A 105816-nucleotide genomic window follows, 5' to 3' on the forward strand; every position below is an offset into this window, starting at 1 on the left:
TCCACAATTGATAGAGTGCTGAAGAGAAATCATATTGCAATGAAGAAACTCTACAAGGTACCCTTTGAGAGGAATGTTGTGAGATTAAAGGAGCTAAAGTACCAGTATATACAGGTATGAATTCATCATTGTACACTACACAGTGCTGTAATCTCCCCTTGTTCAGAATTGACAAGAACAACCTGTATATGTAGAATGTTACACTATGTGGGATATATGTAACCATATGATTTACAATATCTCCCCTTATCTACTGTAAATTATTTCCTAAATTGCTTTACTATATTTAATAGAGAGTGATGAGCTGGAGGTTGATGAATCCCCACACATGTTTGTGTATGTTGATGAGGCAGGATTCAACTTGACCAAATTCAGGAGACGTGGCCGTAATTTTGGTCACCGAGCCACTGTTGATGTGCCAGGCCAGCGTGGAGGGAACATTACAATGTGTGCTGCCATATGTGGGAATGGTGTTCTCATATGCCACATTCCCATAATTGGGCCCTATAACACACAATGTCTAAATTTCCTGAAACTCTTTACAGGGATCTCATTCCTGAGAAAGAGAGGGTGTTGGTAAGAAATGACTTGCCAACGTATGTTATAAATTGGGACAACGTAAGTTTCCATCATTCAAATACAGTCAGGGAATTGTTTGTTGCCCACCCACGTTTTGGATGTAGTTTCTCCCACCATACTCCATATTCCTAAATCCCATTGAGGAGTTATTTTCTGCATGGAGATGGAAGGTCTATGATCACCGTCCTCACGACCAGTTGTCCTTACTGGGTGCAATGGATGCTGGTTGTGAGGATATCACAGTAGATTGTTGTAGGGGGTGGCTGCGTCATGCCAAAATAGTTTTTCCTTGTTCCATTGCAAGGGAGGATATCAGGTGTAATGTAGATGCAATGTTGTGGCCAGACAGAGAGATTGGAAGACCCATGAGGTTGATTAAATTGCAGCATATTTTCTTTTTTCTTGCACATATTGTAGTTCCTGAATTGTGCTTTCTGTTTCTTCGGTACAAGCTTTCTTTTCGTATTTTCGGTTGGCTGTAAAATGTGTGTATATAGAATGATGAGAAATGTTTGTATTAATGTTTTGTTGAAAGTATAGTGTGTACCATGAATTCTTGACATCAGTACTATTCAGCTGCCTACATATACAATGTTAGTAATTGGGCAATATTACAAAGTGGGTAACTATCACACTTTCAGAGTACACTGTCATTTGACAAGATGTCTTTGCATTTTGACAGGCTTGGTCTAAGCAATGATAAAGGAACCTTTTGTTTGGATGACAATGTTTTATTCATTGATGGATTATTATTTACATTTGAAACGAGAGTTAATTATTTGTGTAATCACCTTTGGCAGGTCACATAGAGTGGTGTGCTGAATGTACCATGTGATGTGAGGATTGTACTTAGAGTTTTGACAATTGTACGTTTGTTTCAGTAAATGTGCCAAATCAATTGAGTAAAAACTGTAAGACTCTTTGGACATGTTTTTGTCTGGAAACCGATAAGATAATAGGATCTTGGGCCCACTCCTGACTTGCATACCAAAGGTTTGTTTCAGGCAACAAAAAGATGGGAGGTGTGTGACGAGTGTGAGTCACATGATGTTCTGGAGCACATGGCTTAAGAGAGTTTGAAGATAGCAGGTTCAGGGCAATGCCTTGTGCAATGGAAAAATGTGGGAAGTTAAACCCTGCAAATCTAAAAAAAAAAAAAAAAAAAAAAAAAACTATGAGGTGGAATGTAAAGTTAATTGATTGCCTATGGACTTTTTTGGAAGATTGCTGGATGTTCAGAGAAAGCTACTGATGGTCCAAACAACAATGGAGAGCAGACCATTCGTCTGACTGACTGAACAGGACCAAGCAAGTATTGATTTTTCTTTTATTCTTATGTTGAGTTTGCCAGTTGAGTGTCCATGAGACTGTGTAAATATTGTTTGAAGTGCTGAAAGAACTCTTTCTGAACTGCACAGTAAACTGGTTTGCATAATGCTGGTTTGAATGGGCTTAAGGATTCTTAAAGGCCTATATGCATATGGACTCTGGAGTATAAGCTACTATGCTGAATTGTGAACTCAGTCAAGAACTGTTCATGTGAACTGCATGTACAATTAATTCTGAAACTGGTGGGTTGCACCCCAAATGAGTTAAAAGTATTTGATTGAAACTGAAAAGTGACTTATTTTTGTTGAAGGGTTTTGTCATGCTAAAGGAGCCCCTGAAATGAGAATTGAGTATTTGAATTTCAGGTATATTGTTCTTATTTATATATTTTGTTCAAAAATGAATAACAGTTTGTGAATTGAGCTGTTTGTGTGTTAATACTAAATCCACATATTAAGGGTTCCTACTTTAAATGTGTGAATCCTTTTGTATGTTTGACTGACTCAAAGATTGAAGAAATTTAGTGACATGCTTGGCACCTAAATTAATTAGGTCAATCTGTTACAGGTGGACATACATCCAGACTTGCAATCTAAAGTTTCCAAGTACAAATCCCAAAAGCACAGATTCTTCTCAGAGTAGATGTCTTTAAGATGCTTTGACTAAGCAAGTGTCTGTACAATACCAACTTTAGATGGTAGTGATGAGGTGGGTTGTGAACATGTATGTCTGGCATAAGCAAACTTAAATTGTTCAGGTTTTTTATGTTGGACAAAAAGTACAGATAAAGATGTAAAGATGTTTATTTCAGAGTATTACATAGGAGATCATTCATACTAAGGTATGCTCTTTTATTTATTTATTTTACACTCAACAACTGGAAATTTTAAAAGTGAAAAATGTAATATTCCTCACTTTCCTTTAAAAACCCTGAGACTGAAACATCAAGATACATATGTGTGTGCAGGATTTGAATAATCAGGAGAAAACGGTTATGCACATTTACCTAGTTATAATATTTGAAGGCCAATTTTGCACATTGAATACTGCTGGAATTTGAGATGGTCAGAATCCAATGTATTAACTATCGACTTTCAGATCCTTGGCCACCAGCATTGCTGTGACTGGGTGCAGTGCTCCACGGTGCTCCTTAAAAGTTTTCAGTGCCTCATCACTGTACTTTGGGAAGTTGTAAACTTCCCTAAAAGAGAGACGAGGGTAGAGGGGGAGAGACAAAGTTAGAGAGTACTTTGAAATGGCTTGGCACCTACTGTATATGCGACAACAAACTGGACTCTTGAACAAGTTTGTAAAGTGTGTATCCAAGACTGCAAACAAGCAAATGCTGATTACTGCAATAAGGAAATTACAAGACTACCAATTGTTCTGTAATGTCCTGTTCCTCATTCTTTAGTGAATTTTCTGCCTACATTTTTTTATATATATATATATATATATATATATATATATATATATATACACACACACACACACACAAGGGACCAATTTTTCTGGTCAAATCATGAATTGTCAGAAACTGATTATTTACTTAAAGAGGGGACGGGTGAATTTCATCCTGCCCTGTTCAGTAGCCATCTTCAGTGCCAGGGAAACCGCTTCCTCCCAATGTGCCCTGACACACAAGCGTAACCACCTGTATAAATGCATACAGAAACACAATTTGAGGTCACAGATGCATGTACATTATCATTCACTTATTTTAATAGCATGACACTTCAAAAGACAAATAATCAAAGCAAGTGGTCCTGCTTACCTGAAGCGGACCTCTGCATTTTTAACACTGTTTAGCTGGTATACTTCTTGCATCCTCTTCATGTGGGACAGAGAAAGGGGTTCCTGATGCAAAACCACACATGTAGAGAAAACACACATTTCAAGACTACTTCTGCTTTCGTTACCTTTATAGTAAAAATTGGAAGTTCTAAAAGCTTGCTTAAACTTCGCCGCTTCATGCATCATGATCAGTTGGATTACTGATTGGGTATACATTTACATTTGGCATAGACAAAAATGTCTCTGTCCAAATCAAAAGAGCCAGTTGCAACAAACCCCTTAATTATAATATACTTAGTTATACCTAGATAGGAAATATTTGTCAAGACAAACCCTTTGATGCTGACTTGAAAGCCTTGAGTGCTGACGTTTAAAATAGTTTTAAAAGCTTGATAATTGAAGATTTTACTGGATGGATGGCTGGACAGTCAATTTACATTTGAATGGTTTGATAATTGGAGTTTGAAATCACGACCATTCTTTGGTCTGTTTGAACATGCCAAGGATTATTCATAACAGGGACAATTTTTTTAATCGGCTCAGTTAGAAAAGTCATAGCAACCAATTCAGAACAGTCTGCAGGTCTGTGCCAAATTTGGTGGATTTAGCTTGAAAGCTTGTGAAAGGTTACAATTGGGAATTTTGAGAACCCTAAACAGCCTAAAGTGTAGAACAATATGTTGGCTAACATAACTAATGATGTTCTTAACATAAAGGGTTGTTGCAACTAGGCATTGATTGAGTCCATTATTGTCTTCATCAGGTTCTCTTCAAAGGTTTTATTTATTGGAAGGTTTCAGTAATGGCACACCTCTCCTTAACAAGCTGCTTGATTTGAGGTATAATTTATTTTCATAGCACAAATGTGCAGGACAAGGTATGTGCCAACGCAATCTTCGGGTGTGCATGTTGCGGAATGCTCTGTGCACAGTATGTGTGACACAAACGCATCAGCACAGCCACGTGGCTTGAGCTGTGTGTGTCGTCAAATTTGGCCATTGGCATTAGTGTCACAAAGCAGTTGTAGTGCGCATGCCTCGAACACGTTCCTATTCTTTTGCGGTCAGAAAAGTATACTTACAAAAGCAACACGATCGACAGGTGCAAGGCGATCTGGAACACGCAAAAACGAAATATACCTGGGCCTTAATACTTAAGGTTAGGGATTAACCTTAAGTATGAGCAATAATAATATTGATGCTTCCTTTAGCAACTAATTAATTACCTCTTGCAGTAGTAAAGCCATGAACTCGATAAGCTGATGAGAGTTTAACTTCTTCACATCTGCCTCACTGAAACTTGCAAGATCTCCTCCTTTTGCCTGAAGACACACATACAGAGAGAAAAAGTAAGAGAGAGCTTTGCCTGAACTTCTGAAAAGAAGCTCTTATATTGAAACATTGGTATTGTTTAAAGAGTTAAAAAAATTTTTTGAGAGTCTCACCTTTACCCATCTCTGACACAGAGAAGTGCAAGCGTCAGCCATAGTGGTGTCATACCTGTGCATAAAGGCAGAGTTCAAGTTAGTTACTTTGGACATACAGCTGTGGCCAAAAGTATTGGCAGTGACATAAATTGAGTTTTGCAAAGTTTGTTGCTTCAGTTGTTGTAGATAATTTTTTCACATGTTTCTATGGTATACTGGAAAACAATAATCATTTCATGAGTTTTAAAGGCTTTTATTGGCAAAAACATTAAATATATGCAGACAGTCAATATTTACAGCGTTGACCCTTGTTCTTCATAAACTCTATCAGCTTCTGGGTCAAATCCTGACTGATGGAGATCTATTCTTGCCTTTTTATTAGTGCTCTGAGTTGAGGATTAAGATCCAGGGAGTTGCCTGGCCACAGATCCAAAATTTCAATGTAATGATCTCCGAGCCACTTCATTATCACTCTTGCCTTGTGACATGGTGCTCCATCATGCTGGAAAATGCACGGATCATCACCAAATTGCTCCTGGATCGTTGGGAGAAGATGCTCTTGCAGGATGTTTTGATACCATTCTTTATTCATGGCAGTGTTTTTGGGCAGAATTGTGAGCCCACTCCCTTGGATGAAAAGCAACCCCACACATGGATGGTCTCGGGATGCTTCACTGTTGGCACGACACAGGACTCATGATAGCGTTCACCTTTTCTTCTCCAGACTATCGATTTTCCAGATGTCCCAAACAGTTGGAGAAAATAACTTTGCACCAGTCTTCTGCTGTCCAATCCTTGTACTTCCTGCAGAATTTCAGTCTGTCCTTGATGTTTTTCTTGGAGAGAAGTGGCTTTTTTTGCTGCCCTTCTTGACACCAGGCCATTGTCCAAAAATCTTCGCCTCACTGTGTGTGCAGATGCACTCACACCAACCTGCTGCCAATTTTGAACAAGCTCTGCACTGGTGGTGACAGGATTCCGCAGCTGACTTCTCCAGAGGAGATGGTCCTGGCACTTGCTGGACACTCTGGGACGTCCTGAAGCCTTCTTCACTGCAGTTGAACCTCTCTCCTTGAAGTTCTTGATGATCCGGTAAATGGTTCTTTCAGGTGCAATATTCTTTGCAGCGATTTCCTTGCATGTGAAGCCATTTTAATGCAAAGCGATGATGGCTGCACATCTTTCTTTAGAAGTAACCATTGCAAACAAGAACACCATGATTGGAAGCACTTCTTCCCTCATTTTATAGCAATCAATCTGCTCTATTCAATCAGAATGATAGTGATTTCACCTGACTAGTACTTGTTCACACAGGTGCTGCTGATATGATTGGTGAAATGATGTTAGCTGGTAATTTTGTGCCAGGGCCAAAAACAGTGAAATTTGTGTTTTTGTGATCACGCTTTTTGCAATTATTTAAAATGCATCTGATCACTCTGCACAATAATCTAGAAACAATGTGAATCAACACTACATCAACTGAAGCATAAAACTTTGCGAAACAAAATTGATGTCACTGCCAATACTTTTGGCCACGGCTGTACATTGTTTTTATATAAATCTAATTATATCCCTACCCATAAAATAACTTTTTTAAATAAAAATTTTATTAAAATTAATGAATGAACAGTTTTCCCAAATGAGGGCATCCTTAAAATGTCCTCAATGCCAGTTTTTGTCAAACTGAGCTGGACAAATTTGTTCCCAAAGTATAGCTAAGTAAACCAAACAAGTACTCACTGTGGCTTGACTGGAGGCATTCCTGGAGTGTGCATCCATGCATTCCAGTCCACTTTGTTCAAGATGTCCACCTGATGCAGAGAATCAAAGCGAGATCAGTTACACTGTAAACAGAGCATAAAGAAATCCTGAAACTTGCTGAATTGCACTAGTTACAACAACTTCTTCATAAACTGTTTCCAAATAACCGATTCACAACAAGAAAAACAATCCTTCTGAATACTGAAATTCCCATTTTCAGTTTATTTGAAACTAAATTTGAGTTTCCCTTGTAGAATTAAATGTAATCTTTACAAGAGGATTAGATTAATCATGTTTGAACCCATTGGTAACACATCATGATTATGTAATCATGAAATTTCATCAGAAATGCTTTACGATTATTGACAAGTGTCTAGAATCCATAAAGTCCTTACAGACAATGATTAAATTGCCAAATCTTGTTGAGCACATTGCATACAGAATGATACATGCATGTGTATATATTTATTCATACATGAATACAAATTGTTGTGGTCCTCACTTTATCTTTAAAGTATGTGAACAGATAGTTCTTCCATTCTTCTGTGGTTGTGCTGCCATAGGCAAACAGCTGAATGTAGGACTTTACGAATCCCATGAAGACCTCTAATTCATACAAGAAAAGACATATATTTATTTTTTCCTGCATGGGCATCAAATAGCAATAGCAATTCACAGACAGGGGGTGTGTGTGTGTGTGTGTGTGTGTGTGTGTGTGTGTGTGTGTGTGTGTGTGTGTGTGTGTGTGTGTGTGTGTATGTATATATATATATATATATATATATACAAAATGGTGTTACACATGTGCACAGGTGGTTTAACCTAGTGGTACAAGATCCGGGCTGGTAACAAAAAGGTTGTATATTCAAACCCCACAAGAGATAATCCATGAAGCATCAATATTACATACCTGGACCTCCCATAAGTTCCTCGAGATGATACAGCAGAGCGAATCCCTTCTCGTAGGGCACAGATGAGAAGGCCTCATCCGTGTCCACCTCATGCAGGTTTGGGACGAGGTTCGTGAGGACATTATTTGCTCCAAACTGTTTCACCTACAGTAACAACAACAATACCACAGTAACTTATTTTTACAATGAAAAATTTGTAGATACAGCAGTTTAGTGCATAATTGGAAAAGATTAATATTTTGTCTTTGTGCGTGTTGATCTTACAGATTCCTGAAGTTCTTTCCATCCTCCTATGCCTTTAAACTGCCGGAGTTGTTCACTCTCCATGCACCTGGCAATCATTCTCTCAATATACACCGTATGACCCTCATTCAACCTGGAGACACAGAAAAAGTTGTTACACCCTTTAAGGCCTTATATTTTTTAAAGGGAAATTGGCTTTTCAAAGTTTTTTGAAAAGCCACATTACATTTCAAAGTACATACTTTTCTGCTATTGGCCGCCCAGAAGAACAACAGTGTGAACTATGCCAATATAGCATGTTGCGGTTAGTCATTTAACAGTGGTCATTTAGATATAGAGGTCTTAAATGTAGTAGGTACAGTAGCAAATGTAATTTTAAGAGTCAGAGAAAGTGTGGAAATTGTCATAAACTAAATTAAGACAATGTGCAAGAAAATGTACTGTGGTGATGGGGCGTGGTCGAGCGCTGCTTTGTGAACGGAGAGCGAGACCAGGACTCTGTGTATAATTTCTCTAACAGCTGTTCTGTGTTTTAGTGAGCAGAGTTTGGGAGATAAAGGGGTGACGAGAATCCCAGAGGGGAATGAGAACTGAGCCTGTGTGTGTGCTATGGCTGAAAAGCCCAAACAGAATTTAATTGTTCAGAGTGAATAATGTTAAGCGTTTAAGCCGGCTCCTGCTTTCTACACCTACGAAGGGCTGTTACATGAACTTCATGGGAAAAAAAAGTGGCGAACATTCCCCTTCAAGTTCCAACACAGTATGCAACTTATATTTCAGGCATAATGACCATTGTAACCAATAGAACAGCAAAAGTAGTGGAGTCTGGGTTGATTTGCCTGTTTTTGCATATTGGTTGAAAGCTCAGTATATGCGAACTGACCAGAAATGCTCCCAGGTCTTATTGGTCACCAGGTTTCCCGTCCAACTGTGAGAAATCTCATGAGCGATTACCTGCAGTGGGAGAGATGCATGTAAGATGAGCATGGAGCAATTTTACATCAGCAAAATATACAGAATCTGGTTTAGAACAAATAAAACACTCTTCGTGCACAAACTAAACAATTGTTTTTATCACTCCTTGTAAATGCACACCGATAACTTACACCAGCGAGTGATCGGTCTCCAGCCTAAAAGACAGAAATAAACAGTTTTTCACAGCATTGCTGACATTTTTATTCTGATTATTTTTTATTGTGACCATAAACGTAAACAAGGCAACAAATAGACATTACTGTAAGTTGTTTTTAAGCAAGTTACAGATAAGAAGAATGCGTGTGAGTGTTTGATTATACTACTGACCAGGATGGTTGGGGTGACAAATGTGAGGCAGGGGTTCTCCATTCCTCCATATGGAAAAGATGGAGGCAGCACCAGTAAATCATACTGGCCCCACACGTAAGGCCCGGCCAGACTCTCAGCCGTCTTCAACATGGTTTCAGTCTGAGAAAGAGAGAACGGAAGACAGAAAAGTGAGATCTTTATCCGTCACATCAGTTAGCAACAGGCAGGCAGTCAGTGGTTACGGTTGAGAGTCTGTGGATAACCAGTTTAATCACACCTATCTGAAAAGTCTACATACTGATCATTGAGATATTAATCTAGAGCATCAAAGAACCATCTCACCTCTGAGAACTCAAAGGCTGCCTCATCCACATACTCCTTCTCAGACCAAACTCTGGACCGCGGGCCAATTTCTCTGAAAACATAACACGTCCATCACATATAGACTAAAATGTAAATGTGGTGGTTATTAAAGGAAGTATGAGTAGACTGAGACAATGAGTTTTTGAGAAGTTACTGGTTTCCACAAGGTGTGATTGGTCTTTCTAACTAATGTAAAATTGTTTTGCACACTGAACCCATGGTTGCAAAATGCATTCAAAGGGTCCTATTTTGCACTTTTCGTAGCATTTAATTTAAAAAATAAAAATAATTGTTAATGTAAAGCCCAAAGCATTTGGTCAGATGCAAATTTGGTCATCAGCAGAGTGCTCGAGCACTGAACGTGTGTTGCTCTTTCTCTAAGTGTATCTGTATCTAAGTGTGACTACATGGAACCCCCACTTCACAACACACCCACAACGCGTAACGCCCCCCCTTGGATCTTAAAACGATTCTACTGGCTACAAGAACGTTTAAAATCCTATACAATCGCTGTATGATCCATATTCGCTCAACTCTTTAAATATGACAAGGAATACTTTTTTAATTATGTCATATATATTATTAAACCAAAGAAGTAAATGGTAAACTAACTTATTTAATGAGTAATTTTGTGGAAGTGCTCTTTATTGTTAAAAATATATAAATGGTAAAATAATAATTTCTGTTCCATTTTCTCCAGATGGCTTACAAGCTACTCAATTAGCATATTAGCTTAGCATACTGCTAGCTTCCCTTCATTGATATGGCAGTATGATTGTATTCAAAACAACTTTTAATGTGCGGTATATTTCTAATGATTTTACAAACTTTTTTTATCTTTGTTAAATGGTAGGTGTAGGGTTGCTGCAGGACTCCAAATAAACACAACAATCACTGTATAAGAATGTGAGTTCCAATCCTTCACATATTACTGGTTATTTGGAGGGGGTGTAACTTGTGGTGGGCATGCCTTGTCTTGGAACTTGTAGTAGAATTGCAGGATACAGACAGAGCCTTCTTGATTTTTTTTTAATTTTTCTTAAGGAAGCATTCTCTGAACACGCAGTATGCGCATGCGCCTGGAATTATATGCAGTAACTAGTGGGTCCACAAGGTGGCAACACTCACAGTTTAACCATTGCAGTCACTTAGAAGCACTAGAAGATGTAATATCTGCTAAACAACAAGTAATGAAGGTGAAAACAACAAAAGTGGATGTGCCCGTTAAGAGTGCATGTGTAAAGAGGTTAGGAGACACCATTTGTATAACTCAAGTCTGAAGGATATCTTTATAGTTCTTAACTCCTGAACAGAAGTCGTCCGGTGTTCCATTGCAGCCATAGCGTGCATGTGCCATCTGCCTGTGTAGGTGCGCGCGGTCAAACGAACTATACTTTGAAAGGCTACCGTTTCGACTGTACGTAGACGCTAACTGTTCGCATCAAAATTAAAGTATGCTTTAGGTTCAACAAGCCTGTTTTTGATCCTGAAACTTAAAGACTTTTATTTGTAAATGACCTGTTAGGATTGACTGACTTTGCATGTAAAATGAGCAGCAAAAACAACAAGTTGCTGAAAACTTAACAGGCGTTAATACGCGACATGTCTCTGACGATATTTGGAACTCTGCATTGTGAACTATTAAACATGTCCAAGTAGTAAATGAAACTTTTCTTTTTTTTTTTTCTAAATTACAAGACACATTAGTTTTTCTATGTTTAAACACCAGAATAAACTAAGTGAGAAATAAACTGAGGCAGAGAAAAAGAGGGAAATGTTAAGCGAGTTTTAAAGAGAAGAAAGATCACCTGCTCTCCAAAGCACCAACTACTATGGCGATCAAGTAAGAGGGCATGGGAACCTGAAAGACATAAAAGATAGAGCAATCTGTGCTGATTAAAGACGGAATGCTTCTGTGTTGAAACTTTTCATTGTGGAAGAGGAAGTGAAACTAACCAGCTGTCTGAAACGATATATAACTCTGCTGCTGTCATCTGGATCTGGCTCCTGACCATCACGCAATGCACTCATTAACGCCACCAGCTCTCTGGGGACAGACACCTGAAACAAACACAAACAGTGCTCATGCAAAACAACTGTCAATTTTAATTAGGGTATTGTATTCGATCAAGTTCGCTTTCAGTTTGATTGTTTATCTTGGTTCAATTCATTGAATGTTTAATTAGTAATTTGTTCTGTTCATGCATGTTACCTGCGCATAGTAAGTGTGCTTCACTGATGGAGTGTCCTGACAGGGCACCATGGTCCTACAGTGAGTGGCCTGTTTTAACAAAACATATAACATGATCTTATCTCTCTTAGTGGTCAAATACTTTGTTGATATTGATTCAGTTCCACAATATGAAAATTAGTGAGAGAGAGAGACTTACACAAATTATATAAATGAGGACAAAGACTTCTATTGCTTTTTATATAAAGCTAATTATAATGACTACAAATGAACACAAACCTAAACGTGCATTTTTATCATTTCCAAATAAATATATAAATTATCTAAATTTCATTCCAATTGAGGACGTCAACGCTGTTAGAATGGCCCTAATGTCAGACACAAGCAGAAAATGCAGACAGTAGATGAAATGAGCACCTAAGGAGACTGGCATAGAATGAGTATGTAGCACTGTGGTCTCTACTGCAAGGGAACACAAATTATAATATTTCAAGGAAACTGCACTGTAACCACACTCTGTACATATGAACGCATGCATACACAGACTGTGTGATTGTGCAATGATCTGTGAGATGGTAAGAAGATACCTGGCACTGGCTGAAAAGGTAGGGATGTTTCTTTCCAGCAGTCTGCGTGGGAGTCAGCCACTGTAGTGCTGTGGCTCTAGGTGAAGTTTCGAGTTCAATCTCCACAATCACATGCTGCCCACTAAAAGCACACAAAGCCAACTTAAACACGGTCTTAAACTAAATGAAAAAATAACATTTAAATTTGGAGGCCAAAGTTGGCAAATATCTTCGATCTGGTCTGATACTGCACATACGTTTTTGTAAAGCGATTTTTATGTGGATTTTTGTACATATCGCAGCATTTTTCTGGTAAATTGAACACTAGAGGCACTAAAATAACAATGACTTCTTCACTTTTACACAAGTCACGAGTAAAACTATTTGATAAGTGTGCATAGTCTTTTTACTATTAAACTCCACCTTTGAACAGCCCTGACCAGTAGGTGGCAATATATACAAAGAATGCAAATAAGAAAGAATGTGGAAAGAAAGTGAAAGTGGAGATTTACAGTAAAAAAGGATTTAAATATTGATCTATTTCTCACCCACACCTATCAAATTGCTTCGGAAGATATGGACTTATCCACTGGAGTTGTATGGATTACTTTTATGCTGCCTTTATGTGATTATTGGAGCTACAAAGATCTGATCTTCATTCACTTGCATTGTATGGATCTATAGAATGATGAGAGAATTTTCATTTTGGAATGAACAATCCCTTTCAGAAACATCATAATATAATTTTGCAAAACTTTTGCCACCGTCTGAAAATCTTTACTTATGTTGTTTTCTTTCTGAATGCCTAAAACTGAAATTAATGCATCAAAATTGATATTTAAACAGGATGCACCACATTTTTCAAGAAGAGCAAAATCTGAGATTAACAACCTTAATGCCCCAAAAAAATAAAAATGTACAATATAATGCACATAAGTGCTTTAACAAATATATCTGTAAAAATATTTCTGATTTTAAACCCTCCAAATGCTCTTGCTTCCATTGTAAGTCCTTTTTAATTCCCTGATAATTGCCTCTTTTTCAAGAAACAAGGGACGAGTCAAAATTATTTTTTTGTGGCAATCAAAATTATGCAAGCAATGCCGTCAATAGAGCATCACCTGTACTGAACCTAGAACATTCCTTTTAAAAGTTAGTATGCAACACTAACAGCATGAAGTTTGCAGCAGTACCGTGAGAGCTGAAAAGGCAGAGTGATCTCCAGAGGGGTTCCCTTAAATTTGTGCTGAGCCCCCAAAGCAAACTTAGCCGCCTGGCCATTTGCAGAAACCTTGAAGATTTTTAGGTCCTTGGAGTCCAGAGTCTAGAGCGAAAGAAAGAAAAGAATATGCATTAAAACATTAAGTCTCAAACATTACGTTTGTCTGTTAAGGATCAGTTTCATGCACTACTAAGGGTACTTATTGCTTATGATGTGGCATTCCTCATTTTTAAAGTCACTATGGATGAATTAATCTAAATGAAAATGCAACAGAGCTGCCCACATCAAAAGACATTTTGTTTTTATTAGATGTGAATACTAGGAATAATTATACACAATAATTATTCTTAAAATAAAGATCTCATTTAAATAATAAATACATTTGAACAAGGAAATATTAATTAATTTATTGTCTATTATTTATTGACATCATACAACTGCACTGTTCCCGTCAACAGGGGTGATTTCACTTGATAGTGAAAATTACATCTTGTTGTGATGTACTTGTCACATCTAGTCAAAACAAGTTGTTAAACCCTAAACAGTAATCAAATTCTCACATATTTAATTGCACTGTGCACCACCTGATTTGCAAAAGCCATAAATGGAAATGCAAAATTTTGGCATACTGCAATTTCAGCTGTATATCTCTGAAATCTTCTTGCCTTTTGAGCGCCTGTCTGTCAAAGCTCAGGTAAAAAGTTCATTAATGTGATTTGTAAGCTCCTGAAATCAAAGTTAAGGTCTGGTGCATTAATCTGGTCATTAATGTGACAATCAATGAAAATTGCATATGCAAATACATTTGCAAAAGATGACATATTGTATCCAGTTCATGAACAATAGGCTTCAAATATTATGAGAAGTCATCCAATAATATGTTGGTTATCATAACTGTATCAAGTTCAGGTGAATATGTAACCCAGTCCTGATCTACTGTTGAAAATACTCTTACTGTTTTTCTGTGTCAGTTTCCCTTCAGTCAAAATCAAAGCAAAGCACGGCACATTGTATCTTAATCATGCACCCTTCTGTATATGCACTACAATGAATCAGACATTGACAGTTTTGATGAACCAAATGAAAACTATACCAGTGAAGAGAATTTATCTTCCAGAACTTCCACAGTCAGGGCGACCTTCCCTTTGAGCACATGCCTGTCAAAATCGACATGGTAAATTAGATTTAAATGCTTGGTAGAGCATTTAGAAGGAGACGAAAATGAGCTCGGGTCTGAAAAGGGAACCATAGTTGAGAGAACGAACAGTCGGCTCGCGCTGCGCTTGGATTTTAACCTGGACATGTGAGTCACGTGACAACGGCAGATATATTGCAACTTGGGAATTGTAGTTTTCCATCTTGTTCCCGAAAACGACGCCCTTTTGCGGCTGTTATTGTGTTTCGTTTATGTACGGTATACGGTTTTTACTGACTGTTTGCGTGAAATAAAAACATGGATGCAACTTTTCTGAAACCACATTGTTTTAAGACCGAGGTTATAGCCATTGGTACACCAGCAGCTGCACAGAAGAGTAGGCTAATATTTTTTTAAATTCACAGTTGATAATAGCCTAATAGTATTTTTCCAAAGTTTGATAGCATAATTTATTGAAGCTCTGAACCGCAAGGTGGGAAAAAAAAAATAACGGTGAAAAAATAAAATAAATTGTGTCTCAGTTCCTTCCTGAGCCCGTCTTATTTAATTTTTTTTTCTCTCTCAAAAAAAATAAAATAAAAATAAAAAATGCATGCAGTACCACCTTTGGCCACCAGGTGCAGCTATCTGTAAACATGCAATCTTATGCTTTTGATGCTTTGATTTAAGGGTTTGCAAACCTTAAGACAAAATCCGACTGAACCAATATTATTATTAGTTCAGTCGAGAGGATATAATTTATAAATTATCTTTTTAGTTTAGAAATTTGATTACTTACAACAATATTAACATTACCAGATGTACCCTAACACTTCAAAAGGACAGACAGACATAATAATAATTTTCCCATGTTTCCCGTTTTCCTCAATACATTCCTTTATGGGGGGGGAATCTTAACAGAGAAAGCATTAAAAGCATAAGATTACATGTTTACTGATAGTGGCACCTGGTGGCCAAGTTTGGTACCGCATGCATTTTCTTTTTTAAGAGAGGAAAAAAAATAAGACTTTGCTCAGGAAGTATATGAGAAACTTTTTTTCACCGTTATTTTTTATTTTTTTCCATCTTGCGGTTCAGAGCTTCCGTAAATGTTGTTATTAAACTTTGGAAAAATACTGAGTGTCACTGCACCCGTGCTTGTTTTTATTGATGCTCATCGCAGATGACAGGTAGTCCCATAATTGTATCAAATGTCACTTTTTTTCCTGTCCCCGTCCCCACCACACACTTCACTATACACTGGTTCCAGAATAGATTATTTCAACACAATTATTTCAGGTTTACCTGGAAAAACCCATTTAAGAATTACAATGTGCTGTTCCACATTTGGTATACGTTTGAGAACTTTTTTGCAAAAACGCACGAACAAAATATGTGTGTGGAAGGAACCAGGACTGCTTTCTCCCTCCACCAGAGAGCATTTCATTGGCTCCTGTGGTAATATCCTCTCTTACCACAGGAGGGCGACTCGTTGGTGCTTGTTGTAATACCCTCTCTTGTCACAAGAGGGCGCTTCAATGGCGCTTGTTGGTATACCCTCTCTTGCCACAAGAAGGTGCTTCATTGGCGCTTGTTGTAATGCCGTCTCTCGCCACAAGAGGACAGAGAACGAAAAGAAATGCTGAGATTTTAATTGATTTCATATGTTCTATCAGATAATGTTGCAAGTGGACACATCTAAACATATTCGTTAATATCAGCACTAATTTAAAATTAAATACAAAATTAAACATATTTGTGCAGATTAGATACTTAAATTTGTGTGTGTGTGTGTGTGTGTGTGTGTGTGTGTGTGTGTGTGTGTGTGTGTGTGTGTGTGTGTGTGTGTGTGTGTGTGTGTGTGTGTGTGTGTGTGTGTGTGAAGGATACAGCTTCCTGTCAGTGGATAGCCCTCCAGGAAATCGCAAGATGGTTCCACCCCACTGTGGAAGCCCATTTCAATCATAAACTAAAACGACCTTAAATCAAATTTAAGTTGCTTCCCATTCATTGGTTTTTGGAATGAAACATGTTAAAGCCCTAAAACGGCTCATAAATATATTCCCATCCCTCAATTGTATATAAGCCATTTCGCTAATTATGATTTTCTGCATCCTGCCAATAAGTTGTTTAAGCAGTTATCACATACAAATCTATATTTATATACTATAAAGCACATTAAAAGTAACCGGCATTACCTAACATTTGCTGTTATTAAATTAAGGTAATTGTCGTTAGAATAGACACAACCCCTAACCATTTTTTTTTTTTTTTTTTTTTTTTTTGGTAGTAAACAAAAACATTTATTCTCTTTATTCACAATGTTTTCACAAATGCATTGTTTTTCCAAATGTAATGCATTTAGCAATTTGGTCCCAAAAGTGGTTCGAAACGCACACCCACACAAACAAAATGTTTGTGGAGGAAGGAACTCGGACTCCTCCCGACGGGTCCCGGGCAGAAAGGTGGTGACGTCAGTGTACTCCATAGTAGGAGATTCAGGTTACAGTATATTACCGAGTGCGCGCCCCCGTATCCGCGTGCGTGCGCGTGTTCTTGAATGTCGCGTATCCGCGGATGGTGGCTGGAGGACGAAAAGCGTGTTTACACTGACAGGCCGAGCGCCTGGGGAATAACGCGCGGCGAGAGGAAGTGAGCCGGCTCGCTGTCTGCCTGCACCAACTTCCTGCTCAAAGAGAGAGAGAGAGAGAAAACAGTCGGGATCCCATTACAGTCCGACTGAAAGCTGCCGAGACGGCCGACAGCATGGAAAAACAGCACATTGTACGGAATTCTTTTTAGAAAAGTGAAAAAGAAACCAAAAAACATTACGCACAGGTATGTGAATAACTTATCAATTCAATCTAAATGTTTTATACATGTTTATAAATACAGATGTAGTTGTTAATAACCTTAAAAAAGAAGAACGCTTCCAAAGTACAGGAGTGAAACTTGATATCCCAAAAAGTCGGTCATCACAATGGACCTATCCAAAGGAACGAGCTGTCTGAAATTTTCAGTAATGATTTTTAAGTCTTAAAATGATTAAATTCTACAGTTAACATCAACAATTTAATGTACAGAAATGAAAGAGTCTCTTCTAACAATAATTAAGACACAAGACAAGAACGTTCCAGTTATTTTTGCGCAATTTACGCACGCACGGCAGATGAACGTTTGGATACCTGTTGAGCTCCTGACGTTTTATTATATATAGGCCTATATATAGTGTTTTATTATAAAAAAAAAAAATGTTGCATATAGATTCATAAACATTTGGTGATTTTACATTTGAAAGCAAGGCTGCTTGATAAGCAAGGCTGAAATGTGGCTCCTGGCTCTTTAAACGCACTAGTAGAGTTTCTGGTTTGTCTGGAAACAGCAGCAGACTAATTGACATGCTCTTCCGTATTGAATCTGGCAGCAGACAGCATCTTGAAAATGAGTCATTGGGCAAACAAAGAAACTTCAGTTCAGACTTAGAGCTGATGTTACCCGTGTATCTGTATTTTTCTTTTGATTGGAGGAGAGCGGTATTTTGGGTGATATAGAGTGGCCACAAAATATATATCAGAATCAGAAAGGAGGAGGATTGGGGAGGGTGCTGTACTTTTCTGCAAATCGCCGATATTTGTGGCCCGTTCTGCATAACGCGGCGGCCCATTTGAGCTTATCGCGGCCGGTCCCGGTTCTACCGATGGCCAGTCCGCCCCTGACAAGTGGTAATGTATGTGCAAGGTAGGGGTATGTACAGTTATTTAATTTACATATGTAAATTATGTTAATAATGGGGGAGTCCTGATGACAGTTTAATTGTTCATGTGGTAAATGGCCTGAGGGTAAAAACTGTACTTGTGCCTGGATGTCCTGGCGCTCAGTGCTCTGTAGTGCCGGCCAGAGGGCAACAGTTCAAAGAGGGAGTGGGCAGGGTGTGTGGGGTCCAGAGTGATTCTGCCTGCACGTTTCTTCAGTTTGGAGATGTACAGGTCTTGGAGGGTGGGCAGGGGTGGGCACCAATAATTCTCTCAGCAGACCTGACTGTCCGTTGTCATTTCCTTCTGTCTGATTTGGTGGCTGAACCAAACCAGACCATTACACACAAGTCGAGACAGACTCAATAATGCTAAGTAGAACTGAGTCAGCAGCTCCTGTGGCAGGTTGAGCTTCCTCAGCTGACAAAGGAAGTACAACCTCTGCTATTTGAACAATGTAGGAACGTCACCGTATTAGAGAACAAAATGTCAAACCAAGTGACATTTGCAAACAAATGATGCTAGCCTCTTTCTCAGAACTAACTTTAATCTTTTGAGCCATTTTTGCATTTACGTTTAACGAAGTGATCTAATTTTGTTTTATTGAAGTCAGTTTCCCTCAAGTGCACACATGTGTCCCAACAGAGTAACCAAAGGTGTAGTTCATTTAATTAACTATGGACATGATCCACTAACATTTGACAACCAGAAAGTGTCCAAATCCTATTTGTCATCATTTTTAACTATATTATTTTTTTTATTATTTATCTAAATGTTTTACTTTAAGTGTACTCGTCTGACTGAAATAATATTATTATTTTGCAATTATAAAATAGTTTAAAGCATGGCTAATGTGTCCAAATACTTTTTGGAGCCAATCTGGAGGTCAGAACGTGCACAGACATTCCCAGATCCGTCTGTGCAATTTCAAGCACTGTTGCTCTCTCAGGAGAGATGTGGTTGTGGAAGGAGTCTCCTTCGCTGGAGCTCCCTGAATTTTCCACTGCTGCAGTCTAAGCACAGGAAGAGTGCACATTTAGTCATGGCGAAATAATGTCTGTGCACACAAACTAATCTTATTACGAGTTTCTGCTGGCACTACAGTGGAGAGGTTTGTGCACACAATGGCAAGTTTGGCATTTAAAAGGTGCCCGGGGGACATTCAAAATATTGTGCTGCAGGTTTTGCTTTCCAAACTGTCCTTGCATACCAGTTGCATGAGTCTAGAAGGGTGGGAGCCTTCACTTTGTTCCTGGAGCACACCGTATGCATACCTTACTACTTACCTTAGAGATCCTCATCTTTCCCCACCCATATGCCACACACACACACACACACACACACACACACACACTGGTTGTGTTCGAAACCTTCAAAATGCAGCCTCAACAGACAGTACCTGAGGTAGGAAGGCATCAAGTCACCTTGGAAGCTGGCCTGAAGCCAGTTTCCTCAAGAGATGCCTTCACACAAACACTGCTGTCTGTCAAGCCCTTCACCGCCATGGACACAGGCACTTTCATAGAAGTTCATGTTCCTCTTATCTACTTCCTGTATGGTTAGATTTTTGGGGGGTAGATTTGTAGGTATGCTTGTTTATTGGCGTTTAGCAGTGACATTGTTTGGAGATAAGTTCCAATCTAGTCGAGTCATTTTTATTTGTATAGCGCTTTTTTCACAAAACACATAATTTCAAAGCAGCTTTACAGAAAATCATGCATTAACAGGAAATTAAACTGTATTATCTATAAAGTCTTGCATTGTAATATGTGTAAATATGATCGGAAAATATGTATAGAAATTAAATAATTTAGAACCCCAGTTAGCAAGCTGAAGGCGACTGTAGCAAGGAACATGGAACTCCATAAGATGTTGCTTAATGGAGAAAAATAACATTGGGAGAAACCAAACTCACTGTGGGGGGCAGTTCCCCTCTGACTAACAGCATGACTATAATGCCAATATTACTTATTTATGTGCAGTGCAAGTCATGGTTTATAATTAGTAAACTAAGTAAGTGTTAAGCGTGAGTGTTTAAGCAAAGATTGTGTAAGAACTGTAAGATTAATGACTTATGTCTTTGAAGTTCATCCTGGATTAACTGCAGAAGTTCACATAGATGCATTGTCCTTTGTTAGTTGCCTGATGAAGGCTTCTGTTGGCAATGTCTTGATAGTCTATGTATTCTATTTCAAGAGTGTAGTCCATCAATAGACAAATGTGATGCAGGCAGAGATCAATGAGGTGCATTGCAGTCCAACCTGCAGGTCATTTCAGTGAGGTTCGGTGGGGTCCATCCTAAATCCAAGGTTCAGTCAGTGGCATATGAAGTATCTGATGTCTTACAGTTGGAGTTTGCATCTGTTCATCCTCTGAAGTCATAACTATCTACCTCGTTCCATTCCAATTATGTGGTGGTGAGATTGCATCCTTGTATAAGAGGTCGATTGCTTGATGCAGCTCTCCGCTAAAGAGGATCTGAATATATATACCCTGCAGTATTTCCTGATACCTTGTGGCTGTACAGAGAAACCGAGAGCTTCCTCCTAGTACTATCATTTATAGTGGAATTTTTGGATGGTCATCTACATTATGCTGCATTATTATTAGGGATGCACAATATATGAGAGACTATATCAGTTTCGTCCATCCGTAGCATTTTTTAATTATTATTATCACGGCTGGTCTGATTTGGGCAGTATTTTTGAACAGATAATTACAATATTGTCCAATCATACAATATGCTTGTTTCTAAAAATGTGCTAAACAGTTATCCATTATTTTTGCTGTATAGTAAAATGCTTTGAACTATATTTAAGCTCAATTTGCATTTCACAAACTCAAACCTCATAAAGTTGATCCATGCCAGACATCACTGTAAGAACAGAGCCAAGGCTTTGCTATGTTTGAGATGACTCTATAGTGTATCTCTTTAGTGCACACTGTCTATTATTCATTTGTATGTCATGAGATGGAGGTCATTCTGCTGGTGAAAGATTCAGTGTTGTTCCGTTCTCTTTAAGTGCCTAAATTTAGTTTTTAGTCCAGCTGTCTTAGAATGGGGGTTGTTGAGGGGGAGTGTTGGTACCAGCACAAAAAAGAATAGGAAACCTCCCATTTGTGTCATGTGGTCCCCACATTCACATGTTGCTCCCCACAGCAGGAATTCCTACCTTTCAGTTCAGGATCGGCATTCCCAGGAAGACGCCCTTCAAAGGAGAATTGGAGGAAGTTCTGATATAGACAGTTTTACAGTCGTTTAATGCAGATGCTCTGCTCAGAGGATGCTGTAGCAGGAAATTGTTTTATTTCACTTCTTTCAATTGTTATGTTTTTTGATATTTAATCTGTTCTCGCCATGTGGATAGCCTTGTTGCTGACATGGTGCTAAAAATAAATAAATAAATACATTTATAATCTTTCAGGGTTTAAAAAAAAAAAGAAGAAAAAATTACAATTGGGACCGTGTTCTACCAGTACTGTAGAATAGAGCTGAGGTGCAAATTTCTATAGAGGTAAAACTATGCATATATTTTGAGATATATAGTATGCGTCTACATATGTGGAACAGTAAGCTACATAAATGAGTGTGTGTATTCTTGTATTTGCACAGTACTTCCTGATAAATATCTGCAGTCTTTATTGGCAGTGTTTTCGGAGCACATCCTCCTTTGTCACCACAGGTCTGGCCTGAGTGTATCTGGTTTCCACAGACACACAAAAAATAAAATAAAATAGAAATGTGTGTGTGTGTGATATATATATATATATATATATATATATATATATATATATATATATATATATATATATATATATATATATATATATATATATATATATATATATATATATATATATATATATATATATATATATATACACACCTTGGTTGTAACGAGTGGCCGTGGCATTTAAACGATGCCCAATTGGCACTAAGGGGCCTAAAGTGTGCCAAGAAAACATCCCCCACACCATTACACCACCACCACCAGCCTGCACAGTGGTAACAAGGCATGATGGATCCATGTTCTCATTCTGTTTACTCCAAATTCTGACTCTACCATCTGAATGTCTCAACAGAAATCGAGACTCATCAGACCAGGCAACATTTTTCCAGTCTTCAACTGTCCAGTTTTGGTGAGCTCTTGCAAATTGTAGCCTCTTTTTCCTATTTGTAGTGGAGATGAGTGGTACCGGTGGGGTCTTCTGCTGTTGTAGCCCATCCGCCTCAAGGTTGTGCGTGTTGTGGCTTCACAAATGCTTTGCTGCATACCTCGGTTGTAACGAGTGGTTATTTCAGGCAAAGTTGCTCTTCTATCAGCTTGAATCAGTCGGCCCATTCTCCTCTGACCTCTAGCATCAACAAGGCATTTTAAGCCCACAGGACTGCCACATACTGGATGTTTTTCCTTTTCACACCATTCTTTGTAAACCCTAGAAATGGTTGTGCGTGAAAATCCCAGTAACTGAGCAGATTGTGAAATACTCAGACCGGCCCGTCTGGCACCAACAACCATGCCACGCTCAAAATTGCTTAAATCACCTTTCTTTCCCATTCTGACATTCAGTTTGGAGTTCAGGAGATTGTCTTGACCAGGACCACACCCCTAAATGCATTGAAGCAACTGCCATGTGATTGGTTGATTAGATAATTGCATTAATGAGAAATTGAACAGGTGTTCCTAATAATCCTTTAGGTGAGTGTATATAACTTATAAAGGGATGAATCTCAGAACAAAAATTGTCAAGAAAATGTCAGGGTTCTAAGTGCTGACTTAAATTCATGTTGATTTCAATCAAATACATTTTTGTCTGGATAGGATTTTTATTATTGTATATTAATAAGAATTGTTTATGTTGCAGCAGAGTGAATTTGAGGCTAAATGTGCTTATTTTTCATGAAAATAACTGTAAAAATGCAAAAGTCATCTTAATAGTAATGTCCTGCAATGATCCAAGAACGATCTCATTAAAATCGTACATAATTTATCAAATCAAATCACTTTGTCACACTACTATGAACACAAGTGCAACAGTAGGTGAAAGTCTTGTGTGCAGATCCGAGTAACATAGCAGTCATGACAGTGTCGAGACATATACCAATTTACAATAAACAACATAGATGAGTGAGTTGGCTATTTCGTATGGTCTCGCACGATGTTGTTTGCATAAACTTGTTCGACTTCACGTGCAAATTCCCGGATGAGGCGTTAAGGACATATTAATATTATGACCTTACCCAACCCCTTATCTGAACGTAAACAATCAGTAGAGTGTTTAAACATGATAGGAAGCTGTTGTGTGTGACAGAAGCAAGTAACTGTCACGTATTAGATGGAAACGATGTCCAGCGACGTCATTGACTGTAGTGAAAGTCGTAGGATTTCAAACGAGTGCAGTCACGCGATATCATACGAATTAGCCAAATGTAGAAAAGTCAAACGAATCCTGACAATTTCACCACAAGAGTTCATCACAAAAGAAGAAACAACAACTAAAGAAGACTTAAATTATCATGAGGCCTTTAAAAGCAGATATGGTGATAAGTGTTATCACCTCTCCTAATGGACTTTGGCATCAGAAATCATTTTAGTTGAAAGTCCTGTGCGGGCAGTCTTTCAGTCACCCAGAGCTGTCAGTTTGAAGAGCGAAATAGTGGTGAAGACATTCACTGGTGAAAGTGTGAGCTTGTGCTTCATTGTCAGAATTATGACAAGACTTAATCAAAATAGGCCTGTCTGCAATCAGGGAGTTCCTCTTGGCCAGTAAAACATGTTAACTGTCAGAACTATCCACACTAGTGAGTTAGCTTGTGTCTTTTCCCCATCTTTAACAGTTGCCTCGTTCTTTCCCTCCATCCAGCGCTCCTTCTCATGGGAGTTGTGTCTCAGACAGCAGGAAAGCTGCAGTAAAAGCTAACCCGACCTGTTTGACTAACTTACATTTACCAAAGGGCATTATGTAACACTAGTTAAAACCAAGGAGTGTGCTCAAATATTTGACAGCTTTGAATTTTGGTTTTCTCATGTCTATTAAAAAGCTGTCAGACCTTAACCTGAGGTCCTTTCTGTCTTCCACCAAGGTCTTCCTGCTCGCTCTATCTCCTCTACAAACTCACATTCCATGCCTCTGCAACATTTTTAATTTTAACCAGGGATGGAAAGAAAAGGTCATAAGAGTAAAGGAAGGTTAAGTGTTTGGCTCAAGGGTATGGCGACAGTAGACACAGGTAGATATAAACTGGGGTCTTCCTGTACTGCTGGGCTTTAAACATTGAACCACTGCTCCTTCCTGTTGGAGTCAATCCCAGATCCCATGCATGAAGGAACTTTTTTCTTATTCGCTGGACAATCCTTATCTTTCGCTCAATGGATCCACTTCCATATTGACTGGTTGATTGGAGTGGCGACTCTTGTCTACATCTGTGTGATGCTGGAGGAAAAAAAATTACATGTTTTATTTGGGGAGGGGGGGTGGGGGGTTATACAGGTCACAGATTCATAAGTTATGTTTAAGGTTTCTTAGCTCTACAATGTAATGTGAGTAGATACCTTTGTGGAAATCCTGTTTTGTGAGATTGTGGTTTCCTGTCTGTGTCTGATAAAGAGAATTTTAATGCAGTTTACTACAGTTCCCTGTTCAGAGATTCATTCACAAATCTTGCTATGCTTAACTTCAAGATGGACTGTTAGCCAGTGTTTAAAGTGTGTTAAGACGACTTTTGTCAGTATTGGGGCATGATCATGACTTAGTGAAGTTTCACGGTATTAGCAGCAGACAGTATCAAGGGAAGTGGTTGACTTCATGTTATTTTTCTGCCATTCTATTCTGGATCAGCAGGTACTTTTTTATTTAAAACAAATATATAAATGTAATGGTCAGCTCAGATTTAGATCTGTTTTGTGTGAAGTTACTATAAACTAGATTTTTACTTGCCATGTAAATCCTGCTAACAGATGCAAGGGTTTTATGTATAGCGAAGGTGTTCTGAGTTACTTTAAGTGTTTTGTTATACTCTTTCTAGGACATTACAAGGTGGTTGTTTACTGCCCCAAGTAAAAATAGCTCACCTCCAAGTCTCTATGATAACCTTGTCCCTTGATATTGCTTGGGTCTCTTTCAGTGTAAGTCTATGGGTTTCATTTTGCTAGTTTTATGGTCCACCAGGCAAAAAATCGTAAGTTTGATTGCTTATAAAGCGAACACCTTGATCAAGTCCTACAATTTAAGGTATCATTTATGTTGGTTTGGGACATCTGAGAGAACTATTTTGAACCCCTTTAACCCCCCTTATCTCTTCCTGGTCTCTTTACTTCATGTTCACAAACAGGGTCTCACTACAAATGGACAAACTCCATATTTGCAGAAAAAGTAATCTCTGTCCAAATGTGGGTGTATTTGTTTACTTTTGAGTGGACACCTCTATCCCAGATCAAAAACCTCAACTCTGCGGCCCACTTTTCAGTATGAGTCTTCTCAGCATGTAAGCTGACCTGAGGTCAGTAACAAGGCCAATGCTGTGGTACGGTGCTTGTTTACAGGAGGTGAAGCCATTCCTGTGTCAGCTTTTGGCTTCTGGCTCAAAGCCCTTTGTTGTTTATGAGCCTGTGCGTTAATGTCCAACAGGACAGGAAATGATTGCTGAGTTTGTGGGAGGGCACCCAGGAATTCAGTTTTTGCTCATGGAGAGACAGGAAAAGTTGAGAGAGAAAAGGGAATTAAAGGATGGATTCATACTCCTCATATGCTAGATTTTAAGGCCGGATCAGGGGCACAAACGTGGTGTTCTTTAATGTGGTAGAGTTTGGTGGACCGAGGCTAAAGGAATTCAAAATGTTAAAGGGATAGTTTGCGCAAAAATTCAAACTCTGTCATAATTTACTCTCCCATGTTGTGCCAAACCCGTATGCTGTGATTTTGTTTAGTGGAAGACAAAAGGAGAATATTTGTAAGACTCTTTGTGTCTTACAATGACAGTATATAGTGTCAACAGTTGTCAAGCTCCGAAAATCACCATAAAAATATAAATGTAGTCCATGTGATTTGTGCACTATATTCAAAGTCTTCTTAAGCCATATATTAGTTATGTGTGAGGAACATCCTGATATTCAAGATATTATTCACCAAAAATCTTCACCTCTGCCGAAGCTTGAGTCTATCCCACGTTCGCTTACATAATTAATAAAGAAATGGTCTTTTATTGCAAGAGCTGTGTAAAATAACCATATGGGACAACATCAGGTGTTGACAGAATTTTCATTTTTGGGTGAACTACGCTCTTGAAATTTTTTTTTATGAACTTCTGAAAGAATTCTGAGCTGGAAGATTGCATTGAACACATTACACATGGCTCTTCCTGGAAGGATATGTGACCGAATATTAGATCAACAAAAACAAGGCTCCAGTCCACACATATGCGCGCACAAACTACATTTGGTTTTGTAGTACCACAGGATCTTCCTACTGATCCTTAAACCTTGTTAGGATCATTAGATGATGTCCTCATGCTGCCTTTACTCACCCAATAAACACACAACATACAGCAGAATGCTCACACAGTGTAACCTTGGCTAATTTGAATCAGACGAAGCTCTGGAGCAGTGGTACAAAACTTGCACTGCAGAAATCTGAACAGAACAGACCAAATGATACAGACCACTTTAAAGTCAACCCAATTTACTTTCTCTGTTCCTTGTCTTGTTGTAAAAATTCATCTTATTTCATAGAAAATGGTTGTTTGTGTGGTGATTAGAGTTGCTGTCTATAGAGCATTCGAATTGGTCACTTCTGAGGTGCATTTGAGGTAGGATGCTGCCATAGGAGGCAGCTGCAAATGTAGTTAGTAATCAGCAAGGCAGCTCTCTTGGTTTTGGAACAGAGCTAATGCTAGACTGATTATGTTGCGAAAAGTGTATTAAACAGAACTTCAGCTCTTTCATCTTTCTTGTATGACAGATATGGAGAGTGCTATCACACTGTGGCAGTTTCTGCTGCAGTTGCTGCTGGACCAAAGCCACAAGCACCTGATTTGCTGGACATCCAATGATGGCGAGTTCAAGCTACTCAAGTCCGAAGAGGTGGCCAAACTCTGGGGACTTCGCAAGAACAAGACCAACATGAACTACGACAAACTAAGCCGAGCACTACGCTACTATTACGACAAGGTTACTAACCCTCAAATGTCACATACTGTATGACTGTTAGTGACAGACCGTTATATCGTCAGACCAAATAAAAAAAACCTAGACACAGAACGCAGGTGTTTAGAGACACGTTGTAAAAGTTCAAGTTCTTTTAAATTTAAATAGTGTCACAGCCTGAACACTTAGGTTTTCAGTGGCATTGCATAGGTTGTAATTTTTACATTAAAGATGCAAAAAGTCTGATATGATTTTATCTTGTTTTAATGTTTAATTTTTTTACATCACAAAAACCTTCTGTTTTAACAGGGGTGTGTAGACTTTTTATATCCTGTGTGTGTGTGTGTAATGTATATCGGTTTTATTATTATCGCCTTTGGCAACCCTGCTCTCTAAAATATTTGTAACAGCATTTAAATCCCATATCGGTTTATCACTAATAATAGTAGTACCTGCCAAGTGCCTGATCAACCAAATCCACCTTATGTTTTCTTTTTCTTTTGAAGAATATCATCAAGAAAGTGATTGGTCAGAAGTTTGTTTACAAGTTCGTCTCGTTCCCTGACATTTTGAAGATGGATCCTCAAGCAGTCGAGCTCGGTCGGGACGGGGGTCATGTCGCAGGGGGCGTCATGTTGCAGGAGGTTGATTCTGATTCTGGTGAGGGAGAGGAGTCTCCAAAGCTGTCGCTGACATCGCTGAGAAGCCCAGCCTGTAGGAACGAGTATCTTCACTCAGGTCTATACTCATCTTTCACAGTCAGTTCCCTCCAAAGCCCACCTCCACTGCTGCGTCCAATCAAAGTTGAGAAACAGCGAGGGGAAGAGGGACCAACGGTGATACGGTTTGTCACAAATCGGTCAGAGAGGGTGATACCCTCCTCACCGCCACCCACCTCTGCAGAGCTCTTCTTCACATCGAAACCCTCCCCCTGCTCTTCTCGTAGCCCCTCCCCCTCTTATAGTCCCACCTATACGCTGCGACCGGGGCGGAGCCAAGAGGCTCACATAGACGAATTAGAACAGAGCGCTCAGCCTCTGAACTTATCATCCGGACACAGGGAGCGAGCCCAGAACCAAGCAACTCCTCCCGAGAGGAGGACCAGTAGCAATGGATTTCCTCCCAAAGCCCGGAAACCCAAAGGGCTGGAAATCTCCGCCCCTTCCATACTGTTTTCAGGAAGTGACTTGGGCTCCATCGCCCTCAACAGCCCAGCACTGCCCTCAGGGTCACTTACACCAGCCTTCTTCACTGCACAGGTATGATGCAACATCACTAGAACAAACATGTACTGCCACACAGCCTAACACATATACATTAGTAAACCAAGTGAGCTGCCTACCAAGCCAGCATATAAGTATGGACTGTACAACCTTGGATGAGTAACTGGTGTATAGCTGAATGAAAGAAATCACAATACCAAACATGGGAGCTCTATAAGTGGAAGTCCCACTTTTAACCCAAAGTATACTTCAGTCAAACTTTACAAGATGCGTGATGCAATTGTCCTCATCAACGGTGTGCTTGAGCACTGAATACGCGCAGTCACATTAGCTAGACTGGTCTGAAAATTAGTGTTTTTAGCGTGCTTTGAGCTATAGAAGCACATTTTTTGATACTTTTGTTGTCAGTATATATGGTTGGCTTGAAATGTCGATTTCGTTCTTACCCCATTCAAGTAGATAGGAGCTGTATGTGTGTCCTGTAGAGAGACAGAAAAAAGCTGCCTGTAAGTGCTACAAAGGCTGTCGGCCTAACTTAAAGGAAATTTTATTTAAAGGAATAGTTCACCCAAAAATGAAAATGATTTCATCATTTATTCACCGTTATGCCATCCTAGATGTGTATGACTTTCTTTCATCTGCTGAACTCAAATGAAGATTTTTAGAAGAATTTCTCAGCTCTTTTGGTCCATGCAATGCAAGTAAATGGGTGCCAACGGCTCCAAAAATCACACAAGTCAGCATAAAAGTAATCCATAATTCCAGTGGTTAAATCTACATCTTCAGAAGCTATATGATAGGTGTGGATCACTTTTACATTCTTGTGTTTTTGGTGATTCGCATTATTCATGCAATATTCAATCAAAAAACGACTTTAATAGTGATCTGTTTCTCACCCACACCTATCAAATTACTTCATATGGATTACTTTTAAGATACCTTTATGTGCTTTTTGGAGTGTCACAATTTTGGTACCATTCACTTGCATTGTATAAACCTACAAAGCTGAGATATTGTTCTAAAAATCATAATTTCTGTCCTGCAGAAGAAAGTAAGTCATACACATATGGAATGGCATGAGGGTGAGTACATAATGAGAGATTTTTCCTTTTTGAGTGAACTATCCCTTTAAGGCGTCATTCTTCCAATAGGTCCAAGATATCTTATTTTAGCCAAAACTGAAGGCAGCTTCATATGTGTCCATGTAGAATGCATTGTGACTAACTAGAAAAAAAATCATTGAAGATGCCGGATGAGTTGATAGAATGTTATATTACAATATAAGATTATAAGTATACTTCATTCATATATATATATATATATATATATATATATATATATATATATATATATATATATATATATATATATATATATATATATATATATATATACACACACTCACCTAAAGGATTATTAGGAACACCATACTAATACTGTGTTTGACCCCTTTCGCCTTCAGAACTGCCTTAATTCTACGTGGCATTGATTCAACAAGGTGCTGAAAGCATTCTTTAGAAATGTTGGCCCATATTGATAGGATAGCATCTTGCAGTTGATGGAGATTTGTGGGATGCACATCCAGGGCACGAAGCTCCGTTCCACCACATCCCAAAGATGCTCTATTGGGTTGAGATCTGGTGACTGTGGGGGCCATTTTAGTACAGTGAACTCATTGTCATGTTCAAGAAACCAATTTGAAATGATTCGAGCTTTGTGACATGGTGCATTATCCTGCTGGAAGTAGCCATCAGAGGATGGGTACATGGTGGCCATAAAGGGATGGACATGGTCAGAAACAATGCTCAGGAAGGCCGTGGCATTTAAACGATGCCCAATTGGCACTAAGGGGCCTAAAGTGTGCCAAGAAAACATCCCCCACACCATTACACCACCACCACCAGCCTGCACAGTGGTAACAAGGCATGATGGATCCATGTTCTCATTCTGTTTACTCCAAATTCTGACTCTACCATCTGAATGTCTCAACAGAAATCGAGACTCATCAGACCAGGCAACATTTTTCCAGTCTTCAACTGTCCAATTTTGGTGAGCTCTTGCAAATTGTAGCCTACTTTTCCTATTTGTAGTGGAGATGAGTGGTACCCGGTGGGGTCTTCTGCTGTTGTAGCCCATCCGCCTCAAGGTTGTGCGTGTTGTGGCTTCACAAATGCTTTGCTGCATACCTCGGTTGTAGCGAGTGGTTATTTCAGGCAAAGTTGCTCTTCTATCAGCTTGAATCAGTCGGCCCATTCTCCTCTGACCTCTAGCATCAACAAGGCATTTTCAGCCCATAGGACTGCCGCATACTGGATGTGTTTCCTTTTCACACCATTCTTTGTAAACCCTAGAAATGGTTGTGCGTGAAAATCCCAGTAACTGAGCAGATTGTGAAATACTCAGACCGGCCCGTCTGGCACCAACAACCATGCCACGCTCAAAATTGCTTAAATCACCTTTCTTTCCCATTCTGCCATTCAGTTTGGAGTTCAGGAGATTGTCTTGACCAGGACCACACCCCTAAATGCATTGAAGCAACTGCTATGTGATTGGTTGATTAGATAATTGCATTAATGAGAAATTGAACAGGTGTTCCTAATAATCCTTTAGGTGAGTGTATATATATAATGTGTATTATTAGTGCTATGTATTTTAGGAATTAGAGTTTTGCATTTTTAGCTTAGCAACATGTTAACGTTAAACTCTGTCAATTGTGAGTCAAGACTCCTGTGTGCTTTACATGCAGAGTACTATTTTTTGTGGTGCAGAGATGCTGCTTGTGTAGTGTTTCAAATAAGTCACTTACAAGGTTTAATATTGGTTAGGATGCTGCCTTAGAAGGCAAATGCCTATATAGGTAGCTCACTAGGTTTAGGAATAGAGCTACAGTTTAACACAAAATCACCCTCTCCAGCACTGCTTAAAACCTGTAACGGGAAGCAAATACACAAGAAACACAGCTATACTGGTATTACAGAAAAACTAAGCATATCAGTCTTTGCTGGATGTGTAAGGAGAAATGTATGGCAGACAGACAGTTTTTTAAAAAGTGTTCGAGTGTGAGACAGGGAGAGGGAAAAGACAGACAGCAGGGCATAAGAGAGGAAAAAAAGCCATACGTCTATAATCTTGCACACTACAGCATAGTGACAAAGGACAGAAAAACAGCCCGAGAGGGAAATTGATTTCATATGCTGCCCTGTAACCTAGTGATCCAAAGTCCATGACCCATGAGAAGCAACACACTTATATAGACTTCCCTATTTAAGGGTTAGTTCACCCAAAAATCTCACTCTGATGTCATTCCTACCTGTATGACATTCTTTCTTCAGTAAAACACAAAAACAGAAGTGTGAGAGAATGTTTACGCAGCTCTTTTAACCCTTGTGTGTCAATAAAAAAAGTTACTCAGAGGGCAAAATGTCAAAAAATTGTCATAAACATATTAGATATTAATATTATTAAGATCACTTTTTTAACCAACATCAGTCCTGATCATAACTGCCAAATATTCATTCATTTTAAGAATTTTAACCCTTTAAATGTTTACATGATGCCACTGTTGGTTTTTTTACACACACACATGTTGGGTTTCCATGTTTTATGGAGACTTTCCATAGACATAATGGTTTTTATGCTGGACAAACTTTATATTCTATCCCCTACCCCTAAACCTAACCCTTTCAGAAAACATTCTGCATTTTTACATTTTCAAAAAACATAATTTATTATGATTTATAAGCAGTTTTCCTTATGGGGACTGACAAATTGTCCCCACAACATCAAATATTTTGTGTTTTACTATCCTTATGGGGACATTTGTTCCCCACAAAGTGATAAATACACGCTCGCACACACACTTCTCAATACATACATACATTACACACTCTGACATCCATACCAACACACCCACACAATTACAGTTGCACCATTTATTCAGTTGGTCTACAGTGCTCTATAATACAGCAAACAGAAAATAGTAAAAAAGCATATATTTACTCCATAGGATAAACATGAGAAAAAGGGTGCCATCTGGTGGAAAATATAAAACCAGGGCTCTGGAATGAAAGCATAATATCATAGAATTCATGATTTTATGCTTTAACTGCCCTGGGATAAAATATTGCAGCTTTAATAGGTTTCAAAAAACTATTTTGTGTACACAGTGTATTATAGATGTATTTTTGGGAACTGAGGTTGAAATATCAAAATTCCTTCAAAAATACACACCTTTGGCAAAATGAATGCCGTTGGCATCAACAAAATGATTGAAAACAAAATTACATTAAAAATACAAAAATGTCCCGTAGGTCACACAAGGGTTAAATACATTGAACAGTAAATTCTCCTCTGCAAATCTCATTCACTCTTATGCAAATTCAAACCTAATGCAAGAACCAATGACGTTTGATGTCTTCATGTACTAGACTAGAATGTTTCAAAATGTAAATGAGACTTTACGACTCATATTTGTTTTCCTCACACAAAGTTATATGCCTTCAAAAGAATTGGAATAAAGTGCAAATGTTTATGGACTACTTTTATGTGCATTTTGGGCCTTGAGCAAAATGCTCCATCTGCTAGCACATATTTATAAAATATCAACTTTGAGTTGGGGTCAGATATGCTAGCACTTACAGGCAATTCCTTTGAACTACATACCCTTCAAGTTTGCAGTCCAGATTTGTCCTGTTAGGGTGAAAAGAATTTGCTACTCAAAACGTTGTTTTATTAATATTTTTTTAAAGGGCTTTTCAAACTTTATTTCTGCATGACATGCTTTACAAGCTATTGCCAGCTAACCGAAGTAAAAACAGACTCCGACGTGCCCAAACATGCAGAAACTCCTATTCGTCCTTTCAAAGTTTCAAAAAGACATTTCATGTCAGATTTCATGATCCATGATTAATACAAATAACATCTTATGTTCTGCCCCTGACTCTCTCCAGACTCCCTCTGGTTTGCTGTTGACACCCAGTCCTCTCTTGTCCTCCATTCATTTCTGGAGCAGCCTGAGCCCCGTAGCCCCCCTCAGTCCGGCGAGACTACAGGGACACAGTTCACTCTTTCAGGTATGCACAAAACACTCCCAAATATGTGGAAACTTTAGGTTTTACAGCTATAAAAAAAGGAATCTAAGTTAAGAGAAGATGCAGTTAATATGTTAACGTGTGTTAACATAGCGTGTGTGTTTGAAAGTGGGGAAATGTGTTTTGCTGTTATGTTTTCTGTGCAGAATGCCAGACATTTACAGTTTTACACATTTTGTCTGGCATAGCCAGAGCTTTGACTAAACAGTTAAAGGACTGGTCCACATAGCAGCTTATTCTGGCCAAGAAATGCCCACTTAGATAGGAAGAGACCATGTGACTGACATGTAAAGCACTCAGTCAGTTCATTTTGTTCTTGGGTGCCGTTGAGGGGTGGGTTTATATAATATATACATCAATAACAGATCAGCATGGGGGAAAAACTATTTAAATAATAGGACAGCAGTCTCTTAACAATTGTACAGAAAACACATGGGAAAAACAGTACACTTCTCGACAGAAAATAAGTTCAGACTTTCTCAGATTTAACTAAGACAAAGGGGCGGCTGTGGCTCAGGTGGTAGAGCGGGTCAGCTGCTAATCGCAGGGTTGGTGGTTCGATTCCTGGCCCACATGACTCCACATGCTGAAGTGTCCTCGGGCAAGACACTGAACCCCAAGTTGCTCCCAATGGCAGGCTAGCATGGCAGCGCTGCCGCCATTGGTGTGTGTGTGTGTCTGTCTGTCTGTCTGTGTGTGTAAGAGAGAGAATGGGTGATTAGGACACAGTGTAAAGTGCTTTGGTAACTCTAAGGTTAAAAAAAGCACTATATAAGTGCACACCATTTACCAATTTTACCATTTATAAAGCAGAATATACAGTTCAGCATGTAGATATCTTGTTTACTTTCTTCTAACTGCCTCAAACAAAATTCCAAATATCTTTTATGTCAACTCTGTTTACGACTTTGTTTCCCAGCAGACTGATATTAAATTGATGTACCCTTTTTCTCTGAAGCTGTGTTAAGCCGGCCAATCAGACAGAAGGTACCAATTTTGTCTGCAGTATGCATCAAAAGGCCAATAAATAGGCTTTGGGTGTTGATTATCAATAAGAGTGTAGTACTCAATGTATCATATTTCACTGTTTACATCCATTCCATATAAATCTGCAGATTTGACTAATATCAGTACAGAAAATCAGCAAAACGTCTGTAGATTCCATCTGTTTATATTTGTTTCCTATCATGGGCCGGCAAAGGAACAAAGACTGTTGATGAACGAGTGTGTACTACATCTCACTTTAAATATGTTTTTCATGTTAGTGTTGACATACATGAGTGTGCTTGCGAAAGTAAGCGATAGCTTGTCTTTTCTCAGTGAGCGTGTTTGGTGTTGTGTTTCAGTCTTTATGTGAGTGAGAGGGGAAATCCTGTGGATACTTCCTGTTCTGGCCCAGGGGAAGTGTGTGTGTGTGTGTGTGTGTGTGTGTGTGTGTGTGTGTGTGTGTGTGTGTGTGTGTGTGTGTGTGTGTGTGAGATTTGAGTAAAAGACAGCAAGCAAAATATATATTTATGCTCATCTCGCTTACTGAGGGGAGGGTCCAGTCTTTACCGTAAACATCCTTCCCCTGCAGGAAATTATTAAGGTAACCACGGCGACTGCTAGGCTCCGCCTTCAATTGAATCGTGACAGATTGTGATGTGCAATTTTATTGTGCCGCTGTATATACACACACACACACATAGTCATACACTAACTCCCTCACTTTCACTTCCTCCCTGGGTGACCGTAAGGGAGTTTTCTGGTTGGTCACATGGTTGTCGATCCTGCAGTTTATTGCTGATTTCTATACAGGCTCTGAAAAAAAGATGCAAGGGTCTTGCAAGGAGTTATATTTGTAATTCATCTCAAGTTTTCCAGGTAATGGATTTACTGGTGTATGAGTGTGTGTTAGGGTTTGGAAATAAGCTACAGATGTTTCCTCTCAGCTTTGGATATGGGGGGGCAGCTTCCTGTTAAAAAAGGGAGGGGGTGATAACTGAAAAAAGAGTGTAGTCAGCACTCACGTAACAGGAAGTTACTCTTCTAGCATTACCATGATGACTTGGTGACTATGAGCGTGTTTGTTTTGTGTGAACGAATGCTGAAGCACAAAGAGAGAGACTTTTTTTTGTGTGGGCAGGTTTAACTAAGGCATATGTGTAATGTCTGAGTCCTATATCATGGCAAAATAATAATAATTAAGAGTTAAGCAATTATATTGTGCTTTAAGCAAATAAAGCCTATTTTAGGACCAATTAAGGTTTTTGCCATTGATTTGCACATCTAGGCAATTAAGGAGATTTTCATTTTCAATATTATGCTACAAATGCTGTCGATTTGAGCTCAACTTGTATTGAACCTGGAATATTCCTTTTAATGGTCCTTAAAAATAGTCTAATTTTCCTTAAGCAAATAAAAAGGTGAAATGTGCCTCAGACATTTCGTGAGTGGACTAGGTCAGATTAAATCTATTGTAATTGTGATCAGGACAAATTACATCTGTTTGCCTGATATGACATTCCATTTAGCACTACATTTGCCTGTACTTCCTTGCAGGGCTGTAGTGAGGAATTATTGGCCCCTTACTTATTAAAATAATACAGTTTCAAATTTGTTGTGGGGCCCCCCCTGGACCTTTCACCCAACTAGCAAAGGCCCTGTTCCCTCATAAATTAATTAGCGTGTTTATTTACTTTATAAAATATTAACTCTGTAGTTACTTGATATCAGTGTTTGAAGACTGTCATGCAGCATTAACTCGTTTGTTTACTTTCTGCTCTTCACAGTTCCCCACCCTACTGAACGGACCGCTTCCGATGCCTCTTCCCAACCTGGACTCATCTTCATCGTCCTCTTCTCTTCTCCTGTCCTCCAGCGTGCAGAAATCCTGATTAATGGACAGTTAGCCCTATATTTCCTCAGTTATACCTATACTTTTACACTAAGGAATTATGGACCTTCAAGTCATTTTGAGCCCGACTCTACTCACTTCGCCCCCTTGTGGCCAACTACGCAAATTGCACCCTTGAATGTAAGATTCTTTATAGACCTTATTCACGCTAGTGCCATCTTTGTTTTTTAATGGGAATGGTAATAAGGATGTAAGGGACATAGCATGTCTTCATTGGAACGGTGTAAAGCTGTATAAAGCTTCTAGATGATCGCATCTGATTGTCCACAACTTATGAGTTCTTTGTATACTGAATGTTCTCGGACAGATGTTTTATCAATATTATGTCTGCGGATTGATCCAAAACACTTTAAACTGCAGTACATCCCATTGAAGAGACTGGAACTCTATCCCTCACAGCCTCGTTGTCATTCCCATTAAAAATCAAAGATGGCGCTAGCATGAATAAAGTCTGTACTGTAAAATGTTTAAACGGACCAGCAAGCTATGTGATTTAAACATTTTTTAACTGTGGCTGCAATCCAAACAGCTCACCAAGTTCCTCTCTCAAGCTTTTTAATAGGGAATTATTATGACAAAAGGCTGAAGAACATGAAGTGTCCTTCTGAGGACATGGTGAGTCACTAGAAATGCAGTCTTAGAATCTGAAGCCTCATTTTATTGGAAAACGTCTGAGACTTGCATTTTTGGCAAGTTAATTTTAATGTCTCTTTAACGGCATTGGCAGATAGAGACAAACTGCCATGCAGGACCTTTCTGGATTATGTTCAATGTAAAAACCGATTCAAAATGCAGTGCTTGTTCCTTCAACACAGAACTCTCTCCAGAACCTCTCAAAACGGCCCAATAATCCTTCAAGCAAAACCTCTGATGTGTTCCCAACGGTTCTCCCTTAACAACAAATAAGGTGCTCCAACTGGATTTTTCTCCTTATTTTTGACCAGTACAGTAACACCTGGAGTTAATATTCCAAAGAGAAGTTTAAACATGTTATAGGAATCTTATTAACATTTTTAAATAGTAATGTTCTGGGGTCAGTACAAGCTATGCTTTATCGACAGCATTTCTAGCACAATGTTTATTAAAACATAAATTATATTTGACATGTCCCTCAAAATAAATAAATAAATCAAATCAAATAAAAATGCGGTTACAGTAATGTACTCACAATGGAAGTAAAAAGGGCCAGCGTTCCGGAGGGTTTCAATGCAAAAATGTGCAATTAATATTTTTGTTAAAGCACTTACATGAATTATACAGTAAAACCCTGTTTACTGTTGTGATATATAGTTTACCTACTTTTCTAGGTGGATGATCTTCTAATTATCCATCACCAACATATTCTGTAGGCGGAGTTTGCAATCATATCCTTGCACGTATCGTACATATTACTGGCTCTGATGGCGTTACATCAACATGACAACAAAGTTGAAAGTCTGGATAGGCTATAACTTTACACCGACAAGGTCAGCAAGCAAATCTATCACTGTAGTTTATTGTATAAATGGTAAGTTCTCCAAAAAAAAAAAAATAATTCTCTCATTTACTCACCCTCATGTCATCCTAGATGTGTATGTATTTCTTTTACACAAATTAAGATGTTTAGGAGATTATCTCAGCTCTGTAGCTCCATACAAAGCAAATGGTGGCCAAACCTTTGAAGCTCCAAAAAGCACATAAATGCAGGATAAATGACTCAAGTTGTCAAGAAGCAATTTAAGTGTGAGAAACAGATCAATATATGTCCTTTCTTTACTATAAATCTCCACATTCAAACAGCCCTTCCAAGCACTCCTCCATCTTTAGTTATTTTTCTTTTGTTTCTTTATGGGACGGCTGTGGCTCAGGTGGTAGAGCAGGTCGGCTTCCAATTGCAGGGTTGGTGGTACGATTCCCGGCCCACACGACTTCACATGCCGAAGTATCCTTGGGCAAGACACTGAAACCCCAATTTCAATGGGGTTGAAGTGTATGAGTGTGTGTGTGAATGGGTGATTGGGACACAGTGTGAAGCACTTTGGGAACCTCTAAGGTTAAAAAGCGCTATATAAGTGCAGACCATTTACCATTTAGGGATGAGAATTAATAGGAAAAAAGGACAATTGATCGGTTTCTCTCAAACATCTATCTGATCCTTCATGAAGACATGGATTTAACCACTGGAGTCTTATTTTGAGACATGTTTTTAATGCTGCCTTTGTTTTTTTTAGCTTCAAATTATTAGACCCTGTTGACTTGCATTGTATATACCTGCATAGTGGAGATATTCTTCAAAAAACGTGTTTGTGTTTGCAGAAGATTGTCATACACATCTGGGATGGCATGAGAGTGAGTAAATGAGAGAATTTTTGCTCTTTAAACTTTATTGCCTAGCCCAGTGTAACCAAAATTCTTGTTTAATAAAAAACTGAGGGACAAGTTGAAATTATTTTCTGTGGTATTGGACATTTTTAATGCTGTTGATAGACCTTAAAGGGTTAGTTCACCCCAAAATTTTAATTCTTTAATACTCGCCCTCACGCCATACCAGATGTGACTCATTCATTTGTGGAACACAAATAAAGATTTTTTAGAAGAATTTCTCAGCTCTGTGGGTCCATAAAATGTAAGTGAATGGGACACTCCAAAATCCATGCAAGGACAAATCTGGTGGTTAAATCCATATCTTCTGAAGAGATATGATAGGTGTGGGTGAGAAACCGATCGATATTAAAGTCCTTTTTTTACTATATCTTCCCTGCTCTGTCGATCTCCACTTCACATTGTTTTTCTTTTGTTTTGGCGATTCATCATTCTTCATGCATACCTCCCCCAACTGGGCAGGGAGATTAATTTATGGTAAAAAAAAAAAAAAAAAAGTCTTAAATCCTTTTCTCACACACAACTGTCAAATCGTGTCTGAACACATGATTTAACCACTGGAGTAATATGGATTTTGAAGCTTTAAAAATGTGGCACCCATTAATTGGAATTGTGTGGACCTAAAGAGATTAAATACTATTCTAAAAATCTTATTTTTTGTTCTGCAGAAGAAAGTCATACACTTCTACGATTGGATGAGGGTGAGTACATTTTTGGGGTGAACTATCCCTTTAATTTGTATTGAACTCGTAACATTCATTCAAGTTTTTTTTTAATATATATATATTTGAGGCTGTGAACCGGGTTTCTATTTGTTTGTTTGTCTGACATTGTTTTGTAATTGCATTTTGTATGCAATGTGCTTCAAATGTACTACCGGCTGTGCCTTTTTGTATAAGAAATTGTGTATTTGTATTTTCCAGCTTAAAAACATTTTAAATTTTTTTTTGTAATAGACGAAATTCCATTTCAATATTGGAAAGAGGCTTTGTTATAGCTAATTATTTTCATTAAGGAATTGGTTAAAAAAAAAAATATTATGGTAATAATTGTATATTTTTTGCTTTCCAAGTGTCAAGAAAATGTGCCTTGTGTTTTTAAAATAAAAGAAGCATAGAATGCGATTCAACGTCTTCCATCTGAAAATAATAAACACCTCCATATTTTTAAAAAGAAACATTTTAGCACACAACACAGAAATATAACAAAGGATGGAGCATTTTCTGTATGAAACAGACCATGTTTACTTGATTTAGAGAAATAAATATCTCCAGTACAAAGAGTTAAACCGAGAGCTGGGACTGAGAGTGTCTAGGAGGCGGAGCTTAAAGGACACACACATTCCATGCGTCGCACGCACGCGCACACGCATCTCCAGAAACTCCAATATTAACATCGGTCAGTATAAAATAAAAGTCATCTGTTGAAACTAAAACTGGATATCTACTGCGTTCTTCATGTATACAAATGGGGACAGACATTGGTCCAATGCAGCTGTCAAACTTTTTTTGTAACTTTTTCCTTTTCATACACTCAATATCTTCTCTTCTGAATAAAATCGAGCACAAATGTGGGACAGTCTGACTCCAACATGCCACATTAAAATACCATTATTCACAGAAGGGTCAATATGTTACATTACAAAAACAAATCTCTTAATACTGTTAATGAAACTAGCTCTTCTTCACAGACATCGCTAGCATGGAGCAATGTGGTTCTGTACAGTTACTGGTTTCCATATTCCCTCGCTCTCTTACAAGCATTATACACACATTCACACTCTGAAGCTACAGTTGAGCTCAATTTATAGGATTTAAAGGTCATTTGTGATGATGCATTAGGATAGCAAACTGTCAAAAGATAAAGAAATTAAAAAAAAAATCTGGCATACAAGCACTTCAGATCAGGCAGGAAGTTCAATTAGGACTTAACTAAAGACTGAAAGGAAAAAGAGGAAAGCTAAAGGTATAGTTTATTCAAAATCTCAATTTACTCACCCTCATGTATTTCCAAACCTATATGAATTTCTTTATTCTGTGGAACACGAAATAAAAGTCAGCTTTTGCTTCCATTACATCTTGTGAAAGTGACTGAAGCTAACATTTTGTGTAATATCTCTAATATTTCTTGAAATACTGTTTTAGGGGTTTGGGAACAACATGAAGGTTAGTAAATCATGACATAATATTTTAAAATTTTGGGGTCAACTATCCCTTTAAGAAAAGATGGTCCGGTTCTCAGTCAGACTGGTGAGGTCACATGGTTCCCGCTGCTCCAGTGTTTGTTTTCTACCATTTCTCTTGTCACATCAACCGGATGTGCTGTAGCAAGATCATCAACTCAAAACAGTCACAAATTCATCTGTCAATCTTCCTGATGAAGCTGGAGATTTCTGAATCCAACATGTTTGAGGTGGTCACCTGAAGCGAGCTCGCTCAGCAGGCCTGTCGGTGTGGCATGGTCCTTACAGATAAAAGCACATTCCCACATCAGAGCAAGGCAATGAAGGAAGCGTTGGTTTCTTTTGAAATGGTACATTAAAATATGAGGTTTGGAATGAATATCTTGGAAGGGAGCATTTTTGTATGTGTCTGTCACTCTTTTTTTTTTTTTCTTAGAGCGAAATCACTATGCCAGAAAAACAAAATTAAATTCAACACACACGTATAGGCATTCCATCTCTGTAAAATCAAAACAACTAACAACAGTTGCAATATGAACATTTCAACAGAATTATATCACTTATTTAAAAAATAATAATAATTATCGACATGGGACTGATGTGTCCATGGCAACCACTTAGGGTCGCACAAGAGTGAGGAAGTTATGAAGAGACAGTAGTCAATTAGCAGCAAAACAACCCCTCAGTCAATAAATATTTACATGTTCGCACACCCTAATCGTCACACATGGAAAGGGCAGGGCGTCCAGACAAAGGGCGTTTGGCCATTCTGGCTCAAGGCTGCATGCTGGAGGCAGATCATTGGGGTGAGACAGACAGTAGGTTCCACCAATCCCTTTATCACGCATGCACACGAAAACACCGTCTCTCAGAGAGTGAGAGGGGGCTAGTCATTTAGCCTCTACAACACAGTCACGGATTAAGAGCCGTCAACCTGATCCGTTAAATATGTGTGCTTGTGTTTGTGTGAGGGGTATGTTGGCGAGGGGCAAGTGTGCGAGAGAACGCATCTTAAAACAGCATGCTCTGCCTTCTGTTCTTGCCGTTTCCTGTGAGAAGAGAAAGCAGAGGTATACAGTTACAATGGCAAAAACAATAAACTAGTTAAAAAGAAAAAGGGCCTGGGAAGCTCAGCAAGTGTTGACGCTGACCAACACCCCTGGAGTCTCGAGTTCGATTCCAGGGCATGTTGTGTGACTCCAGCCAGGTCTCCTAAGCAACCAAATTGGCTCGGTTGCTAGGGAGGGTAGAGTCACATGGGGTAACCTCCTCATGGTCGCTATAATGTGGTTCTCGTTCTCAGTGGGACGTGTGGCGAGTTGTGTGAGGATGCTGCGGAGTATAGCGTGAAGCCTCCACACACGCTAGGTCTCCGCAGTAACGCACTCAACAAGCCACGTGATAAGATGCGCATCTCAGACGTGGAGGCAACTGAGATTCATCCTCCGACACCTCCGAGGCGAGTCAATACGCCACCATGAGGATTTAAAGTGCATTGGGCATTCCAAATTTGGGAGAAAAAGGGGTGAAAATTAAAAAAAAATAAGAAATTACAGTTACACAGACATGACAAATGTATGTATACTTAACATAATATTTGCAAAAAAAAAAAAAAAACGTGCACTATCCATTGACAAGATTGTCTTTGCATTTTGGACATGACACAATGGGAAGATAACAATGTTAATCAATGGTCAATAGTGATTATCTGGCCAAATATTAGCTGATTAATCAATCTATCACAAACCATGTCCCTTCAGACAACTAACAGAAATGCTAGCTCCCTCTAGTGTCAGTTCCAAAATCTAGAAAGTCTAAAAAAGCATTTAAATATGTACAAAGACCACTTACACAATTGTATACAAGCATATGCATACCTGTCTCTGGGTACGAGGAGTTCCGGTAACCGGGGTCCCTCTGAAGCTGCACTTCCTTCAGTGTAAATATGGAAATGTCTGCAGAATCACAACATAAGAACATGAGTGTGTGTGGAGGTGATCATGCAGTTTTTCATATATCCATCTACTGTTAGTTGTGTATGGTGGCACTCACTTTCTGGCAGTGTGTGCACACGCATGCCAAGACTCTTGAAGTAGGAGTGTTTCATCGATTCATCTGCAGAGATTCTCTTCTTGGACTCATACTACAGGAAATAAAGGAGGAAGGTGCTATCAGATTGATAATGAGAATGTTTAATGTATTATAGAAACATTTAACTGATTATATTATAAGTGTGCAGTATATTTCAATTCAATCCATATTGTGTGGATTATTACCCTTAAAAAGGACAACAGCAGCTCTATTCCTTCTGTATCCAACCTGTAGGGAGGGACAGAAAGAGAAAGAGATGTGACCATCGGCAGGTTGACAAATTGGACTGGCAAACGAAAGGAAGGAAACCAACTGCCTCTGAAATTCCACAGGATATCCTGGCTTCCTGGCACATACACACGATTATAACATACACCAGGACATAAACAAACTTTCCCACGTCAGCAACGGCATGCACACATACACTTGAGGTCATGGTCATTTGCTCTGTGTTGCAAGACAAACACATGAAGGTAACGGCAAATTCACTGAATACACAAACTAATAACATTTAAGTTACACAACATGCTATGAAAAGGCAATGTCTTGCCTGGATGTGCGTATGTACGCACGCATTGTGCCTGTACAAAAGCAATAAAAAAATCACTTGTTTAAAATGACTGCTGTCCTGTTGCTCTGACCCCCATCATCAGCAAATGCTTTGAGAGGTTAATCAGAAATCACATCTGCTCTGTGCTGCCCACCTCTCTGGACCATTGCAGTTTGCCTACCGCCACAACAACCGCTCCACTGATGATGCCATTGCATCTACAATGCACACTGCTCTCTCCCATCTGGAAAAATGGAACACATATGTGAGAATGCTGTTTGTAGACTACAGTTCAGCATTCAACACCATAGTGCCCTCCAAGCTTGATGTGAAGCTCTGGGCTTAAACAACTCGCTGTGCAACTGGATCCTGGACTTCCTGTCAGGCAGACGTCAGGTGGTTAGAATGGGCAGCAACATCTCCTCATCACTGGAGCCCCACAGGGCTGTGTTCTCAGCCCACTTCAGGAAGAAAGACTGAGAACACAGCCCCATCGCCATTAATGGAGCACCGGTGGAGAGAGTCAGCAGCTTCAAGTTCCTCGGTGTCCACATTACTGAGGGACTCACATGGTCCGTCCACACTGAGGCCATTGTGAAGAAGGCTCACCAGCGCCTCTTCTTTCTGAGACGGCTGAGGAAGTTTGGAATGAAACACCACATCCTCACACGTTTCTACACCAGGACTGTAGAGAGCATCCTGACTGGCTGCATCACCGCCTGGTACGGCAATAGCACCGCCCACAACCGCAAAACCCTGCAAAGGGTGGTGCGAACTGCCAAACACATCATCGGAGGTGAGCTTCCCTCCCTCCAGGACATATATAACAGGCGGTGTGTGAAAAAAGCTTGGAGGATCATCAGAGACTCCAGCCACCCGAGTCATGGGCTGCTATCATCAGGCAGGCGGTATCGCAGCATCAGGACCCGCACCAGCTGACTACATGACAGCTTCTTCCCCCAAGCAATCAGACTTTTGAACACTTGCTCTCTCATGATCAATAATCAGCCCTGCACTCTATTAATCTTATATCTCACACTGAACTGTCATAATTATATTCTCCAAAATACATTTAAAGGGGTCATATAATGGTACATGCACTTTTTCAAGTTGATTGTACTGAAATGTGTGTTGGCTGTGCCTGTACACAACCATCCTAGTATGATAAAAATCCATCCAGTGTTTTTGTTTTAATCTCCTTATATATTTTCCCCTGCCTCAAATCGAGCCGTTGGACCGTGTGACGTCACACGGTCGGACGCCCCTCCCAGGATTGTTGATTGACAGCAGTGTTTCAACACAGACCCGCCCTCGCTCGTGAGCGAGCTGTCAATCATAGTCCGTCATCATTGTTGATACACTGGAGCGTTCTGTTCTTCGGTGTAATAACGAACACAGCAGTCATTTTGATGTTCCTAAATCTGAACCGCTGAAGACGCAGTGGCTGAGTTTTGTTTACGATGGGAATATTCCCCACGAGCAACGTCAATGCGTTCATGTTTGCGCTAATCATTTTTCACCAGACTGCTTTATAAACGAGGGTCAGTATAAAGCTGGTTTTGCTAAGAAGCTGCTGCTGAAAAAAGATTGGGTACCAACTATTTATATTCCCTCTGCACCTCCAGAAGAAGTAAGTGTAATGTTTTATTAACCTTTATATTAATCTTTGCAAATCGCTTGCACGCTTCACAATGAATGTGGCTAATGTTTACACTCAGGGTACATTACGGCATGTTTTCCATAACGTTACGACGTTCTCAATATAATTCATAATCCCACGTTTATAATGAACAACGCGTTATGGTTATTGTGTTATTAAAAACTGTGTACGCAGGTGTTACAGTTAACATGGTAACACTAAGTTACACCTGGTTTACTTGTATGTTACTGATTAAGAAGTAATGTCAAAAAAACAGTTATACGGAGAATAACTCCAGAACGGAGGGGCGGGGTGACCAAAGCTCATTATCATTTAAAGTCATATGCTCTGAAACGGCGTGCTGAAAACGGAGCTGTTTTTGAGCAGGTAAAATTAGTGTTTTCTTAAAATACTAATGAGAATTTTTAATAAAAGTATATTACAAAGTTTTCATTTAGACCCTAAAGATTCATATTAACTTGTACAAAAATGGCATTATATGACCCCTTTAATGTATATATATTTTTTATTGTATGTGTATTCTATAATGTGTGTATTGTTTACTGTACATTGTATATTATTATTGTGTTGTGTAATTATGTGTACATTTGATATGTAAATTGTTTTGTGTAAGTATGTTGTTTATTGTAATTGGTATATGTCTCGTCACTGTCATGACTGCTATGTTGCTCGGAACTGCACACAAGACTTTCACCTACTGTTGCACTTGTGTACATGGTAGTGTGACAAAGTGATTTGATTTGATTGACACACACACACACATTAAAGGTACCTGGGTGCATGATTGATGAAGGGCTGAGGCTTGTATTTGGGGAAGTTGTAGGATTTGAACTCTTCGATGGACAAGATATCGGGCCAGTTGTCTTCTGTAGGTGTACCTGTTTTCAGATCCAATCGAAACAAACATTAAACACTTTCAAACCCATTAACATTTTAGCACCTTTTGTGAAACAGACTTAAATCTTTCTAGACTGTTAACAGCTCTAAACACTCTTTAAAACAACGCAAGACATTGTAGGTGTTCACTAAGGAATAAAAAAAGTGTTTATCTACAAAATTCCTGTACTTTAACATTTTAATGTAAATTCTACTGTTTATATCAGTTGTATTTTACCATATTACTTGTGATGCACCAATATAGAAATGTTGAACAATAGCTGTTATTTATTCCTATGTTAACACCAACAACTATTATAATGACCGATATTAGAAATCCATAGTTTTTTTTCTGGTGTTTTTTTGGGTTTTTTTTGTTAAGTTTTCAAGTTTTAAATTGCAGCTAAACAAAAAAAATAACTGTATTGGCTGATACCGATTTGATCATTGATTTACGTTTTTTGGTTCCCTAAAATTCAGATTGTTGATTACTGTCGGAAGGACATAAAATTAATTCCTTCAATTTATTATATATATTTGACTATAGTAAATTAACTTGTGAGAAAATACAACTTTATTTTTAAAACTTTCCATAGAAAGGATGAGCAGTTGTACACATCAGGTGAGTCACCTGACAGAATTTCAGCTGAACTGCAGTAACCTACCATATGATCTCACAGTTTCCATGCAAAAGCCTACTCTCTCTCTCTGTGTGTGTGTGGTTAACAAGCATGGCACAACTCAGATGACTGCTGTTAGTTTTTGAATAAGGTGAGAAGAACTTCTAAATCTGTAGACTGTTGCAAGAAAGTTTGTGTGTTGAGTGTCTGGAGTGAAAGTGTACTTCATCATGCATGCTCTGAACTGAATCATTTAGTTTGAGGGCTGGTCGTGCATATGTATGATAGTCTCTGCTTACCCAGTAATCTGAAGATTAGATGCAGCTCGTCTTCAACGGTGGATCCGGGGAACAGCGGCCGACCTGCAGCCATTTCATAAAATATACATCCAACACCCCTGAAAGAGAGGAAGAGAGGGTAAGAAATAGAGAAATTATCTGCAGACATATCATATGGCAGAGGGTTGAATCTAAATGATTCTTAATGATGAATATTGAATGACCCCTACTGCAATGCACGTTACTCACCACATGTCAATCTGTGTGGAGTACTCTGAGGATCCCAGGAGTACATCAGGAGGTCTGTACCATAAGGTCACCACTTCGTTAGAGTACGTCTTAGTGGGGACAGACTTGGCGCGCGCCAGACCTAAAAACACATACAGTCGGAAGGAGAGCAGTATTATAAAAATATTTTAACCAACAACAGTGCATCATTAAAGTATCTAACAAATCAGTAAATATTTAAAGCTCTTCGAAAGGAATAATGTACAGTACGGATTGACCTGTTACGGTTTTGCAATTATGACCCTGCTGACTGTACATTATTTTCCTGGACATCATGCATACCAAAATCAGCCAGTTTGAGTTCTCCTCTCTCGTTGATGAGCAGGTTCTGTGGCTTCAGGTCCCTGTGCAAAACCTTCCGTCTGTGGCAGTACGCCAGCCCTCGCAAGATCTGGAACAGGAAAATCTACAACCGCACATGAACTACAAGGTTACAAAACCAGAAATACAATGGGTCTTTTTGCATGGCAGTGCAACAAACCAAACATTTATGCTGTCTGAACTGTTGTTCGTATGTGGTTCTGTGTCAAATAAATTGCTTAATAATGGCAACCAACATATTATACACAAATATGGTACTTACCTTAACATTGTGCATACTCATGATGTTCCCACAGTCATCCATGTACTGCTTCAGATCTTTATCCTGTGGGAAGACAAAGGAAAATGTATGAATAAATGCAAATAAGAAATAAAAGCAACAGGGTGGAACAAACCAAGAAAGGGGAAATTCTCTCACCAGGTACTCAAAAACGAGAGTTAGGGATTTGTCCGTGTGGACGATGTCATGAAGCGTGACGATGTTGGCGTGCTTTAAATCCTTCAGTAATGATACTAAAAGAGAGAGTTCAAGGAAGAGACCAAGAAAATAACTAATGTGTAAACTCACTGGTTTATCAAGGGAATATCAACATTATATGTTGGAATCCAGAGGGGTATGAAAAAGAGATATAAAGTTTTCCCCTTACCCTCTCTAATAGCCGTGCATGGTGCTCCCTCTTCGTGCTCCAATCGGATTTCTTTCAGAGCTACGAGGTTGTCAGTCAGTTTGCTCCGCCCCTTGAAGACAGTGGCATATGTCCCCTACAATACCATTATGAGTACAGTTACTGTAGATTTGAAAGGAATAGTTCACCCAAAAATTAAAATTCTCTCATTTATTTTCTTCTGCAGAACACAAGTGAAGATTTTTAGAATATCTTAGCTCTGTAGATCCATAATACGCAAGGGAATAATGGCCAGAAATTTCAAGCACCAAAAAGCACATAAACGCAGCATGAAAGTAATCCATAAGACTCCAGTGGTTTAATCCACGTCTTCAGAAGTAATATGATAGTTCTGGATAAGAAACCCAAAAATTTTACAATAAATCTCCACATTTGACCAGTCCAGACCACTAGCTAGTGAATGTGAATCACCAAGAAGTAAAAATGAAGGTGTGGCTTTATAGTTAAAAAAAAAAGACTTAATTTTGTTCTGTTTCTCAACCACACCTAGCATATCGCTTCTGTAGACATGGATTAAACCACTGGAGTCCTGTGGATTACTTTTATGCTGTCTTTATGTGATTTTTGAAGATTCAGAGTTCTGGTCACCATTCACTTGCATTGTATGGATCAGAGCTGAAATAGTCTTCTAAAAATCTTAATTTGTGTTCTGCAGAAGAAAGATATTCATTCACATCTGGAATGGCATGGGGGTGAGTAAATGATGAGAGAATTTTCATTTTTGGGTGAACTATCTCTTTAATGAATGCAATGAAAGTGTTTTCATGTCCATCTTCGACAGAAAGGATTTAATTATTTCAGATTAAAGGAATATTCCAGGTTCAATACAAGTTAAGTTCAATCGACAGCATTTGTAGCATAATGTTGATAACCACAAAAATAAAATTTTGTCTTGTCCCTCTTTCTTTAAAAAAAAAAAAAAAGAAGAAAAATCAAGGTTATAGTGAGGCACAATGTAAGTGAGTCTGTCCAATGTTTGGAGGGTTTAAAGCAGAAATGTGAAGCTTGTAATTTTATAAAAGCACGTAAATTCTTCAGTTAAAACTCATGTATCATTTGAGCTGTAAAGTTGTTTCAATTGTCCTTTCTAAGGTCATTTTTGGGTTTGTTGACTACATCACAGCAACAAAGTATACAATTGGTTATAACTTCACATAAAAAGGTTGAGTCATTTTATCACACTAAAATTATATTTACATGCATGTTGTTTATATCTTGTGGATATTCTTTTGAAAAAGTGAGTATTTTAACTTTCAAAAATTGGCCCCCATTCACTTCAAGTATAAGTGCCTCTATGTAACCCAGATGTTTTTAGGAAAACAAGTGGCAAGTCAAATGTAATTTTTGTAGTAATCATGGTTATGCCACAAATGCTGTCGATTGAGCTTAACTTGTTTTAAAGCCAGAATATTTCTTTAAGGGCAACAAGATACATGGTGAGATTTTAGCTACTTGCATATTACTTACAGCACAAGGTGCAGTATATATTGCATTCTTACAAACAGTAAGTAAACATTTCAAACTTTAGTATGTTAATCTTTTTTCAGATGACTTTATTGCATTTTTAATTTGTCACCTACGGTTTGACAGTCTGATTATGTCAAGAAAGACATCTTAAAAATAGCTGTTGATTTAATTTCCAGTTCAATTGACAAAAATGGAAATGGGAGGTAGATTTAATTGCATAACACAGTGGAAACAATATCTCATGCAGTGTGCTCTGGTCTGCACACTGCACATTTTGACCAATTTGATACAAAAAAAACTTGCATACTACTATTGCAAACAAAATAGCACATAGTATGTCATCTGAACGAAACTTCAGATCTTTTACGGACTCACCTCTCCCAACTTGTCCAGTTTGATGTAGGTCTCCAGTTTCCCAAACCCGATTTCTGACTGTAAACAGAGAGAGAGAGAGAGAGAGTCTCATTAATGCAATCTGGTTAATGCTGAACAGGCCTGCATGTGTTCAACAGACCTTATCAGTTAGGAACACGTGTTTAGAGTGTTGCTCACTGTCTATGATATTTGTAGCCAAAATAATTTCTCAGACAAAGCCATTAATCACAATCACACAAATTATACAAGCACATATTTGCACCAGGGGGCACTAAAATCTTAATTTAAGTAGAGAGCCATTTTCTCTCTCTCTCTCTCTCTCTTTTACACACACACAAGGGCTGGAGGGGGGACGACATAGACAGATGACAGCTAATTATTCCAAGAAGACCCAGACACTGAAGCAGGGGGCTTTTCAAATGCAAAACCCCTGTGTACGCAACCTTCAGACAAAGAACATGGTATGTGTCTTTGTGCTCCACTGAGAGTACGACACAATGTACGTAGTGACACTGGGTTTCACAGCCATGGTCAGGGCAACTGCATAAGTCCATGGTGTGTTTGAGAAGAAAAGCTTGCTTTGCAATGCACACTCATTACCAATAGCAGATCAAAATATATACTTGAACAAACATAATCATTTACTCTGTAGAACCTGAAGGAATAGTTCGCCCCCAAAAGAAAATTCATCATTTACTTACCCTCACAACTTTTAGCACTACAGCACTTAGTCACTGTATACTTTAATTGTATAAAAAGTACAGAATGAACATTCTGCCTAAAAGAAATTAATCATAAATGTTTATATATATACATATATATATATATATATATATATAAAAAGCATAAGGTGAGTAAATGATAGCAAACATTTAATTTTTAGGTAAACTAATTATTTAAATGGATCTACACCACACTGTGTTTTAAATAGCACTTGTTCTATTTACATTTAGCTTTCTTAACATTAAAAACCACCCAGTCTTGTAAGTTTTAACCCTGGCAGAGGGAATAGTTTATATAAACCTTATTCAACCTCCAGCTAGGATTTATTAACCGTATAACAAGAATTACATGCTGTGTTGCTATGCAGTGTGGTTGCTAGGTAGATGTCCCATTATGCTCTTCTCCTAATATGCACAAACAAAGAAACGCACAGCATATTCCAAAACATGACATATGGCGATGACTTTTAATTATAACAAGCAGATGTGCCATGTATTATGTAATAAAGAATGTAATTTAGAGGAAATAACTACACAAAAACATGTTTTTGTAGGCCGCCATTGGAGGTACGTTGCATTTTAAACCTAGTTCCATCTTTACAAAGACATCATTAAAGATAACCTGAGAGTTTATACAAGTAAACAAAAACTCACTCCTCTCTCTAAACTCTCCCACATACACTCACCAGCGAGGCTCGGCGTGAGCGTCGGCTGAGGGGTTGGTCAAACGGTGGGCTGCTCAACTGAAGCTTTTCCAGGTAACCATCAGGAATCCTAATATCAGCAGGCAAAGACAGGCGTTTATTCAGGTCCTGAGAAATCAGACACACATACGCAAACAAGTCAGTCACAAGAGACTAAATTAGCACAATTTTATCAAAGCAGAAATCTAATTAATAATTGATGCTTGGTGACCAATTTCATTTAGCATGTGTGTCTAATTTATAAGAAGAGTGTGTGTGTGTTAAATAAGAGAGCGTAACTACATAAACACTTTCTCAGTCCAAAACTTCCATAAATAGCCCTCCATCATGCCCTGAATGTCTTCCATTTACATCTCTCTCTCTCTCCCTCCCTCTCTTGTCTTTCTACTCCACACACACACACTAAAGCATGAACTTCTCTTTTTGGTCAGCACATCGGTCCAGTACTTGTGTATCTGTACCATGTGTATGGAGTCATTCAAGATATTCAATGGGACCTAGAACAATCTGTGTAGAAAACAAATTGAATGCAGTGAATGCATAAAAACGGTCTCAAACAACACACAAATATATCTTACAAACATCTGACAGCCCAAAAGGTATGCCTAGAGTATAATGGCTTGCAGAGATAAAACATATTTTGATATTTATATGGAATCTGTGAACTAGCACAATATATACAATATTTATGATATTCTTGTATATAATAATTTAGTTAGTGATATAACATTAACCAACATTGTCAATATTACAATGATTTTACTTCACTTTATTTTTGACCTATTATTTTCCAAATGTAAAATTTCTTCCAAAATCAAATAGATGGACAGATATACAGAACAATAGAACAATAGATAGATACATAGAACGATAGAGCGATACATTGAAAGATACATGGTGATACACAGAACGATAGATGGATTGATGAATAGATGGAATGATAGACAGACAGATAGACAGAAAGAAATGGTGTCTTTGATTTAAACTGAAGTAAAATAATTAGGAAGTTTGGTTCATTTATATGAATCAGTTTAATTTGTGTCATTCAAATGTCCCTGTATGGTATTTGTCAAGTATTAAAATGTTTCAGTTAAATCATGAGTAGGTACATGTTGACATTTATTATTATGTATTGTTATATTGGTGCAAAAACATTAAAGTGATTCAAATCTTTATTTTGCTTATTTTGTGAAAAATGGAGTGGAAAAGTCTTTATTTTGAGGTGTTTTTGTTTTTTATGGTTTTATCATTTTTATCATAAATCCCTTTAAGCCATTTCTGAGCAAATACATTAAAATTGAGAAATACAGTATATTGATTGAATACACAACAGCTGAAGTCAGAAGATTACATATACCTTAACCAAAAACCTTTAAACTCAGTTTTAGAAAACATTCCCTGTCTTAGGTCAGTTAGGATCACTACTTTATTTTAAGAATGTGAAATGTCAGAATAATAGTAGAGAGAATTATTAATTTCAGCTTTTAATTCTTTCATCACATTCCCAGTGGGTCAGAAGTTTACATACACTTTGTTAGTATTTGGAAGGATTGCCTTTAAATGGTTTAACTTAACTTGGGTCAAACATTTTGGGTAGCCTTCCACAAGCTTCTCACAAAAAGTTCCTGGAATTTTGGCCCATTCCTCCAGACAGAACTGGTGTAACTGAATCAGGTTTGTAGGCCTCCTTACATGCACAGGCTTTTTCAGTTCTGCCCACAAAATCAGATTGAGGTCAGGGCTTTATTGTTGCCACTCCAATACCTTGACTTTGTTGTCCTTAAGCCATTTTGCCACAAATTTGGAGGTATGCTTGGGATCAATGTCCATTTGGAAGACCCATTTGTGACCAAGCTTTAACTTCCTAGCTGATGTCTTGAGATGTTGCTTAAATATATCCGCAAAATTTGCCTTTGTTTTACTGTGGATAAAGATTACCGGTTTACTCCAACATCTTCACAAGGTCCTTTGCTGTTGTTCTAGGATTGATTTGCACTTTTCGCACCAAACTACATTCATCTATAAGAGACAGAATGCGTCTCCTTCCTGAGTGTTATGATGGCTGCATGGTACCATGGTGTTTATACTTGCATACTATTGTTTGTACAGATAAATGTGGTACCTTCAGGCATTTGGAAATTGCTCCCAAGGATGAACCAGACATAAGGAGGTCCACGATTTTTTGATGATTTCTTTTGATTTCTTCATGATGCCAAGCAAAGAGGCACCGAGTTTGAAGGTAGGCCTTAATATACATCCACAAGTACACCTTCAATTGACTCCAATTATACTATCTGAAGCTAATTGGTAATTTCCTAAAGGTTTGACATCATTTTCTGGAATTTTCCAATGTGCTTAAAGGCAGTTAACTTTGAGTATGTAAACTTCTGACCCACTCAAATTGTGATATAGTCAATTCAAAGTGACACAATCGGTCTGTAAACAATTGTTGGAATAATTACTTGTCTCATACACAAAGTAGATGTCCTAAAAGACTTGCCAAAACTATAGCTTGCTAATATGAAATCTGTGGAGTGGTTCAAAAAATTGTTTTAATGACTTCAACCTTAGTGTATGTAATCTTCTGACTTCAACTGATGTGCCTTGTCAGTGTAGCTGCAGTAACCTCATTCATGAAGCAGGGGGCAAAAGAACATCAAAGAAAGAGAGCGAGAACCAAAAAGGTCAAATAACTAGTTTAACAGACTGAGGTTTGCAATTAAAACCCCAGAATAAAAGGCTTTAAAGGCCTTATGTAGCAAGACTGCAGAGTGTGACATGAATGGCATTTGGTTGATGCAAGAAACGTTGGCAGATTCCAACATAGATAGGTTGCAGAAATGTCATCATCCTCAAATCAATGAACAAAACTTTCTAGGTAATAGAAAAAATTATCCAGACCACAGTAGATATGCATTACGTTATGTATTGTATTGGATCGCTATTTGATATCAACTTAAAATCTAGTCACGAAGCAAACCCTGATGCTTTATACCATTGCCCACAAACCTCCACATTTCTTAAGATGTCTAATTAAAGAATCAATGCGGAGGAAGAGGAAGACAGAAGCTAGTAACAGGACGTAGGAGAAAAAGAGGAGAGAACTGAAATCAAAGAAAAAGAAAAAAAAAGAGGAATCCCTCCGCCTACCCAAAGCTAAGAGTAAAGCTTTCAGTAGTGACACATCACAGCCCAATATGAAGCTTTCAGGGTACCACACATCCACACACATGGTTTCTGTTGCCTTAAAATAAGTGCACATGCGGCAAGTTTGTGGTGGTGATTTATTTATGGACACACAGTTGTCTTACCTCCATGGATATGCGGCGGTGTGTTCTGGTTCGGAGACACACACCAGTGGGAGACTGAATTTCATCAGAGGACGTCCCTGAGGCCTGATCGCTCTCTCCATCAGAACCCATCTTCAGATTCTCATGAACAATGTCTGGGAAAGAGGATGGTAATGTTAGGAAACTAATACAATACGTGTTGTGAGATTGCAGAGGTCTAAGGGAAGGCAGCTACTACCCCTCTAACAGCTGAGTTATGCTGAGATTTTCTAAAAGGTTTTATTAGTAAGCTTGATTGTTGTGGCTTAACGCATATACTTTGCAAGTGATGGGAAATGTAATACTTTTTAGTATATATTAAGACAGACAAAGGGCATATTATCAAATCATAAAGTTGTGTTTTGACAGTACAGAACCTTTTGTCATCCCCTTTATTCACATTTAAAGAGGACTAGAGTATCACTAGTCTTATCTATGTTAAGTTATATTCAATATTTCAAGCATTTGCCATGACAAAGCAATACTGGTAAACCCTGTGAGTGATTTTATCACGCTAAATTCATGTTAACATGTGTGATGTTGAAGTCTTGTGGCTATATTTTATAAACAGTGTGATTTTTTATATTAAAAGACCGGTCCCATTCAACATTGTGATATACATGCTTCTGATTGAGCTTAAAATGTATTGTACAATGAAAATTTCTTTAAATACAATAACAAAATAATACATTTTACATGCAACTTTTAAGTCGCCATGAAATCAAAATTGACCCTATTTATTTGATTAATGCATGTTACTGGTCTTATTATGATAGATTCATCCATGCATATTGTTATTTTATAGTTGTTGTTTTTTGACCTTGTAATCTTTAATCAATACATCATGACTTGCTCTTCCGGGGAAATGACTGATGTATACAGGTGGTACTCAGTTTTAACCCCGCCCCTTCAAGAATATCAACAAACTTGCAGTCAATGCAGATAACACAGAGATGAAAAAGTGTATTTTCGGCTGTTTTCCTAAAAAAAAAAAAAAAAAAAGAAAAGAAAAAAGAAAAACATTCCTTACCCCAAATACCTTGGTCACGTGCCAGCTGGTTTAAAATTTTGAACGAGGAGGAATAATGGCAAATTCGCAGAACTGCTGAGGTGATGACTAATGAATACAATGCTACAGATGCCTCTGGACTTTATTCATACATTTTAATGCAGGTATCTTGGGATGAACAGCAAGATTATGTGTAAGACATTATTCACCATCGTTTCTTTAAACACACACACCTGTGTACATACAGTGGTGTACAGCATAAGAGGATGCACCTCTGTTAATAATTCTCCAGCAGTTCATCATATTCAACAGCCGCATTTATCATGAAAAACACTTGAACATGACATGGAAACACACACAGAACTCACATTCATCTATGCCACAATTTCCAGAGGAATAAACATGGACAACTCAGAATAAAAAAAAAAAAAAGACTTTTTTTTTTTTGTAAGCGATTGTGTGTGCACTGAACGGTGTCCTCAACTTATCTTTATTACATAAAAGTATGATCCTGCTTATCGGAGCTAGCCAATGGGCAAAGTTATGATGTAATCGGCATTTACAAATTGCACAAACGCAAATTGAAAAGCGGCGGCCAGGAATTAAGAGTCCGATCCACTCAACACGTGTTCATGTACATGTGTTTTTATGTACAGTCTTTTAGTACTCGGAAAAGAGGCAGACTAAAAGCAATGCTATATAAAATCTGTTCTGGAAGAAAAAAGATGGATATTCCCATACATAGAGCTGGAAACTAGTCAACAAGAGTCTAAAGGTGTGATTGTGACTGAAGTTTTATGGCAGGCTGTTTGCTGCAACACGGCCCCCACTTTCCTTCCCTCATAATACAGATTCCACCAAGGGTCACATATCAGTCCCCTCTTATCAGAAAAGAGGCAGAAAAGAACACCTAACCTGAGGGCCTTCCATTAAAAAACACAGCTGTCTCTCTCCTTTGATGTCATCAGACAAGAGGGAAAGAGGAGGATAGGGGTAAACTATCTGACCCTAAATCAAAATCTAAATGTAAAAAATATATTTTGCATAAAGAAAAAGGAAACTTATTTTTACGACCATTAAAAAATATTTTTGATATTACAATCCCAGATTTATATGCAATTTTTTTATAAATGGACCAATGCATTAAACATGGTAATATATTACAAAACATTAATAATAATAAAAAAAAAAAAAGTACATGATTATTTTAATAACATTTTAAGTAATTGTTTTTATATTAATATTCTACTATTTTTTAATGGGCCAAAGTATTAATGTTTTTGTATAATTAAAACAAAAACAGTACTCATACCCTTATTTGCATTTTAACATTATTTCCATGTAATTTTAAGTATTTTGTCAATAATAAAACACATTCTATGATCCCCAATTTGAATGCAGAGATATGTTTTTTTTGTTTTACATAAACCAAAGTATTACAGTTAGTGTGTGTGTGTGTGTGTGTGTGTGTGTGTGTGTTTAAACTTTTTTTGTTTAAATGGACCAAAGCATTACTGTTATTTATTAATAATGTATTAAAGCACTTTCTATGTTTACACATTTACAACAATTTGTATATTCTTTTTAACAGACAATTATACAGAAGGTATGCTAATGTATAGTTTAATTTGTGTATGTGGAAATGTATCAACAAATGGTGTGAGTTTTGGGTGGGACTATCTCTATGTCCGACCAAAGAGAGTGGAGTGTTCGGGAGAATTGTTTTGTTCCTAAAACAGCCTTCATTTTCTTTAAGCAAATATAATTGGTAATTTTTGCCTTTTGATTTTGGAGTAACAGAGCCTGCCTATTTCTTTGTAAGATTCACTCATAGAGAGCAGGAGTTTATGTGAGACGAGAAGGGAGATTCAGTTTCTTGAAACAGCTATTGAACTAGTAACCTCTGCTGCCCCATTTCTGCTCCCTGTCACAATGATAAAGTCTTTGAAACAGTGAGAAGGTTTGAAAATGTGTGTGGAAGTGTGAAAGTGTGTGCGGTCATAGGTGTTGTGCCCTACTTATTTTCTGACATACTGCAAGGTAAGGAGTCGCTCTGTCAGATCACCCTCTATTTCCATTCTTTTATCTGTCTCTACTTCCTCTCACTCTTTCAACATAACAAGCACCGTGCTCTTTCATTGCCCATCATGCCAGAGACAACCTCAGTCTCTGTCTTCTAATTTTGACATCCGTCATCTTGTCTGCCTAACCCCTGCTCTGTCTTCTGCTCTCCTCCACCCTCCAGTCTTTTGCATTTGATGTGCTGAACTTCTAGAATGCGCAGTGTTCTACTTTTCAAAAAAAGAAAGTGAGGCACGGAAAAATCTTGCAGGAACAAAAGTGGGTCAGACTTTAATAAACTCCAGACTGTAAACTTGCAGAGCTGCCTGACATCACTGTAATCCGGAATGTATCCTGTTCAAGCGAGGGAATGCAAGACATTTATCAACCAGATTTACAGTTCCAGTCAAAATTTGGACACATTCCTTCACTATCTGCTCCAACTCATCCATTTATTTACTTTTTTTAAATATTACATTGTCAAGAAATTCATTCTTGGACACAAAATATATGTCTATAATTATATATCTACAAAACTAATTTAAGCATAAGTATTTAGATAAAAAGTCTAAACTCGAGTAGGTCTAAACTGTTTAAAAACTTGTCTGTGTTCTATGGCCGCATCCTAACAGAAATGGAACCTCATACCAGCACGATTTGGAACACTCTCCATAGGTAGCAATTCCTCATGTCATTCAAATAGCGCTACTAACACACAGCACACAGGACACTCGACTTGCAACTGATTTCAATTTAATACATAAATATGTAGAGCACACACACATTTTGGGTAAAATAGTCAGTTTTTTGTCGTATTTAATTATTGTTAACCATACTACTTAGTTTTGAGTGGATTACATTTATAATAAAAAGTTCTCCTGCTTCATATTTCATCTTTTATTTTTCCAACAAGCTCATCACGGTGCATTCTGGGATCACCTATACGGGTAAAGACGCATCCAATGGTACCTTAGAATTTGGCCAAAACGAGATCCCTTAGGAAGCAGCATAATTAAGATTAAAGACCTTTTGGAACATCATTCGTGTCAGGAGCACGCCTATGGTCCTAAAGTGCTGCCTTCGGAGACAGCTCACTAGGTTTTGGAATAGTGTACATCGCAGCTTACAAATAGCAGAGTCCATGCCAAATGAACACACATTTGCTTTGTGACACTGGATAAGAATGTGGGTATGGGAAACTGACACGTCTGGACTCGTGTCTGTTGTGCTGGTAAATAAGATCTTCACGCATGGAAACCACCAAGCATGAACACACACACACACACACACACACACACAAAGCAACAGAATGACTCTGTGACACACACTTCTTGCTCGGTCACCTCCCACTAGCCTTCTTCTGACTCACATCCTGCCAGAGTGTGTGTGTGTGTGAGAGAGAGAGAGAAAACACCCACACTCACTTACACGCTTGCACACTACGGTTAGACATGACTGCTCCTATGACAACATGGAGATAAGGTTGAATGGCCCAGATTCATCACATACCAAGATCCTGTAGACTTTTTTTCTTAACGTGACATTTGTTAATTTCATGTGTTTTGTGTAGTTTGAATGTCAGTAGAAGATAGGCTTGCTGACAATCACACAGAAGCAACTAATGTGTGAACTGAAAGTGGGTGTGGTCTTGGAAAATGTAGGATTGAGATTGGTGTACAATCTGACTCATTCATAAGAGTCATGTATACCATTTTCCATCAATATCATGTTCCCAAAAAATGTGCCACCTTAAGGAACCCAACAGTTAGAACATACAGTATCTTACAAAAGTGAGTACACCCCTCACATTTTTGTAAATATTTGATTATAACTTCATGTGACAACACTGAAGAAATTATACTTTGATACAATTTAAAGTAGTGAGTGTACAGCTTGTATAACAGTTTAAATTTGCTGTCCCCTCAAAATAACTCAACACACAGCCATTAAAGTCTAAACCGCTGGCAACAAAAGTGAGTACACCCCTAAGTGAAAATGTCCAAATTGGGCCCAATTAGCCATTTTCCCTCCTCGATGTCATGTGACTCGTTAGTGTTACAAGGTCTCAGGTGTGAATAGGGAGCAGGTGTGTTAAATTTGGTGTCATCGCTCTCACACTCCCTCAAACTGGTCACTGGAAGTTCAACATGGCACCTCATGGCAAAAAACTCTCTGAGGATCCGGAAAAAAGAATCGTTGCTCTACATAAAGATGGCCTAGGCTATAAGAAGATTGGGGGTCAGCCTGTCAGTGCACAGACCATACACCGCACACTGCATCAAATTGGTCGGCACATGGCTGTCGTCCCAGAAGGAAGCCTCTTCTAAAGATGATGCACAAGAAAGCCTGCAAACAGTTTGCTGAAGGCAAGCATGTCCTGCTGTCTGATGAAACCAAGATAAACTTATTTGGTTCAGATGGTGTCAAGGGTGTGTGGTGGAAACCAGGTGAGTTTCCATGTCATACTGAAGCAGAGCATGATCCAGAACAAAAATGTGAGGGGTGTACTCACTTTTGTGAGATACTGTATATGTAAATTATTAATATTTTCACTACACATTGCACATTTTGTGTCGGTAGGGTTGGAAAGGATCTGACCCACAAACCCCTAAAGAAAATCAAAACATGACAGTAAACACAAAAGCTAAATATCAAGTTAAAATACATATTTTCACTGGTCAAATTATTGTTTTTATTGTACTTTATTTATTGATTGATTGATTGATTGATTGATTGTTCAGCAGGCTGCTTGAGACATTTTTCTTTAGGATTGTCTTCAGATGGAGCATAGACATGATTTTTTTTTTTTATAGGTTTACATATTGACAATTTTTCACAAAAATGTGTTGGTTTTGTTTTGTTGAAAATTTAATTTGCTAGGGGCAGGAAAAGACTATTTGGGTTGCGTGAGATCAACCTCATCAGATTGCGTGTGACACATTTTCTGTAGAAATAATAAAAAAAACCTTTAAAACAATGGAATATTGTAGTAGCCCATTTCGTACTGTGTATGAAGCAGCACATGGGGAAGCACTTAGTTATATTTGTGAAATTGTTGCGCTAACACAAAGCATTTTTTTTAATGCTTTAATTTTGTTTTATATTACACAAACATAAAAATGTACAAAAATATCACCCTGGAAATCTTTTTTTTTTTTTTTTTTTCACAGAAAAATCTGACGGTGTGAAAAGACATTTAATGGTGATTTTAAATGGAACCTCTAAACATGTAGAAATTGGTCACTCACCGAGACGACTGCCATTTCGGGGCATTGCCATGAAGGACCCTAGGCTGCCCCCGATGACACTGTGTGGCCGACGCAGAGGTGGCTTCTTAAAGGAGCCTGTGTACTGGTGCAAGAACGAGTGCATGCTGTGGGAAGAGGGTGGCCGGCCATTCCTCACGATGGGCTCTGAAATAACAAGACCTCTGTCAATACATACAAATCTGTGTAATTGCACTAATAGATTTATCTTTTCACAAACAACAGACAATCAAACTTCGTGAAAATGATTACTTTATGACACGTGGTCAGGCTGAGGGCAAAGGAAACCTACAGTAGTAAAGTGCAACAGGGAATATCAGATAACTTTCTAGAAACTGGTGATGTGTGTTGTGATACTCCCATATATTTCACTCCAAGGCAAATTAAGTGATGTGCTGAGCAGGCATCACATTCTGTGCTTATAACTGTTAATCATAAGGCAAGACAATCCTTGCATAGGTGTGGCTATGGTAATGTTTCAATCCATAGGAAAAAATGCAGTAAATGTTAGAGATGTTGTTTGAGCCAATCAGCACAAGGCACGATTTAATAAAAAGTGTTTGTCTGTTAAAACACACTGCATATATTAAATTAATAAAAAAGTATTTTCTCAAAAAATACTGAATCAAATCAATCGCACATACAGTGCATAGTGAATAAGACATTTACTTATAGCACATGTGAAGCTTGTTTATTTTTATGTTGCACTCACCAGCACGAGCTGCAATCTCCTGACAGTTTAAATGGCCTGGATCGCCTGCTTGGTTTGTCATAGACTGACTGTCATGATTTGTGATTCAGAGGAATTTTTTATCCTGAAGTTTTTGATTCTGGCTTATGGAATACACACTTTAGAGGAAGATATTAGATGAGCACTCAACAGGAAGAAAAGGCTGGAGGTTCGTAAATTACATATTTTTAAACTAGATATCTGCATATTTGCAGATGGTATATAATAGAAGTTTTATTAATATTTGCCTTTTATCATTAGAAAGGTTACAGGGAACTGTTGAGGATAGACTGTTAGAATACGTGCTTCAAAGGAATATATGTGAGCGTTCCACAGGATGCTGAATCTGCTGAAGTTGTGTGAGGTTGGTTTATTAAAAAAATCTGCATATGGGCCAATTGGTCGACCAATAGATCCCTTTATACCCACCTGACTCTCCCACCTGTTAATGCTTGACACCACCTGTCCCGTCAATCAACTTCTGCTTGAGCTTGAGCATTCTTGCGCATACACACAAATAGAGGGGCTCTGAATCACTACATAACCTAAGCAAGCATTTCTTTCTGTAAATCTCCTTTAACCCAGGTCATGTTTTACCCCAAAATCAAAAAAATTAGGGCTGTGAATTGATTAAAATATTTAACTAGTTAATCACACAGTTTTCTATGATAAATCAAGATTATAAATGTACTTTATTATTCGTCTCGAAGACCTTGCAAGAAATTGGTTAGTCATAATTTACTGTATTTAAATCATTTAAATATGTACATTAAAAAGTTCAATTTGTATATTTATTTATTGCTTTTTATTTTTTGCTGATAGAGTTATTAGCCAATTTCTTTACAGGTATCAATCTTTGCACTCATTGTACAAAAGTGCCTGGGTTTGTTCCTGGCAGGCAGCAGATGCGCTAAACCCACACCCAACCCTAATCGGAGCCTGTAAGGCTGAGTAGCCCACCAGGAACAACTAGGAACACCTTTGTCCTATCACGTGAAGTTTCAGGAAGTAAAAAAATTATAATAATTTACGCCTTAAACAAAAAATATTACTTACAGAAATTTCCCAGCCCTAAAAAAAACAATGTTTGGCGGAAATTTCAGAAGTGTTTAATTGTGATGAAAGTCATGTCCTAATAAAACTTTTGATTTTTTAACTTTTGCACAATTCACCCTTAAACAATGTTGTTTGTAAGACACAGATTTGATGCTTGAACATTTGAACGTGAAACACTGAAGGGTGTATTATCCTAATTTATTCGAAGAGTTTTCTGTTCTCATTTTCACTGTGTTCGCTCTCATTTCTTCCCATATCACAGCTGTTTCTCTCATTACTACAGGCCTTTCAACCAGCTTACTAAGGACAATACAACAGAACAAACACTGCATAACAGAGAGTTAGTGTGGCACAGGTCTAAGCCAGCCGAGCCCATGTGGTAAAAGTTCCACGCAAGGCCAGCTGTGCACAGGGGCCTTGTTTACATTTAAGCATCATGGAAACTCTGGAATGTTCCACGGCCAACAACATGGTAACGATCCACAGGTAGGGCTGACATGCTGTCAAATGCCATAATGTCCTACTGACAGCATCAGTGGGTGCGCAATTATGAAAATAATAGACCAAAAAAAAAAAATACCTTTGTTTTTTAGAGAAAACAATGTGATCGTTTTTAATGCATAAGTATATAATATAAACTTTAATCCCCTCCTTTCCATTACATCTTGTTGCTAAGCAACAGCGCTCCTGAGAAAAATACTTAATGTCAGCAGAAGCTCTCAGGCACAAAGCAAGGCTGCTTCCACTGTTGCCGTGCCGACAGTCTCCAGTGACGGGGGGTGGGGGGGGGGGTCCCTGTGCAGAACACTGAAGCTTGTTCCTGATTCACAAGATTAACGCACAGGCAAACAGCCATAAATGTACTTTGTTCCATTATTGTGGCAAAGAATGTCTTCAAAGACTGTTTGAAATTGCAGCTCACAAATAAATACACAAACCCATACGCATACAAGTATAGCAAGACAGATGGCACAATATGCTCATGACAGTGCTATTCTGGCACAAACACACTACACAGAAATAAAAAAACAGCACTATCTGAAATTCAAGGAAGCAGACCTTTAGGAAAATAACAGTTTCTTCCAACTTTTTCAATATGTGTTTATTTACGGTGAAAAAATGTGGACCACAATTAAAAGGGGATAATTAGTAACACTTTAAAATAACATTTATTAATAATATAAACAAACATTACATAACAGAATTCAAAATGGGAGTTCTATGGCTTTGAGCACATATCCGTTAGCTTTGCGACCATATATATGTGCGTATAATCCTAAAAACAACAAAATTCACTTTTAGCAGAAAAATGCATTTTAAATTAACAGTTGTTCTGTTTAAGGGAAATTTACTAAATATATTCAGGAGTCATCATTCACTAGGACCCTGTTTGCACTTGGCATTAACAATGCAATCACAGAGATCTGATCAAGAACAAATCAGATAACGGATCGCATCTCTTTTCCATGTGTAGTAGTATTCGATTTAGTCATCAAACGCATGCGTCTCTGCTACCATTCAGACTGGAAACACGTAGGCTAAACAAAGCATTGCACGGTACCAAAGAGATAAAACTGAAATTAAATGCATGGATATACAGAAACGTTGGACAATATTTCATGAAGTGTTGTGAGAAGGCAAGTATATAAAGATGAACATAACATCTGCACAATGCCCGCCTAAGGATGAGTTGGGTTAGTGTTGTTGGCATGTCGAGAAGACACCGTTTTCTACACTGCAAAAGCAAAATCTCTTTGTTTGGACTTCCAAAAGGCAGACAAATTGAAGAATCAGTTGTTAAAATGTATTTTAATTATTTAGCAGTACAACCACAACCAATGCTGGATTTTAAAGTTGGTTACCCCTGAACGATGGTGCAGTTCCCACTTTGTTGGGACAATCTGGCACTTCAGGATCACGACCTGTAAGGATGCTTGATTATTTGTGGATTTATCTGCAAGAGAGAGTTCAAATGTGGAGTTTTGTGTTGTTGCTACGGTATACACCAGTGTAGTGTTGTCAAAAATATCGATATTTCGATAAATATCGATACTGAAATATCTGAACGGTACCAATACTAATTTCCCTAAGTATCGATACTAGCTGAGCTGTCACTTTCACTTCTCTCCAAAGGCGCGTTGACAAACACCACACACACTCGCACTCCTCTCATTCGCTCTGGTTAAATAGCAAAAGTGAAGTGAATGTAAAGATGGCGAGTGCATGCGGCGCTCAGCGACCAGTTTTGTTTGATAAAGAACACAGCAGGAGTGCTATCTGGAAATATTTTTGATATGAAGCCAGACATCCCAAGTGTCCCGGAAGTTCCGGGAGTCTCCCGCATATTGATAGCTTCTCCCTGATGCCCGCAATTTAGTTCAAATCTCCCGGAATCTATAAGCGCATCATGCGAGACAGAACATACTGCACGCATAACATAGATAGCGCACAACATACATAGCGCGCAGAGAGGAGGCGAGACCTTATGAAAGCTAGTCAACCAACCCCCTTGACGTTTAAGTATCTATTTGTTGACATTGAGATTGGATTTGATTTGACTTGGAAATACAAAAGATTGCACTTTTTATTTACTTGCACTTTATTGCTTTTTGAATGTATGGCAATCTGAGAGGCTTTTGAACAAGTGCAATACCTCAGGACATTTTGTTCATGTAAAATATACCTCATTGTCATGTTCTAGACAGTTCTACCCTCTTAATATTGTGGCAGTTTTTTTCTCTGTGGTATCGAAAATGGTATCGAATATCGATATTTTTCAAGGTATCGTATCGAAGTTAGAAATTCTAGTATCGTGACAACACTACACCAGTGCACAGCTGTAGGCCTCTGCTAGTCTGCTAGCTAATGTTACTGTGTTACAATAGTTTTGCTAATCAGCTGCAGGCCCACCTTTACCTACAATTGTGCAGAATTATGCAGATTCTTTGTCGTTATTACCATCATGAATAGAAATCATGTGTGAAGATGGATTTATTTTTACAAACGGTAATTTTACGCCTGCAATCCACAGTAATGCTTGGCTAACTTGCTATGTAATGTTATTATTTTGGTAAGGGTTTACTATTCAGCTGTGGGCCAGCTTTTACCTTAAACTGTGTAACAAAATGTTAGATCTCAATAGTCTTATATAATTATATAATTACAAGCTGTAATGTTACGGTCGCTATCCATGGTAGTCCACGGCTAACTTGCTCACTGTTCTCCGTTCATATCTCGGGTGAAACAATTCAGCTAAACCCATTCCAGCAAAACATGACTAACTTCTACTTCTACGCAGTTGACCTATCACAACAGACTAGGCCAATCAGAGCAGACTGGGCTTTTCGAAAAGGGGGCTTTAAAGAAACAGGACCTAAATCAGAGCGTTTGAGCCAGAGGATGAAAGGTTTAGCAGAAATGTACAGTATGAGAAAAAATGATGCGTTTTTTTGAACATTAAAGCGTGTAAATCTATTCCAGTAGACCCCCCAAAATAAAATCATGAACCTGTAAATTTGCATAATATGGGCTCTTTAAATGTTTACCAGTGGGAAAGAACAATCTAGAGTTATAGTATCATTGTTCTGTCTTCACTGATACCTGCAGCATTTTTAATGACCGAGTTTGTTTCTTCTGGATTTTAAACATGTGACCTAGCAAAGATTTGTATTACCTTGTATGTAACATGTTCTAATTGAAGATAAACATAATAAAAGAGATACGGTCAAACAGTTAATAATATTAGACTATTCAATAAATAACAGCCTACACTACCAATCTGCACACAATGAAAACAAGCATACATGCTGATGCTAACGGTCCCAACGTGGTCTTCTGCTGTTGAAGCCCGTCCGCCTCTAGGTTCAATGTGTTGTGCATTCAATGATGCTATTCTACTCACTAAAACTGTACAGAGTGGGTATTTGATTTACCGTAGTCTTTCTTTTATCTCGAAACAATCTGGCTATTCTCCGTTGACCTCTCAAATCAACAAGGCATTTCATCTACAGAACCGCCACTCACTGGATGTTTTTTGTTTGGCACCATTCTGAGTAAATTCTAGAGACTGTTGTGCGTGAAAATCCCAGGAGATCGGCAGTTACAGAAATACTCAAACTAGCCCATCTGGCACCAACTGTCATACCACGGTCAAAATAAAAAATAAAAACCCATTCTGATGGTTGATGTGAATAATAACTGAAATTCCTGGCCTGTATCTGCTCGATTTTATGAACTGCACTGCTGCCACACTGGCTGATTAGATAATCGCATGAATAAGTAGGTGTAGAAGTGTTCATAATAAAGTGCTCAGTGAGTGTATTTTTTACACTCTAATGTACTAGTACTATTCTGAAAAACTGTCAATTAATGTTATTATAGAGTGAAACTAGTTAATTTATGATTATTAATTAAAAAATCAGTTCAAATACACAATCACATGAAACTTAAAAGCATTGCGTTATTTTCTTACAAACTGTCATTAATGTTAATGAGAGAAAGAAAAACATTTCACCTACCCTCATTTCCATATTGTTTTAATATATTTCCCGCTGGTAATGTGGAACCACATTTAGCAATTAACAAAAATCTTCAAATTAATCTATGACTTTTTTTTAAGTCTCTCTTCAATCCCCCTTACAACAAAATAAGTATTTATTCTTAGAGTTTGCAAAGTATACTATATGGTCTAAAGTTGACACCATATGTGCTTGATGAACATTTGATTTCAAAACCTTAAGCATCAATTTCCCCCTTTGCTGTAATAACAGCTTCCTCTCTTTTGGGAAGGCTTTCCACTATACTGTATGTAGTAACATGGCTACAGGGATTTGCTCTCAATTCAGACACAAGACTATCAGTGAGGTTAGGAACTGATGTTGGTCAATGGGGCCTGACTTACAGTTGCTGTTCCAGTTCACCCCAAAAGTGATCAGTGGGGTCAGTGGGGTCTGGGCTTTGTGCAGGACAGTCAATTTCTTCCACGCCAGACACAGTAAACCGTTTCTTTATGGACCTCACTTTGTTCAAAGGGGCATTGTCATGCTGGAACAGAAAAGGGCTATCCCCAAACAGTTGCCACGATTTTGGAAGCACACAAAGCCAAAGCCATTACATAAAGAAACATTAAGATTTTCTTTACTGGATTTAATGGAGTAACCGAATTTGTTAATTAGAAGGGGGTGTCCACATAGTTTTGGCCATATAGTGTATATTGAAAGACTGAAAGCAATATAGACATTGACTGAACTTTTAACTATAATTGCAGCATACAATTTCCTTTTGAACAGTCTCTACCGTTATTCCAGATGGGCTGAGCTGATGCATTCCTGCAGCGATTGAGGATCACCTGACCAAAATTCAGCACAAAGGGTTTAGGTAAAACTGTCACTAAAGTACAGATTAAACGAAAGAGAAGCAAATGGCATAAGACCCTTACGTAATGGCAGAGTCTTTATACAATTTTCATCAGTCTGACTTGAAAACCGGGTGGGTCAACAACACTACAGCCATTCCCCTCATTTAACACACAAGCCTAAAAACAGCCTCACTGGTTAAGTCTGTATGCATTGCTGAGTGGACATGTTAAAACCATGTGTGCATTCAGTGTAAGAGTATTGGTAAATAAGTAAACATTTTTAAAGTGCATTCCTTGACTGTTTGTCTTAACCTCCAATTTCTGTCATGTTGGTTTTTGGGCATGGGTGGAGGGGTTGTGATTAGATACTGTTAGACTGAGAGACCACAGTAGATACAGTAAATTTTACAGTTTGCCACACATCAGGATGTGTAGACAAGGCCACATTCAGCCCCTAGACAGATATAAAGATAAAAGCATACATGTCAGCTGTTCTAAACACTACTAAGCTGGCAATTGTCTACATATGAAGCTAGCTTAAAGCAGCATTAAAATAAAACTTCATTAGTGACTGAATTGAAACTACAGTATATGGGCTGCAACTCTGTTATTGGTCACTCACGTGCCCCATACAAATAGTGCACCCTATGTGAGATTTGAGAGAGACTAGTTAAAAACAAACAGTTGGTTCTAATAGTCTAACATTAGTAAGTTGCTAGGCTAATAACTTTTACTTTAAAAACGTAATACATTTTAAAAGGGCCCAATCTACGCATTTGATTTGCTATTTATTTAAAAGATGTAGCCTAATGATGAACGCAACCAAAACTGAAGAAAACTTTGCAGCTAAATTAAAAGACAAATCTGGGGATTTTAAGTATTCTAATAATCAATGTTTTACCCAGACCTACACACAAATATTGGGTGAAATAGTTTATTTTAATTAGAAGGAACCATTTTCTGATGATGCATTCAGTATGGAATAAAATATTTAAATTTAAAACTGAACTTTCTCTAGAAAAAGGATTCATGTGAAGCTGCCTTACATTTTAGATCAACTCGGGATATCTTATAAAATACAGCATTTATAATATTTAATAATACATTGGTAAAGGCACTGTTTGGAACAGCCTTCATTCGGCAGGACATTTGGAAGTTCAACAGCAATTTTCTGAAACCAGCTAACAAACATTCATGCTGATTTTCAGCATGTCTCCTACAGCATTTCCCATAAATCCCTCCCTAGGTGTGCTGACTGGGATGTGGAACTTAACCATCTGTTATAAGCCAAAACATTTCTTTGGCAGTTCACTTTAGGCTGTAGATAAGTGTGGTTACTGTTTTACCTCAGTCGGGCACGCAACTTGCCCTGCGGGTGCGCTGGGGCCTGCTGGCGAGGGAAGTTAACCACAAATGCAATGGAACTCGTACCGCAATGGCTTCTATTTTACACAGAGTCTCATTGTACAGCCTGAATCGGTCTGTATGATTCTAGTTCATCAATCAGATTGACCTGAAGGCACCGGAGCTAATTTAGCCCAAGTCTCACAAGCTGTCACATGCTCCCTTCCTATCAAACTCTGCACAGAGGTGTCATTACAGTTATGTAATTACTAGCTAGCTGAAAGTACAGGAGAGACAGGAAACAGTGCTCTGAGGGAATGGAGGAAGGGGAGAAAAAAAATTATTTTCCATGCTACAGAAATTACATTGCTTTAGGGTTTCACACTGACTGGAAATATGACAGTACATTGTTTTTTTTTTTTTTCCAAATCGGTCTTAGCTTAACTTTGCTTTATTGACCAGAAAAATTGTGCAGACTTTGGTTACGACACATCTGAGTGGCACGTTTTTAATAAACTTAACGGCAAATGAAAATCATATGTTAAAAAATATAGAAAATATAGAAAACAACACTTATTTAGTTCAGATTTAGTTAAATGCAACATATTTATGGCTGTACTTCTTGGAAAGAAACCAAGGGGTCCAAATCCTGGAGGCTGGGCAAAGGTAAACATGAGGTGGTCTTTAACACGAATGGCAAGAATGCAGAATAAGTCTGTTTTTTAATATATATATATATATATATATATATATATATATATATATATATATATATTAGAGCTAATTGTTAATGCAGCTTATGTAAGGTTTCTGAATGTTTGCAGTCTTGTCTGTTCCGATTAAATGATTTCACTCTTTGCCCCCTCATATTCTCTTGGCACAAACTAAGTGAATTTCGCACCACTGGTAAATAAATGTAACGTTAATAAAAGTGACATAATGGGAGCAGTACAAGAATGTTTTCACACTCATTTCTTCTAGGTTGCAATCTGAGTATAGTTGCCATTGCAATCTCGTATAATAAGCTTTACTAAATATAGTTTTGTATCAAATCTGACAACCTGTTTCTACAGCCCCAAAGTCCTGAGCTGTAATACTCTTTTTCCACCAAAGTGGAACTTTTCCAGGTTACCAGAGCACTAATTCCAAAATATTAATCAAAGTTTTAATAAATCAGGGTGTAATCTGGACTAAATTGCACTAACGGTGACCCTGCAAATACGGTTCACACACTGCAAACAATTTGAAAGATACAGCAAGTACACACTCACCGCTGTCCTTGCTGCTGTTCTCCTCGATGGTCATCTGTTCCGCCAGCTCTGAGAGTGACTCGTCGATTGTCTGACTACCACGCAGGGTGAGTGACAAACGTCTCTTAAACCTCTTCATCTTCTCCATGGGCCTCTGAGGCAGGGGGGGCCTGTTGGATGACATACCGCCATTAATTACCATCAGCTTACGAATATCTGTGGGTCACGCAGTGTGCAAAAAATGTATTATCTTTTCATTAAAAAAGGAACTTAGTTCAGTGGGTGGTTGAGTGTGGTCTATGGTGTATGCTAAGTACTTCGAGGGGATAAAGTTGTTGGAAAACGACCACAGAATTCGCAAACCTACACTTACAAGAACAAACTACAACATTTGCTGATTTAAATATGCAATGAAACGAATTTATAATGAGTAACAATGTAGCATACAATGTTTGAAAAGTTTATCATCACAGCATAACGCACACTGCCGCATACTATTTTTTAAAAACACTAGGCATTATACAGCATAAACTCCATAGTATGCCATGGTGTTCCATTCCAAACAGCCAATGTGTAAGTTTACATGGGCAGTAATAAAATAACTACTGCCTATTTTTGCTTTGTCAAGCTACAGTCCTCATCTCTCTGTCCAAGTATACATGACATCATCTATAAGAAAGAACATCAGATGAGGAAGTAAACGGTTTCCGGTTGGTCTTTTGCATCATAGTAGCGCATCACAGTAGCATATCAAAGAAGTCAGCTACAGCTACAGACCCACACAACAGTCACAACAACATGGACAACTTTACAGCCATGTGCATTTCTCACATTCTTTAAGGATTGATTTTGGTGCAGATCAGATGTACGTTATCCATTGTGTTATTATGATGTCCGGAGACAGATGATGACGCAATTTGCTCCTGGAATGTTCTCACTCTAGAAGCTCTGCTTTGCTTCACTCTCATCCTTATAATCTTTGTTCATAATAACATTAAGACTTAGGAGAGATATAGTGAATAAATAGACAATTAAGAAAATATATGGTTTCTCCATTTTCTTTTCCTAGCAATCACTGTTACTTGTGGTCATCTGTTTAAACAGTCTTCATCTGTACCTGCCATTTGGTTCAGGCTGCAAATTCAATAAAAGTAATGATTTCTGCATCATTTATGAATGGAAGAAATATAAGATATAGAAAAAACTGTTATAACCACTCGATGATAATTCATGAGGCTAAAGCTAGAATGCTAATCTTGGCCATAGGCTGCGTGATGCAGCCTATTAAAATGTAGTGTGCTAGTATAGGCATACATGGTCACCTCACCACACATTAAGCTTGCATAACTGCTTAAAATGCATAACTGAAGCTAAAAATGAGTGAACAAACAGCAGCAGTACACAAAATATAGACACCACCAGCCTCGCAATCTACGTTGTTAGATTTGATTGCTAGATGTGGGCCATCCTCACTTGCATGGAGGATGTTTGGCTTTGAAAAGACGGATGTTGCTCAATAGATGGTAATCTGCAAACTATGTTGGTAAATCGATTGACGTTAAATAGAGCTCGACAACTAATGCCGGGTTCACACATCCTCTGTGAGCGGGGTGTGAGCACCGCGTTTTTGTTTCAGTGCCCATATTAACAGATCAGTATGTGCGAACCCAGCGTAACTTGTTTCACCATCTGTGAACTAACCACCACACAGAATATGAAAAGCTTTGGGAGTCAGCTGTCCACGACAGGCCTAAACCATCCAAGGTACCAGCACAAAAACACGCTCCGCAAACTTTAGCTCACTTTCTGTCAAAAAGAACTTTACGACAAACAACAGATGGCAAGACAAACAGTCACCAATTCCATCACACAAAGTAAATCCTGTAGGCTACTTTGAAATGGTTTACTCAGTAATACATGCACTGGTGATTTCAAAGTTTTTGTATTGTTTTTACTTGAATGCTTCAGTTTAAAGTAAATAAATCAGACCCATTTTCCTTAAATATGTTTCCATTAATATCAATAGTAAGCAACAATTAATATCGTACTGACAAGAGCGAGCTAGTACAATATATGACTTTTACAAAACACATTTTGAAGGATGCAATACAGCGTCTACTTATCGTTATCGACAAAATTACGATAGAAACACATTTACATGCATGATATGAGTGTTACTATGGCAGAGAGACAGGTTGTTTAATCATTGGACAAAAGAATAGTAATTTAGAGGCACATCATCAATGTGTCATGAGGGTGAATGGTTTACAGACTGCTGATCCAAAAATGAAAATTCTAGCGTCCGGTATCTGTCCCTGTCCACCGCAGGGTACTTTGAAGTGAGAACAATCATAGTAGCCATGCAGTAAGATCACTTCAAACTAAATTTCCAATACAAATTTATTAAAAGGCGAGTTACCAATAAACTTTATTTTTGAGCCCCACAGCTTTCAGCCCTCCAAAACTCTTAAAGTGGAAGATAAAGTCTTTGAAGGTAATAAGGCATAGGATCAATTCTGAATGAAACACACCAAATGTGGTGGTGTTGTTCCTCTTCTTCTTTTCTGATTTGTGTTGAGTCCGATTTCTGGGTAAAACATTGCGCAGCACCTCTGTTTTTCAGAGCATGCACACAACAGGAAGGCCTAGCATGTATACATGCTAGAAGTAACCAATCTACAATGGCATTATCTAGGTCTGTAGTAAAAAACTGACTGGTATGATTTCAGTCAGACTAATGCATTTACATGGAAATATAAAAAGATTAATTATTGCTTTATTCCCACTGCAATCACTTTTAAAGTACATGCAAACGAGATACGTTCAGGTAGATTTAGATAGGGCAATGTGTATGTTTGTGAGTGCTTGTAAGTTCCTGTGGGATAGTTTCAAAAAACCCAGCAGGATTTTAAGACTCATGCATGTGACAAGTATAAATAAAAACCTAAATTATGAATCAAAAGGCTTTTAATCAAATATTCATGAGACTGTATTTAGTTTTTATAGGCACTTCAACACATGGCAGTGCATTATTAAAATACACGCCCTACTTCCCCTAACACAAAAGCATTTTTTTTAAATAATGGTAATTATTGTACTAAATGGTATTTTATATAAGTGAATGTCATATTATAACAGTTCTGACACTTAATTATGAATGTATGCATTCAAAACCATTGTAAAATGCTGATATACACACATCTGTGATTGCAAATTCCATATTAATGCACATTTTTTATATTGCTCAGCAACAATAAACCACCTACAATTAGGCAAATTAACTTGGTGAGAGAATCATTTATTCTGGTTATTATTAATAATAATACAAATAATTTCTTGAACTTCGGTTTCATATTGCTCCTGACTGCATTTTATAAAAGAAGCCACTCAAATCCATCTATTTCAGTGATTCTACCATGGTTAAGGGGGTTAACCTTTGCTTCATGCCTAAAAACACCCCTTTCCCAAGGTAAAATCACTGTAACACACTGTGTCTCAAGGCATGTTGCTTTATTTTAATATACTGTATATTTAAGGTTTGTATGCGCACCATGGTGTATTTCTCTCATTAAAACCATGCTGACTTTGCACACTTTCAGGCAGGAAACACCTTGCTATGAGAGCCAGCGGGACTCTTTCTGTCCATTGTATTACCACCCTCAAACTACACACACCCATATTCACACAGGACAGCAAGTTCATTTTGTTGAAAAGGCGAGTACAAACTAAACCCTCCAATGTTTTCCAAATCACCCACATACAAAACACTATCATGTTCTAACTAGGTGGCATTTGCAGGTGGTGTCCGATTCCATGGCACGGCAAATTGGGAAATTGTGAGTGTGTTCATCCAAAGAGTTCATCACAGGAAGTGCGGTCACGGTTTCTGTGATTGGTTCCTCTTGAATACAATCATGCACACACAAGCAGACATACATGCCATCTGTCTATCTGACAGACTATGGAGGGGGCATATGAGGGATTAGTCTACAGCCATAGGCCAATATAGCACCAGACAGCTCACTTTCAAACACAAACACACACAGCAGTTAAATGTCCATGCTGACAGAGCACATCTTTCAAACAACTGGTATCTCATTCTGCTAGGCAGGACAACAGGGTCCAGACACACCCTGTGGCCGCAACTGTGTTTTTTTGTAAGTCTGTGTTTGAAAGGTTGGCATTCTTGTTTTAGACCTGCTAGGACAGGGCAAAACCAGCTGCAATATACACACACTTCAATACGTGTAGGAATCGCCATCCTGTTAATTTCCTTCACAGTAGTCAAATATAGCCACATAGGCAAAACTTTCACTAAACGTCAAAAGGTCTGGACCATATTGCAAAAGACTGGGGGCCTGGGTAGCTCAGGAAGTAAAGATGATGTCTACCACACCTAGAGTAGCAAATTCTAATCCAGGGCATGCTGAGTGACTCCAGTCAAGATTCCTAAGCAACCAATTGGCCCGGTTGCTAGGGTGGGTAGAGTCACGTTGGGCTAACCTCCTCGTGGTCGCTATAATGTGGTTCTCACTCTTGTTAGGGTGCTTGGTGAGTTGTGTATGGATGCTGCGGAGTATAGCGTGAAGCCTCCACACACGCTAGGTCTCCATGGTAATGCGCTCAACAAGCCACATGATAAGATGAGCGGATTGACTGTCTCAGACACGGAGGCAACTGAGATTCATCCTCCGCCACCTGGATTGAGGACCTAGAGTGCATTGGGAATTGGGCATGCCAAACTGGGAAAGTTTGCTTTTGTTTTGTTTTTACATGCCGCTTAGGGTTGGGTTTCTATGAAATAGATTATACCACAATAATAAACTGTTGTTATCTAGTTTACTTGCCACCAAGTACCTAAAACAAATCTTTATTTAAAAGATTTGATGCCACCAACCAGGAAAACTTTTTGCAAATCCAGTGATTAATTCATGCTCAAAAGCACTCGTTCCATGTAAACATGTTCCATCTCAATTTAGAGGTGGGCACATAAAAAACCCTGTGTGCCCTTATTAATGGAAGTTGCGTGAAGTCAGCCAATCAGCTTGCCAAATTGAGAAAATGCTTTGCAATTTTGTGTGCAATATGCACCAGCCTATCAGTGAATGGACCGTGGCCTCTCCAGGGGCAGGTCATCTGAGGCTGAGAAAGACACTATGGCGGCTGAGTAAAGGAGGAACGCAGCTATGCGCACACACAGATACGTTCCCACTCATCATTTCTCACTCATGTGATGTTAGTCTTTGATGTTGGCCTAAAGAAAATTTACGTCGAGCCTTTTAAACTCTGCTGGAGTCTGCCTCATTAAAACGACTTCAAACAGACTACAGACTCGAAAGATAGCAAACTTCCAACAGTTTCTGTTTTCATGTTTGCTTTTAAGAACAATATTTCGCTCTTTAAATCTCATTTTCTCCAGCTCTCTTTTTATTCTGCCCAGCGTACAAGGCTTCAGAACTATTTGGACCAAGACAGTGACACTGCTGTTACAGTGTCAAGCAGCATTTTTGGCCAATGTATGAATGCTATTGGGGACAGTGCTGCCTATTGTCACCCTGCCCCCTCCCTTCATCGACCCCCGGCCTGGCACAATATCAGTCCCCAGACAGCAGCTCTCCGGGGGATCAGGCTGCCAGGAAAGTGGGCTGCCTGGAGGGGAGAGAGTAGGCCGCAATGAGAGAGATAATCCAAAATATGCAAAAATGGTAATATATGTATATTAAATAAATATAGCTAATTTAATATGCAACTGGAAGAGTGCAGTATATGGGACTGTTATTGAGATTTTGTTCAGCGTAGACTTCAGTCAAGAACAGAAAACATGTTTAATTTAGTTGTGAATGAAAATGAGGCTTTGAACAATGTCGTACTGTCCTGTCAAATAACATTTTCACGTCCATGACTTCTATGATGAGTATTTGGTAAACTGCAAACGTTTTTAGAAAAGACATATTGTCAAAGTTTCATCAATGAACAGTACGACATACAGTATTAAACAGCTTTCTGTCCCAGATGTCAATAAATCTAGTTTCAAAGAAAATAAGTTTGTTGAAGTTAACTTATTTTGAAACGTTTCTTGGTAATATTTGTGAATAAAACAACATACATTTCTCATACGTTATTTTTAACGTGCCTTATTTACAGTGTGCGTAATCGGATACTCGTTTTTTGGGGTTAGAGTACTCGACTACAAAATTACTCAAGAATGCCCGTCCCTAGTATGTTTACATGCACGATTGTGATAGAGCTACAGTAGTCTGTCTGTTCGAGTATAAATTATAGAATATTTGAAGGACACCAAATACACAGGGTTATATACATGTAACTTTCAGGGATGCTTGCCGTACCTAGTTCAAAAAACAAGTTCAAGGTCAAGCCATTAGTAAAGGACAGCATGCTATAAACAGCCACATCTAAGGATCTGTTCTTCTATTGTCTCTTTTACTTTTTTCATCCTTCGGTCTGTTGTTTCACAGTCATCCAATCACAAAGGAGTATGAGAATCAAACACCAGGAGAGAATCTGTTTACATCCCTCCACATATCCCTCGGGCAGGGATTAGCCCACCTCCCCTGAGCACACTCCTCTTGAGAGATAAGGGGCCTTTGTGTGATAGTGAGAGGGCATATTACCCAAACCATAACAAAACCCTCATGTGCCTGGTGTGTGCTGGGGGAGGTACAGGAGCAGATAAATCATCCCAAATTCATAGAGGCTTCATTAATACAAATACAAGCTCTCACACAAACCTGCAGAGAGTGCAAAAATAAAAGCCACTGCCCACGAATTGGGTACAAAATATGGCCTGAAACTCTTAAAAATATATATTTTTTTCTTCATCAAATGGTCAAACTAAACATAAGCCATTTTATTTTTGGGATGTCTAAATACAGTTGTGTGATTTTTCTAGCATTAAACATTAATAAAAAAATTAATAGAGAAAATAAAACTCATATTGGGTGATAAACTTATACACTCACATAGCACTTTATTAGACACCTGTACACCTACTTATTCATGCAATTATCTAATCAGACAATAGTGTGGCACCAGTTCAATGCATAAATTCATGCAGATACAGGTCAGTAGATTCAGTTAATGTTCACACCAACCATCAGAATGGGGAAAAATGTGATCTAAGTGATTTCAACTGAGGCATGATTGTTGGTGCCAGACAGGCTGGTTGGAGAATTTCTGTAACTGATGATCTCCATTTTCACGCACAAGAGTCTCTAGAGCACAGGCTCACCACAACCGGATCGTTAAAGAATGGAAAAACATATCCTGGTTGGATGAATCTTGATTTCTGCTGAGGTGCACAGATGGTAGGCCGACTGCTGTCTGTTCTTGGCTGACAGAAGTGTAACTGGACGGGGTCTTCTGCTGTTGAAGCCCATCCGCCTCAAGGTTTGACGTGTTGTGCATTGTGAGATGCGATTCTGCTCAATATAATTGTACAGACGGGTTATTACTAGGAGTTAATATAACCTTTCTGTCAGCTCGAACCAGACTGGCCATTCTCTGTTGACTTCTCTCATCAAAAAGGCATTTCCGTCTGCAGAACTGACACTCACTGGATGTTTTTTGTTTCTGGCACCATTCTGAGTAAACTGTAGAGACTGTTGTTGGCAAAAAGGAGATCAACAGTAACAGAAATACTCAAACCAGCCCGTCTGGCACCAACAGTCATGCCTCAGTCGAAATCACAGAGATTAAATTTTTCCCTATTCTGATGATGTGATTATTATCTGAAGCTCCTAAACCATATCTGCATGAATTTCTGCATTGCACTGCTGTCACAGATTGGCTGATTTGATAATCGGTTGAATAAGTAGGTGTACAGGTTTTCCTACTGCTCGGTGAGTGTATCTCCCCATAAATTAAAGAAAAACATTAATTTGATCACTCTTTTCTCACAATAATTAACCAAGCACTAACAAATATTGTCAACATTACAATATGGTCAATATGATGGGACAGTCCAAAAATCACCATTTCTGGGATCTGTGCCTCTACTGCTTTAAAAAAAACAATAACGGAACAAACCCAATTAACAATGTGGACAGTGCCAAAAGCTTTTTCCTAATAACACTGTTTCCAGCACTCATTTTCACAAGCAAAATACCAGCAAAAACCACCAGCACAATATCTATGTGACCCACACAGAAGGCTGCGGCTCCCTCAAGCTCCAGCTGTACTGTGGAATGGCCCCTGCAGCTGGGTAGCACCATGACTGAAGGTAATTAGAGCAGGAGGTCCTGACATCAAACATCACACCAGTCTACCAGCCAGAGGCATCAAACAGAAGCCTCATTAACTAAAGCCTGCAGGAGGCAGAAATTGGGTTAGCCAGCTAAACACACACAAACAACTTACTCAATAATTATATCAATAACCACTATGACTGCCGATTTAGGTCAGAACTTTACATAAACTTAGGTTGAAGTCATTAAAACTCATTTTTAACCACTCCACAGATTTAATATCAGCAAACTATAGGTTTGGCAAGTAATTTGGGACATCTACTTTGTGCATGTCACAAGTAATTTTCCAACAATTGTTTAAAGACAGATTGTTTCACTTTTAATAGACTATATCACAATTTGAGTGGGTCAGAAGTTTACATACACCAAGTAAACTGTGCTTTTAAGCAGCTTGGAACATTCCAGAAAATGATGTCAACCTTTTGACAATTAGACAATTAACTTCTGATAGAAGGTGTACTGAATTGGAGGTCTGCATATGGATGCATTTTAAGGCCTACCTTCAAACTCAGTGCCTCTTTGCAAAGACATCATGGGAAAATCAAAAGACCTTAGGAAAAGAAATTGTGGACATCCACAAGTCTAGTTCATCCTTGGGAGCATTTTCCAAATGCCTTAAGGTACAACTTTCATCTGTACGAATAATAGAACACAACCATAAACACCATGGGACCACCCAGCCATTATACCACTCAGGAAGGAGACTCATTCTGTCTCCTAAAGATGAACGTACTTTGGTGCGAAAAGTGCAAATCAATCCCAGAACAACAGCAAAGGCTGAAAGGCTGCTCAGCAAGGAAGAAGCCAATGTTCCCAAAAACACAATAAAAAAGCCAGACTGCAGTTTGCAAGTGCACATGGGGACAAAAGATCTCTGCTCTGATGAAACAAAAATTTAACCTTTTGGCCATAATGACCATCGTTATGTTTGGAGGAAAAATGGTGAGGCTTGCAAGCGGAAGAGCATGTGGGTAGCAGCATCATGTTGTGGGGTGCTTTGCTACAGGAGGGACTGGTGTACTTCACAAAATAGATGGAATCATGAGGATGGAAAATTATGTGGATATATTGAAGCAACATCTCAAGACTTCAGCCAGGAAGTTAAAGCTCAGTTGCAAATTAGTCTTCCAAATAGACAATGACCCCAAGCATACCTCCACATTTGTGGCAAAATGGCTTAAAGACAACAAATTCAATGTATTGGAGTGGGCATCACAAAGCCCTGACCTCAATGCAATAGAAAATGTGTGGGCAGAACTGAAAAAGCATGTGCAAGCAAGAAGGCCTACAAATTGATGATGCAGTTACACCAGTTCTGTCTGGAGGAATGAGCCAAAATTCCAGCAACTTATTGTGAGAAGTTTGTGGAAGGCTACCCAACACGTTTGACCCAAGTTAAACCATTTAAAGGCAATGCTACCAAATACTAACAAAGTTCATGTAAACTTCTGACCCACTGGGAATGTGATGAAAGAAATAAAAGCTGAAATAAATCATTCTATCTACTATTATTCTGAAAATAAAGTAGTGATCCTAACTGACCTAAGTCAGGGAATGTTTTCTACGATTAAATGTCAGGAAATGTGAAAAACTGAGCTTAAATGTATTTGGCTAAGGTGTATGTACACTTCTGACTTTAACTGTAAATCTTCTGTTTTGCCAGTTTTACAAATAATAAAATAGCATCAACACTAAAGCAGAAATCTAGAATTGTCCATGCTTGAAATAGATGTCAAAACATTATAAATGTAGAGGAGAAAGGATGGATAACTGTTAAGTACTTTTATAACATAGAATAGACAGAGTATACCGTTTAAAATAGGGGAACAAAAATCACAATATTTTATCCAAATCCAATCTGGCAAATCAGACATATTTTTTACATTTTCTGAATACAAAGTGAGTGGTGCTTGGCCATGCAAAACTCACCACCACAATGCTAGAATAATGTGCGTGGTTACCAGGGCATTGCTATGTGATTGCAAGAGTGATCTAGAAGGAAGGTTTTTAGATGGCTGCTTGCAGGCCCAAGTCAAAGAGCCCACCTACAAGATTTTAATGATATTCTGGTTGCTATATGGCTTGGGTACAAACGGTGAAACACTACAATCTCCAAAGTCAACAAGTGGTATAGTAATATTTTTTTCTTCAAATTTCCCAAATCATTAACCCTTACCATGTTTACATATTAGAGGCAAAGTCTGGAGAGCACAGACCGTAATATTTGATCAATATTTGAGGAATCCTGGGTTACACTTAGATGCCAGGGTATTTATTTTATTTCTATCTCTTCCCACATACACATAAAAATGTCCATTCCCATCACCATGGCAACACGTCTTTCCTGGGACTTCTCAGCATCTTCTTTCTCACAGATCACAATCTGTAATCTACCTCTCCGAACAGCCAGAGAGAGAGAGAGAGAGGGGGGACTGAGTGGGAGAGAGAGCACAAAAGAGAGGAGAGAATGAAAGAGAAAGAGACATAGAAGAAACAGAATGATGTCTTTGTGTTTGATTACAAAGCATGAGATCTCCAAGGCAACTCTGCTCATCTGTGCCAAACTGCAGGCAAGTGAGACAAACTGAAAAAATAAGAGCAAGAGAGAGAGAGAGAAAATCTAAAGGAGGCAGCTAGTAAGTTAAACAGGGAGTGAAATTAGCCCTATTATACGCATGACTGTACATGTGGCTTTATAATTCATTTATACTCATCCATTTAAATCAACAAGGTCAATAAAAGCTGAAGAAAGCTATCCTTTAGCATTCCAAAGTATGCCATTTGAAATCTGCTATCTTTTTCATGAACCCTCTGTTAAGCATCCAGGATTTTGAACCAATCATTTGATCCGTAAATACCATGTGATTAATTAGGCTACTCTGAAGCCACAGGAAGGTGACCTCAGGACAATGCTGCTAACCAGCCAAACCTTGACCCTTTGCTTTATATCTAGGCTGCAACAATAATAAATGCCTAATAGTTGATCTTTCCTCAACGAAAGCAAGGTATATAAAGATGGTTGAAGTCTGTTCTATTGATGTATGTGTATGAGTGGAATGTTATGAAACATTAGCAAATAAGCCATCCATCATACAAAAAAACATAAAAAATGCACAAACATCAGGTGCTGTCATTTAATGGCATTACATAATTAGTGCCACAGAGAGGGGAGAGAGAAATATATTTGTTCTTTAATCTACTGGTCCACTCAAAATGCTTAAAGCAGGGCTTGACATTAACACTTGTCCATGACAAGTGTATTTTTGAAGGGGCAAGCGGACTTGTAAAAACATCATACTTGAAAGTGTAAATCTAAGCTAATAGACCTGCTGCCGTCTAGTGTGTCATTATAATAACCGAACAACCATAACAAGAAAAAAACATCTCACTGCTCTTGACTGAATAACTTTAGTAGCTTTAATAAGTATTAATGTATTATAATCATACAGTGAAGACCAGTTGTAGTTTTGTTGCATTTCACTTTGAATGCATACTTGAATACTCGATAGCCTACTGCTGTTATTTTATTACCAACACTTTATTAGTCTTGAATAATTACTTAAGAACTTGAAACCATTCTAACATAATTAACAAATTAGTGTTATTTGTTGTGGTTTTGAAGCTGGTATTGAGAATTGTCAAATTTCACTACCGACTACTGAAATGTTGGTATTGTGATAATGTATAGCCTTTATTATACATGGCAGATCTTGCTGCAATAACATAATGAAAAAGTTGATCTCATTCCATAGATCTATGAGCACCCCTGCTATAAATGGTGTCAATGCAGGCTTTTCTTTATTTGTTTACCATACGTAACATAAAATAATTACCATATGACAATAGCCTCCTCTGAGTTGATTGCATAGGTACACTATTAGGTTGGGCATCGGTTGTAATTTTAAACAAATATGCATTATAAACTTTGCATGTATGTAACTTGAGCATGTAACTTAAATGTCCTTTCGACAAGTAACTTTTTTACTCAGACAAGTGAATGACCAATTTACTTGTCCAGAGGAAAACAGGGTTTCTGCAGGTTCGAAGGAATGGAATTTAAGACTTTAAGGCCAAATAAAAGAGAAAGTTAAGACCACTTTCACAATTATAATAAAAATAAACACATTCATCCATGAGCTGGTAAATACGAAAACACTGAGACTACTTGGATGTCTCTGGACATGTGTTTTATATTATATTGAGCATTTACACTCACCTAAAGATTATTAGGAACACCTGTTCAATTTCTCATTAATGCAATTATCTAATCAACCAATCACATGGCAGTTGCTTCAATGCATTTAGGGGTGTGGTCCTGGTCAAGACAATCTCCTGAACTCCAAACTGAATGTCAGAATGGGAAAGAAAGGTGATTTAAGCAATTTTGAGCGTGGCATGATTGTTGGTGCCAGACGGGCCGGTCTGATTATTTCACAATCTGCTCAGTTACTGGGATTTTCACGCACAACCATTTCTAGGGTTTACAAAGAATGGTGTGAAAAGGGAAAAACATCCAGTATGCGGCAGTCCTGTGGGCGAAAATGCCTTGTTGATGCTAGAGGTCAGAGGAGAATGGGCCGACTGATTCAAGCTGACAGAAGAGCAACTTTGCCTGAAATAAGCACTCGTTACAACCGAGGTATGCAGCAAAGCATTTGTGAAGCCACAAAACGCACAACCTTGAGGCGGATGGGCTACAACAGCAGAAGACCCCACCGGGTACTACTCATCTCCACTACAAATAGGAAAAAGAGGCTACAATTTGCAAGAGCTCACCAAAATTGGACAGTTGAAGACTGGAAAAATGTTGCCTGGTCTGATGAGTCTCGATTTCTGTTGAGACATTCAGATGGTAGAGTCAGAATTTGGCGTAAACAGAACGAGAACATGGATCCATCATGCCTTGTTACCACTGTGCAGGCTGGTGGTGGTGGTGTAATGGTGTGGGGGATGTTTTCTTGGCACACTTTAGGCCCCTTAGTGCCAATTGGGCATCGTTTAAATGCCACAGCCTTCCTGAGCATTGTTTCTGACCATCTCCATCCCTTTATGGCCACCATGTACCCATCCTCTGATGGCTACTTCCAGCAGGATAATGCACCATGTCACAAAGCTCGAATCATTTCAAATTGGTTTCTTGAACATGACAATGAGTTTACTGTACTAAAATGGCCCCCACAGTCACCAGATCTCAACCCAATAGAGCATCTTTGGGATGTGGTGGAACGGGAGCTTCGTGCCCTGGATGTGCATCCCACAAATCTCCATCAACTGCAAGATGCTATCCTATCAATATGGGCCAACATTTCTAAAGAATGCTTTCAGCACCTTGTTGAATCAATGCCACGTAGAATTAAAGCAGTTCTGAAGGTGAAAGGGGGTCAAACACAGTATTAGTATCATGTTCCTAATAATCCTTTAGGTGAGTGTATGTGTTTTCTTTTTAAATAAGTTAATACAACATTAAAACTCTAAATGAATTAATTAATAATGCACGTAGCCTAAAGTATGTAGCCTATATTGTGACCCTTCTCTTTAGTCACTTACTTTCCAGCAAGACATGATGCAATAGACCAATGCTTTGGCAATGTCACTGCTTATGTCAAACACGGAAGTGGTGGAACTTTTAGCGGATTACGTAGCTGAAAAATTATTCTGAGGGCTCGAGTTGACTGTTGTGGCTTCAATCCATCAACAGAGCTGACTGGACTGAGATCATTTTAATGTCACAACTTTGCACAACTATTCTTTGTTATGCAGTGAACATGATTACATGATTGTTAGTAACTCGTTTTATTATAGTAATTGTATCGCTAAGAATAAGTTTGTATTTATGATGGTTTTGAGTCATCCTTTCGTTTACTCATCTTATCTGTCAAATCTAACACAATAGTCAGTGGGCTTTCTGCCACCACTTACTGCGCATGTGCTAACATTTTTGTAAACAAGAGAATTGGTCTATTGTGAATAAACCTTATTCACAGTAGCGCCATGTTTGATTTGAATGGGAATGGAAAAGAATTGGGATGTGAGGGATAGACTTACCATCTCTTCAATGGCATGCACGGTATAAATCTGTAAAAAGCTCCAATATCCCATCTGATTTTCCACAACTCATGTTATCTGGAGTTTTTTGTCTATTCAGTGTCTGTGAAAATATATTTTTCCAATGTTTTGTCTGCGGAACGATCCAAAAACATTTTAAACTGCAGTACGGCCCATTGAAGAGACTGACGTACATTCTCATCAACAATGTTATATGGCGCTGCTGTGAATAAGGTCCAGCATGTAGAAGATACCTTTACCAAATACTGTAATGGCTAAAAGGGCAGTTCATTTAAAACTACAATTTCTTTCATCACTGCTCACCCTTGAGTCTGTATGAATTTTTCTCTGCCATGGAACAAAAAAAGATGTCAAGCAAAATGTTTAGTCTCAGTCACCATTCACTGTCACTGCATCTTGTTTTTACTTCAATGTAAGTAAATGGTGACTAAAACTCCCTAATATCTCCTTTTGACATCCACTAAATTAAGTCATACAGGTTTGCAACAGCATGTAAGTGATGACAATTAAAAATTTTGTGTGAAATATCTAAAAAAGTAAAAACTCGTCAGTTACCTTAAAAATGGCCATTTAAAGTTGACAATATGTATTGAAAATGTTAACAGATTCAATTATTAAAGAGAACTGTGCTGCATAATTAGTTATGTATATTGAAAACTTTAATATTAAAATTGTATATGATTACATTATTATTGTTTTGTATATTATAAAAAAAAAAGAGAGGTGGAGATGAGACATAACAGGTATAATTCTGCAGCTGAGTAGTTCTGTTAGTTTACAATTATAGTCAAAGGTAATGTAAAATAAGGAAGCGCCAAGACCGCTCCAACCTCGCACGCTTGCAAATTATAAAGTTGACAGCTTTGCCGATTATAAGCATGAGCTTAAAGCACTTTCGCATGTCATCAGCACGCTCTTTAAAATCAGTAATACTATGTACATTTTTAGCTATATATCAATCATTGTGGCCAGTTGCATCACTTGTGGAAGATAGTGAAACATTTTTAGTTACAAAGCATTTATCTGTGCTAGCTAGTTTTTTCTGGAAAAATTGACGTGACCGTCATCGGCGAGCCTCTTCTTTTTATATAAATTTATTTTTGTCCGTTTCTCTGAAACTTGCTAAATAAACATTAGCTAGCAATACTATGTAAATCTTTAACTAAATATCAATAACTTTTTTTGCCAATTTTCTCACTTGTGAAAAGTCTGCCTGAAGTAATGTGAGGCAGAGAGCGGACGCTGTAGTTGTCATATTGTTTCCAATAGTTCTGGGACCCTAGGATCTACCACATTATGCAGAATCATGTTGTCATGAGGCAGAGAGCAGACGCTGAAGCATTGGCTCCAGTAATGTTTAGTGGTGACTGATTTATCGTAGAGACAGATAAATTGGCCTATATTTGGCAGCGCAGATCTCATGATTTGTAGAGTGCACACGCATTTAATTCTCCCCATCTCTCCTCAACATTTCTTTGTAACTTTTAACTGTATTGTCTAATGATAGCATTACATAACTTCTATCATATATTGTCTGCAAACATGCAGTTATTTTGTTTAAAGAAAACGACTAATTCACTAACCTCACAAAACATGCATGAGAGAGACTCAGTAGCACAAATTACTTACGCTGATTCTAATATTACGATAAAAAAACAAAATTGTAGATTTGATTTGTACATCTGTGTGGTTTTGTTTACAAATTCTCAACTTCTGTACATTAACGTGAATAACTGTTTGCAGGAATTTCAGGCCCTGAAAGCTCAGAAAAGCTTTAGCACACAAGAATAAGACACTGAAAGACAGTAATTAGAAGTCACTACAGCACCTCTGTGTGAAGTAACTTCCTCAATTCTGGCTGTCTCTCTTTCTCACACACACAAAATGCCTTAAGGAAGGAATGTGGATGCAAACGGATAATGCAGTCTGTCAGACTAAACAGTAAACATTACACATACCATTTCTAAAATCAAAATATCTCCTCTTGCAGGACAGAACGAGAAGGTCAGCGGGGCATGATAGAGCCATGAAGTTGTATGACAACTAACAACATATGATCTGATGTCAGTAAAGACTTATATAAACAAATAAACTGCATGCATGTGTCATTCGCCCATGCATGTTGATGTCCGTACACAGAGAAAATGGCGAATCAAATTGCACTCTTCGAATAGTGTTTTTACTAGAATTTAATATTTAAAGCTGAATGAAAATTTCAGTAGTCTGTACCAATACCAGTGAAATTTCACAGTTCTTGATACCAATTTCAGTACCACAGTAAAGATATGCTAATATGATAATGTGCTATGGAACACACCTTCACACCTGTTTCTCAATCAAGGATGCATTGCTTAAATGTTTTTAAGTAGCCCCCTATTGAAATCTGTTTTTATTGTTTCCCAAATCAGGCTTTCCTTTTTATTATTATTATTATTTTCTAGAAATTCATGTTTTAAATAGGGATGCACCAAAATTTCGGCAACCGAAAATATTTGTATGTTGGTATGTTATGATTGTATTACTGTGAAGCTTTGGTCAACTCTGTTGTCTTAAATGATATATAAATAAAGTTGAGTTGAGATTAAAGTGCAAATGCTGTGATTTAATTATATAAATATGTAGTAATACACACTTTACAGTGGATTAGTGCTCTGAATCTGCTTCTCGTCTGTTACAATGCAAAAGATTACAATACATGAGAGGTTGGCTTTATACATTCATTTAAAGCCACACTAAGATTGCAGCCTTTATTAGTTTAATAAATCACATTAGGACAGGTCACGATTTTAATTTGATTTATTGTCCGAGTCACAGAACACATCCCAAAATAAGCATGTGAGCATTTTAAAGCTGTCGTGTGTCAGTCATACTGCACACTGATACCGGATTGAGTCAGTGCTTGGTACTACCGGTACTGCAGAAACACTGGTATCATTACATCATGTTTTATTTTAGGATAGTTTCTTTTGACATCACTACTCTCAGGTCTCTCACAATGTTCTTAGAAGCATCTAGATACAAAGATCCAGCTCATAAGTAGACAAAACTACACAAATTACAAGTGATCTTAATTCAGGATATTTAATCATTATTACTCATTATTATAGGGTTAAAGGGATAGGTCACCCATAAATAAAAATTCAGAATGGTGAGTAAATGACAGAATTTTTATTTCTGGGTGAACAATACCTTTAAGAATCACAAAGCTCTGTATGACTTCTTCACCAAAACACATTTGAAGAAAAATGTATAAAAATGCAAGTGGTTCTTAAAATGCAAGTAAATGGCGATTTCGCTTTTAAATGTCCAAAAATCAAAGACAGTCGGCATAAATTTCATCCATATGACACCAACTGTTAAATTAATGTCTTCTAAACTGACATGATCACTTTCGGTGTGAAAAAGATAAATATTCAAGTACTTCTTAACTATAATCCAACGCTTCACGAGAGGATGGAGTCCAAGCAGCCTCTTATGTGACGTATTCGCATAACGTAATCTCACGTTCTCCACTCAGTTGAGACATCCAGGATGAGCACACAAATGCACCATTATTTTTTTTTCTTTCTGGTAAATTTACAATGAAATAACCAAAAAAAAAAAAAAAAAAAGGAGTAGGCTGAAGCCGAGGCTTATGTTTTCCTACCCTATTTAACCATATACCTGAAGAATCAGCATTATAAACCATTGTGAGTAATAATGCAACAGATATAAACCAAAATTAATTAAGCTTCTGTACAGCATTCCTCCTCAATTTTAAACAGCGCTGCTCTTCCGGCTGTGACAGATGTGCGTCAGTTCTTGCGTGTTTCAAACATCCCACGCACGCAACACTGCCGAATGGAAGCATGATTTTTAGTTCAATAAAGTACTTAAATATTTATCTTTTTCGCACAAAAGCAATCATATCGCTATAGAAGACATTAATTTAACAGCTGGTGTCGTATGGATGACGTTTCTGCAGACTGTCTCAGATTTTTGGAGCATTAAAAGAGAAATATCCATTCACTTCATTTTAAGGACTTACTGAGCCAAGTTATTTTTCTGTTTTTCTTCAAATGTGTTCTGGTGAAGAAAGAAAGTCATACACACCTGGGATATTACAAGGGTGAGTAAATAAATCAGAGAATTTGAATTTTTGGGTGAACTATCCCTTTGAGTACTAAACTTCGGGATGTAAATCATCCTGCACGTTTTTGCAACATACATGAATTAAAATCTCATAGATTTACATTGAAGGAGGGACCAAAGGCATATCTAGGCACCAGAATATCATAGACACTTGGGGGTGGGCGTTTGTAACTTGAGCCAATAAGCAACCACCTGGCAACCACCCAAAACACCATAGAAATGTGACCGAGTTTTGCAAAGGCAAGCACCACTCAAATTCTTCTGAAAATATACAAATTTACAAATCATAAGAGCAAACCTCATCAATTTTCTTGTTCATTTATATTCATTTTCATACACACATCTTGGACCTTACATGTAAAAAGACTAAATTAATGGAAACATGCACTCAAAGTAGTCTAGAGAGCTTTCCCATTTCTTATTATGCTCATAAGTGTGTGTTGGTGTGTGTTTGTGTCTGCGGGAGATAAGAGGATGATCACACACAATCCCACATGACGAATGAAGCAGCACTGTCTCCAGCATTGAACTGCCTGTTCTCTGTCTTATATTCACACGCATAGACACACACACACGTATAATACATGTCAATGCCAGGTCAGACAGATATTACACTCTGCGCCCACATGAACTACTAGTACGAATGTGAGAAATCATGGAGCTCAAATTCTACAGATGGACAGCCCTTACAAAAACTGGTGTACCATGGATGCAGTGATGACACAGATGTAAATACCATTGTGCAAGGTATTCATTAACTTTCTATTAAAGATTTCGGAACCAACATTAGGCAGAAGGACAGCTTGCCCACAGTTACTGATCTCAAAATGGCCAAATACCGGCCGATTAATCAGCTGGTAATTATATTCTATAACTAGGTAATACCCGGCCCTAATGGTGGTTATACCATGGTAATTTTTGTACTAATTTGCCAGTGAGAGATAGAGAGCTAGGATGCATTTCTGAAACAGTTTTAAACAGGCTAATACTAACAGGTCATTGAATGAGAACACGCATTAACTCGGTGTCCCAGAGGTACCCGTAATGCCCCACATTCTCTCTCTCTCTCTCTACCGAATGCTCCTTTACTCCACTTAGACTCTTCCATTTTTAGCCTATAGAATAGGCCAGCATCCCTCCATCACCCAGATGTGTCACTCTATCATGCCAAGACCCTTCATTCTCCTCACCACAATCCATTCATAACAAAATAAGCTTCAACTAACCTTGACACAGAGGTCAACAATCACTGCAACAGGAAGTGCTGAATATGCACTTTGACAGAGTTTAGTAGAGGTGGGGTCACCCAGTATTTCAAAATATTCCCATATTTTAACTCACGATTCTGTGTTGGTCTTCTAACACCAAGAAGTACTATATTTGGTTATATTTAAAAATAAAAAAAATAATGATTTAGTGTAAAATAAATTGTGATCACAACACCACTATATCGACTGACTCCAGATATGGGGTAGCAGTTCATCTGTGGATGACACCTCAAGTGTTTACACTGGCAACCAGCTACTAATCCCACAATCCTCTTTACCCCCGAGTAGCCATGATGACTGCAAATTTCCTGTCATTGTCCCCACAGCAGGTGAGTAACATTCCAGAGCCCAGTCACAAAACAAACCACAATTGGCGCAACAAAGGCATGTAAGATCCTTAGGCCTTTTGGGTAGTGTTACTGTGAAATGCTGCTATATATTAAATATATTAAAGCAACAGGGAAAAATCAGATCATGTGGGAAAAACTAGGTTGGTAAATGTGCAATGGAGGTTACACAATGCGTGAGCTAATTGTAGTCTTTGTGAGTGTTTTAAGGGTGCTGTAACCAATCTTTGGACGAGTTTAAAGCCCTGACTAAAAGTTAATCATTCCATACTCTGATATTAATACCAGACACAAACATGAGTGCACACTGATGCTTTTTCCACACTAAATTTTATTATCAAACAGGCTGAGTAAGCAGATTGATCTCACAATTAAATCAGAAACAGCAGGTTAAAAGTAGCTAAAATAGGTCTGTGCTTACCGAAATGAGAACCACTTCCACCAGGTGCCAAAAGTAAATTGTTGTATGGGCTGTAATATAGTGGAATGGTATATAACATGAATGTACATTATCAATTATACCCTCTATCTTAACCTAAACCGTACCATCAGTGGAGGGGAAAATGCAACCTCCCAATGGCACTCGTAACTGATTATGTATACGTAATTACTTCCTGGTTTCAACGTGGGATCCGTAGCCGTGTCTCCCATGCTGGTGACATAACACGCTTCTGGTCACAGCACAGGTGAAGTCAGCAAAAATGTCTGATAGGAAATGGCGATTGTTGGCGAGTCGGCATTATGTGGCCGATACTGGAACTCTCAAAAACATCACGCCGTGTGATCATTTACTTAAACTCATGTCATTCAAAAACCATATGAAGGACTGTCTTCTATCACAAATTTGAAAGAAGATTAATTGTCAAATAATTATAATTGTAATTATGATGATTCTCTGTTTTAGGGCTTTCACAATTAATTGACCCTATAAATTGTCATTTATCATATTTTACTTCAAATATATAAATCAAACAATAAAATAGGGATATTTGATTTCCTTTTAAGGCTCTAAAAAGGTAATGGCCCCTAACTATCGGTTTCAAAGGGATATGCATAAAAACAGTAGAGAATATTGAGTTCATCCAACCCATACCTGCAACCCTCCCGATTTTAAATTTCTCCCAATAAACTAACGATTTTCCGCATCCACACTTTGCTAATGAGAATGTATTGGAAAGGTTACCACCGGTAACCAACGAGCTCATAGCTAACTAACCACGTAGCTACTTTCATTGCTTGTCAGCTGACTGGAAGCTAATGTGTAAACATGCATTCACCAAACGGTTTTATTCAGGATTCGCAGTTTAGACCCCCTTCAACCGAACAATTCCAGTATTAGCATTTACAAAATGTAATATTAGTCTGGCTTTCCACTGTTGAAAGTTTCCCAGAACTTGTACAGCAGAATACAGTGCAACACTGCTGCCGCTTTTATCTCTTGACTCAGCAGCTGTAAATGCTTCTTGTTTTACATCCTGCCAATAATTGACTGGCAGTATTAAAATAGTCAGCAATTGACTGATACTAAAAATACAGTACTGATGTTTATTTAACTATTTATTGAATAGTTAAATAGTATTGAATCTTTATTTTCTCAGTGTTCATTTCTAGAATTGGTTGAATATACATAATAATTATGTCAAATATTCTTTGATAAAAATATACGTTTAAGAAAGCAGCCTTCTGAGTACCTTTGCATAGTCACATTGGTGCAAAATCTGTGAACAATCCACATAGAAAAGATCTGTTTTCATTCCAGCTCAAATATGTACTATATCGGCCACCATATCAGTAATATGTGAATCCCCCCCCCTCTAAAATCGGTATCGGTCTCAAAAATCCCATATCGGTCATGCTCTAATATAGTGTTCAATAAGATGTACAAAATTACACAAATCCAACAATGTATGAATACAATCACTCAATATATTTTTTTATATCATGGGTCAGGAAAGTTCTCAGCACATAAGAAAGGATATCACTTTGTTTTTTATTAATAAATCAAAAAACATGTATTGCTAAAACTGTGAAGGATGTGGTAAGGAACCAGCTGAATACATGGTCAATATCTAGGTATTATTAATCTTCAGTGTAGTATTACTGACCTGTATTGTTGCTCCCTAAACGTGTATTATGCACTCTGTAGTGCACCTACAGTCTCCCTACTGGGGCACCATCTTACCCTAGGGGCAGCCAAAAACTTCACCAGCTGCCGTTCCTTGCACATACAAACCATGTACCCCAACAGAACTATTCATAACTGTTTCAAAACAACTAAATGTTAGCAATTCACAATTAATGCAATCTTTATGTAATTTTGGTCACTTTATAAAAAGGTTCCATTCATTAACATTAGTTAATACATTACGTATCATGAACAAATAATGAACAATATATTTGTACAGCTTTTATTAATAATAATGTTAGTTAATAGAAATACGTTTATTCATTGTTAGTTCATTATCTAATGTTAATTAATACAACTTTGCATTTAAAAATGTAATAGTATATGTTGTAACAAACATTAAGTTCATTAGTTAATGTTAACAAATGGAACCGTTTTGTAAAATATTACCGTAATTGCACTGTGTGGGGCATAAATATATAACTGTACAATATAAATTGCAAAGGTATGGCAAAGGACACCATTTGAAAAAATCAGCATCGACCAATCATAGTGTTAAAAGAATTTGAGATCACATTAGCCTCAAATCTCCTGATCGGTGCACCACTAGATACAATCATTCATAACAAATTGTATGTATTATTTATAAACACAGCAAAAGTCCAGGTAACTTCCATCAACCACAAGTCTACAGGTACAAAGTGTGCTTCACTGCAGAAAGACATGAAAAAAGATGAGCGCAGAGATCTGCGATGCTCATCTTTTGCTTAGAGATAGCGGAGAGAATGTAAACACTGTGCGAGCAGAGGCAGTGAGCTTACTCTACAGTGGGACATACACACAGTCCTTCAGTCGAACGTTAGTGACACCAAAGTGTCTGTTCCTTATCGATGTGTCTCGCCATAAATATTTTAGATGCAGAAGGATAAAAGATCTCTCAAAAGGCACACTCACACTGTCGGAGTCGCACAGTGAGTTTTTCCAATTTGCATCCTCAGGGGCCATTAACAAAGGACAAGATCTTGCGTTCAAAAACAGCTAGACGGAGCGCAACAGAATGAAATACTTCACAAGAGTTTTGAGACACATGTTTTGGGCATTTGAAACTATTCTTAAAGGAGAAGTGTGTAATTTCTGTGCCTCTACAGACACCACACGGAATTGCAAAAATAACGACGTTTTTTATTTATTTTGCGAACACTCAGACTTCCAATGGCTGGACAAACATACAGCCCCACCCCAAACTTATGTAACTGGTTGACTCAAAAGCCGCTTTTGCACCATTAGACAAAACAGTTCTCGTCACCAAATCGTACTGTTCCATGCAGATGCGGACCTGTTGCCGTGGTTACAGTTTCTTGTTTCACTGTAGTGTTGTGAAATCAGGAGAATGCATGTAACAGACCCGGCTGTTGGCGATGGTGAGAGAGGTAAACTTTGGAGCGAGTGCGCTATATGGAGGATTATACTATTTGACATTTTTTTAGGACTGATTTTACTCTGCTAACAAACAGCAAAAACACAGACCATGTCACAGAAAGGAAAGTAAAGAGAAGAGGAGAGAGAGAGATTTATAGTCATTAGGGTTGCAACTAACAATTATTTTAATAATCAAATAATCTAATTATTCGGCGATTATTTCAACGATTAATTATTAGCTCTCACCTGATTATTCTGCTTGTGTATGCAACCGGAGAAGAACATGCACACAGTTAAAGTTCACGGACAAGCTTTTTGACAAGCTGACAAAATGTTCTATAAGTATTGTATGAAAACAGTATATGAGAATATATTGATGTATTTTGATTTTAAATGAGCTAGTAATCTACTTTCCTAATGGAAAAGGTGTGTAGAAAAATAAATGTAGGCTACGATTCTAGTTAAACCATCAGAATAACACTAAACGAGTTGTCACGTGCTAAAGCCATTCCACCAGCGTAGTACCGCGCTCCAAACCGTTCAGTCCAATGGTGGAAAAGGGGCTAGTGTTGCTGTGTCAATGTGGCCAGAGTAAAGTAAACATACAGACCATACATATATTGGCCTATGCATATTGCAAAAATACTGTCAAATCTGATATCACAAAAGGAAAGAAGTTCACTATATTACAGAAAAAGAAAATGTTGGGCAGAGTCTGAGATGGGCACTGGATGGTACTGTAGGAATTTTGTGTGTGTGTGTATTTGTGGGATGTTGAAGCAGTCTGACTGTGCAGCATTATACAAAGAAACCTTTCAGTATGCTGAGTTTGTAAAGGGGAGGGAGGGAGCGAGAGATGGAACCAGGAACAGGCTACACCAAAAGAAACACAATTAAACTTCATGCTAATCATACTGGTTACATTTAAGGCTCAGGTATTCATTTCATTTTCTATGACTGTGTTGCCTTTCAAAGTGACCGTGAGTGAATACAATGCCTGCCCACAACAACTGCTTTATTATACTCTTTTAGTACGGTCAACGGCAGGCGCGTGTGCCGACCATGCGTACAGACAAGGACTGTCCGTATAATGTCCATTTTGTTTACATATGATTTGCTTACATATGAAATTCTCTTTCAGCTAATGCTATATACAAGGAACCTTCTAACTTGGTACATTGCAAATATATGAATAATAAAAAAATAAAAAAACAGGGCCCAAACTATGCAGTTTATATATAATAGAAATAAATTGTGTATGGCATACATTCTCATACGGTTAGCTAACCTTGCCGAGAATTCCGGGCCAAGAATGGTTTATAATCGTGCTGTGTTAAACCATGCTTAAGTGCAAAAAGCTACTGAAACCGTTCCGTATCGCACTCAGAACCGTTCGGTCCAAAAGCGGCTAGTGTTGCTGTGTCAAGCTGGCCAGAGCAAAATAAACATACAGACCGTACATAAATTGGCCTATGCAAGTAAATTTACTTCTTTACAATGGGTGGCATTCCTGTCGTTATATTACTGGGTTTAATTTTAATGAATGCAAAATGTATTGAGTTTATTTAATGGGACTTTTACAACAGCATTTCTGTGCGTGCACAGAGAGGTGCTCGAGGGATGTGTGGGCACGAGGCAATCGGATGGCAAAGAAAGTGGCTGTCCCCGAAATCGTTCACTCATTAACTATATAGTGAATGGCAGTAAGTGAACGAAATGAGTGAGTGAATTTGGATGCTGACTTATACACAGAGCGTCAAAGCAGAAACAATTGTCACATATGAACTTAAAATACTTGGGCCTCACTTGTAATTCTTATTAAATAATATATTAATACAATTAATTCTGATTATCATTTTTAATATATAAATATATATTAATATAAAGACTAAACACATTTTATCAAATGTACATTCTTGTATTTATTTGTTATAATTTAGTATCATTAAACTCCAATTCAGGCTGGGCAGTGTTTCTGGGTGCATCGCACCCTCATTCTACCAAATTATCAAAACCTACATGTTATAACAAAATATTTAAATCATTCACAGAATTATCATTTCCACTGTGTGCAGTCTCCAGAGTTAAAATAATATGACCTCACTGAATTATTTAGTAAACAAAGATTTCTTTAGTTGCAGGGAGGAGGGCGGGACCAGGTCGTGATGCTGCACACCTGGCACCTAATCAGGCTAATCAAGCCCTCAAGAGGGATAAAGGCGACCAGAGGCGGCAGTTCCGAGAGAGTGAGTTACGGGCAGCTGCCCGATATGTGTTTTCACATCTTAATTTGTGTTATTCAGAAGAAAGAAAGTCCTACACATCTGGGATGGTATGAGGGTGAGTAAATGATGAGAGAATTTTCTTTTTTGGGTGAACTATCCCTTTAAATTGATAGCTCAGCCATAATTTGTTCTAAACCCGTGTGACCTTCTGTATTCTGTGGAACACAAAAGATGTTAGACAGAATGTTAAAGACTGACAGTCTCAGTCAACATTCACTTTCAAAATATGGAGGAAAAAAAACACATTCCCTGAAAGTAAATGGTGACTCAGGCAAACATTCTGTCTAATATCTCATTGTGTTGCATGGAAGAAAGTCATATGGGTTTAGGACAACATGATAAATGATAATTTCCATTAATAATAATAATAATTCTGTAATACATGTTAATTGTCTATTATGTAATGGAATATAAGGGAGTTAATGCCCATTATATAATTTTTTTTTAATTTTTAATTTTATAATTTTTAGTTTATAATTTTATAAACTTTTACTTGAGTACAGCTTTTGGCTACTCTGCCCACCTCTGTTCATTGTGTGGGGGTGCAGAGTCCAGGGCTGCAGGGTTTAGAGACAGAAAAAACTGAGAGTAGGCCATTAGTTTTAACAACCGTAACACACAAATGACACAACAACAGAGCTTGCCCTAATTTAGGCCCTGTTGTGATACCTCTCCAGGGTTTGGTAAATTTATGCTTATGTGGTTGTTTTTTTCTGAAAGGTGTTCAAATAGCCCATAGCAGTTTTGTAATTGCAGAATTGAGTGTGCAATAACATTTCTGCATGACTTGGCAAAAGCTGAATGTCAATCACACCCCTATGCAATAAGCAGAATAACACGAAATCATTATGATGTCATTACAGTAAAGAGAGGGCCACACATGAACTCCCTAATTAGGTCACTTCCTGTGAGGTTCACCACTTCCTCTTTAAGGAAGACATAAGAAGAGAATGTTCTGAACAATTCATGTACACCCCCATAGATAAGGGATGTGAAATCTGTGCATTTCTCACAAGATCAATTGCAAGAGGGACTAATTACAACTCGAATGACCGTTTTCCGTACACACAGAACATTCCACAGAAGACGTGATGGTATCCAAGCTGGGTCACATCCTTGAGAGGGAGAGAGAGAGTTAGCTTAAGAAACAGAAGTAAAAGAGAGTTCTTGTTGCCATTAGCAACATGCCCTTTCCAGAAGACATGAATACTTTGCTAGCAGTGTCCAAAAAGTGCAAACTTCCTCAAGAATTTAAACTAGCCTACATATTCCATGTAGCAAAAGACATGAACCCTAAAACAACTTTCCCATCCTTGTCTCAATCGTTAACACCTGTACAAAACAGAAAACAGATGGGCTTTTATGTTCAGTATATCGCATCATTTTAAAAAGAAGCAACTGACCTTGAAGATTTGCTTTTTCTTCTATATTTATTTGCCTTTTATAAACAACTAGCATTTAACATTCTGAACAAAAGTGGTGCTAGCACTTGTAAAACTTGAAGCAATGATGCCGGGGTGTTGCTATCTGGTTGCTAGTGTTCAGGGGTGTGTTTAACATTTTGCTGCTTGTACAGCACCTTTCACAGTACTTATTGTTTTAAAGCAGCTTTTGCAGAAAACCATGACTTAAAATACATGTCTTAAGACTACCAAGTTTGCAAGCCAGATGAGTGGAACATTTTCTGGATTTCACACATTAGAAAGACAGTAAACTACCTAGAACAAAAGATGCAGCATACATAAGGCTATGTGATAATGAGGTTTTTATATTTAACTACAAAGACCACCACATGGAACGATTCTGACTTTCAGTTTTGTGTGACTGAGTATGAAAATAGTGTGTCTGAAGATAGCCAAGGCAGCAGAGGTGGGAGAGAGCAACAGTGTTGTCTGCAGGATTCATCTTGGGGCACAGAAACCTTACCAAGTAAAGAAGATTACCTTATTGTCAGGGGGAATCCAGGGGTATTCTGCCCCGGCAGATATTATTTGCAAAAACTCCACCAACATTTTAATTCTGGTGACTTTCTTGCGCTAAAAAAGCAGATGCAGTGCACCGGAACACCGGAGCACAATGCAGCAGAAGTTCTTTTAAACTTGTCACGGCATCTAAAAAAAAAAACAGCACTCCTTTGAGACAAAATGCGGCAAAAACCACAACCATCTAGCTTATGTTTGCACAGGAAAACAATAGAAAAACAGCGTAGGTGGATGGAAAAACACATTCGGTGTGAACGGCCTCTTATTCACATGACGCAGCGCTAATTGAAGTTTCTCAGAGTTACCTCTCAAAAACATTGTTTCAACTGATTGTAGTGAAATATCCACTTCATACAGTTCTCTGTTTGCTTTCTCTGTTCCTTAGTATCCCGATACGGTTTTACTGATTGAGAAATCTCTCCAGATGTTTCAGTAAATGTGCAGTCCGAAATAATCAAACTGAATCGCCAATCAATTCAGACCATTTTGCAAACCGTTAGGCCAATTCACTAAAAAGAATGATGCGAATCGGGCATCACTAGTTCTGGTTTTACACAGCTGACAGAAATGCATCATGATGTCTAAAATATTCTCAGGGAATATGTTTCTCAGGTAGGTCCGAGCGCTCATAATACGTACAGCGCATACAGCTGCAGGCTGCAGGAGAGCGAGTGGGTGTGTACTCATACAGAGTAGTGCATCAGCTGTTCTCTAGAAAATTATCTTCTGCACATCATGCTCTTGACCTACCGATTGGACAAGAACCTCAAAGTCAAGAGAACAAGAGACATCGGTTCTCATATAACAGAACCCACTGCCTTGGTGGAAGCAGCTTTGCCTTGCACAGGTCAAGTTACATGAAAGCCTTCAACAATATGTTTTCCCTCTTTCCTACCTTGCGGTTGCAAGCAAAAAAGCATGAACAATCTCTGTGCAAAAAAAACAAAGAGAACAAATCAATGCATGAAATTGAGGCCACGTTTTTCCTCTTTCTTTCACCTTTACACTTGATTTGTTTCTTTCCTTTATCTCCTTCCCAATGTTCAATTTTAACAGAGGGGATTTAGTATCTCTGAGAATTATTACATCATAATGGTAATCTGTTATGCTAGGAAAAGAGGAAACATGCGACGTTAAGTCGAATAACATGGGAAAAGAAAACAAGACAAAATAGAAACTCTAGTCTCAAGACACTCAGGCTCATGGGATTCTTCTGCTTTCTTCTGTAACAACTGTTAATGTGGTATCATCAAGACCAACATATTATCTGTTTTGTGTATTGGGAAATATAGAAATTAGAATATTTTAAACATTTATCCTTCTGTTTCTCTCAAAGAGACCTTGGGTTCTTTCATAAACCATAACACCAAGTATTAAAGATCAGCTCGCAACTTGTGCCGCATAAATTTGGTAACAGATATGAATGTTACCTGAAATTGTGTGACTTTTGAAGAGATGTGCCATTACTTGGAGGTGGACTTTTTTGACTTTCAAGTTAGAAACCACCTAGCAGCCACCCAAAACACCTCAACAACTAGGGCTTGCAAAAACAATCAAAGCAACAACCTAGCAACCATACAGAACACCCTACCACCCCAACACTCTTCCATTACAGATGTTCCAAGTACAGAACACCCTAGGATCCCTAACACCCTTCCATTTCAGATTTTCCAAGCTTACAACTGGTTCCGTTTCTGTTTTGAAGATTCTAAAACCCCAAATTACCTCTAAGCCCTCGAAGTTCAACCAATCACAGCACCTCAACCGGAACAAAGATGTTTACTCCTCATGCTATCAGACAATTATTACACAATCTCTCAGAGTTAAGAGGCTCAAGGATGAAATATGGGTACAAGACAAAAAAAAAGTGTAAAGTGTGTGCATGGATGTGTGTGATAAAGAGAGAGGCAGTTTTTTTAGTTGCCGTTTTATGGGGCATGCATAATCAGCATGATCAACCAAAACAGGACTGTCAACTACAAAAGACCCAGAAACGACAAAGGGCACCTTGTAACCTTGCTCTTCTGTCACAACATGACACTGTATCATGACCTTGATCTGGGTGAGGCATGGGCCTATTGTCCTGTTGTTATATTGTACTTCATCTTTAAACACATAACTAGAACACACAAAGACATTATGACAGATGACTGCAATAGCTATGCCAGGCATACACCTCTATATCCAACATTTCATCCATCACCATGCGTCACATAACATGAGGGCTTCCAAGCGAGTGAACGACCAAGCCAATGAGAACAACCACTGCAGAGCTCCAGATTTGGGTCATCCACACAACAGCTGCATGCCAGGCTGTGGAACGCACCCTCATTTCCATTTGAAGAGCCCCTGATTGAGAGATGGGCATAATTTCTGGCAAGCACCTCAATAGGCCACCAGCCCATTATCACACATCCAAACTCGGAGCACATGACACACACATTAATGTCCATGCATACACAGATGCTCACTTGTGGTATTCATTGCATGCACATTTGTATCCAGTGAATTTGTTTGTAAGACATAAATAGACAAGTCCCAGGCATAAAGGAGGGCATATGAAGTCTGCACCATGCTGATGTTCTCAACATTCAAGGGTAATAGTGAAACCCCTTAGCTCTGAGATACATTTGTCCATGTTAACGATTCATTAAACAATTTCCCAGTGTTGTGATGTCACCTGGGGTTTGACATGAGAAATCTGTCATTGAGGTTTTGCCATAATATTTTTGCAGCAATGATTAATCTTGGCAACTGTCCATTTATAGATGTAAAATGTTTAATTGTTAGTTATTATGCATTAACAAATGTTACCATATACAATCTATGAAAAATATATGTAATATTATATATTAAAATTAACATTAACTTGTATTAATCCAGTGAGTGCTGTAAAACTATTTTTATTGTTAGTACAAGTTAAAAAAAAAATTATTCAACCTATTGCAAAGTGCTGTATTAAATTATCTTACATGAAGAACACAACTATGTCTATTAAGAGGACAACACAGTCTTTTTAGACCATGAACTGGTTCAACTGAAGTGATGGAATTCGGTCAGACTCAGAACTCGACAAACAACACTTCAAACCAAGGGCTTTTATTTTCCTTTTATAACTTAACAGCTTTAACACGACATACTTCGTGTAGATAAAACAACAAAGTATGTCGTATGACAAAACAAAATGCTAAACCAGATTATTGGACCAACCGTTAGTCAGAGCTCGAATTTTGTTTGTTGAACTACAAAGTGATTCGTAAAGATTAATGACTAATATTACATAGTATCTTCCGCACTCGGTGTTGTTTACGGAAAAAGAGAGTGATTCCACAACATAAATTAGAACTGTCACTGTAACTTCTTTTCATTGTATCTTTCACGTGTTATGTTTCTGTTGCCACAGTACCGTTCGAATGTTAAAACAATGCATGTTACATTACATATTTGGAACGTTTCGTTTAGAGCGTCACATCTACCTTCCGCTTTGGCAAATATAGCGATTTTCACACTCACCAGAGACGGTGAACGTTGTTTGAGTCCCTGCCCTCGCCTGCTTCACGGAGGCCGGATGCCGTCTTTCCACTCTTCGCCAATGGACGCAAACACAAGTCGCCTTTCCGACAAAAAAAAAGACGCAATCTCTCCCGTCCTATGTCGTTCAAACTTATGCCGATATCCTCACTGGAACGGGTCGAGTAGCTAACGGATGAGATGCGGTTGTTGGTTCACTATGGCGATCGTTTCCCTTGAGCGTATGTGACGGTTGTTCAGACCGGGAGGGGTGTTTGCTGCTAGTGCTGCCTGTCTACTGACACCTCCGCCTAGAGGTGACATCGGAGGAAGAGGAAAAACCTGCCTTCACAATTATTCGAGCGTTGCACTGATCTGAAAACAGTCATACAGCGCCACCTGCCGTATAAAAAGGCGCATTGAAATATATTTTCTCTCGCTAGGCTTCCGGTCGGTGTGGTAAAGTGGACAAACATCCGTTGCTGTAGACTAGCTCTCGATTGTCTCTAGAGTTTGTATTTTGTATTTAATTTTTTTTCCGTACATAGATGGTTTTCTTCAATTTATGTAAATGAAGTACAAATTAAAAAGTCGTTTGAAGAATTGAAAAAGCTTATTTTTATGGAATCGTGCTGTTAACAACTTTTTGGTTGTAACTGGAAAAAATGTTTAGTTATATGTATTAGGAACCTTTTATTAGTAATTACTAGCCTACAAATGAGTAATTAATCCGATTTTCGTTTCTGTCATTACATCTGTTCTTACAGTTTTGAATAGTAGGTTATTATATGATAGCTTTCACTGATAGATAAAACAAATATTATTACAAACATTATATACTGCAAAACAGATCACTCGATCATATACTGTACGTTAAAATAGTTAAAATCTCATGACATTTATTATATATATATATATATATATAATGTACAGATTCAGCTGTTTCGGAAGGAAATTGGTACTTTAATTCACCAAAGTGGCATTCAACTGATCACAAAGTATAGACAGGACATTAATGATGTAAAAAACAGCACCATCAGTATTTGAAAAAAGTCATTTTTGATCAAATCTAGACTGGCCCCATTTCCAGCAGCCATCACTCCAACACCTTATCCTTCAGTAATCATGCTAAATTGCTAATTTGGTTCTTGAAAATCACTTGCCATTATATCAAACACAGCCAGAAGCTATTTGGTTCATTAAATGAAGCTTAACATTGTCTTTGTGTTTGTTTTTGAGTTGCCACAGTATGTAATAGACTGGCATGTCTTAAAGTCAATATTAGGTCAAAATGGCAAAAAAATAAGAAATTCTCCAGAAACTCGTCAGAAAAAACTGAAGATTTCATACAAAGGTGTACATTACAGTCTTTAAAGACAAAGGACAACTGGCTCTAACAAGGACAGAATGAGATGTGGAAGACCAGATGTACAACTAAACAAGAGGATAAGTACATCAGAGTCTCTAGTTTGAGAAAGAGATGCCTCACATGTCCTCCGCTGACAGCTTCATTGAATTCTACCCACTCAACACCAGTTTCATGTACAACAGTAAAGAGAAGACTCAGGGGTGCAGGCCTTATGGGAAGAATTGCAAAGAAAAAGCCACTTTTGAAACAGAAAAACAAAAAGAAAAGGTTTGAGTGGGCAAAGAAACACAGACATTGGACAACAGATATTTGGAAACGAGTGTTATGGATCTTAACCCCATTGAGATTTTGTGGGATCAGTTAGACTGTAAGGTGCGCGAGAAGTGCCCGACAAGACAGACACATCTATGGCAAGTGCTACAGGAAGTGTGGGGTGAAATATCATCTGAGTATCTGGACAAACTGACCGCTAGAATGCCGAGGATCTGCAAAGCTGTCATTCCTGCATGTGGAGGGTTTTTTTATGAGAACTCTTTGAAGTAGTTTAAGAAGCTCTGAACATGGTTTTTTTCCCAAAATGTAATAGTAATTTTTCACATTGTTAATGTCCTCATTATTAATGTCCTGTGATCATTTGTGATCAGTTGAATGCCACTTTGGTGAATAAAAGTACCAATTTCTTTCCATAAAAGCAAAATCTGCACAATATTCAACTTTCGGCTGCCAGTGTAAGTGAGACCATAGCAAAGACTTATTTTTGCTAAATAAGATGGGCTGTTTTAGTATTTCCATAACTGCTGATCACAACAGTCTCTAGAAATTAATCCAAATGGTGTCTAAAACAAAAAGCATCCAATGAGCAGCAGTTCTACGTATGTAAGTGCCTTGTTGATGAGAGAGGTCAACAGAGAATGGCCAGACTAGTTTGAATGGACAAAGTCTGTGGTAACTCAGATAAAACAAATAAAGAAAATTATCTCAGAATGCTTTTCTGAGATGCGGGTTGGCGCTGTTTTGGCGGCATGAGGGGGACCTACACAATAATAGGCAGGTGGTTTTAATGTTGTGGCTGATCGCTGTATATATTAATTTATATCATGCATATACATGAACCACTCATGTTTAGCATGTGACTTACTACCAAAATACAACATAATGAAAAGTGTGACCCATTTTCCAAACTGATGTCATTCAGGAAAGTATTTTGTTATTTCCTTTGTCATTTGAGAACCTTTGAAACCTCCAGTGAGATTTCAACAGATTGCATAAAATGATTTGGTATCTCTGAAAGCCAAATTGGTGTTATTTCTATTAGCCACATTCTGTTTGTCAGATATAGGCAAACACAATCAACACATGCATTCACAATCATTGATTTACACTGACAGCAAAGACCGATTTGTAAGCGGGACACTTTTTTGTTCTGGGAATCAACACTGTGTGATTCCGTTTAACAATAGAACTTACAGTAGTTTGACAGAGGAGCTGTTGCATTATTTCGTTGTCCGTGAGGCATTGTATCACACAGTAATTGCAAGATTATTTCAACATGTGTCACAT

The 105816-nt window shown here is 38.2% G+C and overlaps 3 protein-coding genes across 4 annotated transcripts; 1 reads left to right on the top strand and 2 right to left on the bottom strand.

The window, feature by feature from the left end:
* Positions 1-2715: 2715 nt before the first annotated feature.
* LOC127639144 (leukotriene A-4 hydrolase-like) lies at positions 2716-14949 on the bottom strand. Its single transcript, XM_052121015.1, has 19 exons — positions 14763-14949; positions 13641-13771; positions 12469-12589; positions 11903-11971; positions 11647-11751; positions 11499-11551; positions 9670-9742; positions 9346-9486; positions 9150-9173; positions 8927-8997; positions 8065-8176; positions 7800-7944; positions 7392-7495; positions 6869-6939; positions 5147-5201; positions 4928-5023; positions 3683-3765; positions 3458-3562; positions 2716-3109 (listed from the first exon to the last, which is right to left on the bottom strand). The coding sequence occupies exons 1-19, from the start codon at positions 14916-14918 to the stop codon at positions 2989-2991; spliced, it is 1836 nt and encodes a 611-aa protein (XP_051976975.1). The 5' UTR covers positions 14919-14949; the 3' UTR covers positions 2716-2988.
* Positions 14950-17347: 2398 nt separating this feature from the next.
* Positions 17348-40405, top strand: LOC127638889 (ETS domain-containing protein Elk-3-like). Of its 2 annotated transcripts, none has more exons than XM_052120617.1 (5): positions 17348-17642; positions 27515-27723; positions 28206-28958; positions 33872-33994; positions 36784-40404. In XM_052120617.1, exons 2-5 carry the CDS (start codon positions 27517-27519, stop codon positions 36886-36888), a joined length of 1188 nt encoding a protein of 395 aa, XP_051976577.1. In that variant the 5' UTR covers positions 17348-17642; positions 27515-27516; the 3' UTR covers positions 36889-40404. The 2 variants fall into 2 exon arrangements, with proteins under 2 accessions (XP_051976577.1, XP_051976576.1); XM_052120616.1 differs by lacking the exon at positions 17348-17642 and adding an exon at positions 18270-18542 and having other exon boundaries at positions 36784-40405.
* A 74-nt stretch (positions 40406-40479) lies between these two features.
* On the bottom strand, positions 40480-103168 carry LOC127638888 (cyclin-dependent kinase 17-like). Its single transcript, XM_052120615.1, has 17 exons — positions 102891-103168; positions 71512-71660; positions 61737-61901; positions 55401-55534; positions 52072-52197; positions 50664-50720; positions 48783-48897; positions 48554-48648; positions 48398-48460; positions 48097-48220; positions 47776-47896; positions 47548-47645; positions 46525-46630; positions 43728-43770; positions 43504-43594; positions 43329-43406; positions 40480-42500 (listed from the first exon to the last, which is right to left on the bottom strand). The coding sequence occupies exons 2-17, from the start codon at positions 71636-71638 to the stop codon at positions 42463-42465; spliced, it is 1581 nt and encodes a 526-aa protein (XP_051976575.1). The 5' UTR covers positions 71639-71660; positions 102891-103168; the 3' UTR covers positions 40480-42462.
* Between the last annotated feature and the right edge of the window lie 2648 nt (positions 103169-105816).

This window comes from Xyrauchen texanus, chromosome 47, assembly GCF_025860055.1.
Source record: "Xyrauchen texanus isolate HMW12.3.18 chromosome 47, RBS_HiC_50CHRs, whole genome shotgun sequence".
In the NCBI taxonomy this organism is placed as follows: domain Eukaryota; kingdom Metazoa; phylum Chordata; class Actinopteri; order Cypriniformes; family Catostomidae; genus Xyrauchen; species Xyrauchen texanus.

Excerpts from the sequence above, each read along its gene's own strand:
- LOC127639144 (XM_052121015.1), bottom strand. The coding sequence starts at position 14,918 with ATGGTTCCCTTTTCAGACCCGAGCTCATTTTCGTCTCCTTCTAAATGC. Across the intron at positions 13,772-14,762 it reads AAGATAAATTCTCTTCACTG|ACTCTGGACTCCAAGGACCT; the intron begins GTATAGTTTTCA and ends CTTTCGCTCTAG. Across the intron at positions 3,766-4,927 it reads TGGCTTTACTACTGCAAGAG|GAACCCCTTTCTCTGTCCCA; the intron begins GTAATTAATTAG and ends GTTTTGCATCAG.
- LOC127638888 (XM_052120615.1), bottom strand. The coding sequence starts at position 71,638 with ATGGAGAAGATGAAGAGGTTTAAGAGACGTTTGTCACTCACCCTGCGT. Across the intron at positions 48,461-48,553 it reads CTCTCGTTTTTGAGTACCTG|GATAAAGATCTGAAGCAGTA; the intron begins GTGAGAGAATTT and ends GTCTTCCCACAG. Across the intron at positions 47,646-47,775 it reads TCCACACAGATTGACATGTG|GGGTGTTGGATGTATATTTT; the intron begins GTGAGTAACGTG and ends CCTCTCTTTCAG.
- LOC127638889 (XM_052120616.1), top strand. Across the intron at positions 28,959-33,871 it reads CAGCCTTCTTCACTGCACAG|ACTCCCTCTGGTTTGCTGTT; the intron begins GTATGATGCAAC and ends GACTCTCTCCAG. Across the intron at positions 33,995-36,783 it reads GACACAGTTCACTCTTTCAG|TTCCCCACCCTACTGAACGG; the intron begins GTATGCACAAAA and ends TGCTCTTCACAG.